This window comes from Toxotes jaculatrix, chromosome 21, assembly GCF_017976425.1.
Source record: "Toxotes jaculatrix isolate fToxJac2 chromosome 21, fToxJac2.pri, whole genome shotgun sequence".
Classification (NCBI taxonomy): Eukaryota; Metazoa; Chordata; class Actinopteri; family Toxotidae; genus Toxotes; species Toxotes jaculatrix.
The window spans coordinates 7324987-7463370 of NC_054414.1; the positions used below are offsets into that span (position 1 = coordinate 7324987).

At 42.5% G+C, this 138384-nt stretch overlaps 14 protein-coding genes and 2 non-coding genes across 21 annotated transcripts in view; 6 read left to right on the forward strand and 10 right to left on the reverse strand.

The window, feature by feature from the left end:
- Positions 1 to 260: 260 nt before the first annotated feature.
- On the reverse strand, positions 261 to 34211 carry rhbdf1b (rhomboid 5 homolog 1b (Drosophila)). The gene is made up of 19 exons (XM_041029286.1): positions 33897 to 34211; positions 15288 to 15429; positions 14993 to 15126; positions 9033 to 9258; positions 8132 to 8338; positions 6802 to 6924; positions 6344 to 6486; positions 5967 to 6215; positions 5730 to 5841; positions 5543 to 5617; positions 5149 to 5310; positions 4922 to 5022; positions 4723 to 4786; positions 4461 to 4555; positions 4135 to 4210; positions 3679 to 3779; positions 3359 to 3512; positions 3003 to 3226; positions 261 to 2865 (listed from the first exon to the last, which is right to left on the reverse strand). Exons 2-19 carry the CDS (start codon positions 15399 to 15401, stop codon positions 2670 to 2672), a joined length of 2556 nt encoding a protein of 851 aa, XP_040885220.1. The 5' UTR covers positions 15402 to 15429; positions 33897 to 34211; the 3' UTR covers positions 261 to 2669.
- Positions 16010 to 16103, reverse strand: trnai-uau. Its single transcript has 2 exons — positions 16066 to 16103; positions 16010 to 16045 (listed from the first exon to the last, which is right to left on the reverse strand). It is a non-coding gene; the product is annotated as a tRNA-Ile (tRNA).
- Positions 34212 to 39729: 5518 nt separating the features above from the next.
- On the forward strand, positions 39730 to 42085 carry zgc:163057 (uncharacterized protein LOC563335 homolog). The gene is made up of 3 exons (XM_041066473.1): positions 39730 to 40379; positions 41091 to 41295; positions 41833 to 42085. The coding sequence occupies exons 1-3, from the start codon at positions 40288 to 40290 to the stop codon at positions 41959 to 41961; spliced, it is 426 nt and encodes a 141-aa protein (XP_040922407.1). The 5' UTR covers positions 39730 to 40287; the 3' UTR covers positions 41962 to 42085.
- Positions 42086 to 43922: 1837 nt separating this feature from the next.
- LOC121201199 (hemoglobin subunit beta-1-like) lies at positions 43923 to 44962 on the reverse strand. Its single transcript, XM_041066909.1, has 3 exons — positions 44810 to 44962; positions 44439 to 44661; positions 43923 to 44168 (listed from the first exon to the last, which is right to left on the reverse strand). The coding sequence occupies exons 1-3, from the start codon at positions 44899 to 44901 to the stop codon at positions 44040 to 44042; spliced, it is 444 nt and encodes a 147-aa protein (XP_040922843.1). The 5' UTR covers positions 44902 to 44962; the 3' UTR covers positions 43923 to 44039.
- Positions 44963 to 47097: 2135 nt separating this feature from the next.
- On the forward strand, positions 47098 to 48617 carry hbae5 (hemoglobin, alpha embryonic 5). Its single transcript, XM_041066995.1, has 3 exons — positions 47098 to 47209; positions 47738 to 47945; positions 48439 to 48617. Exons 1-3 carry the CDS (start codon positions 47115 to 47117, stop codon positions 48565 to 48567), a joined length of 432 nt encoding a protein of 143 aa, XP_040922929.1. The 5' UTR covers positions 47098 to 47114; the 3' UTR covers positions 48568 to 48617.
- Positions 47485 to 47578, reverse strand: trnai-uau. The gene is made up of 2 exons: positions 47541 to 47578; positions 47485 to 47520 (listed from the first exon to the last, which is right to left on the reverse strand). It is a non-coding gene; the product is annotated as a tRNA-Ile (tRNA).
- Positions 48618 to 48961: 344 nt separating the features above from the next.
- Positions 48962 to 50649, reverse strand: aqp8a.2 (aquaporin 8a, tandem duplicate 2). The gene is made up of 5 exons (XM_041067173.1): positions 50390 to 50649; positions 50025 to 50151; positions 49646 to 49860; positions 49106 to 49240; positions 48962 to 49007 (listed from the first exon to the last, which is right to left on the reverse strand). The coding sequence occupies exons 1-5, from the start codon at positions 50647 to 50649 to the stop codon at positions 48962 to 48964; spliced, it is 783 nt and encodes a 260-aa protein (XP_040923107.1).
- Positions 50650 to 51656: 1007 nt separating this feature from the next.
- On the reverse strand, positions 51657 to 54125 carry LOC121201363 (aquaporin-8-like). Its single transcript, XM_041067172.1, has 5 exons — positions 53839 to 54125; positions 53600 to 53726; positions 53037 to 53245; positions 52290 to 52424; positions 51657 to 51775 (listed from the first exon to the last, which is right to left on the reverse strand). Exons 1-5 carry the CDS (start codon positions 54108 to 54110, stop codon positions 51733 to 51735), a joined length of 786 nt encoding a protein of 261 aa, XP_040923106.1. The 5' UTR covers positions 54111 to 54125; the 3' UTR covers positions 51657 to 51732.
- Positions 54126 to 54885: 760 nt separating this feature from the next.
- On the reverse strand, positions 54886 to 60071 carry lcmt1 (leucine carboxyl methyltransferase 1). The gene is made up of 11 exons (XM_041066411.1): positions 59671 to 60071; positions 59395 to 59486; positions 59089 to 59210; positions 58873 to 58949; positions 58268 to 58329; positions 57985 to 58087; positions 56907 to 57027; positions 56541 to 56642; positions 56064 to 56155; positions 55804 to 55901; positions 54886 to 55584 (listed from the first exon to the last, which is right to left on the reverse strand). The coding sequence occupies exons 1-11, from the start codon at positions 59817 to 59819 to the stop codon at positions 55562 to 55564; spliced, it is 1041 nt and encodes a 346-aa protein (XP_040922345.1). The 5' UTR covers positions 59820 to 60071; the 3' UTR covers positions 54886 to 55561.
- A 1567-nt stretch (positions 60072 to 61638) lies between these two features.
- Positions 61639 to 87536, forward strand: arhgap17a (Rho GTPase activating protein 17a). Of its 4 annotated transcripts, XM_041066719.1 has the most exons (22): positions 61639 to 62163; positions 69895 to 69934; positions 74051 to 74155; positions 74384 to 74416; positions 74934 to 75010; positions 75693 to 75804; positions 76580 to 76656; positions 76759 to 76876; positions 77554 to 77622; positions 77806 to 77887; positions 78969 to 79096; positions 80157 to 80268; positions 80418 to 80499; positions 80654 to 80734; positions 80829 to 80942; positions 81096 to 81187; positions 81448 to 81595; positions 81906 to 82202; positions 83003 to 83142; positions 83244 to 83786; positions 83912 to 83933; positions 85230 to 85365. In XM_041066719.1, the coding sequence occupies exons 1-21, from the start codon at positions 62111 to 62113 to the stop codon at positions 83914 to 83916; spliced, it is 2508 nt and encodes an 835-aa protein (XP_040922653.1). In that variant the 5' UTR covers positions 61639 to 62110; the 3' UTR covers positions 83917 to 83933; positions 85230 to 85365. The 4 variants fall into 4 exon arrangements, with proteins under 4 accessions (XP_040922653.1, XP_040922650.1, XP_040922654.1 ...); XM_041066716.1 differs by lacking the exon at positions 83912 to 83933 and having other exon boundaries at positions 85230 to 87536; XM_041066720.1 differs by lacking the exons at positions 81906 to 82202; positions 83912 to 83933 and having other exon boundaries at positions 85230 to 87536.
- A 3252-nt stretch (positions 87537 to 90788) lies between these two features.
- On the reverse strand, positions 90789 to 119861 carry grid2ipb (glutamate receptor, ionotropic, delta 2 (Grid2) interacting protein, b). The gene is made up of 26 exons (XM_041029283.1): positions 119777 to 119861; positions 118745 to 118998; positions 118239 to 118568; positions 117300 to 117454; positions 108888 to 109169; positions 106356 to 106441; positions 104803 to 104872; positions 103113 to 103265; positions 102760 to 102915; positions 101759 to 101910; positions 101438 to 101572; positions 100225 to 100310; positions 99815 to 99965; positions 98886 to 99187; positions 97882 to 97926; positions 96471 to 97232; positions 95216 to 95368; positions 94750 to 94837; positions 94091 to 94180; positions 93146 to 93342; positions 92914 to 93069; positions 92742 to 92828; positions 92510 to 92639; positions 91997 to 92115; positions 91557 to 91721; positions 90789 to 91238 (listed from the first exon to the last, which is right to left on the reverse strand). The coding sequence occupies exons 1-26, from the start codon at positions 119859 to 119861 to the stop codon at positions 91167 to 91169; spliced, it is 4461 nt and encodes a 1486-aa protein (XP_040885217.1). The 3' UTR covers positions 90789 to 91166.
- A 3660-nt stretch (positions 119862 to 123521) lies between these two features.
- On the forward strand, positions 123522 to 127250 carry zdhhc4 (zinc finger DHHC-type palmitoyltransferase 4). Of its 2 annotated transcripts, none has more exons than XM_041029284.1 (7): positions 123522 to 123682; positions 123927 to 124068; positions 124198 to 124271; positions 124423 to 124601; positions 125121 to 125246; positions 125472 to 125716; positions 125837 to 127250. In XM_041029284.1, the coding sequence occupies exons 2-7, from the start codon at positions 123946 to 123948 to the stop codon at positions 126134 to 126136; spliced, it is 1047 nt and encodes a 348-aa protein (XP_040885218.1). In that variant the 5' UTR covers positions 123522 to 123682; positions 123927 to 123945; the 3' UTR covers positions 126137 to 127250. The 2 variants fall into 2 exon arrangements, with proteins under 2 accessions (XP_040885218.1, XP_040885219.1); XM_041029285.1 differs by having other exon boundaries at positions 124507 to 124601.
- A 297-nt stretch (positions 127251 to 127547) lies between these two features.
- On the forward strand, positions 127548 to 129796 carry LOC121175766 (phosphoglycolate phosphatase). Its single transcript, XM_041029601.1, has 2 exons — positions 127548 to 128454; positions 128636 to 129796. The coding sequence occupies exons 1-2, from the start codon at positions 127860 to 127862 to the stop codon at positions 128959 to 128961; spliced, it is 921 nt and encodes a 306-aa protein (XP_040885535.1). The 5' UTR covers positions 127548 to 127859; the 3' UTR covers positions 128962 to 129796.
- A 549-nt stretch (positions 129797 to 130345) lies between these two features.
- On the forward strand, positions 130346 to 134354 carry bricd5 (BRICHOS domain containing 5). The gene is made up of 6 exons (XM_041029213.1): positions 130346 to 130468; positions 130721 to 130858; positions 130985 to 131134; positions 131288 to 131395; positions 132734 to 132884; positions 133827 to 134354. Exons 1-6 carry the CDS (start codon positions 130415 to 130417, stop codon positions 133919 to 133921), a joined length of 696 nt encoding a protein of 231 aa, XP_040885147.1. The 5' UTR covers positions 130346 to 130414; the 3' UTR covers positions 133922 to 134354.
- Positions 134355 to 134420: 66 nt separating this feature from the next.
- Positions 134421 to 137388, reverse strand: mlst8 (MTOR associated protein, LST8 homolog (S. cerevisiae)). Its single transcript, XM_041066466.1, has 9 exons — positions 137285 to 137388; positions 136819 to 136992; positions 136500 to 136551; positions 136220 to 136382; positions 136061 to 136136; positions 135834 to 135986; positions 135618 to 135742; positions 135204 to 135367; positions 134421 to 135090 (listed from the first exon to the last, which is right to left on the reverse strand). Exons 2-9 carry the CDS (start codon positions 136945 to 136947, stop codon positions 134972 to 134974), a joined length of 981 nt encoding a protein of 326 aa, XP_040922400.1. The 5' UTR covers positions 136948 to 136992; positions 137285 to 137388; the 3' UTR covers positions 134421 to 134971.
- A 291-nt stretch (positions 137389 to 137679) lies between these two features.
- meiob (meiosis specific with OB-fold) overlaps positions 137680 to 138384 on the reverse strand; it is a 5341-nt gene continuing 4636 nt past the window's right edge. For both annotated transcript variants that reach the window (XM_041067435.1, XM_041067436.1), the window contains exons 12-14: positions 138260 to 138384; positions 138074 to 138160; positions 137680 to 137991 (exon numbers count right to left, since the gene is read on the reverse strand). The exon at positions 138260 to 138384 is cut by the window's right edge and continues 62 nt beyond it. In XM_041067435.1, the coding sequence (XP_040923369.1) occupies positions 137884 to 137991; positions 138074 to 138160; positions 138260 to 138384 (320 nt within the window). In that variant the 3' untranslated portion in view covers positions 137680 to 137883. The remainder of the gene's footprint in view (positions 137992 to 138073; positions 138161 to 138259) is intronic.

Here is a 138384-nt window from a genome sequence, read left to right on the forward strand (position 1 = left end):
GTGTGTGTGTGTGTGTGTGTGCACTCAAAGAGGAGGGGAGGAGAGCAACAGAATGAACAAACCCAGTGGTACAACACAAGGAGCAACAGGGGCACCAGTAAGAGTTCTGCAAGCTAATAAACCTTCTGTTTGAAATAATGACATTCAAATCCCAAATAACACTTGTCTTACACTTGTTTACTCTTGTCCCAGGTGCAACCTATAAGTCAAATAGGTCCTGGGTTGCCATCTAGTGGCCATTCCTATAAATAACAAAACTCATTTCTTCCTCAGGTAACAGGCAGAAACTCATGTATTCAGTAATGCAGCAGAACTGTCAGGGATTCTATGGGAGCAAGAAAGCATCTTATGTTTGCTCACAAGGAGAAAAACAATAATAGTCTCTTTGGAGAACCCTGTTTACACAAGGGTTTATAAGGACTTCTTTTTCAAGGACATGTGGGTACACTTCAAAAAGTCCTGAAAGACCTCATTATTGTATTGTGTGAAGTGTTCAAGGTGAGCTTTGGTAATACACAATTACATGTTCAGTTGTACCACTATTCAGAGTGCCCCACAACAACGGCTACTACAGCTCTACCTTGATCTGTTTGCACTCTCAAGCAAAGCCTTGTAGCTGCTCAGGTTGAACAGTATGACTTATTTTAAAGCAGACGTTCTGAGTCATCATAGCAGAGACAGCACTAGTGGAACTAATAACATTAACAATGTAAGTAAGTACGTAAGTCATGGCAGTGAGCCCACACGCACAATGCCAGGATCCTGAAACTTTTCCAACTATGTCAAGGCAAAATGTCTGACATGAAAAAGGTCTGTTGCGAAACATTCAAGAAGGTGATATATTAAATAGGTAGTGCAGCATGTTGAGGTAACTCGTAATTGAGTTGTTCAAAGCTGAAATCTTATTGGTATTAACGTGTACACCAACAATATTACAGTACCATTGTGTTTGCTCATAAATACATATGGACTGACGATTTACAGGAAATAAATCTAACATTTAAGATGCTATGTTCATTTTTATTTTCTCTTTCCAAGACATTATTTATTTATATTTTTATTTAGATACTTGATTAAGGAGCTGTAGTTAAGAACAGTTGTGCGATTAATAGTTGTGTCTTGTGATCAGTTCAGGTGTGCATTTCCAGTAATTATTTTTCCTCCTCAAACCTCGATGGTTAAACTGTGCTGCTCCAGATGAGGCTCGGACTCACACCCTCCGTGTCACCCTGCACATCCTGTCTTATAAGCACCACGTGTAGTCAGTTCACCCTAGTACCATAAATCACTGTTTTCAATAAGGACTTGAAGAAGACATTTAGCAGGAGACCAAGAAACTAAAGCCAACCTCTAGATAACTGACCAGTTTGACCACAGCTGGCGACTGTGTTTTTACTTTCAGCCTCTCAGATCAGTTTCAATTTAATAAACTTTGAATGGATATAGCCTTCAACAATTTGTTGTCGCATTTCAAATTAGATCTAATCCAATACTGTTTAAAAATATTTTTTTTAAAATATAATTGTGGTGAAGAGTGAGTTTGCAGGCTCCAGTGGTGCAGTCGGTCAGTGTGCGATACTTACAAGACAGTAACCTGCAGAGTGATGCAGGGGCTGTGAATCCAAGCGCCGCCTGGAGCAGTGTAGGTTAGTTTTCTGGACGTTTCCTCTGTGGAAAAACACACAGACATAAAAAATGAGCCAATCTTTGTGTCTTGTTGTGTTTATTGTCTGGTAGCTAAAACGCAACCACTTTGACTAAAAAAAAAAGAAAAAGAGAACACACAAATTCACCTCCGTAACAGTTATTCACAATGCAGCAGATTAACATACAACTGTGTTCTCTACATGTAACACAGGGTGAATATAAAAAAAAAACCCATCTGTGAAAGAAGTGCATTAAAGGCTGTGTAAAAACATAGTTTACATGGTTTTGTCAGATTGTGAAATACAGTTAGGGTTAACCCTAACCCTAACCCTACAAAGGTTTCAGTGTCTAACAGAAACTGTTGACACAAACTGAAACATGGCACAAAAAGACAACGTGTGTGTGTGTGTGTGAGTGAATGTGAGTGAGAATAAGGCACTTTGAAGCATTTTAGAGTCCGAGTTTTAACTCTAAGAAACTCCAGTAAACTGTCTGGACATCAGTAAAAAAAAGTACAAAACAAAAGTCCCCAGCTCGTCCTCTGTGACACTGTGACAGGGTGTACTGCTCCTTTTGGCCACTGAGGGGTGCTGCTAAGTCACGTAAGAAGACAGGTAGAGAATTTGGCAGGGAACAGTTGCCTTTGTAACTCTCCTCTGGTGTGACTGGTCACTGATTAGCCCAGCTATAGATCAGTCTCACATTGATCAATTGTTATTCCTTTTCAGTCAAGTTTTGTTCTCATGCAGACGCCTGGAGGCTTTCACCTGTAGCCTTTATTCATCTGTCTGTCTCGACGGTCTGTTTCATCGTTCCAAACACTTCAGCAAACACATCTGAAAGTCATATCTCAATATAAAATCCTGAAATGCTGCTCGTTATTCCAGGAGAAATGATCCTGCCCAGTCACAAGCTGCGCTGTATCTAAATATGCATATCTCAGCTACATCACCATCCAGCATTTTGAAATGTTGTGACCAGTCCAGCTTCAGTGCACGTCCAGAGACAGTCCGGCTGACATTTCAGAGGAGGTGCGCGTTCAGGTCGTACTTCTCGCAGAACTTGTCGGTGATCGGGATGCAGGTGAGGTACTCGCACCAGTCACACTTCACGGGGTAGACGTAGAAGAGAACGGCCAGCGCGGACAGCAGACCCAGGAAGACCAGCAAGAAGACACAGATCTGTACCCGCTTACGGTACATATCAGAACGCCCGAAGCTAAAGAGAACACACCAAGGTTTATTCACCTCATGATGAAGCTAAAAGAGACAAAGATGTTCACATAAAATCCATGCCTCTTCATAGTGTTAACTATTCCTCTTGCTATGCTTCTATACACCCCCTTCTTTGCTTACCTGATGTATGGCAGGAAGGCGAAGGACAGGAAGAATCCCGATATAAAGCCGCAGATGTGGGCAAAGTTGTCAATCCATGGAAGCAAACCAAAGGAGAAGAAGAAGACTGAGATGGCCAGCAGCTTGGCAAACGCCCACCACGGTCGCTCGAGGATCTGCCAGCTCTGAAACAGCTCCACAAACAGACAGGCCAGGATACCGAACTGGCTGCCTGCAGGACCCACCTGAGAGAGAGCAAAAGATGATAACTCTCTGATTAATGTTTGCTCAGCTCATCAGAAAACTAGTCTTTGACAAAAGTCCTGAAAGAAGCATAAAGTGTTGGGTGTTTAAGTGTTTTGAGGGTGACATTGTACCTCGGCTCTGTAAGGCAGGAAGATGGCTGAGGCCAAGTTTCCAGTGATGCCGCTTAGCATGTAGATGATGGAGATTCTCAACCAGCCAGCCAGCTTCTCTAGGTCCCTCAGCACCGTCATCTGGAACAACACCGACACCAAGCAGTGCAGGATCCTGCGGACACAGACACACAGCCAGCCGGTCAGTTATTTTTAACACTGACCCAAATCCACCTGATATTTCACATTTGTGATTTAGGCACATGAAATGGTTGTATTTTCACATCTAAACGCTGAGGCCTATTCTGAAATAGACAATAAATTGAAGGGAGTTCAGTCACCCAGCATGAAGAAAGAGAGACAGCCAGAGTCTGGAGAACTGGTCTGGGACCTCTGGGTTGAGAAAAGGCAGCAAACCACACACATCATCCATACAAGCCACCTGGAGGAGAAAGAGAAAGTCAGGAGAAAGACAATCAGAATCAACTGCCACGCCATGGAGGAACATGACAGTGTTGAATTCAGTCCAAAGTCCTTCAATTCACAGCTCACTACAGGCGCCAGTGGTACAATCTGTCAGCACATAGTCCTTATAAGACAATGTCCTACAGAGCAATGTCGAGGTTGAATGCATCACAGATACCCTCTGAAACACTGACTGGGAAAAAGCATCTAGAATTAGCAAAAACAGGAACTGTTGTAGAGTTGCTAAATAAAAAGCAGCTGTCAGATCAGATTTGAGTAGAAGAAAATGTTATAAATATAGTAAAAGTTGTTGTGTGCCCTGTTTGTCCTACCTGTGAGCACAGAGTAGCCTCCTCATGGAAGTAGCCGTGCATGAAGTCACAGTATTCTCTGGAAGTGATTTCACATCTGCAACGTGACACATATCATTAGCTTCATTAGCAAGAGCTCACAGAAAAAAAAAAGAAAATGCAGAAAGGAATTATTTAAAAAGTCTAATATACATAAGAGTCTGTGTGTCGTTTAATTTAGTGTGAGGTTACGTTGCCTTAAGGAGCTGAGAGATTTTCAACCTGGCATATGCAACAGAAAATCTATACAGGCTGAGCCGCAGTGGCAAGTCAAAGCCTTCTCCTCCCTCAGTGACATTGGTCCTTACCGTCCTTTGGTTCCAATGCAGCAGGGCCGGCCTGTGATGGTGCAGTCTATGTGGGGGAGGTTGGTGTGATTCCCAGAGTTGTACCTTGTACAAACCTACGCATCATAACCATAGGAAAGGTTTTGAAACAGCTTAATACTTTTAATACAGTGGAAAAACCCTGCAGTGCTGTTTCGCCAAATTAATATGAAAATGGAGATTATATCAACATTTTTATGGTCTTAAGCTGAGTATCAAACAGAGTGAATTTAACTGTACTCACTGGCCACTTGGTAATGTCATCAGGCCACTCATGAGGTGAAACTGAGGCTGGCTCCAGGCAAATTCTACAAAATCAAGCACAAAAGTTGAATAAAATGAGTGAATAGTTCTGTTTTCTATTAGTTTGACTGAGCCACAAAAATACAGTCCACACATGGAGGAACATCATGTCTGTTAACAGAGGGCATTTTTTACATTACCTGGGGTCCTGATGGCAGACTGAACCATGCTGGCGTGGTTCACTATTCAGATGGGGAGCACTAGGGTGCTGAGGCCACTTCACCCACACTGCCAGGGTACTCTGCAGGAGAAGACAAACAGAAGTAGCTTAAGAATTTCTTTTATCAACCAGTAACACCTGATTATGACACTACTGAAACGGCCAGGTAACAGTCGTCTGACTCTAAAAATCTCTGCCTTCACTGACCGAACACTCCTCTTGTACAGTCTGCAGGCAGCCGGAGCGATCGTTCCTCACGCAGCAGCCTGACTCTCTCTCCCTCGCTCTCTTCTCCTGGATCAGTTTCTGGATCTCTTGGTCTTGACGCATGCACGGGGAAAACTTAGCTCCCAGGTGGATCAGTGCCTCCTGCAGGACAGTGGGAGGGGCGGGCTAGGTGAAGTTGTGGATCTAGACCAGTGGTTAGCAAGTATCTATTACTTTTACAGTTTACTTCTAGTGTTAACTATCTAACTGTAACAGTTTTAATTAATTAATTAAGCTAGCTAGACAACTACAAGCAACTCTACACTGGAGCTTTCCTAATTTAACCACCAGAGCACAATCACAGATAGAAGATGGTAACATAGAAAATACTTACTGAGCTCGGTCCCACCCAGAAGTTTTGTTGTTGCACAAACTTAACATTTTCATAAACCCCTTTGTTCCTCAGCACCTAAAGAAAAAAGGTTATTTGTATTACTCAGTCATCCATTTCCAGAGCAAATTCCACTTACATTCACAAATAGACCAATCAAAGGATTCTGAACACTGTAAACTATACATACAGAATCAACAGTTTCGTGTTGCGAGAAGCCCACAGGGGCAATGCCGTAGATAGCCACAGCCAGAATGGTGATGAGCAAATGGACAAATGTGATCCAGTAGCTGAAAAAAGGCCTGAGGAGGAGAGGAAAACAGTTTCAGCCTCCATTTGCTGGGATATTGACAAAAAAAAACTACATTTAATTTCACCACAGAGGAACGGTCATCCCCCCAAGGAAAAACAGAATCAGCTGCCTTACCTGTGATCATCCATGTCCTCAATCTGCCTCTTTACAAAGCTGTCGATGCGCTTGCGGTACGTCCGGTTTGTGAGACGACCGACCATGCCGAGTCCATACGGCCTCTTCTCTCGGGCAAACAGCTTCTTAACAGGAACCACAATCCTTTGTCCCCGCTGCTGATTGACACTCACCACCTCCTGTTTCAGACGCACTTTAGGTTGGACCACAGAGGCGTCTTTTGTTTTCCGCCATCCTCGCTCCAAAGGCCTGGAATGAGGAATGAGGAAAGCAGAGGGAAGAATTGCGAGGAAAGAAATGCGTTAGACGGAGTTCTGCAAAACCTGTGTTTGGTTCATGTGTGCATATGAAAAATTCTGTGAAAAACATAAACCCACAGCATGAGGTGACTCCTCTCCAGTTCATTCTTATCAAGCGCGCTTCCTGTGAGCTCGCTTTCATCCAGCTGTTTGAGGGCAGCCTCCGATGGTGTCTCGAAAACCTCATCCGCATAGCTGGACAACTCATCCTGCAGGCCGTCCTACCAAGATGACAACTAAGTAAGTAGGAATTCAAAGCTGAACAACTCAGAATATATTCCATTTGAAAGAGGGCACAAAGGCAGGGCAAGGGTCACTAAATAAAATCACAGTTTATAAAGTGATTTGAATCAACACATCAGTTGATTTGATTTAGCTGTTTTGATCAATGTGTTTTACTTTGTTTTGCCCAAAGCACAAGAAAATAATTTGGAATGAGCTTAATAATTCTGAATGAATGTTTTAAGCACTGACTGTTTTAAGACAAGAAATTAAAGCTGAGCCTGGTAGAGTGTGAAAGTGTGTCCCCTGCTCACTCTGGTGAAGAAGGAAGTGTCCAGATCATCAGGAAAGTCCACAGTGTCGTCTTCAAAGAAACTAGGAGGCATGAAACTCCGTCTGCGATGTCGTCCAGGGGTGTTCTCGCCTAATGTCCGGCCCTAACAAACACAAATAACACGCTCACAAACATCATCATCTGTTGACTTCAGACTGAGGTGCAATAATATTTTCTGTACTAAAGAATAAGAATAAAGAAACATTATCAAATATAAAAACATTACATTATCATCATACATAATGCATAATATATATTATATATTATATATTAAATATGTAGCATTTTCACACAACAGTGTATCACTGTTATATCAGTACATCACAGTAATTTACTTACATCAGCAAATGCTTCTGCTCACACCAGTGGTATTGTAGAAATTGACAGAGGCTAGCAGAAACATACACAGTATACCCTGAGCCTGACAGAGGAATCCCCTTCCTTAATGACTGTGTCTGATGGCTGCGTAGCATCAGTGACCTCTGTGTCACTGGATTAGTTCTGCACTTCTGGAATATTCTGATCGTAATCCAGCGGATATCTGAGAATTCGCTGTGCATTATCGTGGACCATCTGCTGGCGAAACTCCCCTCGGCTCAACAGGCACTAATAAAAAACTCACTGAACATCCATTCATCCCTTTATATGGGTGTGTCTGTAGCCAGTGGGCCGCATAGAGAGTCATCTGCACACTACAGTATGATACATGTAAGCGCTTAATCCACAACATGACAGCTGATCTAAGGTTTTTTTACGTAACCGGCCTACACACACACAAACACGAATACACAGACAGGAATGCAAATATACAGAAAAAGTCAGAAATAAATCCCATCCATTCATAGGTGGAGGAGACAGGGACACATCAGAATACAACAGATGGAGTTTTTCTAGGAATCTCAAAACATGAGATAATAGAGATTAAAGTGTGTGTGTATGTACACAGTGCTTTTAAATGTGTCAGTTACAGGCAGACTATGCTCTTGGTCTTTTAAAGGTTTGTTACAAAGCATTAAAAAAATGTAAAGTATTCATCTGTATATCCTGAGCTAAGCTCCTGAGCTTTTCAGAGAACAAGACCACAATCTGATTACAGTGATCTACTACTGTTTGCTCATAATGGAAGTTATAGCTTATCCTAATGTGCATTCACATTGTACAGAGAAGACAAGTATTTTCAGTGGCAGGAAACCCGGGGTTGGCAGGAGCTTAGAGGAGTTTGAAGCACAGATTTTGCAAAGCACAAAATATCTGGTGATGGAAAGAAATGTCAAAATAAATTCCACTGTTTAAAACAAAAAAAATAACACCTTCATAAGTGCTGCTGCAGCCTTGAGACTCATGACAGCAACAGACTCCCGTTTGCGTCGTCGTGGCAACCGGTTGAGGGCTGAGCGGGAGCTTGAAAAGGAGCAGAGCGAGGCGGTGCCGGGTGTGATGGGAGTTTGCGGGACACTGAGGCCGTCTACCTCTTCCACCATGCGGAAGGCACGACCCCGAGCCAGAGGGTCTACGATCTACACACACACACACACACACACACAGTACTTTTCATACTCAGCCACAAACAGTAAACACAACAGTGAACACATAGCGAAGGAATAGTGAACAGCAGGGATGCACACAACACACATCTAAACTAGGGTTAGACTGATGCATCAGATGGAAAGTAGGTGTGACAGGCAACTGATATTTTACGTAAACATTATTGTTTATTGATTAAATTAGTCACTCTAGCAGCGGATGTTTGCCTATATATCAATATCTATAAATCATCACTTGCAGCAAGCTATTAAACCTGGGCTGCCAGTTACCATCATGGTATCATGTTGCTAGCTTTCTAGCTAAAAAAAAAAATTCTGTTACTACAGACACTATATTTTTTAACTGAGCTGAAACACATCTCCTGTAGGTGCCTCTCAGTAATCAATGATAAAGTTAGTGAATTCAAAGAGCATTTTGTATCTTATTAATTATTATTAATTATTGATATCAGATTAGATTAGATTTAGTTTTCAAAGACCCATCAATCAAACCCTAGACAAGATGAGAAAGCAAAGAGGTAAAGCAAGCGCCAAAAATCTAATGTGTAATAAAGAAAGAGCGTGAACGGGTGGAAGAAGTGAAGTGAAAGAAGTAAAAGAGAAAAAAGTGAATAATTGTCCCATTTATTCCTCTAATCCCTTCAGTGCTCCCCAGGCGCTGGCCTACCCTCTGCATGCCATAGTGGTGACTGGGGTGGTGTGGTGGGAGGTAGAGGGGAGGAGGGGTCTCAGTGCTGGCCAGGGAGAGGTTGTCCTGGCTGTGGAGCTCCATTTCCCTCATCACCTGAGCCTTCAGACCCCCGTACAGATGGCTGCAGTGCTGCAGGCTCTTCCTCCTCCATCGCTGGGTGCTGTCGCTGTCTTTACTCACCCCGAACCAGTCAGCCGTACCCCTAGAGAGAGAAGGAAAGGTAAACAGGTAAATTTGTGATTTAAATTTGTAATTTTAATTTTGAATTTGTGCATAACAGCCATGCTACTGGCTCAGTAAGACTGCACTATCTTACTCACGACAATCACTACCCCTCCTACTTACAACAACATCTCGCACTTGGCGAAAAGAACCACAGGTATGTTAACTGGCAGTTGCATTAAAATCTAATCCACTATTAACACTAATACAAACAATTCAGCTAATTTGATAAGAGCTGCACAGGAAATGAACTCCTACAAATACATAATACAACATAAAGAGCTAGTTTAGGCTGCTGTGACTAATGCTAATCTGCTGATGCTGAGCAGGTATGTTTACCATGTTCACCATCTTAGCTTAACATGTTATCATGCTAACTTTGCTAATTAGAAGCATAAAATCATTCTTTTGTACAATTTAGGAAGCTATTAAAGAATAAAAAGTAAGTATATTAACGTCATTTTAAAGCCTTTACTAGATAGTCACAATGAAGAGAAACAGGAAATGTGGGGAGAGAAGAGAGAGACATGCACTAAAGGGTCTGATCACACAGGCGTCAAAAGAAGGACCCACTGTCCAGGACAGAGCGGCCATGTAAAATGCATCCTGACCACTCGGCTATCGGGTCACCCCATGAGAACAATATGCTGATGAGGTGACTGACTGCAGCTGGCAGTTGGGGATTAGTTGACCAGTAAATTGGGTCATTTGCTGATTATTGTCTTGTCTATACTGATGAAGAGAAGCAGACATCTAGGAAGACAGAGAGGCTCTGGTTTTGTAGTCTTTAAATATGGTATTTTTTTGCTAAGCAATTGCATAGTTTAATATAGTTAAAAATATATATATATAATTTAAAACTGCAATAAGACAGAAACCAGTTTGAGATACAACTTAAAAAGAAAGACTGCATGGAGCACGTAGGGTGAATGGAAACTGATGAAATACCTTTGGCTATAACACAATTTTTTTTTTTTTTTTTTAATCAAATTAACTTTAATTCAATTGCATAAATCAGCTTAAACTTTCCTGATAATGATAAGTGATTTGATAATGAAGAATCAGGATGAGGGATCATGGGTCAGGATTTATACAGCTGCAGTCAAGAAAGATCTCTTTTGCAACATGTCAATGTTTCAGCCAAAGAAATCCTCATAAATTCAGCCCACTTCTAGTATTTTTTTCCTCTGCTCTCTGTTTATCTTTCTGTGTGTATGTGTGTGTGTTTGACTGTGTGGACACGACCTACTGTTCTCTGTTCGGTCAGTATTAAAGAAGCAGACGTTGCCTGATTGTCCTGACATGGCTGTCTGTGTGTGTGCGCTTTGTGTGCTTCTCATTTAAACTCAATAAACGTGCATTCACTGTGAGCATCCAGGTCCTTTTTTCCATTAACCGTGCCTGCGTGCCAGACTGTGTGTTAACTGATCGGAGTGGGGAGGCCACGCTGAGGAAACTGTTTGGAGAGCAGAGCACCCAGTAATAAACACTCAGACCTCATCATCAAGAAAGACGCCAGCTGGGGAAGCCTTTTAAGGCTGCGCAGGGGCAGGGAGGGGGCGGCGTGGACCTGATTGTTGTCCTTCCAGAGAGGAATGTCTCAGAAAGAAGACACAGGTTTAGGAAAGCAGAGAGAGACGGGAATCAGACGGGGCCTCTTTGACCAGGAGAGGAGGAGATGTAAACATATAGGAGAAGGGAGTACGTGAGAAGCAGGAGGAGCGGAGGCCATAACACGACATGAACTGAATGAAAATGCTGAAAAAATACAACGCAACATTGACGTAACATCCAACGTACTGATGGTAAAAGGCGATGCGGCCCCATGGTGAATACAGGCCTAATTGTGGCTAAATGCCATTTGTTTGTGCGTGTTTAGATAAGCAACTGTTTGTCTGTGCGCACATGCACCAACAAGCATGCATTTCATACTCGCCCACGCAAAACCCTAAATAATAATCAGAATATTCACAACTGCCTGACGACAGCACAAACCCATCATGCATCAGAGATTAAAGCGACGTTAAAACCACATGAATTAGCTTTCATATCCTCCAGGTAAGGCTGGTACACATGCAGCAGCAATCTACTATATCCTAATTACAGGCTTAGATAGCATTCATCTGAGAAAAGGCCACGGGGCAAATCTACAGTCTAAACAAATTCTCATTGAAAAAACACATAATCGAGAGGATAAATATGAGCAGTGATAACAGGCACTGAGTTTGCTGAGTGTATAAATCAGCAAACGAGACGGTTTTATTGCTCCTTCACTACAGTTTAAGTTTATTTCTTTACGGTTGAGCTGATATTTCAGTTGACCAAAATTTGTAGTTTATTAGGAGCAAATTAATTATAAGTAGTCACATGTGCATAGTTATAGTTAATAGTAATTCAGCTGAACAAAAAAAACTTTAAAGACATTGTCAGCTTTTCTTTTCTTTTGTCCAGAGTGCATTACTGTTTTGTAAAAGAATCCTTCATTTAAAGTCAGAAAAGCCAAGTTTGGATGATCTCCCTGCCATAAAGTGAGGCTATACACTGTCAGTGTTACAAATGCTGTTTCACATCATGACAAAAAGAACATTTCTAACATTTTTAGCACAATAACAATAAAAAATTATAAATGAAAATGGTTATGAAATATTAAGCCCCAAACTGTATGTACTAATTAAATAAAACACAGCAATGTAATTCAAGGAAAATAACTAAGTACATCTACAATCTATTAAGTACTAGACAGAAGTACGAATATGATGTTCATTTCAGATTTCCAGTCTTTTAAAATACACCATTTATCAGTTAACTATTAAAACTATCTCCAAATGCTGCTGACAATAAAGTGTACTAATACGTACATTTAATTTTAAAGGCTGTACTTTTACTTTTAGAATATTTTTAGAATGCAGCATCGCTACATTTACTCAAAAGAAAATTTAAACATTTTGAGAAGTAGACTTTCTTGCCGAGAGTTCAGTGACTGATACCACTCTCCTGTCTTTGTTAAATACAGCCAACAGTTCGTTAGCTTGGCTTAGCACAGAGACTGGAAAAAGAGGGAAACAGCTAGCCGGGTTCCATCTGAGGGCAACAAAATGAACCAACTAGCACCTTTAAAGCTCACTAATTAACTTGTTATATCTTATTTATTTAATCTGTACAAAAACCAAAGTGTTTCTCTGAAAGAAACTGAATAAAAATAATTCTCAAAATGTTGAATTATTCCTTAAAGTTAAAGACTGGAGAACTTTTTACACCACATTGCTAAAAATAGGGTTTAGCAGTAGTACGTGTACACATGTGGATGCTGGCAATCATGGAAAGTTCAGTAAAACCAAAAATATAACTCTGACTCAGATTAACTTTTTTTAGATTAGTATCTTCTGCTGAGCAAAACCACAGCGCTCTCACCTGTCCAGAGAGCTCCAGGAAGGGTTCAGGGTCTGGGTCATACCTGAGGGGGGCTGGGACCGTGGAGCTGTGTCACCTCCATCACCAGCAACACTAACATACTGTCCCCGCTTACCCCCTAACCCGTATTAAACCCTGATCCTCTGAACACAAACGGATCCTCCGCAGATCACACATACACTGTTCCATAAGGGGATTTCCTGATATCCAGGCCAGCGGTGCCTTGTAACGTTCGCTGTTATGCAAAGAGAGGATGATCACCACATGTCCAGACTCTGCGTAACATCCTCGCCCTGCTCAGCGAGCGGCTGGTTAATCAAAGTTTAGAGGAAAACTGTCGCTGATCTCCTCGGTCAGACGGTGATTGTCCTGATGTGAAGAGATCCACGGACGACTTCCACCAGCTGAACCAGATCATTCAGCACACAATGAGTGGGAGGATCTTAAATTTTCTGACCTTGTGTCACCAGCACACAACAGAAGTTTCCATATGACTGTGTATGTGTGAAAGAGTGTGTGAATGTGTCTGGCAGGCCTCCCAGTATCCGTCCTCAAGAGTTTGCATAAAAGGATGTGACCTACTGGGCAAAGAAGACAGCAGCTCTGGTCCCTGTCAAACTGAATATTCCCCCCATCCAGAGCCCCCAAGGATCACTATCAATGAGATCCTTCTCTCTCTCTCTCTCTCTCTCCCCCTCTCTTCCTCTCTGTCTTTCTGCCTTGTTTTGCTGAAGCGTGTGTAAACACCAGTTTCTCCCTCTAACATACCAGAACTGCACAGGAAATGGGGAGATTAGAAGGAGGGAGAGAAGAAAGATGGAACATCATACACATCAGGAGGGAGGAGGGAGGGAGGAAGGGCACTGGGATATGCCTCAACATGACACACACACACACAGACACACAAACACAATGGAGTAGGAGGACCACTAAGGTTTAGCTTCTCCAAAATCATAGCCCGTAGTGTGAACCGCACCTTGCTTTGAAGCGAAGATATTCGTGTCAGCAGTTAAAAGAAATTCCAGTCGGGCATGGGAACTCCACCTATCATTATGAGAATCGGTGTGACTGAGATGAATTATTAACCGTGTGACTCTGTGGCCAGATCAGAATGAACGGCTCCTTAAAAATGAAAAACGTCTCATGGAAATCTTTCCTGTTGTCCTGTAAATCAGCAAACATCAGGGCGCCCTGCCAGTTACCCTACCACAACATTTTGTTTGGAACACTAAAAAGATTTATCCTGTATTCATGAACTCCTCAGCTAACTTCCAACAACTCCAGCACACACACACACACACACACACAAACTTCCCCTCAATCCCATTAATTCTCTCACAAACATCAAACGAGTTCATTCTCTTTCTCTCACATACACATACAAGGCAAATAAACCTCGGCACGATAAAGTTAAGACGTTAAGACGCTCCTTTGAGGAGAGTATCTCTAGGTTTTAGTCTTGGCTCCATGTTCAAACATTTACATTCAATTTAACGCCGTGAGACGGGCCGCTTTGATGTGGCCCGCATGCCCCTGTGAGGCACATAGATAGTCTGTATGAGTAATTGTATTATTTTGTCTGCCTCAAACCGTGTGGTGCTGTGTGTCACCTGGACCGACACTGATACACCGCTCATGTGCATTCTTCACGTGTCACAGGCATTTTTCAAAGTATCACAGCTGTGGCACAAAGACACAAAGAGAGCGGCGGGGTGTTGTCGGTGTGGGGAAAAAAAATCATGGTAAAATGTGTTATTTATGATCAGTCCATCACTGGTTTTCCTAACATACTGTAGTGTCGTTGTAATGGCTGCAATATATTAATTTTAATGCCTTGTACCTCCCCTCCCTCTGTCATTCCACCTCTCCTGTACCTGATGATCTGTTTGGGTATAGATGAGCGCCGTCGGGTCAGTATTTTGGGAACGCAGGACCGCCTTCGAACACTCGGCACCCTCCTGGGGCTCCTCTGGCCCTTTGGGGGGACCGTGTTGACGCGCTCAAAGCGTACCCTTTTCTCGCTTAACACACATCGCAGCAAGGAGAGGAGAAAACAGGGAGGCAGAGAGGAGAAGCAGATATAAATAAGGCAAAGTCAAAGAAAGGGAGGGAGGAACAAGAGAGAATAAAAGACAGCATGATTAATTTGCGTTAAATCAGAAAGGAAATTAGTCTTGTTAGGGATTTAATGCAGAGAATTACTGAGAATATAAGACATGCAGAAGTCACGCGAAATTAGCAGCTGGGCAAAATCAGCAGAGAGGAAAGAAGAGAAAGAAGAGAACGGCTTATGTGTGTCTAACCTCTTGATAGACTGTGTGATGGAGGGCTTCCTCTCCAGAGGAGGTCTGAGGTAGTTGTTGGAAGTTTCCAAGGCAGTGATGCAGGCCTGAGGATTTTCCCCCGGCATGCTGACACTGCGCAGGCGCTTTACTGGCTGCAACACACACAACACATGATCACGCACACACCCTCTGTGTGAAACAAGATTTTATTTTTGTCCAACTTATGTTTCTAATGTTGAAAATGAACCTAAGAGCCGATAGATTATTAGTCACAGGCGTACATTTACAGTACTGGTAGTCATTGTGTTTTTACCTCTGTGTGTGTGGGTGAGTCATCCAGTGTCAGCTGGATGGTGGGGATGTCCAGTTTGAGCCATGGTGGCTTCTTCCTCTGCAGGCTGCTGTTCCTGCTGCCCGGCTCATCCATGCTCACCGCCTCTCCCTACGCCTGCCAGCTGGACAACACACACAAATTCACACAGTCAAAATATGTTCACGGACACATGGCGACAAAAGAAAAATTCCAAACTGTCCTAAGCCAAAAACCAAAACTGAGCAGCTCTGTTGAGTAAATACAAACAATGGACACAATATGCATAAATAGTAATCAACAATAATCCATGTCTGCACGTGGTGCTGAGCTCCAGACACATAAAGAGGCTGCAGGCACATGAATATATTCACTGCTTAATTCCAGATTTTTTGGCAATGATAATGGATAAATTAGATTTGTATTGAGCCAAGTGGGCCGTGATTCAATAAAAGAATCTGTCTTTAATATTTTTGAACAATAGCTTGTTATATGGTCATTAAATACATCCAGACACTGCATCTACACAAAGATGCTTTTATTTGAAAAAGTCACAGCAAGGACATTTCGCTAAAAGGAAACTTGAAAGCTTAATTCAGTATAAACCAAGATGAAATCAACGTGTACTACAAGTACCAGAGGAGCATCTCTGTCTGTTTGCTCCCTTAACAACGACAGACTGCTTCATGCGTCTTTTCTGCAGTCAGCCCAGGTTAAAACTTCACTGCTCCAGGTGAGGCTCGAACTCACAACCTCGGCATCACTCCGCAGGACACTGTCTTATAAGTACCGCGCGCTGACCGATTGCGCCACTGGAGCCTCTGCAGAGCAAACAATCTAGTACTGTTATGGAAGGGCAGCGGTGCAGCTGTGCTTCAACACCACAAGATGGTGCTGGGATCCTCTGAGGTAAGGCTTTCCTGTAGTACTCAGGCAGACACATATCAACAGAGACAGACAGGACACAAAGGGATGCCTATTACTCGCAGCAGAGTGTGATCCCGTTCTTTTTAAACAGGCCTTTCATACAAGAATATGGTCTGAGTGCAGCAGGCCACCTATTAAGAGACAGAGAGAGTCTAACACATCGAACAACTGAGCTACACAAACAGAAGGAAAGCCACAGAATAGAAAACCAAAGCCCCCACTCATCCCGTTGTTCGCTGGTTAATGGGTTTATGGGTAAGGGAAGGCATTTGGAGAGGGAACGGGGCTTTCCTGCTTAACCATTTCACTGGAAGATGTATGGGAATAAATGAAAAATCTTTCCACTTCTATTAAAATCAGTTTAGCTGCCCACCGGCCAGGGAGGCAGCGTACAATGGTGCCTTTTATTACGAAGTGCCAACACGAACATTTCTTTTCCCCATCACAAATGCATTTTAAAGCTGCTGAGCTCGTCAGGTTGAGCAGCAACTCAAAACCTCAGCACCTTTCTGCTGCTTACTGTGTCACTGCGACCACATAGTAACAACATAGCACTTTGTAACTCCCTGAATAGCTCCTTGGTTTATTGTCGGAAGCACTGAGGCTTTAGAACTCTAGAAAAAAAAAGATGACCAACATAGAGTTCAACTGACCTTCCCCTTCTTTCTCACACAAAACTTACAATGACAATGGTGGCACGTTTACCACCTGAGACAAACGGGTCATTTCTAGCCAATGACTTTTGATTTTTTTCAGCTAAAACGACAACTGTGGCTCTTGGACTTTAGCAGCTGGCTAAAATTCTGAGGCTGTAGCTGCATGTTGGAGGAAACACATCACACAGTGGATGTGATTTCATCAGTGCGTCATTTTTAATATGACCTGCAGCCTAACAAAATATTGCCTAACAAAACCTTTTAAGAAGGCCTCTTTAAATTTGATTACTAAACCAATACACAACCAATATGATATAAAGTTGTGCATGCTCTCTGATGGACAAACTATTTAACAAAGTTTCCAAATTAAATGATGTCAAATATGTCTGGTATCCACTAACATATTTTCTTTGCTGTACTACAATTTCATCTGAATAATCAGCAAATATATCCAGTGATAACAGCTTATCTGCAATAAGATAATATCGGCTGATAAATCGGCTCAGTTGATTTAGGGACAAGTAATATACAAAGTGAATTCAGGAAATTCTCCTGAAGGGAAATTAGGTATCCGGGTCCAGGCAAAAGGAATACTCATCTACCTCTAGTAAAGGCCTGTTGCTGAGGTGAATAAAGGCCTTTATTGATAGTTTTATAGCATGTCTGCTTCTGATCATCATCTCTCAACACACTTGATCTTTTCCAAATGTATTTCCCCCATTCACTTTACTAAAATGTCATTTAATCTGAAAAAATGTCTCCGTGCAGCCGCTCAGTTTTGAGAAAACACTAGTATTTCTCTAGTCAGGTTATGGCTTATATATTCTGTGGGCCAAGGGGAAGTCATTGAGCAGGAGAGAAGGGACTATTACTGTATAATAGGACATCTGCACGTGGTTCTCGTGCGATGTAATGAGCGACCACCAACGAGGAGCTCCTGTAGATCTCAGCTGTGAATCATTCTGATTCATGGCTGTGAATAAAATTACAGACTCCCCTCTCTTGCCATAAAGCCATTAGCTGAACAATAATCTGTTCCATCATACGTAGTCCTGGAGCCGATATTCAGACTTCTGGCCAAAGCCGAGTCTAACGAGCTGAAAGATATTCAACACTGGCAGCTGGAGGACTCCTTGATACACACCGACGCAGACGGGGACAGGGTGTGCTTCCAAACCAGAGAGTCGACGCACACATACTCGCAGTCGCACTGTATCCCTAGGGGAAAAATCCCCCTTTGGAAATTCTCACTTGTCAAATACAATCAATTCAGGTGTCTGCTTTGCACTAAAATTGCATTGTGTTTTTGTTTCTACGATATCCACTCTCACACAAACTGGCCTATCTGTTTAGATAGTGATCTCCTACATTTCCCAGGAGGCAGCGATTCCAGAACAGGTGTGAACTTGTGAATCTCGGTCGAAGATGGGTGTTTGGACAAATAAAGAGTTTCCAGCTACAGATGGGAGTAGCAGCACGTCAAGAGCACGAGCTGAGCGTGTGCTCCCATGCAGTTAACCAAAGCTGGATAAGACACGACAGTATGCTGTGGTACATACTGATCTACTGAGGTTACTGGAGGTGTTTAAGCTTGTATTTCTCCCTCCTACAATGGATTCAACATGGCATGATGCCTAATGACTTTGGTGAGCCACAGACCTTTCCTCTGGCACCACCAGGTCAGACTTTTCACACATCTAGTGAAATATCTCTACGTCTAATGGATGAATAGCCACAAAATACTGCAGAGGAATTCATGGTGCCCCAGAGGAGGAATCCTTTAGCTCCACCATGTCTTTGACAAATGTGGTTTGAAGTGAAATATCTTGACAACAATGGGGTGAACTGCCATGAAACTCAGCACATAACCGTAATAATTTCTCCAGCATCAAAATGTCAGTTTGTCAAATACTTTGGTTTACGACCAAATAGCTGTAAAAGTAATGACAAGCCCTTTAGCCTCAGCTGTGCTTCCTAACACATTAAAAAAAGCTGTTGAACCAGGTAAACATTTGACCTGTTTAGCATCAACATGTTAGCATTGTCACTATGAGCATAATAAAATGCTGATGTTAGCATTTAGCTCACTGCACTGCAGTGTCTCTGAGTGCAGCCTCATAGAGCTGCTAGTCTTGTTCTATGAAGAAAGACCTATGTCACTGGGATAATCTGGAAGATGGCAAATAAACTTCACTAAAACAACTACACATAGCAACGTTTAACCCTTGTGAAGAGATGTTAAACGGTCTTCTTCTGAATTACCTTCCACATTTTGAGCATTCATATACAGACACGCTATACATGTTGTATAAATATACACACACAGAGACCAGGCCGGTGTTTGTCCATGCAGAAAAATGTCAAACTAAAGGCAGGTTATGAAAAAGCTGACTGCCCAGTGTCAGTGTTTTGGTCTCCCTGTGGTCACATGTGGAAGCCTGCGCGTTCCCTTACGGTCACAGAGGATAAACACACCCCTGCAAATAGAATCCTTCTCCAGAACAATCCTTAACCACATCCTTTGCTTATTCCGTGGCAGTGATGCACAGTGTGTGTTTGTGTACATACTGACATTGAACACAGCCTCTCTAAGATGTACTAGTACAATGAAGGATGAACATGGACACGCAAACCTGTACACACACTCACACGCATACAGTGTATAAACACTCACATGACAACCATTGCTTCGGTCTCCCACGTCAGGGTTTTACTATCCTACATACGGCTTAAGACGAGATGCCGTGTGGTCCGAAACCAATCTCTTCTTTTTTTCATCTTGTTTCCAACATCCACCATTTGTTACTCCATGATCAGGATCTCTCGCTTTTTTTTTTTTTTCTCGAGTTGGGTTTTCATGACAGGCAGATTAGGAGCTGTAATCCCCGTGCTCCACACCACATGACGTCATCCTGCTGTCAGGCCTCAGAGGCTCATACCGACCCCTGACTGGATGGCGATACCACAGCGGTGGTGTCATCAGCACCGGCAGGAAGTGGTGTCTCGCATACTCACAGATTCACTCTCAAAGTGAAGTCCACTGCTGGGATTTAACATCGAAGCAAAGTCATTTTGTTATTCTACTTGGCTTGAAATTTATCAGCCAAAGATTATAGAAAATTAGATTAGAAAATTGTCATGTATATGATTAAAGCTCTCAGTTATATCAATACACCGTGCATGAAAGATTCAGTGTTCACAATACTATGGCAGAAAGTTAAAAGATTTATCAAATTGAAAGAAACTCTCCTTTACACATGAGTTTTCCAACAATGAAAGTATTCTGTAATAACTGTTGTCTCATTCACACTTCTGATGTCAAGTTATAGATGTTACCTTTTGAGAAATATCACAGGAAGTGTGAACCGTCTGTGCAGTGCTGCGGCCTGCTGTGTCTATAGGGGACTGCGACTGAACAGCAGTGTAATTGGATCCTCTTTACATAGGGTGACATTTCCTGACATGCTGAGACAGAATAAAACGAAGGCAATGCTTTGGCACCGAAGCAAGACGCTGCTTCCCAATTGTGTTCTGAGGCATCAAGTCACTGTGCCATGGAAACTCACTTTGACTGCCCATCAGTAAGTTTTAATATCCAGTGGCTCTTTATGTTAAGAAGTCAAAAAAAAACCTAATCTCTGCTCTGTGTCCATTCATTCTCTGAACCTCTCTTTCTCTTTCTGTCTCCTGTCTCCTTTCTGTTCCTCCTTGCATGCCAAAGTCACATTTTTGTTTACTCGGCTGCTTAACATTTAATACACTGTCAGTGCAACAATGGTTTTTGCAGGGTAAGATGAATGGTTTGAACGCAGCCTACTATATAGCTGTATTATTTCAAAAACTACATCTCTTTATGTTTGGTGAGGTTTAACAAAAGTGAAAAGTGCAACAAAGGTGCAACACAGATAATAAGCTAAAATTGCTTCCTCCATTTCAGACTCTCCGGTCCCTCAAAGGTCAGCTTACAATTTGGTATGTAGAGCAAATTTGCAGGTCCCCACAAGTGAAAGCCTTAATCACTGTGATTCTATTGGAATAACTGAATTCACTGTGAAATTCCACATTTTCAAATGCTAGTGTAACCAGGCCTTAATACAAAAATTACACACTTTGCATGGTGGAAAACCAGCTGAATTCTTCGGATGGCTGAGGTCGGTCTCACTGCTACTTTTACAGATTATTCTGTCCAAATAATGTTTCATCACATCAGACGCTTGCTCCGCTCTAACAGGAACTACAACCTGCCCAACAGCAACTCTGGGCACAGTTTAACGTTAGTATTAATGCACTTGATCTTGGGAAACAATCAACTGTAGCCTCAAAAAAATTGCCCGCTCCAGATGAAAGCTTAAGTCTTGAGCTTTACGTTGGAAAGAACGCGTAAGAAAATGCGTTTTATTATGTATATACTGTATTATACTTGTTAAATGACTGAAAAATAACGAATGAGGTCAGATATTCGACCATGCTTTACATCAGAAACTCACTTGGGCATAAAGAAATAAATCTAAATCTTCTGATTTGTGGGAAAACGTTGCCCTCAGCTGATCATCTGATCTTTTTCACATGAAAATTCTGCCTCTCAAAGCTTCTAAAAAACTCTCTATCTCCATTTTTTTGTCCACCATCCAGTTTGTTCTGATGTAACAAAGCACGAGTAGGTCACATAGATTAAAAGTGAGTTATGCCGTGTGCTTTTACCCTCCTATCCTCCTCCACCCGCCCCCACTGCTAGACCATGTATGCTCTGGGCTCTCATCTGTGCCAGATGTTACAGTCATAACACAGAAGGTCATTTCCCTTCTGTTTGCAGAGTCCTGCTGTACTGTGAGTGTGTGTGTGTGTATGTGTGTAATCTGCTGCCTACCTATGCAAACAAACACAAATAACTGATTAAACATCTGCCACAACAGAAGCACAATGTCAGTTATGAAAATCAGAGTACAAAAAATAAAAAGACAAATGGGAAGAAACAGCATCAGCAACAGAAAAAAAAAATGGGAGCATTTATCATTTCCTGGCCTACATTTCATCTAAATTGTACTCTGCCTTTTTGACTTGCTGAGGCGTTCATGACTCTACATTATCATCCTCTCTATTATATCATCAACTGTTTCCTGTAATGATGCAGAACATCATTTACAGAGAAAAATAGCGCTCACTCATCTTATGATGTGTTCATCTGCAGTCATGTGCAGATGGATTAAAGCAGAAATCAATGTTTTATTCTTTTACCCTTTTACTGATGATGGGATTTGGGAGCAGAAAAAGGGCACGATTGAAGCTTATCGCCGCAGATTGAAGCTTATCGCCATATGGCATTTGTTGGTTCTCTGCTATCTCATGCAGATTTTAGGGTTGCCAAAATAATGCGTTAATTCAGATTAATTAATTATAGAAAAATAACATGTAAAAAAAATAAATAAATAATAATAATAATAATAACGCTGAATAATAACAGATTAATCTCACTCTATGATGCCCTTTCATGTGAGATTTATTTTGTCATACAACATATTTGAGAACTAAGAAGCAATGAGGTCAATGGGAAGATTATTGTTGACTGGTGACTTTCTATATGTTCAATAAAATGAAAATATTATGCCGCGGATTTGAAATTGCACTATATGTTGAACTGTTGATCTGCGTAGCCTAAGTTTAAAGTATTGAAAGTACTGAGGCCAAAGGGATGATTGTCGGGTTGTAACTGTGACCTGAGATGCTCTGTATGTTCAATGAAATGAAAATGTTATGCCTTGTGTCTTAAACTGAACCCTATATTACTGTTGGTCTGTGTGTAGTTTTCTTGGTGTCTAAAATAAGACACATTGACAATCATTACATTTTCAAGGATAAAAAAAACGTATGGACGTATTTTCATTAATGATCTTGCTGACACATTTTTGATTTTTACATTCTCAGTTCATTCATATTTCCGGTTGTTATGGCCATTAAGACATGTTGACCTTTCAAGTTCATATATGTATTCATTGATTCATTCATCTACCAAAATCCATTTGAATTAAAATATCTTTAAATGCTTCTGAAGACAAATATTGACTGACTGAGATTAATTTAGATTACTTCTTTTTATCTCTTGACAGCCCTAATGGGTTTATCTCTAAACTCTGGTGTTAGAGGAAATGTGTTTCTCTGAAACAGCAGTGGAAACGCCTACCAGAGGCGCAGCATGTGGGCTGCAGCAGCACACGCTCCAGGCTTAAAGACGATCATCATCCTCATGTTTGAGCCTCCCAGAAATCAAAGTTTGTGGATATTTTTACATTAAATGACACAGATACCTCACAGACCTTCACACGTTCAAACAAAACAGCCGCCGACTGTGCACGACAGAACACTGACTGCTTCCCTGTTCAAAATGATAACATCAGTTTGTAGCTGACTCCCTTATGCGTTTGATTATTCTCCATAACCCACTGACAGACACGTGCAGTGGGGGTCTTAATGAGTTGACGCCATCTGTCTAAACACTGCCTTGATTGTCTTGCGGTGTCTGTCTTTCATCTTGTTACCACAGATTACATGACAGTGAGCGATTCATTAGTCAATCAGCCACTGTGCTGCTACGCCTCCACTCTCATCAGTGTGCAGGGAGGCTGGCATGTGTCCCGTCCTATTACACACATATACAGTACAAAACCACACAAGGAACACACACACCCACACACACACACACACACACAAGATGTTTGATACTGTTTAGCATTTTTATACCACTGTCAAATGTGACATCTTGGAATAATTCATGCAAAAATAAAAAAAAACAAAACGTAGTCAAACTGATTTACAGCTTTGTACAAGCCAGGATCTTTGTTGCTGTTTGTGTTTCTTCAAATTAAGACCACACTTCCTAAACCCACTCTTACCTCCTGTCACAAAATGCCTTTGAAGCCTTTGAAGGCCTGCATCCCTTACCCGCTCCCTGGGTGACGCTTGGTTTTCTCATTCACTTTACTGAAGAGGACGAACATTTACAAAGTGATTTTTCCATTTGCCTCTCAATCCATCCACCATCTGCCATTGTGAGAATCCTTCTCAGTAGAAAACCAGTGCCCTCACCCAGTGAGGCTATCTCTTCATGTGCCATAAAACATTCAATCAACTTGTTTACAATAAATAAGAATGTGATGGTTTATTGATGTTTAAATACCAACAACAATAAATTGCCATCTGTTATTAGGTGCCACTATGCCACAATTGGTCAGAGTTCAGAGTTCAAACCATCTGTAGTCATCAGTAATAATTAGCAGCACTATGCAGTGATCAGTAATTGTGGAAATTGTGGTTGCTAACTTCTCAGCTTTGTTTCCAAGAGTTTAACCAAAGTTAAACTGAACAATGATTAGCAAAGATTAGCTCTGTGGTTGATCATTGATTCCTCATATGCTGCAACCTGTGTCCAACCTGCCTCGCCGTGTGACTCCGCTGTATGCTAGGAAATACCTCACATTCCTGCCAGGAGTACCTTAGAGCCCATTTCACCTCACTGAGCTCTGCCTGCTGCAGCATAATAGACAGTGTATTGTTAAAGTTGTTTACAAAGCCATACAGTGCTGTAGTATAAGGGGGGGGGGGGGGGGGGGTCCCTCTGCGAGCATTACCCATGAATAATAAACACTAAAAAATATATGAAATATTTACATCATGAGGAGCAAATCACATGTAAAATCGAAGTGAACTATACAGAGTATATATGAATATTTGCAAAAGGCTGCCGAAGAAAAGCCAATACATAATTCAGCTAGTTAATCTGGTTCAACACATTAAAACAGGCAGAGGTGAAACGTTAGCAGGACAAGCTAGGAAATGCACTTTTCAATGGCCAGTTTAAGCAGCCGTAGTAAAGCTTTTATCAAGGTAATGAAGGCTTTCATGCTATGATATGTTCTCACCCCAGCAATGTGTCTCATTTCATTTTCCCCCATTTTCCCAATGATAGTTTTCACTATTTGCTGATATTTTCTGCACCAAATGATTAATCTAGAGAATTATTGGCAAACCAATGGACAATGAAAATAGTTGTTAGCTGAAGCCCTAAAAATATGCTGTTTCAAATGTACGTGAAATGAATGTAAAGCTGATATGCTAGCTTTCTTCTAGCCGGCCTCAGCCAGCTGGAAGAAAGATGCTTCTCTTCCTCCGTCAGAAAGTCCTTTGGCCTTAATAAATAAGGGAACAGCAAAAAAGCTGCTTAAACATACAGAGATAAACAGTTGCACAGACAATCAGAGCAGACCAGAGTTCAGGCGTGCATGCTTTGTCTGCCTCTAAGCGCAATCATCTCTCTCTACTACTCAGCCGTCTAAGCAGGAGAGAGATTTAATTGGCAACTTGAAACCAGGGCAAGAGCAGAGAAAGTTAAAATCCACAGCTACACTCCCCCCACTCTTGGCTTTGCATAATCAAAAAGTCTAAAATCTTTCTCAGACATATCTCCCATGAAAGTCATTAAAGGATGATTAAAGGATTGGCATAGGCCGCTGCTCTCAAGTGTTTCCTACTGTAGATTGACATGTGGCCTGTGGCGAAGCTGCTTTTACATTTCACGAGCAGGAAAAGTCACCTAGTCTGAATATGTTCAAACCTCGAGCCACTGCACCTCATTCACGCCCGTTTCTGACGAAGCAGTCTGCGCAGGAAGGCGAGTAAAAATGAAAGTGGCAAAATCTCTGCAGGGCCGGCTCTTAATTAAAACACTGAGGTAACTGTTGCTGGTGCGTGTCGTGATCTCAACAACGGAGTTCAAATATTTCAATGTCAAAACTTCCGTGTGCAATCATTACGGCTGGAAATGTTCTACCACAGTGTTAACATGACAATAAAGCTGTGGCCACAAGGCCTCGCACTGCAGACGCCCTGGTATGTGTCGAGGCAGAGAGAAGAGGAAAATACAACAACAGATGGAGAGAGATGAAAAAAGCAGAAAAGGGACTTTATGTCATGTTGGGAGAGGATGAAAGGAGCAAAGCGGCAGAGAGCAAGGAGTAAAAATTACAAAAAAAAGAAAAGAAAAAAAAGAGAAAAAAAAGAAAAGACATGCTGCACCAAGTCAAGGAGCAAAACCCCACAGGAAATCCACTGCAGCGAAGCAGAGAATAAACAGCATGACACTGTGAGGAGGGAAAAGAGAGATGGATGTGGAAGAGACAAATTTTCTTTCTCAATCAAAACCAGTTGTCTACCTCGCACATGCATGTCTAAACAACATGTGACATCCATTTGCATAGTTTCAGTGTGTGGGCTTGCAAATGCAGGACGACGTGCGCACGAGAGTGTTTACACATGCATGTTTGCGCTTGCTTGTTAATTCTTACCTCCACGCATGCAGTGACTTTGCGAGTCCCTGCCAATGTCCGTCTGTGTCTCTGTGCCAAACATCTGCATCAGTTTACCTGTTTCTGCCTTTGAGCCGTAGAGTTTAGCTTTGGTGAGGCTGCAGAGATAAGAGTGCACGAAACCTCCACCACTGTGTGCATCACTGCCCTAATGAGTGATGACTAAACGTTAACTGAAACTGATGTTCAGACACCTTCCTAAACACATTTCCACTAAATTAAACAGCAGCCTAAAAGCTGCATTAACTGATTTTTTGGCCACTTGGAGCATCAGAAACTAACTGTAAACCCATTACTGACATATTATAATCTTTTAAGTTGATAAACTTGTGTGCGTGTGTGGACATTTAGCACATAGAGACCAACATCCAGCAGAAATGACTTGATGGGAAAAACTCCCTACACAAAAAGCCAGCATTGCCATTCATCACTCCAACTGTTCCGACAGCTCATAGCACGCTCAACTGCCAAAAATGCCACTGGAGAGAGTATAATGGTTCCTCAGCTCCTGTGCCAGGTATAGGTCCTGAGAGGATCGCACAGAGTTTTCTCAGCAGAGAGCGTCTGTCTGGTGACAGAAGCCGCAAGAGACTGCGGGATGAAGAGAGGAAGAGAACCAGTGATCAAAAAGTAAGAGAGACGGAGTGTAAAAGAGATGGAGGACGAAGCAGAAAGAAGCACAGCAGAAACCTCAGGAGATGGAGCTGAGACTCGGGGGCTGACTGTCTGTTTTACACTGCTTCACAGTCAATAAACAGATAATCAACACCAGGTGAAAGACACAGAATAACAGAAAAAAGTACATTTTCTAACTTTATGTACACTTACATACAAACACTACAATAAGGTCTTTAAATTAAAATATAAGATCTACTTAGAAGCAAAACCTCAGGCCATCATGTAGCTCTGTCACATCGAAAAAAATACTGTGCATGATCAATATAGCACAACTTGGATGTTGATGTGAATGGTGCAAACATATGGTCATCATGGTAACTTCTATGTGACATTAATGTAGCATTAGCTGTATGCTATTTTTTTTGGATTGAACTGAATAATAGTCCTACAATCCCTTTAGTATTTCAGTATTTTTACTCCAAATAAGCTGTAATGTCAGAAGTTTCATGATTCTCTCTTTTCTCAAATTCTGTCTTTTCAAAGTGGATACTGGCTTCAACATAAAATGAATGTGGTTAAGGTTACAGTATTTAAAAATATTTACTTTCTGGAACTTTCTGTTCTTATTTTCTTCACCATCAGAATTAAATACCTTCCTTTGTAGTAGAGAAATTGAGGTTTGCTTTGTCCGGAGGGGATTTACAAGGCATTGTACATTATATTAAAGGTGCAAACAGACAGACACTAGAGTTTTGTTTCAATAATATGGCAAGTTTAAGTTCAGTAAATACACGGTAAACTTTTACATGTGGGACATAGCACTCTACCATCAATCATACAGGAGGCTGCAAGAGACACAGGAGTTCTCTAAATGAAGAGTGCATCATTGCTGAAGTCCATGTTCAACCTCCTGGCCGGCTGCTCTGCCAAGGACTACAAACTCACTTCCAAAACATCCATGAAGAACTCCAAAACACTTTTGTAACAAAACAAGGCAAACTAAACTTGTAATTATGAGGTTTATATAATCGAGGTCAAGTCTTTTTTTAAGTCTTGATGTACATAAGTACCACGTACCAAGTACCATGTTTTTACTCGAGTCTAACATGACTATCGAATCCAAAGTGGACGGGATAGAACCGATGTTATGTTTGTTTACTACAGGCATTATCAGCCTCAGATTAAAGCTAATGATAAAAAAAAAAAACAGTGTTTGCCGTGACGCAGAAAAGATAACAGTGGAGGACTTGATTGACCACATGTTGACCACATCTGTGGAATTAACATTGCAGTTCAGTGAGTCATTGGAAAACAACATTCTGAGCAGCCTCCTTTCAAAGACCACTCCGAATTACACTCTCCTCATTAGAGCATTATTTATCCAAGGGAAGCTGCCTGAGCACAGAAGCAAAGTCTCCCTCATTAATCACTAATTTGCAACAACAAACGTAATGCCACCCACATTACATTTTTTTATCAACACAATGAGGAAACGCAAAATGTCCATACAGAACATGCTGCATCTGCCAAATATTCAATATTTTTATTTTCCCTTCAATATCCATTCTTGAAATATGATATGTGCTTATAGCAGCTAAAGTATGATTAACATGTTTATGATAAGGCGCTAGCCATTCATTCCCACAGCTCTCATCATATAAACTGTATCAGCCTTCATCAAGGCTTCACTATATATTTATCAGCAGATTACTTTGTCTTCTAGTGTCAGTGTTAGCAAGCAGACATCCTTGATCATCACTTCTTACCACAAGCTGTCATGCTATAGTGTCTTCAGAGGACTTTAACTTTGCACTCAATATGGTGGTTGGCCTGAAGCTTCAGAGTTTGCTCAGTAAAGCCATGTGGTTAATCAGCAAGCTTTCTTTTCTTTCTTTCTTGTGTTGTCACTGTTTGTTTGTCAGGGACAGAGGGATTAGGTAAGGCCAGACTTAGGAATTATACAGAAACTGAGTCATGGATTGTTATTTTATTGTAAACACCAGAAAGCGGAAAATACCATAAAATAAAATACTATAAAATAAAATAGCATAAAATTAAATACTATAAAATGATGTCATCTACTAACTTTTGGGTCTGAGCAGCTGTGTGAAGCACTTCTGCCAAAGAAACAGTTTTGGACTAAAAGTGTGTCACAAAAAAAAAAAAAAAACCTCTTAAAAACTGACTTTATATTCCTTATACCAAATGTGGTTTCATTATTTTACAATGATGTGCAACATAAATATTTCCAGTCACTAGTTTAGAGTGAGATTGATATTACTAAACCAACTCAAAAATATAACTCACTCATTTTACTTTACAAACACACTGCACACTGACCTTTACTTTAACTGCACAGAATGACTGGCTGGCTTATCATAGATAAGTTAAACGTCCTCGTCTTTTCAAAGGCTTCACTATATATTTATCAGCAAATTACTTTGTCTTCTAGTGTAAAGTCAGTAAGCCCCTTGATTTTAGTAAACTGCTGTTTGATAGAAAGGATGAAATAAAAAAAAAAACATTAAAAAACACAGCGGAGAGAAACAGACATGGAAAGACAAACAGAGTGAAAGGTTGACAGACAGGACAGGAGACAAAGAGAACAGCTCAGCTGACCCTCATATGAAGCAGTTTTGTGTTGGCTGTGTGGTGACAGGAAGGTCACCGTCACAATAAGTGTCTAGTCAAGTATGGCCTCGCCTGGAGACATGAATAGGCCTCCTCAGCGGCCATTCATCCCTCCCACCGTCTCTCCTTCCTGCCGTCCCTCTACGCAGCCAGCAAACCCATGCTGCGAGCGCTCCAATACAACAGCTTCCTCTGTTGGCTGGCGTTGTATGAAAAGTTAATGGTAATTGCCCACAGATGCCACATTAGGGTAAGATAGCAGGGGGAGAGAGAATTGGCTCTGAAAAGAATACTTAGAGGGAAAAATGGAGGTCATAATTGTGGTTTCAAAGAAACGGAGAGGACTTATTCAGGACCATCACAGAGAAGTCTGGAGTCCCTCAGGAGAACTCTGGCCGGGGGACAGCATTGTCATCAAACGGACACTGAAAAGAGTTTGGAGACCAGTATATGCCACATAATGGGCAGATTAAAATTCCTTTTTGACAGGGAATTCACTATTCATCCAGGCCCTTTGTTGTAGATAAAGACGATCTGTTTGTACTGAATATTTTTTATGCAAAATGAAAGCAAAGTTTAATGGATAAAATCTCTGCGATGGATGAGGCTGGCGTTATTTCATATTTTCATTTCGGCCAAAAAATCCCATAAATCCACTAAAACCAACAACATGCGATCTTATCCCCAAAAACGGTCTGACTTCCCTACCTTCAGCTGGCACGCCATTTCTGCTGGACACTGCAGTTTTTAGCAAACGTTACTCAGAAGTCCCACTATTTTCAGATGCGGATTAATCTGGATTTGGAGCCAGAGTACAGTATATGGTGGCAGGAGAGTTCATGTGGACTTGACACAAAATAAACTGCACTCACAGTCCTGCAGTGCGCACACATTCACATCCCATCTCTGAGGGCTCAGCGGTGGTCACATTGTACAGCCATCACTTGCTGAGGTAGAACGTTTGACCTGCATCTGTACCGCTTATCCTCTTAAGGGTTGAGAGGCGGGGTACACCAAACAGATCGCCCGTCAATCACAGGGCTGACGTATAGAGACAAACAACCAATCTTGGTCACAATCAGACCTATAGACAATTTAGAGCCGCCAGCTAATCTAATCTGCAGCTCTTCGGAGTGTGGGAGGAAGCCAGAGTATCCGGAGGGAACCCACGCTAGCACGGGGAGAACATGCAAACTCCACACAGTTTGCATTTTACAGAAAATAATCATCACATGTATGTTTCAAAGTAGCTGCAGGACTGTACACATGGCCATTATGCACCAACCCATACCCCTATGTCAATTATCCACTCATGACCTCTCAGTGACCCACGTGTCCATACTGTACAGTGATCCTGCAGTCACAGTCACATCGATAATCTGTCTGATGTGCAGTACTTTTTTTTTTTTTTATTCATGGACTCATAATCCCTACAGCCATCCTATTTCTGGCACTATCTCTAGGCTGGATAAGAAAAATCAAACCAGCAACGCAGAGTGTGTTACTTTAAACACACAGGAAAGATTAAAATAATACGGGGTGTTGAAAAGAGGATAAGTATAACTGCAATCGATATTTATGTCACAGACGGTAATACAAATGAGTAAAGATAGCTAAAAATGACCCTGTGATCCCTCAAACATACCAACTGTTTGGTTTTCCATTTATTTAGTTTGTACTTTTTTCTAGCGTCACTGATTTGCATGAGTGCTCTGGTAGAACAGGTGTGTCTGTCACACTGATAAGGCCAACCTGGTTTTGTGTCGGAAAATGAAAAAAAAAAAAAAAAAAAAGAAAAAGAAAAACATAACACGCCAACTGAAAGAGACATGACGGGAGGGAGAGACGGGGAGATGGAAAGGGAGAGAGGATTAGAGAAATCCTTTCCCAGATCACTGGGGATCAGGTCAAATCTTCATCATTGTGTCTTTCGGGGGACAGAGGGTAAAACTAACTGCACGATAGCTTCAATTTCTCCTGCCGTCACCTGTCAGCGAGCTCAGTCAGAAAAACATGTGACTCAGGGCTGAACATAGTCCTGACATTGCTAATCTCTCATGTAGCAGCTGAAAGTTTCCTGAGTCTGAATCTGCTGCGTTTGTTGACTCTGAAACTGAACCAAACACGTGTAACTATCCAGGCCTTAAAACTTGTATTTAACAAAATATAACGTGATGATGGCGCCAGAGGAAAAGTCACTCAAGACCACAAAAGTCAACCTCGTGGTGGCACTAGAGGAAAAGTTAGGGGCTCACCAGAGTTATTAGGATTCATTGTTAGGGCACCATGAATGTCAGCATGAAATTTAAATGCAATACATTCAATAGCTGAGGAAATATTTCAGTCTGGACCAAAGTGGTGAACCATCAGATTGAAGCCACGCCACTAGTACAGCTAAATTCAAAGTTGTGCAAGATACTGAAATATTGCTTTTATCAGAGTTACTTTAGTCAAGAGCACCCATCACAGCTCTATGCAGATTTGTGCACTGATGAATTTTAGATGAAAGAACAACTAGTGCAGTGACAAGTAGCGGCATAAAACACAAGAAAGATAAACAGCGCTGCTTGTAGGCACTAGAGAGGATCCACTCATGGGCAAGCTGCCATGAAAAATGCATTGTGAAAATGCTGGAGGGCTCCTGTAAAACCAAACCAGTTTTCCACCCTGATGCACCCAACGGAGGGCTCCGTATAAACATGAAGGTGCTCTTTCTCTTCTGAGAGCGGCGGCCCAGAAATAAACCTGCTATTGTCACTGCCGCTTTTCTATCCAACCTGTTCAAACACGCTTAACATGGTAACCTCAGCGTGCCAAGGGAGAAAACCGAAGAGATAAAAAACACACCTGCAAAATGCCACCATGCCTACAGACGCCTACGGTATTTACACTTATGTATACAGAGTGACAGTTCACACCAGATGAAATATCTTCCAGGATGCTGTGAGTTTCCTGTTTAGTGTGTTGTGTGAGTGTGAATGTGTTCTTCTACTTTTGTCTTCTCCCTACATGAAGAACATTCAGTTACAATTTAGATGGTCAAAGTCAGAATATGTTTTGTAGCAAAGCATAGGCAGATTAGTTTTATGTTCAGAGAAGGATGGTTAAAGGATCACTTAACTTTTTTTAAAGACGTTTATTCTATGACATTTTAAAGATCAAATTAATCAGTTAAACATGACAAGCTGCACATTTAGTCACATTACAACTGACTATCACAGTGATAGTTCTAATTGTAACAGCTTTTACATTCATTTCAAAACATACTGAAAAACCTACATTTTCCCTCCAAAATACACCAGCTAACATTACTGATTCCATTACATCCTGTTAGCTGAGTTAAAAGTAGAGGACAAGGTGACATATCTGTGCGTGTGTGTGTGAGTGAGTGGGTGTGTGGGTGTGAGTGAGAGTGTAGATATGAATCTTCACTGATTTTAGCCACAGTCCATTAACGCAGCTCTGAGTCTCCATGTATAACTACGCACTGCAGGTCGCAAGTTCAAACCCTGGCCTCTAATCCGGTCTTCCTCAGTAGGAAGTCTGAACGGCTGTTCCAGGTGTGTGTGTGTGTGTGAGAGTATATGTGTGTGTGTGTGTGTGTGTGTGTGTGTGTGTGTGTGTGTGTATGCTCCTGCCATCTGGCCCAAAAGTCTGCTTCCTACCATCTTTCCAAACAGGAAGCCAAAACAAATCCTTGATGGCACGGGTCAGTAGTTTAATTGTCTCTGTGGGATTTCTGTGCAGCCAGCAGCTGAAACAGTCCCCTTCATCTCAACAGCACCAGAGCCTGCAGCACTTTGAAATCAATTCATTACACTGACAACCTGTGCATGTGCCTGTAATGTATGTGTGTGTGTGCATCATGTTCTGTATGTGCATGCAACTTTGACTTGATTACTACAGCATTTTAGAGTATAAAATATAGAAGGAATTCTGAGCCTCTTATCGCTCACACACAGCTCATACTGATGTAGCTCCTTATGTCTTGGCCTTCCAGCCATAGTAGAGCAACGCATCAATAAAATAAGAGGAATGCGTGTGTCAGACAGAGAGAGAGAATAAGGCCTCACACACACACACACACACACCTGTTCCTCTCATTTTCAACAATCCTATCTAACCCCTCACGAGACAACCTGGCCAGAAGCTTCACAAAAACGTGGCATCTTAATTTGAAAGGTTGGGAGCCAAAACCCCCCCGCCGGCCCCACTCTTGCCCCCCAGCCGCTCCCGTGAGCCTCGGGAGACCCCACCCAGAGACCCCCGCGTGCTACTGCGCCGTTAAAACCCAACATACGCTATGAATGAGATGCTGACAGCCCGGTGCTCCCGCCCTGCCAACAGCCGGGGTGTGTTGTAAATGACAGCCGGTGTGAGAAGCACCAAGACGCGGTATGACAAACACTGTTTCCGCCGCTTACCTTCAAACTGAGTCCGGCTCCTGCAGCCCAGCACAGCACCGACGGCTCCACCGGTGAGACGCTACCGCCGGTCACTTCATAAGTTATCTCCGCTACACATCACGAGTCCACGAGGAAGAGTAGTTTCACTATCAAGCGCGAGCTCCAGATGTGAACGAGGGCGGTGTTCACGTGTCATAAAGATGTGAAATATCGGTCAACCGACACCTCGGTTTTGTATGAAGCACACCTGGTCCTTCTGTCTGTATGTCCTTCTGTCTGTCTGTCCCCCGCCCACCGTGCTGCTGCAACTGCTGCCGCTGCTGGATGACAGGACGCCGACTGACCGAAAGACCGAATGACTGCCGCTTCGCCGGCGGGCGTCACAGTGCCGCCTAGCGGTGATACTGAGAAACTACAAGTCTGCAGAGTGTCTAAGCGGACCCTGTTAAAAATCTGCGCGCTTGTTGTAATTAGTGACTTTATTTCTGGTTGGAGTCAGTTAAACCTCAGAGACGTCTCACTCCGTGAAACAATAAAAATAACATAAATCCAAATAAATTTGTCTGAGATTCCAGACGCATGGCTTGGTGCTGTGTAAAAACTCATGTCAACCATTCCCAGATTTAAATCACATCTGTAAAGCCAACATATTCAACCATGTGTTACAGGTAAAGTCTTTGAGAGTCCAAACAAACGGTTTTTTTTTTTTTTGTTAGTGTTGTTTTTGCTGACCTCTGAAACATATTCAGCATATTCAACATTATGTTTCTGAGCAATTCTTATAAAATGAGGGTAAATTATCGAGTAACACACTGATAAAACAGTATCTGGTATGTTTCTGAGCTGTCAGAGAGGATCCCAAACACAAACAGAACATTAGGCTTGCGTTTAGAGAACTGCTTCAGTTGCTGGGAAAAAGGATATAAGGAATAAGGACTCAGCTAAGAGCCAACATCTACAAAGACGTCTCAGTGGTCACCTGGTGTTCATTTATTTCCCCCACGCCATTATGAGTCTGTCACAGGGCTAACACACAGACAAACGTGTACACATGAAGAGGGATTTGAGTCAAATTTAATTAGAAACATATAAATGTTTGCTCCGTGTCTGCTCTGCTTGACAAACTCTTTAGTATCAGTTAGTCAGAAGTGACCTTGTTTATGATACTTGAACAAGCAGATGAGAGTTAGGTACTTTCCAGTTCAGTTCACAAGTAATTGAACTGCTCCCCACACACACACACACACACACACACACACACACACACACACACACCACAACACAATACAACGCTGGCTCATTAACTGTAATTTCTCTTTCTCATTGACACTACAGCAGGGGAATCTTTGTCAATATCCATAACACAACACAGCCGGGGGTCTAAAATATTAGAGAGTATAATGCTTCAAAATGTCTGAAGTGTTCACTTTGAAGGACTCCCACAAGGAGGAGGAAGATCCTCCTGCACTGATACAAACTGCATGCTGCACATAAACTTCAATTTTAGCCATTTCTTCTTGTTAGAAAACTCTTCCAGAACACGTGGGCGGTGCAGCAGTTGTGGTTTATTCCCTTCCTGAATCGCTCTCCCCTGCAGGCTCGGTGTCCTGTTCCTCCGACCACCCCTTAGATCTCTTTACTGTCCTCACCCACCCTACAGCCAACAGAGACTTTTGATGGATTCACCTAACCACCGTCTGTCACCACCCCCGCCGCTCACTAAAACATTCAGGTCCTTGCAACAATATGGTCGTCAGATGTGAAAAGACAGCGCACGAGATGCAGCGCAGAATAAAGGATCATATTTGTGCTCCACACAAGCCTGGCCAGGTGTTTCTGGGTGTGTTAGGGATGAAATCTCACTTTTGGTGTGGTGGTGAATTGCAGAGTAATGCCTGCCTCATGGCAACAGACAATAGACCTTCAAACACAAAGTCTGCTTTTTTTTTTTTTTCATCCACAAATTTGATGTGTGCATGTGCATGTTTTGGCAGATGCTTTATCTTTACAGGTGCAGAGCACAAATGCGACACTGACAGTGAGAAGAGTAATGTGAAGCAGTGTTTGTACAGTGTGTAGTAACATACCATACCATAACCACTGAAGAAAGAAAGAAAGCCGCTGAGCTTTCATCGTGCCTCAGTGGGAGATTTACACTAACAATATCATGCAATCTGTGGGATGAAGGACAATCTGGTATGAAAAGGTATTTAAATTTTCATTTTTATTCCTTTGTGATAAAGACAGTGTCTCAGGGCTGGGCAGGCTGCTTACAATCAACTGACTTCACAGCACTGAAGGAAACCACAACAAATGTACATGATGACACAAATCCTCCCGCTGATTTTTCTTTTATCTAAAACAAATATGATTTTTTTTTATTTCATGTGTGCAGATTCTGATCAGCTATTAATACTAAGAGTTAATTGAGAACATTGATACCACTTTCATGTCTGTACAGTCAATATGTAGCTTTGCTTATCAAGAAGACTGGGAAAGACAAAGGGAACAGATTGTTTCAAGTTTGGTTTTTAATTTAGAAAAACAACACAAAGTAAAAATCAGAGGATCTGCAACTAATTCAAAAGGCAGAACAGAAAAACAGTTCTGTTTAGCCCAAAGCTTGAAAGCTATTTATTATTTATTACTCTCGTTTGTTGAACTGAGATATATTAATGCTTAAAAAATTGCACAGTTCATTGTGTTGAACATTTAAGCAGGAAGATGAGTGCTGAAAGCCTCCCTGACAGAGAGCACAGGTTGTGTTGAATCTTCCTCTGTATTGGTCTGAACGTGTGAGTTGTGTGTGTGAATAAACTCATAAGTGTTTGCGTGTTTTCTGAGTATTAGAGACCACATTTCCTCCTGTTGCAGGTTTGGTTGCAGGTTGCTTGGTTACATGCAGCTCTGCATCACTTTAACTCCTACCTCCTCCTCCTGCTGGAGGCCAGGACAGGAAGCAGTGCTGGCAAGCTTTCTGACAAATGGGCCCAGGTCAGGAGGGACTGGGCCTGACTACTGTTCATGTGAGATACCGGTACAGACACTGGGAGGGTGTCTGTGCTGGGGTTGTATTTTGGAATTGATAGAGTTTCTCTGAAGGTATATTTTTGCTTCAGTTTTATATTTCTGTGCGTCAGTTGTGGTTTCATTATGTTTGACAGGTTAAGCTAATTTACAGTTCACACACACACACACACACACACGCAGGTACACAAGCACACAAGCATCCGTCCACGTGCAGCCTGTGCAATGAATTCCTGTTTCCAGATTCTGTTCACTCCATCACTCTTTGCTTTCTGTTGTGTTGCACACTGAGTGAGAGTCACATTACGTGCAGCACATACAGAGAACTGCTTTCCTTTTGTAAGAACTGATTACAATGCGTAGCTGCAGAAAACAGGCTTTGAGGATAATCAGTGTGAGTGAGAAATAGCAGAGGTTTACAAGGTGCGTTCACGCTTCAGGAGACTTTTACAGACATTAGAGGGAAATCTTTTCATTCAAATAAGGAAACGATTCCCCTTTTCAGCCTGGTTTGTTTGATGTTTGTTGTTAACTGCATTTTTTTTTAAATGTTGTTTGTACTTTTAAAAACGCAACCTAAAAATAAATTGACCTCTGTTGAGCTCTAAACTGAATATTGATTGGAAAGAGTTGGAGGGCTTGAATTTCTTTCTTTCTTGACTAAATAAATAAATAAATGAGTAAACCAAAAAGTATGAATTGATGCAATATTATTAGAAGAAACCTTATTTATTTATTTATTACCTCATATCTTCAACCTGTGGAGCAATAAAGGAATTAAGAGGAGATGTTAAACACATTTTTGGTTATATTTGTTTGAAATGTGGTGAATGAATCGAGTCATTTCTTGTCATGTGATCTGATGAAGAGAACAGTCCATGTAGTTCATGAAGTTTATGAAGTTCTGTGGCCTCATACTGACCCACAAAAGAATCAGGTCATGAATATGAAGCAAGAGAAACCACAGCCTTTACATTTCATCAACACAGTGGACCAACAGCATGCAGAAGTATCGAGTATTTTTTTTCCTTTTTTTAGATTAGGAATGTATTTATGCAGAAACAATCCATTACAAATATTAGCCCTGCATTTCACGTGTATATATATATATAGTGAAGACCAGAGATCATAAAGTCACATCAGTGCCACCTATTGGGCAACACGTTACTTTCTGATTACCTCCATATTTTTAATCAACTTCTGTAAATGCTCAGTGTTCAAAGACTCTTTAAAGCCTCAGAACAACATGTTCAGTGTTGCTCTTGCTTTTTAGAATCTGTGTGATATATGTGACTTTAGAAGAAAAAAACCTCTGAGCCAACAAATTACGAATAAGAGTATAATAATGTAAAAAAACCAAACAGTTTAATGTCCTGTTAAACAGAGATTTCTTCTCACTTTATATCACTGTAGTTGTGTGTTTGATATGTGGTAGATGCGAACAGTGTACCACACTGAAACAAAGTGCATGACTGTGCAGACCATGTGATCCCCTTGTTATGCTGAGTCAGCCTTCATCAGTTCACTGGCTGCATAATTATTTAAGTCTACATATATTAAAATAAAGAGCTGCATTTGTGTTGGATCCATAACAGGAGTCACACGTTCTTAATGAATCTACGAAATATCTGAAGCGAGAATAATTCAAAATATGAACATGTTTGTTGCTGTCAGTGTTGTAAACATTATGTAAACATTAACAACTTTACCAGTCTGTATATTATAGTGAGAATCTACACCATCAAACACCAGAGTCAAAGGACCATTGCTGTAATAAAACCAACAGGAGTTTTAAAAACAGAGACTGCTTCATGTCTTACACACACGTATCGGTGGGCAGAGGGGGAGGCGTTCATGCAAGGTCACCATAATTACTGTACAGCCTTCTGGGGGAGATGGGAGGTTCCTATGTGATAAGCTCACAGGTACAGGCTACCCTGTCTCACCCGACCGATGAGCCTGTGTTCTCTCCTGTGAAGTTCCCCCTGGAGGTTTCAGCAGGTTTTCCATCACCACACTGATACACCTTTAATCACAGAATCGTGTCAAAAGTCAAAGAGCTTTTGTCATTTCTTGATGAGCAATGTTCAATAGCTTTAATCCATTTAAACCTACTGGGAGCTGTGTTGTGGAACATGTTGAATTTCTTTCCTCCTACATATGAAAAACACCTGAAATGCATTGTTGCTGCTGTTTGCTTTATTATTGACAGTCAGTACAGTTCTCTATAAAACCTGATCTGCTGACTCGTGTGTAGTTATGTGGTGTCTTCATGTTTCCTATGTTTCATGTTTGAACAGTTCAAGTGACACATACATTTACATGTCAGTGGGTAACTGTCCTGAGGCCCCAGACACCCAGGGGACCCCAGAAAGCCACATTCACTCGGTGGCATTTGGTATGTGATAATATGACTAATTGTATTTTTGCACTATAATACAAACTGACATGACATAGTGCATGTCCCTAAATTTATATGTGCTGGTGTCGGTTCAAAGACACAAACTGGATGTGAACAGCAAAAGGTAAACTTCTCTGCGTAAATGCAATGTTATGGTCGTCACAATGGTATCTGATGCAGGCTGGGCCTCACGCCCACTGTCTCTTGACCAGCAGCTTATGGAGCAGCAGATAGCAGCAGCTGAAGGGTTTTATCTGCAGAAAAAACCTGCTCCAGAAATGCAAAAATATCATCAGCATTGAAATTCCTGACTCATGTTAAACACTGTATAATCTATTACCAAGCCAGGGAAGTAGAAAGAGAAATTGTCACAAAATCCAAAGGATTAAAAGTGCATGGCTTGAATCCTGTCTATTTAACAATATTTAAACAAGACTCAGTTTTATTGCCTGAGATGAGAGAAAAACAATTGGGGAAGTTAACATTTTTTAAGCCGTATATTTTTATTTTTACGTTAATCTAGGTGACTGAGACGAATGAACAGCATCTAAACTTATTAAACACCTTTTCCAAGACTGGAAAACCCCCCCGGCAGCTGAATTTTCATGTCAGCCATGTTCATGATATGGAAGAAATGTCCCGTGACGCACGTAAAGCCGCAGATAGCGCTGCGGTGCGGAGTCCCCACCCTGCCCTGGCTGCTGTCCGATAACGCAGAGGAGGGAAACAACAAGGCTGCTGCCTGAGACCTTTACCTCGTTTTCTTCACACAGGAGGAATTGTTACTTCATCTCCTTCACTCACCAATTTTTTTTGTCTGCGTTTTTCTCAGGTGAACTGCGTTAATGTTGTGGTAAAATGGTTGATTAATTCCTTTTACGCACACCTGTTGCAAATCTGTCTCTCTCTCTCTCTCTCTGAGAAAGTTAAAGTTATCTCATACTCTGGATAATTCTCCATTGTTGAGTGTAACAGGCTGCCATGCTCTCAAAGAGGGAGAAAGAGTTAATTGCAGAAATATGGGAAAAGCTGACTCCTGTGGCCGAAGATATTGGGTCAGATGCGCTTCTTAGGTAGGTTCACACTGCCGTGTAAACACTTCTAAAATATAAATCTGCTGTATTTGGAATAAACTGTTACATTTCTCAATAGAGTGTGTCTAATAGATCAAATAAGAAGTAAGATACAGAGACAGTCTGGTGTGTGTGTGTTCATAAATGCTCCTTTATGAATATATAGGCCCCTACTATTGACTTAATACTGTTTTATTTAAAAGTGAAACCCCCATGACCCTTTATTTATGACTTTATCAACATGTGTTCTATGGAATCGATTATATGTAACCATTTATTGACAAGTTGTTAATATTTATTCAAAAGGTGGCAATAGAGCACTGATAAATGATTTGCTAACTATTAATAAAGTAATTAGTTGCAGTATATAAATCCGTTATGAGAAAGTGGTGTTGTGGAGAGCAAGCAAATTAATTAATAAAATTACACTAAGGCTGATGCATTACTAAGAATTTACTCTAATTTATTATACCTCACGGAATGGTTTCTAGTTGCTGCTAGTGGTCTGTGAATAGTGTAATGAGGTGTACAAATGAGTGGGCTGTGAGTTCACACTGGGGTAATAATAATAAGGACGGCAGTGGTGGTGGCAGAAAGGAGAAGCAGCTCCATGCATCAACTGCTCTGATGCCTGTGGTGTTTCAGAGGTGGGCAACACTGACAGAAGTCCATGTCCGTTCAAATGAATGTCACGCTTCCCTTCTTCTGTAGGATGTTTGCCTCCTATCCAGGCACCAAGACGTACTTTTCCCATCTAGACATCAGTGCCAGCTCCCCTCATCTGCTCTCTCACGGGAAGAAGATTGTCCTGGCCATAGCAGAGGGAGCCAAAAACATCAGTCAGCTGACCGTCACCCTGGCTCCTCTCCAAACCCTGCATGCCTACCAACTCCGGATAGACCCGACTAACTTCAAGGTGCAGGTCCTTAGACAGAGCAGCAATTCTACTAATTGATCTAAACTGATCGGTGTATTGAAATGCTCGTTGTGTCCTATGTTATTATTTAAGTATGGCAATGACATTTCTCTTATGTAAACTCCAAGACCAAACCCCAGTGAGGTCAGTAGGACTTTTATAGAGCTTCAAAAGCAACATGTCAGTCAGAGTCCTTCTCAAAGGCAGTGTTTATATGCCATATATTTTCTATATACTATATACCTGCTTTCTATATACTGTAAAAAAAAACTGTTCTCATATATTTTCTATGTTTTTGGCAAATAAACCCATCACAAAATAAAATAAGCTCAGACTAAATCTAATGACAGACATGAAGAGGATGTGCCACTGATGTGCTTTTACTGTGAAAGAGTTCATTTTTGCTTGAATGAACAACCCGTTCAGGTGACACACTGTACACACCAGTCTTTTTTAAGCAGGCAAAGTCTTCACCTGTTCCATTTGTTTACTCCTCATCAGTTCTTTGTCAGTAACAAACCTTCACCTCTCCGGCAGCTCTTCTCACACTGTATGCTCGTCACCCTGGCCTGTCACATGGGCGAAGACTTCACACCGGTTGCACACGCGGCGATGGACAAGTACCTGTCGGCCTTCGCAGCCGTGCTCGCCGAGAAATACAGATGAGACCCAGCCACGTGTTTATAGGGAGTATATAAGACATTTATGATGCTTTATGATATGGAATATTTATGTATGTGTAGTTGTTATCGTGATGATGTTTTGTAATAATAAAAATGTGCAATTAAAATGCTCCATTTTGTCGTGTTGTGTCAGTGTAAAGACCTTTAGAACTTAATTATGCCTAAAAATAATTCCATGGTCTGTGGCCATAGACTTTATATGTCTTTATATACAGTTTATGGCCATGTCTCAGGTGCTACATGTTTTTTTTTTTCCCACGGTCCATTTCTATATACAGTTGATCAAAAGAAACAATGTTCAACATGTACCTGCATCACACTGATGGATTTCTAATTCATAAACTTTAAGTGTTCTATAAGTTGATTTTCATACCATGACAGAAAAAAATGGGAGAAAATGGCTGCTGAGAATGTAGGGAAGGACTCTATGAACGTACAGTAAACATTAGATTAAACCCTCTAAATGACCATTTCCTATACAACTGACCAGGTTGTTACGTATATTGTGACAGCACCATCATGTGGTAAGATGCTGTTTGGCTTTGCCTTTTTTGAAACTCTCAGACAGGGATGCAAAATTCAGAACAAGAAGAAGTATATTTAAAAAAAATGAAATGACAGCTTTAATCAGCAGAACGAGCTTCTTTTCCTGACTTAAAAAAAAAGTAATCTCTGATGCTGGAAGTGGCATTCCTCTGATAACTTGGGCTCTTATTCTTATTTCCTAGATTTGTTCCATGAAAACTCCAGACCACTGACATTTGCCTACATATTCAAAAGACAACAGCCTTATCACAAGATCAGAAACTACAGACACAGGTGACATTTACTACAAAATTATGAATTTGATTTTGTGGAAGCATGATTAAATTTTCATACTGTGATGAGGCAAAAATAAATAAAAAATAAAAATGCTGAGATGTTCCCTGCAACTAAATCAGTGTTTTCCGATATCAAATGAACTGTTAACAAAATTTGGTAAGACCTGAAACTTTAAACTGAAACTTAAAGGGAAGTGCCTCACTTTCATTGGACGTACAAATGGTGCCACCTGCTGGACTCAACAGGAAATTGCACACTCTTTTGTCGGTTACTGCTAGAACACTACCCCTCTCTGGGTGTATTGATGAATTTGAAAAACTAATCTCTCGCGGGATCTGTGGTGGCTGGGGTCAGTGGGTGGGGGGTGGGGGGGGGGGGGGGCATGAAATGGGTGGGGCCAAGACATCAGCTGGGGAAGCTTATTAAATCAGCTGCAGCAAGCAGCAGCATTTTCTTGAGTCTTGAGTAAGTATTTTTTTTTTAAATGTCCATGGAAGTTTCAGTAGGATTGTTTTTAAACTCATTTTCACGTTTCTTTTTTATGTATTTGGTTTTAATTTTTGAATTATGTTCAGTTTTTGTATTATTCTACTTTACACTAACACATTTTTATCACTCACTCAGAACTTAAATTCTGCCCTGCTGGGATGAAAAACAAACAAACAAACAAAATGTATTAACATGGCAGAAAAAAATGTGTCCTTCTCTCAGAGCCCGAGGAAATGAAGCTGGCAGTTTGCTTCTCTCTCTCAGGTGCCAGGTGTCCTCATGTGTCTTTGAGCATCACTCCTCGCACTGAGGCGTCAGGCCTGGGGCTCTTATCAGGTTTGCACTGCAGTCTGAGATAGTGGAAATACATGAAGAGTTCACGCGTCACAAAAACCCCAAAAAACCCAATCCGTATAGTCAGTATACATTTATAGAGAGCCTGCACTTACAGTCTCTAATCATTCTTATCATTTTTATTGAAATATTTTCACACACAGTATCATTAACTCAAATTATGACTTTTTTGGATAATGTGGAATGGTGATTTCTTATTAGGGGCTATAGCTGTGCCTGTACACCCGCCTCAACCATTACCAAATATATCATGGCTGTGCGTAATTACGCACTCACGAAAGACAGCGTAAACGAATACACTTTGCATTGGTGAGCCTTTATTTCTTCATGGAGGAGACACATAACACATGTAAAACAGAGGTTAGAGATCTCCTTCAGGTGCGGAGGCTGCTGGGTTTAGTGGTACTGCCTTCCCAGAGCGGACACCACCACGGCCAAGAACTTCTGCCAGGCGGCCTGAGTATCTGGGTTGAATGCAGTTCCCAGTTTGGCGGCAATGACGATGGTCAGGCAGTCAGCCAGCAGCTGTAAAGAGGGGAAGAAAAATAATTAGATGCCTTTTACATGTAGAGTTAAGTAAAAGTCGTCTGCAATGATTTGGATTAAGTACATTTTGTGTCATGGAAAACTTTTCTAAAATGTTTGTGCACATACAAGGATTTAAATATATATCTGTTGGCTTAGATTTGGGCATGACTTGTCGTATTTTTCCTGGGGAATATAGATTTTTTTCTGTGATGGAAAAGTCCTTGATTTCCTTTCCCCCCCCCAATAATCAGGATGGTGAAACTTTACCCTGAAGTTGTCGGGGTCGACGTGCAGCTTCTCGGAGTGCAGGACGCTCAGCTCGGCGTAGGTGGCCTTGATGTTGTCCATGTTCTTCACAGCCCGGTCCAAACCGTGCAGCACAGTGATTCCATGTGCGGCGATGTTCGGGTTGGTCTTGATGGCCTCGGCGTTGTAGAGGTTGCCGAAGGAGCCGAAATACCTCTGAGTCCAGGGGTACACGATCAGACACCTGCAGGGGAGGACGCAGGTAAGTTGGCAACAAAGCAGCGGGGAATTGGCACCAGAGGAGATTGTGTATTTTGCATGTTAAGGTTTTAATGCATTTTTCAGAAAAAACACTCAGTGCATTTGTGTTTAAAGAGCAGTGTTCTCCGTACCTGACCAGGGCCTTGGGGCCGATGTCTTCATAGTCCAGGCTGGAAAAGATGCCGGTGATGATGCTGCGCTCCTGCTCAGTCCACTCAACCATGGTTGATTATTGTTTTTTTGTTCAGGCTTCAAACAAAAAGGCTGAATAGTTCTTCAGTTCGACCTAGGTCTATTTAAATGTCTCAAAGCTCCCCCCGCCCTGAAGGGGAAAGCAGCTGTGATAGGTTGGAGATGAAGCGTCTCAGATAAACCCTCAGACTTCTCCAGAAGTTTCTGGATGCTTTGATAGTCTTACAGATTTATAAAGATCAAAACAGAACACATTTTTAAAATTATTTTTGCAATTTGCAGGTGTATGGGGGTGATTTAGTGCTCTGAAATACAGTGTCCAAAAAAAAAAAAAAAAGCAACAGAGGTCTTATACGTGTGTGAAGGAAAAACTATGCAAGTTAGAAACTTTATTTAGGGTCAGAACTTCAAATCATGGCAAAAAACTCAACTCTTTAAATTCTAGTTTTCCTATTTTTAACAGGCTGCAATTGTGAAAATCCTCCTTCTACTCCTTGAATCTAATTTAACCTGCAGGACAGGCCTCGTTTTCAGCTCTCAGAACAGTAACTGAATCCGGATCTGCCTTTGCTGAAGTCTTTTGAATGTATTTGTTAAAATACCAAAGCAGGTGTTAATATTTGAGTGAAGACAGAGAAACCCTGAATAACAGGTGTAAGAAATAAATGCAATACTACTAAATGCAATTCAACTGTTTCCCAAAGAAGATTTAAAAAAGGATTTGCAACGATTTTCAATAATTTGATATCAATGACATGACTGATTAAAACAGGAAATTGAATTTCTTGAGGAAAAATAAAAGAAAATCAGCTTTAGTGAGTCTTATTTTTAAATGTCAGTGAATTCACTCAAATTTGTGTGTTTGCCAGGCAGTTTCTTGCCATGAGCGTTATCTATGAAACCACACTGGTGTTATCTTGCAGCAGCGGCCCCTCCACCCAAGCACCCGGTGCACACATTCAACATATGTTTTGATTAAGAAAATACTTGAGCTCTGTGATAAAGAGTTATGAGCCCTATTTCTACCCAACGATAGGAAATAAATATATGTCCGGAGCCAAAAATGCTCCAATTAAAAAAAATAAATCACTGATAAATCTTACACTGCTCAAACAGCTGCACCGTGATAAGGAATCATTTTTTTTTCTTTTTTGTGTTTTATGAAAATGATTAATGAATTACACGCAGCCTGCTGGAGGAAATGTCGGAAATAAATGTTCCTTTCTGGGGTTTTTTTTTTTCTTTTTTGATCAAGTTGCAAAATGTGCATCCATTCATCTGATTTCATTGTAACCGTTGTCCTTAAATGACCCACAATAATTTTCTAGCATTATTCATTCTATGTTTTTATGTTTTTTTTTTATGTGGGGATTTAACGAATCACTCAAAATACACTTCATGGGTCAAATGAGTCTATTTAGCCTTGAGCCATTAAAAAACAAAAACGCAATTAAAACCTAGTTTCTTGTATAAGGCCTGTGTTGGGGTAACTTGGAGCACACTTACAGAAAATTCTCACTCTGCGCGAAAATGTGTTGAACTTTGCTTCTGTGGTGCAAGAGTTTATATTGATCGACATTTGCTGAGCAAGCCCGCACTGGCTTTTAGGTCATGTAAATGTTAATTTAATTTTATTTATTTTTAAGAATCCAAACTGTATTTTTTATCTTCTACGTTTTTTGTTTTTTTTCGCTTAAATTGTTGCGGGTCACCGTGGTCCACGTGCCTCAGACCTTATAATCGCTGGGGTTATTGCGTGAACGTGGAAATGAAGTCTCTGTACAAGTGTGAGCTTCTAATTTGATCTGTTTTTCAAGATCTGTTTTACTGATATTCATTTCGCGTCATGCACTGACGCACAGACCCATCTGTCTCTCTGACATCTCTGCTCCTGACTCCTTTGACCTGAAACGTCCTCCTGAACCTGGGGGTTCTCTGGGGCAACTCTGCCTCACCTCTAACTTCTATATGTCAAATCTTAAGTTCACATGAGGGCACTCTTACACATTATATGATGTTTTTGCCAACTGTCGCCCACGATGTGACCAGCTGATACCGCCTCTCAGGCTGGCGTCCGGCCACTGAAGTTTCTAATCAGGCGTGGAAGAAGGGTCCGATCTGCGTCAGTGGACGCGGCTTGGCATCAGTTCCCGTGGGTGTGACTGCCGAGCCAACTGAATTTAAGCACACCTCCAAACTAACCGGAGATCACCAACCGAATCAGGTAGAGAGAGCCAAGTTAACATGAGTTTGACTGAGAAAGACAAGGCTGCCGTCAAGGCCCTGTGGGCCAAAATCTCCAAGTCCTTGGATGCGATTGGGGCTGATACCATGGGCAGGTGAGAGTCATGTTTACTCATGTTTCAAATTCAAATCAGAGGTAGTTTCATGTCATATTTGTACTTTGTTTCTACAGTGTTTAACTGATAACAGACATCACATCAGGGTTATTGCTGATGGAGTGCCAATGCAACAAAATCTCGGCTGTAACCTGTGATACCTCTCTTATAGGAACATACTTTTCAGAGCACCGAGGCATAAAGAAGAATCAGAAAAGGTTATATTAGATTTTGTTAAACGTTATTATCTCGAGTCACAGCTAAAGGGAACTTCCTGCTCCAGGTGAGGCTCGAACTCACAACCTCGGCATTACTCGGCTGAATACTGTCTTATAAGTACCGCGCGCTGACCGATTGCGCCACTGGAGCACATAAGAACCCAGGCACAGCACAGAAAAAGCTTTTTAAAGTATAGCCAGTATAGCCGGTCTAGTGAGAGCACTGTTATTGGTTTGCTTTATGCTCAGTTGGCGCAGCTCTCCAACGTTCCCAACATGCCCAGCATTCACTATCTCTCCATCTCCACAGGATGCTCAGCGTGTACCCGCAAACCAAGACCTACTTCTCCCACTGGCCAGACATGAGCCCCGGTTCTGCCCCTGTGAAGGCCCACGGAAAGAAGGTGATGAGTGGAGTTAGTCAGGCTGTTGCCAAGATTGACGACCTGACCAACGGCCTGCTGGAGCTCAGCGAGAAGCACGCCTTCCAGATGAGAGTGGACCCGGCCAACTTCAAGGTGAACCATGGGTCACTGACATCATATGCATCAATAAATCATGATATCAGTAACGTGCTAAAATCATGTTATAGTAATTACTTTTATATTCTGCAAAAGTTAAAATCTTCTCTCATTTGTGGGTACTTTTACGCACAGGCGGAGCTTAATTTACGCACAAATTACGCACATATGCTGGGGAAAAAACAACATTAACAAGCAATTAAATCGCAGTTTCAAAATATTAATATCTGTTAAACAAACAAATAAGTGAAAATCCTATCACAGAATCCCACATTATTGTTTTCGAGATATATTTTCTAGTTTAGAGATTTTACTTGGATCATATTTAGGAGCAAAATGTATAAGATGACTATGAGATTTCATGCTACAAGACAGGGAAGAGGAAGTGACTCACTTTTATCTTGTTCTATTGAAATTAGCTAAATTATTAAGATAGATTTTTGTAATACACATCATATATTTGTTGTTAAATTGTTTTCTCTGTCCACAGATCCTGTCCCACTGCCTTCTCGTGGTGATTTCCTCCATGTTCCCTAAAGACTTTACCCCCGAGGCCCACGTCGCTCTGGATAAATTCCTGGCCAACGTGGCTCTGGCTCTCTCTGAGAGATACCGCTGAGCTGCCCGCAGTGGGGAATGCGGTGTGCCACACATGACCATGTAACCCATGGTGAAAAATGAACAAATAAACTGCATCCCCCCCAAAACTCATACGACTGTGTCTTTTATGGCTCTTGAAATGTTTCATCCCGTAATACCCGCACAACTAACAGTAGCTATAAAGTTTTTTAGGAAAAGAAGAGATCATCAATGTTTTTTATACTTTATTTCATACTGAAAAATCCACACAGTGGTCAAACAGTTTGATATGAAAAAAAAAAACAGTTTGATATGGAAAAAATGGAAACTACAAACTGACCAAATGACTTTATGACATGATTCAAAACTGGTATGAGGCAGACATTGTTTACAGGTTTATTGCAGCCTGGGCAATAAACACACAATAGAAGCTGTTATGATTTCATAACGAGTCGTAACTTATGATCACCCAGAATGAGCCTGAAATAGAACAGAGAGAAAGGCACTGTGAGTCTGGTGTTATCTCTAATGTCATTTTATTTATTTATTCACTTAGAGCATCCAATAACTTCTCTTACCTGAGCAAAGCAGCTGCCACCAGACCTCCTCCTATGGGCCCGACCCAGTAGACCCAGTGGTAGGTCCAGTAGTTGGCCATCACAGCTGGGCCAAAAGCCCTGGCAGGGTTCAGACACGTTCCTGATACATCACCTCTGCACCAACAAGAAAAAAATCTTTGGTGACACAAATGTAGCCTCAAAAATTTCTTTTAGTAATGATGTGGTTATTTGAAAATAATTGTATTTTCAGTACAGTCAAACTGAGCCAGATTTTCATGGATACACATTTGACAGTTTTTCTAGTGGTGGGATGGGAGATATTAATACAAAAATTTACAAAATTCATAATATACATAATATGTATATACATAACAATAATGAAAATAGAAGTAATTCTGGTGTGCTAAGGAGGATTAAAAAAATTATGACGTAATAGCTGACTTTTTTAGGAGGAGTCGGTGACTTTGAAATCAAAAGAGGTGTAAATGTTTAGTACAGTGCAGACTCAATAAACTGTCAACACAAACTGCATTGTGGTCATTGTCCTTGTCATCTCACCCTGCCAGGATGTTGATGATGACCGTGCAGCCCACCAGGAAAGGAGCCAGTGGAGTTTTTGTCTTGCCATTTACTGCCACCAGCAGAACCACCATGGTGACCAGGCAGGTCATGGCCACCTCCCCAAAGATGGCCCCGGGCAGCTGGCTCTCTGACTTGAGGATATCAAACGCTGCTCCTGTGGCATTCCTGTAGCGCTCTGCAGGGGTCATGATCTATAAGAAATGGGCGAAACTCAACATTTTAGTCTTTGTAAGGAATTTATGGTTAATTTTAATTTTATTTTATGTGTCAAAGTGTGTACAAAAGAGTCCAAATGTGCAGCATTTATGAATATTTGTTATAGTATAGTTTTTTCTTATTAAGTGGTTCAAATGACCTTGGACATTCCAGCTCCAAGCACTCCCCCAATCAGCTGGCTGACAAGATATGGTAACACCATCACCAGCTCCATGCCTCCACACAGATAGATGGCAATAGTGAAGGGAGGGTTGAAATGGGAGCCACTGCAAGGAGGGAGAGGAGCGACAAAGAAGAGTTCGAGAGCCAATTGGAAGCTGGTTTTTAAAAAGATGAAATTAAGCAAACTGCCAGAGACCCATTCCACTCAAAACGTGTGAGTCTGGCTGAGGTTAATCATTATGTGGCAGAGATAGCACACAGCACAGAAAAACACAAAGCAACGTTCATACTCTTAATGCAATGACAGTTTGATTCTGTTCCACATTAAACTCAGGCTTTTACCTGATGTTGTCCATGACAGCCACCATCACTGCCACAGCCAGTCCATGCACCAGAGCCGGCTGCAGCCGTCCAGCCGACGGCACGTTCTCGATGACAGACACACAGCCGATGAAAACGAAGAACATGGTCCCCACTATCTCAGCCAGGCAGGGCTGGAACACCGTCTCATACCTGTTGGGAGGTTTGGACATAGGCGGCTTCTTGCCCTTCTCCATGAGAGTGGAGTCTGTGTCTTCCATTTCCATTTTCTCTGTTCCCATTTTTGTTCTTCACTTGTTGGATCTTGTGTGGAAGTCTGCAGACTAAGTCAATGGCACTGCAGGTTGTTGTGGTTATTTATAATCATCACCTGCAGCTGGCACACTGAACTCGAACTGCGTCACAAGTCATAAAAAATCAAAGGTGAAGTATATTCTAAGATTCATTCATGTCAGCGGAACACCTGCCCGAATATAGTCTGACCTGTGTGCTAGTCCTCAGAGGAGTCCACAAGGTGCCTTAAGTTCACCATTATCACTGTGTTGTTTGGATGCACAGGCATACCTGGAGGGACCCACTTTAACCTATATAGATAAGATAGACCTTGACTACAGACTTTACACTATTGTAGGGCACTCTACACTCCAAATGTGTTATTCTCATGCTATATGCTCTTATATTATTTTTTACTACACATTTATTGAGCAGTTATACTTTCCAGTTACTTTGTGCATTAAGATTTGACATTAAAAAATAAAATAAAATAAGTAAAGATGATATTAAACCAATGGTCCTCAACTTTTTTCAGCTTGTGAACCCTCACAAAAGAAGAGAAGAGCCTGGCTGTCGTGTTCAAGATGTCTGTGACCGAAGGGGCACTAGTTTATGATTCTAATCTCGCTTTATTGTATAGTGCAGTGCCCTGTCCTTGTACCATGTTTTAAGTAATAAAAGTTATCAAAGCACGGTTTTCCATTCAGGACTTTGACCCAAACAATGAGCACAAAAAGACTGTGAATATATAACAAAAAAAGTGTGATCATTTGCACCAAATTGTGTGCACAGGATTTATTATCTAACACCTCCAGACTTTTTCCAGCCGTAATCAAACAGGTAAAGTCCAAGTTAGGAGTAGTTATCAGACACCTACATATCATATCATCAAACACTTTATTGAACCTTGAAAGGCAAAAATATGTCATTGTATAGGAGCCAATGACTGTAGGTGAATCAAGTCAAAATATATTTACACACATTTTGCAGATGAATTTAAATTTTACAGTCTAACTGATGGTGGAATGTTTAAATGTCCAAATGGAAAAACCGCCATCGATCGATGTCCTCTCTGCGTCTCACTTAGACACTCACTTCAGCACAAGTCGAGTCTTGTGGTCACCAAACACCAACCTGTGAAAAGAGTGATACTTCAGTTACTGGCCAGACATGGCAGAACTGTACATGATTCAACATCATCAAATCACCAAATGAACTATCCATCACAATCAGAATTTAAAATGTGTATCCTTAAAGTCTAATAAATTTTCTTCTGCACTAAACACTTGCAAAACCTTTTTTTTTTTTAATTATTTAATGTCCTGAATTGTTTATGTCCATGTTTGTGTGACAGCAGTCTTCTCTTTTACTGCACATGTTGGCACATGCCAACATGCCATGTTTGTCAGAGTGAAACCAGTGGCAGGATGGGAACACGTGTGCATTATGAAAACAAAAGTTTTCATACAAACAAAGTGGGGACCCACTCATAAAAAGCAAATAGCAAAACTAGTGCTCAAAAACTCCACAGGGCACCTGTCACAACTGTGATTTACATACAAATAACTTAAGGGTGTGGGGAGAAAAAAAACACAAAGAATATTGAATCTGCATCTTAATCTATCAGTGTGTTCTCGACTGCATTTACCTGATGAAGCTGACAGTGAGCAGTGCACCACAGGTGGGCCCAACCCAGTAGATCCAGTGGTGATTCCACTGGTTGGCAGCCACTGCAGGACCGAAGGCTCGGGCAGGGTTCATACAGGCTCCAGACAACAACCCTCTGAAACAAGAGTGAGCACATGGTCAACACTGAAACACAGCTAATGATCAGAGTGAAGCAGCCGTTACCTTTTCAACAGCAGAGACACCTCCAACCCACTGCAACAGATCAAATGCTGTGTACACATGAATGCATCAGTGATAACACATTCAGTTATTTAATGATGATAACATTAAACTCCAAGGGGCCAGTTTTGGATCAAATGGTTATTTTAAATTTGTCCCCAGGCAGATAATAAACAGTAAACTGACAGTCAGTCCTGTCAAGGTAATAATTAAAACCAATAATGAACCTTGGCACCTGCCTGATAACTGATAATAAATGCATGAGTGGAGGAGGGGTGTGGTTTGGTCTGTAGCTATCACTGAGGACAGTACTTTTATCATCTGTGGATTTTCTTGGAATTTTGGTGTCAGTATTATAACGGGACATTCAAACAAATAAATGAAGTGTTTGGTACTTCATGGAGCATATGGCAGTTAACCTTTCATGTCTTTATATATATGGATCCTAGTCATTTTTCTGGAAAAAACAATCTGTGGATCCGGCTGTGATCTGGAAGACAGGTAGACATTAGTGGAATAATGGTGATGCTGGGAATGAGGCTCTCACCCAGCAAATATGTTGGCTGTCACAGTGAGGCCGATGCAGAAAGGAGCCCACGGTGAGCGGGTTTTGGTGTTGACGGCTCCCATGCACACCACCGTGGTGAGGAACAGGGTCATTATGGCCTCCACAAGCGTGGTTTTTCCCAGATCTGTGGTGTTGGGCAGAAAGGCTCCTCCAAGGGCACTATTATAAACGGTAATGGGGAACACTGCCTGAAAGCAGAACAGATTGAATGTAAATCATCATCACTGCATGATAAACTTGAGTGGATAGTTTTCTGTTATTTTAACCATTTTATTTATGATTTTTTTTTCTACCAGACAAAGCATGCCAAGAAATCAAGACCGGAATACCAGGAATAAAGATTACTGGTTGTTTAGTGCATGGTTGAGTCAATATTTTGACTTACTAAGTTAAAATTAAGAGATATTAAGTCAACATTTTGATTTATTATCTAATATATTAACTTATTGTCTCATAAAACAACATTCTGACTACATAGGTTAAAAATCTGACCTGAACTTTTAGTTTTACTGGCACAAATGGGCCTCCATGGTTTTTCTTACCTTGGCCAAACCAGCACCAGACATCCCTCCAGCCATCTGAGCAAGGATATAAGGCACCAGCAGTCGCAGCTCCATCCCTCCACACAGGTAGATGCTCAGAGACACCACAGGATTAAAGTGGCCCCCACTACAATGATAATAATGAATTTTATTCTATCTCTAATTATAACACCTGTCCACGAGCACTGAATAGCAAACATTTCAAACACACAAAAAGACTGAATGTCATCAGTCTGTACCTAATTTGTCCAAAAACCATGATGAGCACTCCCAGGGCCAGTCCATGTGCCACAGAAGGCTGAAGGACACTCACTATTCCTACATTCCCTATTACAGATGCACACCCCACAAATACAAACAGGGTGGTCCCAAACAGCTCGGCCAGGCAGGGCTGCACATACTGCTCAAATATCCATCTCTTCTTGTTTGCGCTGCTCGTGTCTCCCTCCGCTACCTGCTCTCCTGACTCCGTTATCGTGAAGACCTCTGTCTTGGTTTCTTCCCCTGACATACTGACTTGGTGGAAGCAAACTCTCTCTGACCTCGTGCCGGGATCACTTGTTTTTCCGCCGGTGGACCACAGCCTGCGCTAGGTGGTCGGATGAGAGTCAGTTATGTACACGAGGCATTCCTGGGACGATCCATTAAGGACATACGCACATCCACATGTTTTTTCTCTGATGCCCCACCTTCCTGCAATTGTTTATGATCCCAAGAGTGTGTATCACTCAATCAGGAGAAGCTCATAAAATTATGAGTGCTGTGTTACTGTGAGTCAGGGAACAAGCACATACAGATAATAAGGTGACAATGATAAGGAAGGTTGCTTATCACTCCACTCAGCACAACAACAAAAAAACTTTTTTCTGTAAGTTTCTGTAAGTTAAATCATCTTAATACACCTGAAGAGTGTAAACTTTTCCTTTATGTTAAAGATGCAGGCCAGAAAAACTAAAACGACGAGCTGAAAAATGTTATAAAGGAAAACTACAGTCAGATGATAATTCACTGGGGGCTCATCATTATTAACAAACCCTTTCATACACATGTAGCTCTGTATTTCATTAATGTAAACACACTGATTAAAGCTGCTTTAAATAGCTTTGAACAGCTAATGTAAGAAAAAACATCCACGTGACTTCTTATTGCCGATGTTTCACCTCAGCTCGTCCCTCCTGCTGCAGATAACCCCACTGATGTCAACTGATAACCGAGTGATGCTTTCATATGAAGTGTACAGCAAAGTACGTGAATGAAGGGGGCAGCACGGTCTTACACAAAAAGAAATTTTTATTCAACTGCACTTGCACAGCATTCATCAAATATAGTCTATTACAAACTAATCTGTCATGTCCTCTTTGCTGTTTGAAAACTAGAGGAAAGAATAGAAAAGATCTGACAGGCGACTGTAACGCACGGTAACCGGCAGCTGCGTGTTAATGCATTTCTTGCGGTTTGACAGTAGCGATCACATGCACGTGTGTTTGTAAGTAAATGAGTCTGGAAGTAACAGTTGAACAATAAATAAAATTAAAATGGCACATAAAATCCAAGACAAGGACGAATACATGACATCTGACAATGCTCAGGCTTCAGACATTCTTTCATTTCCAGCACAGGTGAGCCGATTTTGAAATGATATTTTTGTTCAATCGATTGTTAATCACAGACAAAATCTGCCTGTAAGCAAATGGATAAAACAAACATAACCTATTTTTTTTTTTTGCTCTTGGTAATTCAATGCCAGTGTAGTGACAAAACTCTTCACAGTTCTTCAACATGGATGCACATGTAATCGCATTCCGCTGATGTCGGGACTTTTCCAAACCGGACCAGCTCCCAGACGACTGAGAATAAAGGTTTCCTCTTTCCCAATGTCTCCTTTTTACACGTTTTCTCCTGTTGTTGATTTTGGCGAACACACATGTAAAGCATGTCCAAGCAGTGGAGCAGTTTTCACACTCAAAAAGCCAACTGTGACAGACCTGAGGAAACAGAACATGACCCGTTCTTGTAAATGACCACACCAGACATTCAAACTGGGCGGAGGGCTGGAAATATGAAAAATGTAACACATGTGAGTAACACAAAGTAAATAAACTGACAGGCAATGTGGCGCCATAGTGGAAAGAACAGATTTGATTTACTGCTGCAGCTTACATGTACACAACATCATGTGTGCCTGAAGTGTATGTGTGCATTACCCAGGTTGAGTTTGTCCTTGATGGCCCAGCAGATGCTGTAGTGCTGAAGAAGTTGTTGCAAAAGCTCCTTCTCATCCAGGAACTCCAGTCGCTCAATTCTGTAAGGATTTTTTTTTAAAAAGTGGTATTTATTCAGTGTTCATTTATTCAGTATTTCACCTTGTGTGAGAGGAAAGATGACAAAGTATAAACTGTACAGTACATCTGACAAATACTGCAGGTTTTGTACAGCTGGGTTTAATGGAGAACTAATGCGTTACCTCGCCATATCATCCTGAGGGAGCATACTGTAGATGGTCATCATGTCCAGAGCATCAGCGTGCTCCCAGCCAGTCTTCAGAAAGCGCTCCTTCTGCAGACACCACACTTTAACAATGTAATACCCAAGCAGCAAGTCTATGAGCAGGAGTCCCTGAAATCAGCCCTGCATTTTAGACTTCACAGGTGAGACGTCTAATAAGACCAGCCCACAACGTTTAAGACTTATTTGTTGTTGTAAATTTTATACAGTGACAGTGTAAGTATAGATGAACACGTGTTAAGCTGATAACACACTAATAACGCTTTCATGTGTTTATTGAATACACCCATTAAATATTAACAGTGCTGGTATAAAAAGTTTAATAACCGGTTGAACCTTCTCCTGGCTGCAAGAACCTCAAACAAGTTCCAGTAGCTGCAGATCAGACCTGCACAGCTTTCAGTAAGTTGCCAGTGTACTGAGTCTCAGAGCTTACCTGAGAGTCCAAGGACTGGCAGACCTCTACTCCTGCCAGGGTGCACTGGCGGCGCTGCAGGTTCTCGATCATCACCTGGCCGAACCGATCACTCATGTTCACCTGGATACACAGACAGTGTTGAACGGGTGAAGTTCTTATGTGGTGTTCTTAAGTGTGTTGAAGCCGCTTTTAGCCACTAATTGCAGATATGATGAGGATTATTCAAGTTTTTAAAAAGCCTACATTTTGCAACAGTAGCAAAAATTGTATTTAAACACAACGTAAGCACTACCAGATACTTCCTTAAGTTGTGACGCGGATGACAGAAGCCAATACCCATGTTCTCTTTTTCTGAACCATGATGCGGTCATTTGTTTCGTTTACCTGTTCATAGTTGATGAACATGGCAGTGTGGAAGGTCTCTGCTGCCCAGTGAACGAGGCTGGAGGACTGAGAGGGCGTCATGTAGACCAGCACACACTCAGACAGGAGCAACGTTGGTAATCTGGAGATGAGAAATCAGTCAAATATGAGCACAATGTACGGTAACTAGAAAATTACGCTAAGGACTCGAATGACAACACATCAGTAAGAACTCTGTTGTGTTACCTTTCATACTCTATTGTCTTGAAACTACTTGCACTGCAAAATCTATTATATTCACAGAGGAATGTCATTTTCATTCCAGCCCAGCCAAAAATTCACACTCTGTGGGCTTCCTGAAAAAGTGAAGCCTCCTCTTTGAGAAACCTCCGAGGATGAATAAAGGTTAAAAAAAAACAATGGCAGTTACAAGCTGAGGTGAAGGAGTCTGCCACTCTGAGCTTTAATCACCAGAGACGACTTCCTGTCATAGAAAAAACAATGTCTGTGCCATCCAACATCCTATTAGAAAGTAAAAAGCTGCCTTTGTCCACCACGACCAGTAAAATTAAACTCCCTGAAGGTTTAAAATGTGGCTGTAACATTTTTTTTTTGGTTTTCTCCCTGATAAGGAACTAAATCTAAGTTAAAATGGATTCAAATAGTGAAGACTTTCACCACAGAACAAATGATCAAAACAACAATGCTTACATGTCATAATACCACTCTCCTTGAAGGACTGTTTTCAACATACTGAACATACAGGGGGGCTTTCAGGCCTGTGGAGGGGGTCATACTCTAAACATACATTTTGGGTGGGGTATCCTTTCATCTGCATTACAGTCACTCTGCAGAGTGAGTCTGTTATCTAGAGTTACTTACAGTGAGAAAACACAAAGATAAGCTGCCATTCTTGGATTTTTAAAGAAATACTGGGAAAAAAAAGAAAACTGAGGGCAGCATAAGATGTTTTATTTTGCAAAAATAATTCTGACCTTTGGTTATTTTACACTTTCTTCAAAATCTAACTCACCTGCTTCACGTTACTAATATGGAAAAAAAAATACTGGGCTGAAACCAAACGATGTCTATCACGTACTCTGGGTTGAGCTGGAACTTCTTCAGTTTTTCATCCAAGCTAGAGATGTCTCTGAGGTCTGCTCCAATGATACAGTATCGGTCTGAGTCAAGGCTGTGGGCATCTGAACAAACAAACAAACACACACACACACACACACACACACACACACACACACACACACACACACATTTAGAAAGATTTTCTAGCATGAATTCTCTAGAATGAAGACAATTTGTAGCTAAACCGCAAACCTGTTAGTGTCAGTGTGGTTTGTAATGTACCAGTTTAACTTTAGTCGTACCTAGTAGTAAGGAGTCTGTTGAGTGGGTTTCAATGATGGGTTTGGACAGAGGTGGTTTTGTCCTAGTCAAAGAAAATAACATGATTACAGTTCATAATTAAAACTGCACATTATGAATCAAACTAAAGCTACACTACAGTCATGCCTCTTACATGCTATATATATATATATATAATTAGGTAAACAGCTAAAACTAAAGCAGTCTAATACAACAGCCTTGAAAATATCTTTCCTTCCTAAAGGTTAGGGTATAAACTGGTTGCCAATGTTCCTAGAAGCCTTCTGTACAACAGCGGTGAATGCTGAGATGTGGTTTCCTTTCACAAAGACCTTTGTCTCCCCCTACAGACCTCTACCCAACATTACAACACCAAAGCCAGTAAGGGTTGAAAACGTGATACATTGGTTAATGTCCTGCTGTAGAGCAATAGTCAAATATTAATCATAAGAAGCTGTGCAAACATGCTCATGAACTGAGATGAGTACAGGCTAAATTTTTCATATTAATATGCAAATGCAGTAAGATGTGTAAGACGGTAAACTAGACTAAATTGTAGGGGAAACCACACACACACACACACACACACACATATAGTTTGTCTTACTTTATGTTGTGTATTTTTCTGGCCACAATGGTAGGAAAGTCAACTTCAAAGAACTTCCGTGGCATGAGGTTTTCATCCTATAACACACACACACACACACACACACACATATATAAGATCAGGGCTTTGTGAATTGTTTCTGAGAATAGAAAATTTGTATTTTAATCAGTCAAATCTAAGTCCACATCAGAGCAATGGAGCTGTAATGATGCAAACCTTTAGTCTCCAAAATGTAGTGTCCAGTCCAGCTCCCAGGTTGATTACTTGACAGTCACAATCTGTTTTCCTTATAAATGCATCAAGGAGATGGTTGACCCCTTGAACACGGGCATAGTAACCTGTTCAGTCAGATAATTGGAGAGTAAGATAAGCTAATAAAAAAAACCACATCTATGTCACATACAAAAATGCATTCCTCAGTGATGCTTTGTTTTATAGTCTGGCTAAATACAATCACTTATACCACTTTACTGAAAGAAGCAGAAACAACACATTTTTTTAAGAAGAGACAGTACAACTTGCCTCTGTTGATTTCAGGGGCCTTCCTCTCTCCCACTGATCTCACAAAGTACTGGATATATGGATCCTTCCAGTAGCCTTTACTGGTAGCAAACCTAGAGAACAGATCAGAAACTGGATAAGAAGGCGTCACATTATTAAGGCTCCCATCACCAGCTTTGATGTGCATACATCAATAAATCTCACCGACCGCCTCATAATAAATTATGAGTATCTGACTAAATTATATGGTGACTTAAAGCAATGAGATCATTATCATTTAACTGCTGCACAGGTTACCGTTTGCATGTGGTTGCATCGTCACACGTCGCCCTCACTGCTTCATCGGCAGTATCCGTGTCTGTGAAGGGTTGCCGAGCTGCCATTAATGATCTCTGTCCTAACGTTATGTGGTCAACATGAAAACTGTGAGCGTTGCATAATCTCATCCACCTGTTTTACTTCGGCTTTAGCTGCTACAAGCTAACTGACTAGCTCGATATGAATCTGACAGACAGGCTTGTTCAACAAAACGGGGAAGAGAAACAATAAAACTGAGAGCATAGTCGACAAGCTCAAGGTCTTGTGTGCAGTAAACAAACCACGAGTTGGGTGAAAATAAACAATGCAAAACGAGGCAATAATATTTTGCTGTCTAAAAACAAAGTTGCTCGGAGCTACAAATGTTTTGACATTTGGTCCGGAAGTGAAAGATGAATGTTTCCGGTTGGTATGTTTCAGATTAAAAGTATCACTGTAAAAGTTCCTGAATGAAATAAACCTGCAATTAAATGCTAATTATTCGTTATTCTTCGGTGTTTTTATATAGAAATGAATTATATGGAATTATATTTTAAGAAAAAAACACTTTAAACCTATGTCTGAGATTTGTGTTTACATTGATCCTCTGTTGATGCACTAAGAAATAGCGCCCTTTAGCCTTACACAGATTGACTTTCAACCTAGATTGGACAAATATTGACATTAAACCTGTCAAAGTACAGACAGCAGATTTGTGAGTGTGTTTGACACAGAGACGTGATGGAATCAAACCTTATCTCAATCTGGGGGGTGGAGATGGTCCACATCCTTGCAAATTGTGTGGGAAATCTTACCAACACAACACAACCTTTGTGACATCTGAAGAGTGTGTTTGAACTCCTCAGAGAACTTATTGCAGAATGGAAAAAAATCACATTACAAAGTGAAAGACTTGTCCTACTTGTGGAAGAAACTTCAACATCTTCATTAAAAATCCATTTGAGGGTCACACATGGGAGAAACCATACAGCTGCAAAGCCTGCGGCAAAAGACTTTTAGCTCCATACAGGATTGAAGCCCTATAAATTCCACATATGCTTTATCCAGTTTACTCACAGAACAACCTGCAGAGAGCTCAGTGACCTGAATTTGCACATGCACAAGAGCGCACAAGAACGAAATGTGCAGCTGTGACTTTGGCATTAGATATTTCAAGTATATTGAAAACAGTCACAAAAAAGTCCTCATGAAAGGCACCTTTCTGCAGTCTGTGTGGAAGGGGTTTCTTGTAGCAGAAGTGTCTCCATCAATAGCTTAAAGCGCTACATTGACATTTCCCAGTTGATCCAAGTAATTGGGAAGTTGGGAACAAGCTGAAAAGTACGCTGATCTACAGCTTTGATCCGGCAGAGACATTATGCATTTGATTCCTGGTAGAAGACTGCCTGAATCATCTTAGTGGTATCAGTTAGCTACCACTTTCATAGCATTAAGGGCCAATGCTTAGCCTTGCTGTCTCACAGCAAAAAGATGTGGGCTCAGTTCCCAGACCCGGTGTTATGCTAATACTCATTTCCTGGAAATTGCGCATTTTCCTTTTTACTGTCATTAAATTCATCTCTTTTCAAGTAAGACCATCACTTCAACACTTAAATTTAGTATTTCAGCAAAATATGGTTTACTCTGCTCATGATCTGATGTAGATACTCTGAAAATTTGCCTATCATAGGTTTTACTTGCAAAATCTATATTTCGTCTAAATACGTTCTGCTGTGCAAAATTGTGAACGCATGGTTTTAGTTTAGTTTTTCTTTGATTACTTCATGGGACTTTTGGATGTTTCCCCATCAGTGCAGTACTCCATATGTGAGTGGGTTTCTCCTGACAGACAGTGTCCAGGGGGTGGTGGTGGTGGTGCTGTCTGGCAGATGCTGCGGTGCACTAACGTTATTTCCTGCAGCCCTCTCTCCCTCTCTCCCTCCCTCCCTCCCTCAGTGTGTGCGCTGGCAGTGGCAGAGGTGAGTCGCCGCTGCTGTTCACTCGGCTCCCTGCTCTGCGCTGGGAGAAAGCGGCCGACGGATTATCCAGCTCGGTAACGTTAGCACGTCGGCTAACGGATCACGGCAAGCAACCGAGAAGAACCATGAAAAGCCGCCGGAGCCGGTGAAAGTTAGTCACGGCTTACTTCGAGACTTTAATGTACGGACATATACAAAGTAGGAGGTTTGCGGATCATGCCGTCTCCCCCAACGGGGACTTTTCTCTAGAATTTCCACTTGGGAAAGGCTAGCTCAGGGGCTAGCGAGGCTACAAACTATTTTTAATTGGCTTTGGGCTTCAATGGCTCTCGCTTGTTTTTCCCTGTCATAGCGACAGATCGGGAAATTAAAACGGGGGAGAGGCCCTGCGAACTTCATGACAAACCAAAGCCTGGCTTTGAAGCGTTACTTCGGAAGACTAGAGTGGCAAAGGACTGAAAATGAAGAAGCAGTTCAATCGGATGAAGCAGCTCGCCAATCAGACAGTTGGCAGGCAAGTATTCAAGTGTGCGTTGTTTACAGGTCTGAAGCTCAGCAACAAAGAAAAGACACTTTATTTTTTTTCTCTTTACTTTTTTCCCCTCAGCTTGTTCTCTACCAGCCATGGCTGTGAAATGCCGATCAAAAGAGAAAATCACACAAACTAATAAAAATAAGAAGAAGAAAATGTAATCAGCTGAGCATGTGTTGACAAGGACAGTCATATCATGAGCCAGTCACTGGCTTTTAATAGCCGACAACAAGGTTTAAGGACATGACACTGTTAATAAAAACTGGATGTGGGGAGTGTTAAATGCTTTCCTTGATGTGTGCAAGAGTCCACACTGTTGTTAAAACCCAACCAGATGTCCCACTGTAAAGAATGAATCAGCCATCTATGCAGTGTTAGCACTGTCTGATGGAGTGGGAAATAAACACCAGCCAGGAGTCCAGGTAGGGGGCAGTTTGCAGCTGATTTTGGCCAGCCATTTTATTTTTATTTTTACTTGAGTCTATCACTTACTTGCATCTTATTCCACTATAAAAAAAAAAAATAAATGCCTGATGGGAAAAGTAGCAGATGTGTGTTGTGAATTTTGGAAAACATTTGGGCCTGGTGGACAGACCATGACTCACTATAATTAACAGACACCAATATGTATTTTTCAAGTCTTTGTATAAGTGGAGATGCAGAGGGAGGTTGAGGATTTCAGATGTGTCTATTGTTGGCTAATTTTTTTTGGTTTCCTATACACAAAAGTAAAAAAACATACAAATGCTAGGTCTGCTAGCATTGGTCAGAACTGATCTGACATAGGTGGGCTGACAGCAGTGAAGGTTTCAAAGCCCATATCATAATAATAATCTCCATAATAACCTCACTTGCTCCTGTGCAGCAGCATTCAGACATCATCTTAAGAGAAGAAGAAGGGAACCTTGAGTGAGACAGGACTAATATGATAAAGCAGTGGATGAGTTGTTATATATATTTTGCACTACATATTCACTTTCACTCTGTGCTGATGAAATGGCAGAAGCAGCCTCTGCATGAGTGAAACACTTGATGCCCAGCATCAGCCAGACATCAAACTTAAAGCATAAAAAACAGAGTGAAGTCTGTGCCTTCCTCCACCTCGAGCGTTCTCTCCCTCTGAACTTGAAGCATGTGGCAGCGTCTGTGCTAACAGGCGGATGGATCCACTTTTAGACAAAAAGCATGAATCCCAACAATGAGAATGTTCTGCTCTGTTTAGGCCTGTTATCTAGGACCATTATACTGTTATGCTGCGATGACACAGTGTCCCTGTGTAACTGGATATCGAAAGTAGCACTGGCCACAGCCCAGCCTTGTGAGGACAAGAGGGTGGGACACGTCAGAGGCTGTTTTCATCATGGGAGGCTGACTCGTTTGATGTCTGTCATTTTGTGTGTGTATGTAGTGGTTGTTATCCTGTGTATGTGGCAGCCAGCAGTGTTGGCACCTCGGGCAGACAGTGGGTGCACACTGGACTGGATGGTACCAGATAAAATCACTGACAGACTGGGAACAATAATGTGTCAGAGCTGCAGAGCTGCCTTATATAAATGTATTTTATTTCCCACATTTACATAAAAAAAACAAACAGAAAGTAGTGAAAAATGCCCGTCACACTTTGCCAGAGCCAGAAACAACATACTGACCGACCCGAAGATTTTAGTTGTTGAATCACAAAAGACAAAGAAAGGCTGCAAATGCTCAGATGTGAGGAACTGGAACCAGCAAGTGTGTGGGATTTCCTCATGCACAAATATCCCCCTTCTTGCCCTTTATATCACCTAGAGGAGAGTATATTTTAAATAATCGCTCTGTTTTGGTCATAGCCCTTGACTAGAGACATAAACGTCAGTCAGTCAGAAATGGGATGCTTGATAGAGATGTGCTACACACAGTAATCACCATTTCACCTTTCCTGTAGTGTGTATTTGATGCAAACACTACCAGCAAAGTCTACAAAGAGAATTTGCCCTTATAATGTTCCTACAGCCAGGATTCAAGCCCAGGAGAGGCAGGGCAGCTGGAATACTCATAATTTCCTCACTGCACTGTACCAGCAGTAAATTAAGACTGAAGAGAGTGTAATGTAGAAAACAGACATAAGGATTTATATATATATATATATATATGTGTGTGAGTGCACATGCAGTAGTTGCATATTATTTGTATGCACATATGGGGTTAATCCCTCATGCCTCTCATCTGTACCTGCCCTTCTGACTGAGTGATCTGTCAGCGGTTGGATTAGGGCAAGCAAGCGTACTCTGCTTTGTCCATTAAGTTTGTGCCTGCCCGTGTATCTGCGTCTGCAAAAAAAAAAAGTTTGGAGAGCAAAAGGCCCTCTCCTCTGCCCCCTGGGTTCCTGTGATTGTGTGAAGGTAGAACACTGTGTCCAGCAAGCAGCTGCTCTGAGGAAGTCTCTCCTTCTTCTTCTACAAACAGGAAACTGCCTCCCAGAGACTTTCTAGAGAAGAGGAGAGAGAGAGAGGGAGAGAGAAAGAAAGAGAGAGAACTGGGAAAATTGACGTAGGGGCAGAGAGTGAAACGGAGGCACAGGGAAAAACAGCATGTGATTCATGCCAGGGAACATGGTGAGGATATTTGATGTCTCTTTGTGGAAGATTGTTTCCGTGAGCCATCTTTGAACTCCCTGCCTCTATACTTGCATGTTTGCTGCAGGTTTAATAGGGTGAGATAGTGACACCTTTTAAAGGAGATAACATATGAATACAGTATTATAGGCTGTAACCACTATCTGTATCAAGATAAGCTGACAGTCATGCTCCACAGATCCAGGGCGAGGACAGCATTTGGCACTGTACAGGCTGAGTTTTTGCTTGCGATGAAGACATCACCTGTGATTGTCAGAAAATCACCCTTAGATAAGTTTTTCAGTCAATGACTCACAGGATGTGATCCAGGAGTGTGCACAGAAGCTGTGTACTGATATCCCTCCCGTATCTGTTAGTTTAATATCAAGCTACTGTGAGTAGCTGGTTAGGTTAGAAAAACAGCCAGTCTTGCTCTGTCCAAAGCTAATAAAATACATGTGCCATCACCCCAATATCATCCCAGCTCTTACCATCTTAACTAACCAATTTCCTGCAGGCAACCCTGATACGTCACACCCCACATTAGTGTAATTGCTTCAGCACTTTGAGTTTATCCGGGTTGGTAAGGCAGTTGTTTTTCCACACCAGAGTAACCTCAGTCGGTCAGTGATGAGCTTATCACAAGTGACTGAATCTGGAATCTCTTTTAACTACAGGTGTCCTGTTGTGAAGCTCAGTGGTTCCCAGAGCGGGGGGGTCAACTAAATCACACACAGTTAAAGTTTCACCCTCTGCACCGCAAGTGAAGGGACAGCGACATATAAAGAGCTTTTCTCCACGCTCAGAGTTAATCATTCATTGGCATTATAAACCCACAGGGTTATTACATAATCCTTTTTGATACCGTATCTAACAGCAAGAATGGTCTGACCGTCAGTGTTATGCAATATAATCTAGATCTATTGTATTTGAAGTCCCTGATTATTGCGAGATGGAGTCAAGTTGAAAAGACACTTTCCCCACAGGGATTTGGAGAATGTCACTGATGAATTAAAGAGGATAGGTGACTCTGGGTGTTCCCTTGCGTGTCGCCCAAGGCCAGAGCCTCAAGGGCAAGGAGGTGTGTCAGGCGTACTTTATGTTAGTTTAAAGCCAAAGTGTCCTCCAGTGACAAACTAAACACGGTTCTCTGGTTAAGACCTAAAGAATTTTGAATAATTCTGGACTTAAAAGGAACAGTAACAATACAAGAGCTTAAACGATTAGTTGTTTAGTCAGTAAATTGATAGTGAAGATAATGATTAATTGCAACTGTAAACAATGCCACGTAGTTTAATATTGTTTGATTACAGAGTTATTAATAATTACAATACTGGGATATAAATATCTGCCAGGCAGGAATCATCCTGCCCTGTCACGATGTGCAGCCGATTCCTGATGTATCTTTAAGTCATAAAAAAAGATACACATTGGATAAAAGTCCTTCAGCTTTCACCTCCATGCTGGGCTCTCTCTTGCCCAGGTCTAATGTTAGACCTGGGTTAGTCACCTAATCAGCCCCATTAGAGAGGTTGTATGGGGCTGAGTCACTCAGTTATTCTTCCAGCTCCTTTCATTCAGGTCCCGTATCCATTACTTTATGCCTTAAGCTGCCAACTGTTGCAGGCATAAGAGGCAGACACCTCCCTGCTCCTCAGCCCGCTGATTGTGTTGAGAGGCCTGTAACAGCCGCTCCATTGTGCTCGTGGCTGCAGTATTCACTTACTCCCTCTTCCACTCTTGATAGTAGATCGTCATGGTTACCATTCTGAACCAGCGGCCACGGCAGTGCAGGGAGGATCTCTTGTTGTTAAGAAGTCACATGCAGCGCGCAGTGACACACTTTTCTCCAAAAGGCTCCTGCTTCGGCGAGGCACGATGGGGGTCAGCCCTGTGCGCTCTAGGTCAGCTGATGCCGGCAAAACAATTGTTGTTTTGTTTGTTGTTGTTTGTCCTCTGCTCAGCCCGCACACAGCCTATTTTTGCCTCTTTGACACGGTGCTTTTTGGGGCTGGTTCACACAAGTGTTGCTTTTATACAAGTTAACAACTCCTGGTGTAAGTATCTTCACATGCGCCCTGATAATTGAGTTACAGCCAGGTTAGGGCAGTATTTGTAACCCCCCTCCTGCCCACCCCCCCCCCCCCCCCCCCCCTTCCTGGGTTTTCTTGCTCACATCAGTGTCAGTGAGCAGAACTCAATTAATAGAGCTGGATTACTTGTCAAGCTTTTGTGTTTCTCTTGGCGTGTATACAGTTTAGTCTGGTTTCCTTTGGTGTTTTGATTAGATTCAGCTCATGAGCCACAGATGTCATTAAGTGGACCAGATGTAAAGTGGTGTGTTTGAACATCATGGGTAGCTCTGGTGGGAAAAACTGGGTTTTTTTTTTTTTTGTAGCCACAGCAAAAACCCACTTTTAAAGTCTCACAGTGCAACATGCAGAAATTTGATTCGTGGAAATGCATCACTTCTGAAAAATTAATAGATATTACCTCAGCTCTCTCGGCTCCTGTGTACATGTATCCTGTCGTATATTTCAGTCCCTCTGGACATTAAGTCTAATAGCAAACAGAACCTATGGGAGAAATCTGCACAGGCGGTGTGTGTGATCTATAGGCGTGTATATGTTATGAAAGTCTACTTGATGACTACACTGGTTTTTAAGTTCAGGCCCTCAACAGGACCACATGAAGAGCTCCTCAGCATGTAGACTATACCAGAACATGGATTCCATACTGTGGCTTCATATTCACGTTGTGTATGTGTGCATGGATTATAATGTGTGTGTGTGTGTGTGTCTCACATTTTTCCTGCAGCTAGCTGGATGTCTTGTCTGTAGGTTTCTGTGGGTTGTTGGTCCTCACTCTTCATGTGTGACCTCACCAGCTTGGCTATGGCTCTCCTCCAGAAAAACTCTTTCCATTCATCTCTAACCTCTAGATTATTCTGGTTTGGCACTTTTAGGAGTCTCTAACTCCCCCCCCACACACAAAAAAATCTCTGTATTTGTGTTTCTTTCCTTCTAACCCCCATACTATCATCTCTCTGTCAGTCTCTCTGTTTCTCCCTGCTCCCTGCCTCTGTGTTGTAATTGAAAGCAGCTGTGACAAGGTTACTATAGTTCATAGAAAGCAGTTTTTGGAGGAGGGCCCAGGCTTCGTTCAGAGCTCCAGTTACCCAAAATGCAAGCAAGCCATCGTCTACAGATCCTTTCAGTTTGGAGGCTGAGCCTTTACTTGGAAAAGTTTTTACATTGGCTAGATACAACACAACAAGTATTACCTGTCATACTTAAGGGTAAAAGTATAGAAACAGAAGGGTCGGCAGCAAAGAATGTGAAGGTGAAGAAGCAAGAGATGGAAGGAATGGAGGCAGAAAGCTGCAGTATGTTGTAAGGTTGCAGGACTAAATCATGTCAAAGAGCTCTAGGAATTAACTCACTTAAGCTTCATATAAAACCTAACCTATAAAACCTAACCTAATCCTTTTTAGAGTAATCAATTGATCATTTAGACTGTAAAATGTGTGAAAATGCCTGTTACACATTCCCAGAGCCAAAGGTGATGTCTTTAAATGTCTTGTTTTGTCCGGGCAAAGAGTCCAAAACCCAAAGATATATTTCTACAGTAGCCCAGAATGGACAAATCAAACAACAATGACTCTAATCAGAGTCTTTTAGGTTTTTATGATGATAAATTCCCCTGCTAGTTCTGGATTAACCAAATTATGTGTCATTGAAATCCTATGGGTAGAGCATGCAAGCAGACTTACTAGCATCTAATATTCTTCTTTAAATGCATGTAAATGCTGTTATTTGTGTAGTGTTTATTAAATCTTTGTACTGTCTGATCGCTTGTCTTATACTATGGGAAAAACTATTCTTATACTCCATATTTTGTTTTTCTATATAATTCTAGAAATATTTTAACAATAAAAACCCTGGTGATGTACTGAGAAGTCGAGGCCAGTACAGACCGAGTGGACTGAGTATTGAGCAGACACGATCGATCCACTTTAAATACAGCGTCTTCATCAATAATATAATAAAATTCAGTCTCGCAGTCATTAAGTCATGGCTGGCTTTTAGCTCTGCAGCAGCGCGTGGCCTCATTTTACTGTACATAAAAAAAAAGTTTCAATTTGGAAACGAGAGCACTGGTGTTGGATCAGTAAAGCGTACTGGCAGTTACCCTCTGCTGAGGTATCAGCGTTGGTAGAGTCAGTCGGATCAGTGCATCACTTGCTGTAGCTGGAGGTATTTGCTTCATATTATAACCTCCGTACCTGAGAAACGTAACAGTACCGCAGGGGTTAAAGTGTCCTCCTGCAAGAATACTACAATCTAGGTATTGTATCCTTATTAAATGAGTCTGTCTTATAGTTGCAGGTAAGTCATAGCACCCCACCTGGCTCCAGTCATTGACCCTCTGACTGCAGTGTTGCCTTTTCTTCCCTGTAGCCACAGAAGCCACCAGCCTGTGTGAGGGTGTTCATAAGCAGTATGAGCTGAGTCTGTGTTTCCCAGCCTTCTCCCTTTAAGTGAATCTAATCTGTCTGACCTCTTCAAATCCAACTATTAGTTTACTATTAATAGGCTCAGGCAGAGCAGGGCTGTGTGGCTACCCTATGCACGACACCATGAGCCCGGCAAGCTACGGCTTAAGGCAATCAAAGCTTGTCGAGCGACAGAAGAAACACAACTTCTGTGTGATTCTTTCTCGTTTAGCTCAACAGAATCTGTTTATTATCAGATGTAATTCAAGCTTGTCACAGTTCATGACTTTTGAAAAAGGTTCACGGAGCTGCAGCTGTACTCGGAAGGGGAGTCAGGTTTTGCCTTGGCCTCCAGCCTGGATACCAGCCTTGTTGAGCCATGGCAACAAGCCAAATAGACCCACCCTCTTCTGAAGCATTCCCACGGATGCCCCAGTCAATACCTGACACTGTTTTAGCGTCGAATCTCAGTGTGGTAACCAGTCTAGCAGGAGCTGTGTCATTTGTCTGACAGATATTTTCACAGTGACTGCACAGAGCAGCATTGGAGTTTGACTGCTTATCTTTTGTTACTGTCCGTCAGTGCTAATCTGTGTGCTCTCTGTTGTCTTTTCTCACCCACAGAGCAGAGAAAACAGAAGTCCTCAGCGATGACCTCCTACAGGTAAATCATTAATTTGACTGTAGAGCTCTGACCACTGTTCGCATCTGTCATGCAGTGGCTGCAGTTTTTGTCCCTTTGGAATCAAAACCATGCATTTGACCAAACGGTTTGGTTGTTAGTCCACTGTTTTCTCACATCATACTACTGCAGGTATTGAATAGAAGGTGAGCCTTCTGGTTGTCTCCCCATGCCTGTGCCGAATCACATGAACCTGCTGGTGAAACAGCTTCCATTGGCTTTACAGAAAAGCTGTTGCACAACATGGATATCTCAAAAATAGTGTCAGTCTGGGGAGATATGTGTATGTTAGTGTGATCATGGTAGCAGGTTTTTGAATTTGATACCAGTATCAGCTCCCGTTTCAGTTTATTTCCAGTATAATGGGGAAAAAAAAATAAAACTTGTGTTTTTAAAATGTGGGCTCAAGTCTGCATGTTTTCTTTCTAACTCAACGATGTCACAGCAAATGTGATGTATCTTCACTTAATAGCCCCTCCCCTTGGCTTGTAGGTGTATTAATCATTGATAAGGTTTGGAACAGTTTATAGCTGGAATGATAAAACATTGAAAAATGTCACAGGACTGGACACAGAGCACCAAAACCATGACCACTTGTAACAGAATATGTAGGATTTAGTTTTGATTTCATTACTGACGCAGACAGAAAATGATCTGATTGAATCTTGAGGAGCATTCATGCTAAACAAGCAGCAGCTGATATCACTTATTAGTTCTCACTCTCTGGTTGAAGATATCTAATCAGTGGATTAAGCCTGAGTAGCACTGAACTCACGGGACTGTTGCTCACAGACAGTTGTGAATCAGTATGTGTGAAAGCTGCTGATGCAGGTATTTCCCGGATGGGAAAACTACCTCCAGCCCCCTGACGCCGTCCGAGGCAGACGGCAGGTGGGGTTGGGACAAAAATACTGGCAGCTCGGCAAAGACATTCCAGCGATGAGGATCGTCTTTGTGTGTGAATGGGAGGCATCATAGATGTTTAAACAAACTTAGCCGGCTTTGTGTTGCACCTTGAGAACAGCCACAATGTCTGACACCCTCCATTCTTATTATTCCCCTCCCCACCCACTCTTTTGTAGCTGTCGCATAAACAAACAGCACTCACAAATCCTTTAATTCCTTTCTTAGGTGGTGTGAAATTGAAATGGTCCATATAAGGGGGAAAAAAAAACACATCTGAGTGACAGCGAGAACATCAGTGTTAGATTTAGAGCCAGCATGAGGTGGTGTAATACAAGTGGACAAGCAGGCCGCGGTGACTAACCTCTTGGGGTGCTTTTCGCTGCACAGAGGATGTTATATTACGTCTGACAATTGACTTTCACTGTTCCTCAAAGACACGATTGTTCTGCCCCTGTCTGGAAATCAGCCGCTGTGACTCTGTGGAACTCGGTTTCTCACTTTTCACAGGGACATTGCTTGCTGTCTGATAAAGGAAAAGGGAGTGAGGGAAGGAGACGTGGAAATCACTTGACCCCTTCATTCCTGAGATGGCTGCGTCACCCAAAAAAAAAAAAAAAAGTTCTCATTTTATCCCTTAATTAATGAAAAGCCTCCCTCTGGGAGTACTCGGGAAGTGTTGTCGTCAGTTATTTTTAATGAAACCTTTAGTTTAAATTTGGTGCATTCAGTTTCGCTCAGCCTCCCACTTCTTTTTCTAGCTTCTCACTTCTTCTTCTACAGCAGTTGTACATTTTTAATGACTTCCCTCTGAAGACAACAACAAAATACACTTGGCTTTACCGGGATTTTCACAGAGCTGTTGTCCTGTAACCACTTCTTACTGCAAAGAATTGAAAGTGACTGTAAAAAGTCCCCGTTTGAAGCATCACCTGAGCTTCAGCTATGCCCAGCTCATGTCATAACATCTGCTGATGGACCCAGCCACCTCTCTGTGACCAATGGCGCCTCAATCTTGTCCCCTAGTACCCTGTCCTGTCCAGGGTGCCAGTGAGCCACTCAGCATTCCTGTGCCAGCTGTCCATTCCTTTGCTGGTCCTTCACATAGCAGCCCATCCACACAGGTTTACCAAAGAAGCGCTGCAGTGTTGTAGTTAAGAAGCAACCAGGTGCTTTCAACACTTATGTCACATATCCCTAATGGAAACAAAGAATATTTTGTTCATCAGTGGCTCACTAACGTAATTCCAGCCTTAATGCGTCATGTGGTGTTATTTTTGTACATTCTGGACTTGTCCAGACATGTTAACATCCTTTCTCTTAGGAACCAATAAACAAACAGAGGCACACACACACACCTTCTCTGTCTTTTTCTCCCTGTCTGTCCCACTCAGTGTTGGGATTCCCTGCTCTGTGACGCGTCATGGGATTGACCAGCTGTTGACCTCATCACATAGCAAGAGGAAAAACACACACCCATCTGCCTTTCGGCTCCTCTTGGTTCTCCTTAGGTTCTCCCTCTCCCCCCGCATATTTTATTTTTTTTGGGTGTTTGGCATTGTGCGCCTGACCCCATTTTGTTACAATGAAAGGAAGAAAACTGTAATACGCCTAGTGCCATGCAACCAAAACATTTCCAATACTCCCACACAAGAACTTCGTCCCTCTTAGAGCACAGGGAGGGGAATCCCCTGCGTGTTTCGTGCCAGGTACTCACTAGACTCAGTATAAGCAGTGTTCCCAAGCCTATAGCTTATGGCAGCAGCGTGTGTGGGTGTGGGTGTGTGTGTGTGTGTGTGCACGCGTTTGTTAAGTTTGTATTTGACCCAGCTGTTTTGGGAATGCCGGGGGCCACCGTGGGTCAGGACTGACGTAAGAGCCAGAGAACAGAGGGAGGGAAAAGAGCGGAGTGAGAGGTGGGGTGGGGGGGTGGCGGTGCACAGAGGCGGATATCTGCTGTGGAATTCCTGAGTTCCGACTCCGTTCTGTTTTTGGAACACAATTGTCTGGTATTTGGTTGATCCTCCCTCTGCGTTTGTCTCTCTCCGTTTCTGCTCGCTTTGCCCTCTAGACCTCAGTGTTCCCGTTTACATTTACAGCGCTGTTTGTCCCAACTTTTGTTTGTCCCCTTTGAGACACTCACAGGCTCCTGCTTAACTCATCAGCTCTGATTTTTATGTTTTCAAAAAAAAAAAAAAAAGACCAGAAAGACACACCTGTTCTATTACATGCAGCCTGCTTTTGACTTTCCCACAGGCGTTGCCAGTGTAAACCAGTTCTCTGCATCGTCACTCTCTGCTGGCCAGACTTTTAAGTACACTGGAACAGTAACTTGCAATCATCAGTTCTATTCATGGGTTGGTGACAGTCAGCCTAATGTTTACACTGACTGTCCCTGTCAGGCACCTGGCATGACAAGGACACTGAATAGTCATCCTGCAGAGCTTCAGTCGGCCTCTGTCCTTAAGCCAGAATAGCTGTGCCTCCCGTCAATGACTGTATTATATCTTGTCACCCCAACAGCACAGAGTGGATCTGTGTAGTCAGGCTAGTGGACAGGAGCAAGCCTGTGTAATCAAAAAGGCCTTTTTAAAGCTAAAGAACCCCTCGCTCTCGGTCACAGCACAGGGCCCGTTGCTATGGGGACACTTCCGATGAGTCATGTGTTTCAAAGATAACATTCCAGCGTCGTCCCGCGGGGACGAGCCTTATCAATCATGCTTATACTTTGACCCCTGACTCCCTAAAGGCAGCTGCAAATCAAATCTCTGCATGGAACTGGATCTCATTAGCCATCAAGGGGGTACAGTCACACTGTTGCGTTGGTTTATGGAGACAAATGAATGGTGTTCATGGGATTAGACAAATGTTCACAGTGGTTGCGGTAATAAAGACTGCCGGGCATGTGTGTTATTTTGTTGTGCTTGTTCCTGGAACGATCGTGGCAGGATGTAGTTCAGTCCAAGTACTTAGGTTTATCAAAATAAATCTTGGTATGTGCTGTTTTGTGATCCCTTTTTAATTAAAAAGCCCACATTTCTATAACCACATGCTTAACTTTTAACAGAATGATCTTCTCATCTGAACTGCAGCTTAGAGAGTCTTCCATCTCGCCCTGGGACGACTCGAGGTTTGACATGTTTATAGAAGATATTTGCTAAAGATCTGCTCTTGTACATCTTGTCTCGGGCACAGATTGAACGGCGCATGGAGCTGGTGCGTGTCGTGTCCCACAACACGCACAAGAGGATGGTGTCGTGTCTACAGGGACACATCGGTGCAGATGCAGAGAAGAGACATGTAAGACTTAAAGCATGTTCCGGTTAAACCTTTGTTAAAGCTCATAAGTAAGAATCGGTCAGCTGTTCCAGGATGTGTAATAACTTCATTTCTAACATCACCTCCCGCACAGATTTTGAGTTCTCACAGTTTTTATTTCAAATGACTACAAAATATCCACAGTAGGCCTCCAATCCATGATTTCTCTTTTGTGTTTTCTACCCGACACCACCCAAAAATGCACCACAGTCCGTACCACGCCTCTATACAGGAAATGGTCAGGTAAAAACACTGATTACTTATTCCATTCTCTGGTCCTCAGCACCACTTGCTCCATTTCCCATTCAGACATCTGTCATCTTTATTCACTCTGCATGACACCTTTGCCTTTGGGATTCTCTGGTTAAAAAAAAAAAAAAAAAACACAGGATGTTGAAGACTCATAAATATTTTTGCACAAACATAAACTGTGTAGCTTTAAAAAAAAAAAAAAAAAAAGCTCCTGCGTTGCCATTTGATAGATGTCTTACTTCCTTAGTTTGCATCTTAAATCCCATTTAACATCTGTACTTTCCTCCTTTGCTCGGAAAGCTCTCTTCCTCTTCCTGACTCTGTGAATTTACCTCTGAGCTGCTCAATGGAAAGTCCTTGATGAATTTTCCATTGCTGTGAACATCTAATACTGAAGCTAGTGTATTGAAATAGGCACCTCTGTGCATCTGCATTGTCTGAGGTAGTTTATGTCTCAACATAAATCTAATTACTGTCTGCATCTGTCCCTCTGCCTCACACACCACAGAAAAAGCTTCCTCTGACAGCACTATCCCAAGCGATGGTGGAAGGTGGAAATCAGCTGGGAGAAGACTCCTTGATAGGGTGAGTAGGTGATACCCACATAGCCAGTTCCTCCTCCTTGGCGACTGTTGCTATACGGAGCAGATGCACTCCAGCAAGTGTGAAATATGAGGCCACGCATTCAGAGCGAGCAGTCTGCCCGGTTTTGTTTGGCGCTGACGCAGACTTTCAGCAGTTCCCTTAAGTGAGGATTCATCGTGACTGAGAGACACACACAAAAACGGGATCAGGCAGTTTGTAGTTGAGGATCTAGAAAGTGAATATCTCTAGATCTATAAAGCAGCCGTGTGTCTGTCTGAAAATAATGAGGAAGAGAAAGTACATCAGCCAGTCTGCTAGTCAATATGATTAATTCATGTCAGCTATACTGTTGTATGGTTCTTTTTGTATTTTAAGGCTTAGGGGCTTCAGTCCTCGACAAACTGCAGTCCTAAACCCTGATTCATCATAGCAGATTAACTGTCACAAAGCCACTTTGGCGGCTCCTGGCTGTGGGCAGCTGGAAATGATAACATTATGTTGACCTGGTTTTGCTGTCAGTTATTGACAGGGAGCCGAGGAAGAGCGAGTGGAACAGATTGTTATCAGAAGACCTCACATCTTCACCTAATAGTTCTGGTATTATAATGAGACGTGAATATGAGTATGCTGTGACTTTAACCCTCTGCTCTCTCCCTCTTCGTACCGGTGGGTGCATGAACAGGAAGATGATGGAAGTGTGCGGCGAGGCAGAGAATCGTCTGGCATCAGAACTGATGCAACACGAGCTGCAGATAGAGAAGGACGTTCTGGATCCCCTCAGCCAGCTAGCAGAGGTCAGAAACCTCACATCTCCTGGACGTAACAAGAACTGAACATGAGTTTAAATATTTAAAAACACTTTCATAGCCCTTTGATTATTTAAAATAGAACCCAAAACCCTTTGCTTTTCTTTGTTTGGTCTAAGTCATATTGGAAAAGATTTGTTGCCCAGTTGCAAATGAAATAGAACTTTTGAGCAAAAGTCTCATGGACTCACTCACAGTATGTTCATATTGGCCAGTCGTGGTTGTGTGACCCTGTGGTTGGAGAAGGAGAAGTCAAAACAAAACGGATTCCAGACCTCGTAACATTAGCTAAACATAATGGACGTTTCTCTTTGTTGTTACAAGCTGTGGTTTGCCATCTGTCCGTTTTGTTATACCAAGCTTTCCCTAACATGAGTAACTGTGCTCTCTTTGTACCCAAAAACCTTGATTGTGGTTTAGTTCATGTACAATTGCACTTGCTACAATCAAATCTCCTGAAAAGCTGTGCTACTGTTTGGTTTTGAGGGGGCCAGGAACTTCATTTACAGGTGTCCCACTGTGATGATTTTATGCCATTTAAATATAAATGGCATGGTTGTCGCCTGCTAAACAAACTGGAATCAGAGTATTGCAAACTTTAAAACAGCTGTTCTATTATTTCAGTGCTGAAAAGGCCAATCAGCAGAGAGATCTTTGTATAGTCATTCAGGAGGAGCAAAAGCAATGTTTTGCCAGGTCTTTGTCATCTATTAACTTTTTATTCTTGCTCAACTTTGTGTGTGTCTGGGTCTAATTTCTGTAGGTGGACATCCCTAACATCCTGAAGCAGAGGAAGCAGCTGGCCAAACTGGTGCTGGACTACGATTCTGCCCGAGCAAGGTCTGTCTCATCGCTTTATTCATATCACAAAAATGAAACTGGAACATGAGTCCACTTCACAGAAATGGCCTCATCCTGTTTTCATATTTTCTTTTGTCTCAGATGGTTGCAGGCAACCAAGTCAATAATCTCAGGAACAAATACACAAGCACTGACGGCCAAGGCTGACCTGCTCAAGGAGGAGGTGGATGAGGCCATGAACAAAGTGGAGCTTTGCAAGGTAACATGCATGAAAATGACTCATACTTATTTATATGTAAACCTATTGCTTCAAGTTCATAGCAGAACTGGGGTCTTTGACCTTGCATGAATCAGAAGGCTAAAGGTTATTAATGGCCTTCGTGGACTGAGTAAAAGAAACTGGAACTAGTTGTGGCCAGAACATTAAACCGGGAAGTAAAATCACTACCGCAACAACTGGTCTGTCCAAGACCCTCGGGGCCCTTTGACCCAGTTTGCTGACGCACACAAATGACTGAAAATGCCCTGTCAGCTCAGTGAGTGTGTGTTTGCGTGTATTGAGTTGAGTCACTGGTGAGTTTTAGTGTGTAGTTGCTGCGTCCAGGAAGCACAGAGCCTTGTGTTTCCCCTTCAGTCCTGTTAGGAGAAGGAGGATTTATGATTTGTGTGGTGCTTAGCTGATGACTGACACCTATCTGTGTACCACCTGAAATGTCCCTTCTTCTGATGGATGACACTGTAGTGGAGATGGAGATTAAATTAATAGTGGTTTAGTGCAGCATTACTGCTCTACCTCTTTCTTGTTGCTGGTTGGTGTTGTTCACTGCACATTGTGACTTTGTGTATAAAAGTGCGATATAAATAAAGTTAGTATTAAGAATGTCGCTATGATCTTTCCGTGCTCCTCTTGTTTAGCTTCCTCTGTTTCCTCCACAGGATCAACTCGCCGCAGACATGTACAGTTTTTTCTCTAAAGAAGGCGACTATGCCTGCTACTTCGTGACGGTGAGCGCAGCGTGTCAGCAAGTCAGAAAATGTGTTTGCACAAGTTCCTGTGGGAACGTTCACAGCTGCAGATTAGCTGGGGAACACAGACTTGGCCGGCAATTTCCTTTACTTTACTTTGCTGTCATGTACTTGACTGTTTGTCTTATTCTACTCACTGTATATTTCTCTCTGTTTCTGCAGCTCTTAGAAGCTCAAGCTGATTACCACAGAAAGTCCCTCACTCTTCTGGAGAGTGTCTTGCCAACCATCCAGGCTCAGCAAGGTATAGTACATGCAAACATGCCCTTTCACACACCCATTTAACACAAACCAGTACAACGTTGTTGTAAAAATTACACACAACAGGCTCTGTGTGGGGCATCTTTACGTGTTTCCTGGAGAATGCATGTTTTTCTTTGGTGCCTCGTGTTTTTTGGCGTCCCTTTTTAACAAACCTTTTCCTCAAGTTTGCCCAAAGGTGTGTTTCTTATTCTTATCTACTTTTCCAACTGGCTTAATAAATCAGCCAGCTACTACACTTTTCAATTGCATCACTCTCCAGTCCGTTTTGTCTTACTTCTGGACAACACTTATCCCACTTACAGTAATTGTTTAAGGCTACAGCCGGGGCCCCGTTATTAAAGAATAGTCTTTTGTTTTCACTGCTCTGCACTCCAAAAATAATCTAGTTTTCCGTATTACCAACATAATGTCTCCTATTAAAGCTCTCTCAGTAGTTTTTTTGCCTGTTTGCTCTCCTCAGCTGTGTCTTGTTCAAGGAGTTTGTTTTTTCTGTACTAAACACATGTGGTCTAAACCAGACGAGCCTGGTCTCCCAGCATGTGGTGATGACTCACGAACTCCACACACACATACACCCCCAGCTTTTCTCACATACATCACACCCACCTGGGTTTTCCAGCCCCCCCCCCCCCCCCCCCCCCCCCTCCTCCCCCACCCCCTCAACCATTTCACTCTTCTGGCTCCCTGTTCACTTGCACACATAAAGACAGCCGAACGGTCACTCCCGCTGACTGGGAGCATGTGGTTATTATTTGACGGCACCCTGAGGGAGGAGTGGTTAAGAACTGGACCCAGGAAGAGTTGTTGACCCAGAAATGTGCCATGCAGACCAGCAACAGGCTGGTTCGCACTGAATCCTGGGACAGTGTCGTTTATTTATTTATATTTTTTATTGCTTACCAGCATGGCAGATGGGTCATACAAATCTATAACAGCTCCATTACACATTTTTTTTTTTTTTTTGGTTTCTTCTGATTTGAAACAACATGATTAAAAATACAGTAACTAGTAACTCTGCCTCTGCCTCGAAGTTCACCATTAATCTTCCCTTTTGTGATTAGACTCGTGGACAGAGAAACCTGCGTTTGGCACGGGGCTGGACGAACACCTGAAAAGGAGCGGAAGGGAGATCGCCCTGCCAATAGAAGCCTGTGTCATGATGCTTCTAGAGACTGGCATGAAGGAAGAGGTGAGGACGTTAAGACAAAGAGGCAGGGAGCAAGAGATTAGGCGGGAGAACAGAAAAACTAGCCCACTTTGTAGATTACTCTGGATCAATAAAAAGGTTAGACAGCGAACTAAGAGTGGAATCAAATTGGTATGGATCGTCTTCTGTAAGAAGTCCATCTTCCTCCAAAGTAATCCCCTCTACAGGATTTTAGAAGATAGAATATAATTTTGTTGGACCTTCAAAAGGGTAAGTGGTGGAGCTCATGGATGGATGGATGGATTTGGTTTGCTCATCTGGCCTGATCGCTCTTTTGTTCTCCTTGTTTTGCCATGTAAGAATAAAAAGAGCTGTCACAGCTCATTAAAAGTCACACGAGGCTGTCGCTGCGATTAGCGGCTCCGCTGGTCACTGGCATAATTATAACCAAGCTTTAACTTGTTTGTTCACATCAACACCTTGAGACTCAAGGAGATGGGCGGACAGACAAACTGTAAACAGGGGAAACTCCTGCGTTTGTGTCATGTTTTTCCAGAGACACTGTCAGCCCTTATGCTACAGTGCTGATTTATGAAATGTTTGTGATGTCCCTTTCCCCAGAAGTAAATTTAGAATACAATAGAATCTACTTGTCTCCCGTCCATAAATCAGATCTCTTTGTATGTACGTGTAAAAAAAAAAGAGAGAGCACAAGCGTTAGCTGAAACGGCGTTATTTGTGGCCCTGTTCATTCCCTGGTGAGTCCAGTCTGTGTCATTATGGCGTGAAGACGGCCTTTGTTTATGTGTCAAAGTAAAGAGCTCGCTGTGCTGTGAGTGGAGGGTGTGTTTGTTTGCCTGCTTTAAGGTTTCATTATGTGCAGCTGGCAGGGGGAGGTTATGTAGTGGATTTATACAGTCTATCTGTAATCGACTGTGAAGAAAGTGTGTGTGTGCTTGAGTGAAAGCACAGGCTGTTGTGTGCACAGTAAATGGCCGCATGCATCTTTGTTGTTGTTTGTTTGCTGGCAATGTTACTGTGATTTATTTGACTTTGTATGTGTGTATGTGTGTGTGTTTGTGCGTGCGTGTTTGTCCGTCAGGGTCTATTCAGAATCGCAGCAGGGGCATCCAAGCTAAAGAAGCTGAAGGCCGCACTGGACTGTTCCACTTCACAGCTGGAGGAGTTCTACTCTGACCCCCACGCAGTTGCTGGTACGTCCCAAACCGAGGCCATTTTTTAAATGACTGTATTATTTGGTATAAGATTTAAACCAAATTTCATAAGAAAGTAAAGCTGTGTTACTTTCCATTTATTTAAAAGTTTGTATTTGTGTCCTCACTCCGTGGATGTGTGGTTTCAGGAGCACTGAAGTCCTACCTGAGGGAGCTCCCTGAACCTCTAATGACCCACCAGCTTTATGATGAATGGATCCAGGCATCCAGGCAAGGCTCATAACATTATCACTGGAAATGAGATGTACCAATATTGAACAGATCTTCCACTGTGCTGCAATTAGTTATGGAAGGATATTTGTGCCATTTAGCCATCTGGAGGATGCGCCCGCTATCAGTCATATTTTGTTTTCTATCTTTCTAGTGTGTCAGACCCAGACAAGAGGCTCCAGGCACTCTGGGTTGTATGCGATAAGTTACCAAAGAACAACAAAACCAACCTGAGGTTCGTTGTTTATACCCGCACACGAAAGGTCACGGCCGTAATGCTTTAATTTTTCTGTTGTATGTGACGGTGTTTACACCATGTTCCTGTGCAGGTACCTGGTGAAGTTTTTGGCCAAACTGGCTCAGGACAGCGAGGTGAACAAAATGACTCCTAGCAACATTGCTATTGTCCTGGGACCCAATCTGCTCTGGGCCAAGACTGAAGGGTGAGAGGGGATGGAGAGGGAGGGGATGACATTAATGACACACGTGTTAGTCGTGGAGATGTGACAGTCTTTGAAAGAGAAATGATAGTCTGTTATTTCACCCCATTATGGTGAAAGCATCTAAATTGTGCTCATCTATATGTGTCCAAACAGGAGTCTGGCTGAGATGGCTGCAGCTACCTCTGTGCACGTGGTGGCCATCGTGGAGCCCATCATCCAGCACGCAGACTGGTTCTTTCCTGAGGGTAGGCTCTCCCTTCCTCTCCATCTGTTGCTTTGTGGTCTGACCTTCTCTCCTTTCTTTGTACCTATCGTACATCAGGGATCACAGTGAAGGCAACTGACGTTAATCACCTTGGAAGATAGAAAGTCAGCAGTAATCAGGCATCAAGATAAAAATCACTTTCCTGTCCGCCCTGGCTCAAACTGTGCAGTTTGTACTTTGGAGGTCAGCCTTCCATGTACTCATTTGTATGGGTAAATCTAGCCTTCTCTGTTCCTACAGATGTGGAGTTCAACGTGTCCGGCATGTTTTCGATGCCCATACCTGCATCCAACCACAACAATCACTTAGATTATGACAGTGGAACCATTGAGAGGAAGAGGCCCGGCAGCATGGTGGGACCAGAGAACGACACAACGCGCAAAGACAAGTAATCAACTTGCTGTTGCTTTGCTTTCTTGGAAAGCTCCTAGTTTCCAAGGTTCCTCTGTCCCACAGCCTTCACAACTTAATCCAGTTAATGATGTGGAAATAATATTGCCTTAATGCAGTTGCTTTTTCTGGTCCTTTTCTTTTGCTTTCAGTTAAATTTTGGGCTAAATTTGATCCTTGTAATATAAAATGATCCTTAACACTGTTTTTACTGACTTCTCACTGTGTACTCTGGGGTTGTGGTGATTCTCTATCCTGGTCTGTTTTCTGTTCTTCTCTCTCACCGTCTCCCTGCTCTCCCCGTGTAGCACCCCTAACAAGCACTCGGACCACACTCTTCGTAGAGGCAGTAACACCTTAGGTAGAAAGCAGCACACTTCACCTGCCTTCCAGCCTCCTTTACCCCCCGTGGAGGCTCAGGGGCAGGGGCACGGGGCCGGGCAGGTCCCCCAGCCCACGGCCGAGCCCCAGCCCCAGCTCCATCCGCAGGCGCAAGCTCCTCCAGGGGGCTCAGGGCCTGACGCTGCCCAGCATAGCTTGGCACAGGGCTTGGCTGCACTTGCAGCCGCTCAGCAGCTTCTAGCCCAGCACACAGAAGAGCTCAGGTAAGGGCTGCTTTCCTGCGTCTCTGCTGCTGGTGGGGGAATGAGACAGACAGACATGACATGGCATGCTTTTATACTTTCAGTTTTGAAGTTATGGGAAGACGTTTGTGCCTCCTCTGTGAACCGATGAGGTCACTCTGATCGACCTCTCAAAGCATAACGGATTAGTGATGCATGTTTCACTGGCAGCTTGCAGACACTTCCTCATCTCTCGGTCACTTTGCTTTCAGCTTGTTGTTTCTCTTGCAAAAACCACAAGTTTTCTTACACCACCACCGGTCTCGGCTATGCAGACTTGTCTGCAGTCAGCCCACAGGAACAGCACAACAATGGCTGCTGTCATTCTGCTAACAGCCACTCTCAGGGGCCCTCTCCACTTCCCATCCCTCTGCTTTCCTCCCCAAATCACTGGAATCAGCAGGAACTTCACACTAACTGGCTCAAACTGCTTTGAAAAGCCTGGACATTGGTGCCTGTTACGCAACGACTGAAGGGTGTCTTTGATTTAGCTGGTGAAAGGACAACATTCATGTCCAGACAGATAACACCATTCAGCTCAGCATTCTTTCGGTCCTACAGACTCTGTAGGGAAGGTAAATCTAGATGAGACGCCCAGATTACAATTGCGAGGTTTATCTATCTAACACCTGCCGCTGCAGATGAGTTTGCTGTTTAAATTAATGCCGGATCTACTTTAATAGCTCTAACCTTCATTAAAAACCACTCAGCAGAATTTCAGGATTCTGAGTAGAGTTTGTAGGTTTTTAAAATCTATTTCTTTTTTTACCTTTTCTCTAAAGCAACCCAAAGCTACGCGACTCCACACCCACCCCGACCCCTCTGCTCCAGAGGAATGGCTCTGGAGGAGGGGGCCATGCTGCAGGACAGCTGGGCACTGGGGCTGGATCCATGGGGCCCAGTCCTCATATGATGCGCAGAGGTAAGAGTCTGGTACAAATGGACATATTTCTACAAAGGTTATATCAATAAATTTGCAATTTTTTTCCACCAATAATCACAAGATTCTCCATCAACCTTCAGGTACCAAGAAGCAGGCTCCTGCCCCTCCCAAACCGACAAACCCTCCTCCCAGCCAGCCCTGTAATTCAGTCAACCACACCTCCTCCTCAGGCTCATCCCAGTCCCTCAGCCCCACTCCCAGACCCCTGTCCAGCCACTCGCCCACCTCGCCCACCCTTCCCGCCTCCCAGCCATGTGCCACGCCCAGACGCCACTCCAGCAACCAGCCGCCGATCCAGGCGCCCAGCCATCCGCCCCCAGAGCCTCCGACGCAGGCCAGCCCTCCGACGCCTCCCGCGCCACTCGGCCAGTCCGGCGGGGACCAGCAGAGCGCGGACCCCTCGCCTCCGGGCACCCCGACCCCTCCAGACACCCCTCCGCCCTCTGCTGCCACACAGGATGCAGTCGCTCCTCCGTCCCCGTCTCCCTACCAGTCGGGCTCTCTTCCCCGGCCTCGGCCCGTCCCCAAACCCCGGAACAGACCCAACGTCCCACCACCACCCCAACCCACCGCACTGACCACTGATACTAATGGGATCTGTGCCACTGCTTACAAGATGATGGGTGAGTGATTCCTCTCATATAACGACTTCATGTAAAATACTTTGCTTTTAGTTTGTGTGTTAATGTCACAGCTCCTGTAACACTAACGTCCACTCTAACAGTTTTGCATTGTAATAACTCCACAGGTTAAAGAGGCACTTGTGAGAGGTTTGTTGCTAATTGACCTTTTCACTGGCAGCACTTGCACTTTTTGTTTTTGCCTTTAGTACTCTTACTCCTCACCGTGGCCATTTTGTTCTGCCTGCTGCCTCGATCAGATATCATTTATTTTAGCCCTGATGCACGACTGTCATCGAAGTCCTGGAGGGCCTTTAGTAAAGGACCCATTTCTGATGTTTAATGCTCAAAATGTAGATGTTAAACAAAAGGACGAGAGCGCAAACAAGCGCAAGTCCTCGTTTCCTCCTGTGGGTTTGGATTTCCCAGCAGTCGTCTATTTCTGAACGCCACCAGTAGAAAATTCCAGAAACTGATAGAACCAATAAAAGGGAACCATAGCTTATATGACCGCGTAGCATCAGGGCTGTCACTGATCACGGGTCACTCATCTTCATTTCCAGTCACTGAAGTGTGATAGCGTCAGTAAAGGGTTTGAAACCGACGTGTTCTCACCGATGCTGAGCACAGGTTTCAAATGCAGAACTGATTTTACAAACCGTGGTCATTTCCAAACCCTCGGCTCTCAGTGGGCAGATTCAGTTTTTGTTCTGTTTTTTTTTTTAATGTGAAGTTTTGTACACTGTCTCTCATTGTAGGTACTTTTTTAAAACCAGTGTCCCTTTATCAAGCATGGGTGATACTGACATGCACGTCTGTAACTCCACTGTTCTTGTCTCGTCCCAGATGAAGACATATTCAGAACGTCCAACGCAGCACGTCATGAACACATCTAAAGCTCTAGCTCTCGTGTCAAAGCAGCGTGCTCACGTTTAAACTGGGGGGGGGGGGTTCCAGCTCTCTCTTGCTCTGGTCAAACAGCTTATTAACTCTTAAGTGCTTCACTTCCCACTTGCTTTCGTTGCTCTGCCGCTGCTGCTCACGGTCTCTGGCCAAACACCGCCACCTGCTGTGACACAGAGCTGCTGTGAGACTGCTCAGCTTCTGCCACTGTTTCAGCTTTTGGAAAATATTACACAGTCTCACTGGAGGGCACAGTTTCACGGAGCTTTAAATGTTCTCATGCTGCAGGACGAAGCTGCACATGTTTGTGATTACGGCCATTGTTTCTTAAATTGAGGGCACGAACAGTGTGTTTATCTTCGAAGGATGTTTATGTAGTGTTGTGTGTGAGTGTCTGCATGCATGGACAGAGATGACAGAAATGGTCTTTTCTTAATGATTTTGTCATCATTATTTAATTCTGTTTAAAGACTCTTCTGTTCTTCGCCGTCTTCTCACTGTGATTTTTTTTTTCACCCTCCATCTTGTGTCTTTGCCCTCCAGACCCGGCCATGTCTTTCAAAGGGCTGAGTCGAGCTTTGGTCCCTGAGCTCGCTGTAGACCAGCAGCCAGCGACGGCCCCCTCTTCTTCCTCCTCCTCCTCTTCCTCATCCTCCTCCTCCTCCTTGCCTCCTCTCAGAGACTGTGACCTGGACACCGAGAGCACTGTCCTATAAGGAGGAGACGATGACACGGTCCGGTGCAGTACCCCCTGTGCATCTCTTCTCATCATACACACACCTCGTTTAGTCTCTGTTTTTTTTTCGTCCTGGCTCATATCTGCAGCGCCTCCTCAGAGAGACCAACTTCTGCTGTTGTCTCCTCTCCCGGTCCAGTGTAAATGAAGGACTTTAATGTGACGTGATGCACCTTCCGGCAGCCATGATGGAGGTCCCAGAGCTCTTGGTCGATAATTGCTGTGATAGTAGCAGAACTGACTCACAAATCTGGTGGTTTATGTGTTGAAATCTCAGCTTTTTGAAAGGGAAACCAAAGTATCTCATCTTGTTGTAAGAACATTGGATTTGCAAGCTGACTCATTATATTAACATCACTTAGTTTCGAAATTACTGATGTAAATTATTTGGATTAGTTGGAATCCAAAAAGTTATCTTCATGTTATACACGTAGAAGCTTGGAACACGTCATAGAGCTGAAAGTCGATGAATCGGCAACAACTTTCAGAATTAATTCAACAGTTTTTGAGCAAAATGAAAGAAATTCACTGGTTCCAGTTTCTCAAATGCAAACATTTGCTGCCATTTTTTTCTTCTGTCATAATAAACCAAATATCTTTCGCTCAGACAAAATGAGAAACCTGAATATGTAAACTTAGATTCTGGGAAATAATAATTGACATTTTTTTTTTACTATTATGGACATTTTATAGACCAAACAATGACTCAAGAAAAATAATCGGTGGGTAAATCACCATGTCGGATCATTCGCTGACCTCTGCTCACACCTCCGCTATTTCTTCATGCATCTCTCATTTCCAGCCTTTCTGTTAAAGCCGTTATTATACGCCCAGTCCTCTTGACCTCCATTATGGTGCCAGATGGGGTTGCGAAGGAGACTTGTGACACAGAGACTCTGCACTGCAACACATCCACCCACGCACACCACCACCTCTATCTTAATGCTGCGCTCCCTGCAGAACAAGCTCCAGACAATCAGCAACAAACAGCAGTGTGTGAGGACCGCTGATTCACCTGTAACGCCGTCAGACTGTGTTAATGATGCAAAGCAATACGAAGCGTGGGTACTGACTGAACAAGGAAGAACTGAGTTGTGGTGGGGGTAATGGGCAAAGCCAAAATATGGACTGACGAGACCCGTTTGGAATTTGGTGTGAGGTGTTTTGTAATTTTTTTTTTTTTTTTTTTTTTTTTTTTTTTTTTTCAATTTTGAAAAATGGCCTTAGAAGAAGAACTTAAAAAAAAGTGATTTATTTCTACAGCACAAGGGGAAGGGGAGGTTTAAAGGTCAGCAAGTGAAGTAGAAACCAAAACTGTTGCTTAAAGTGTAGCTGGTGACTGCAGGTTTCCAGTCGTCTCAAACACTTGATTTCCCTTTTTTTTTTGTATGGAAACCCCCCCCCCCCCGTCCTTTCTTTCCCTTCTCACTCTTGTATTTATTTACCCAGTTTAAAAACACACATTCCCTGTGGCTTGACATAATTAATGCAGTCTTTAAATGTAAATCATGCCTTATCGGTTCCTCCCAGAACCTCGTAATAAGCATTATATATTTACTGTACGGAGGATATACTTGGCTCCTAGTACTACAGTATTTCCAAGAAGCTGTCTTGGCTACAGTTATGTTTCAGGGATGTAAGGAAGGTGATCTGACCCTCTGCAATAGAAAGACGTGTATGGTTCTGTATCGTTCCACAAAAGTTGTGTTCAAATTGTGTTGATTTCTTTGGGTTTTTCTAAGCAGACGTAGCAGGGTGAACTACCCTCCCAGCCTGAACGCAGTCAGTATTTAGCCTTTCTGTTTGGTTCCCCCCCTCCCATCTGTCTTTGTGTTTTCTCTGGTGTTTGCTGGGAGCATTACACACAACAGGCTGTGTGCGAGTGAATGTAGTGAATGGACAGTTTTTAGCAGCCTCTCCATCCTGAACAGAAAGACGCATAAACAGCTGATATTGCACTTGAGCGCAGGCCAATAAGTGGTTTCCTAGTTTAGAGGAATTTTTTTTTTTTTTTTTTCTCCCCCCCACTCTTTCCCACTGAGCTGAGAGCACACGGCGCTGTGAAACCTCAGTAGTGATGTGGTGTAAGATTTTGCCAGGTCAAAAGATTTAAGGAAAAAAAAAAGGCTTTCTTGTATTTTCTGTGTAAGCTTTGCTTTTTGGCCTCAGATATAATGTGGAGTTCGGTTCCCAGAGAACTAACTCAATATGGTACCAATGGAGAGAGTCTCAGATGCTGCAGTTGCCCTGAAAACGAGTTCAGTTGTGTTTTTCAGAGACAATCGAGCATTATAATCCCCTCCTTTCTCTTTGCTCCTGTACCTCGCTGCCTTATCCCTGTGCATCAGGAGAGCTTTGTATGTCAAGGCTCTCTGAGACAAACAAATGCCATTAAACTAGAAATGATAATGCTGCGTTTTTAAGCTCCATAGTTTTGTATGTATGCTGTCTGGTGAGCTTAAGTATGGAATAAAAACATGTAATATGAATGCTTGGTTATACCCCCTTTCCAAAGAAAATAAAGTATATGAAGAAATTATTTGAATCTGCTTGTGGTTCATATTTTTGTGCAGGGAAAATAACATGACATGTAACATCATCTGACTGTTTGTTATTATCAAAGCTCCTGAAAAGAGATATATATGTGTGTGTGTGTGTGTGCCAGTTGTGCAGTGGTTAGCACTGCTACCTCACAGCAAGAGGGTTCCAGGTTCAAACCCCAGTCTGGGCTCTTCTGTGCAGAGTTTGCATGTCCCTGGGCCTGCGTGGGTTTTCTCCCACAATCCCACCTGTATACCTGCCTCTCGCCCATAGTCAGCTGGGATAGGCTCCAGCTCCCTGACGGATTAAGCGGTATAGAAAAAATATATTAAAATATCACTTTTTTTTTTTTTTTTTTTTTTTTTTCATGAGGGAGCACAGATAAGTCAGGCAGCTTTTACTTTCAAGCATGATATTTTTATAGATCAAAAACATATTCTTCATTTGAAAGCACTGAACCAAACATAAATGTAAAACAATCACAAAACATGAGCAACTTCCCATGAAAACATATAAAACAGTTATAAAAGGGAACCTGTGGGCATCCAATGAATAAACCTAACTAGACTAACAGAGACATATTTTAAACCTAAATATCCAGGGAGGGTAAATGCTACCAGCTGCACATCTTAATACATTAACTGCACCAACATGCAATTGACTGGGACAAGAAACACGGTTACTACACTCGTAGCAGCTAGGATTGCATTTTTTTTTTTACGAGGTGGCGGCTGCCTCGTAAGCCTGACTGAAGCTGTGCATAAAGGAGAACTGAAACTGGACTTTCCTGGTGACTCTCTTGAAAAAATAATAAAACCTGGACTTAGGACACACGAGCATACAAAACAAAATGAGAATGATGAGCTGTGCATAGCAAAAAAAAGAAACAGTAAATTTAGTATCTCAACCATAAGTTCATCAACATAAATACAACACAGCTACAGGTACACTGTACTGTAGATGAGTCATGACATCACCATGACAACCAGAGAAGTAGTAAATAACCATTTACAGTAGGGTATTATTATTTTTCTTTTCCTACACGTTTTCACACCCATTCACTCGGCAGCCGCCCGCCTGAGTAAGCAGGGCTGCATTCACACACACACAAGCAACACTCGACAAAGTGCAGAACTATTAGCTGTCCTCTCTGCCAGAAGTACACAACTCAGCTTTCTTTCTGTACTGAAAACAAAGGACACTAACTGTAGAAAAAGGCTTACTATTCCACCCCGTTTGGGACAGAGACCAACTGGGACATGACGGGATGTGGTTTAAAAACCGTTTCAGCCACTTGAGCAAAATTGTGACGTCTTCAATAAACATCCTTGATTGAAGGAGCTGAAGCAGAAGTTAAGTATGACCACCTCCTCGTTTACTAGCAGCTAGGTGGCTAACATTATTTTACTGTAGACATGGCTCATTGTCAACTAAAAGTACACTGTACTGAAAATTATGGAAGCCAAGTAAGGCCAAAATAAAATGTTTAAAGCAGCTTTGTGTGGGTAATGTGTTCACTACTGAATACTTACTGTACATATAAACACATATGTGTGAGACTTCAAAAAGTCCCACATATAGTTATAAAAGAGGGGAATGAAACCTTTTAAATTAAGACATAAATTTAAAAATATCATATATATTAATATATTTAACAGTAAGAATTCAGTAGTGGTTAATCTTCATGGCCATGTTTTGCTTCCACAGGAAATGGTCATCTGATCCTCATTAGCAATTTAGAAATATTATATGCCGAATGTTGCAAAGGACAAAAATGAACCAGAGCTCCGATGATGTTAACTTTAACTCGCTGCATTAAGAGAAGAAACTTTTTTTAATCTTGAAAAAGACTCTTAAAATCTTTCAGACTTTTAAAATCACAGTAAATTAGATGAAAATGACCACACTTGTAATCAGCAATGTGGATGCATGTCCAACACGTCCTATATTTAAACCTTCATCTTCATCCACTTATCCAGGGCCGGGTCGTGGGGGCAGCAGTCTAAGCAGGGACGTCCAGACTTCCCTCTCCCTGGACACTTCCTCTAGCTCTTCCAGGGGAATCCTGAGGTGTTCCCAAGCGTGTCCTAGGTCTTCCCCGGGCCCTCCTCCTGGTGGGACATGCCTGGAACACCTCCCCAGGGAGGCGTCCAGGGGGCATCCTAAATAGATGTAAATAGATCCTCTCTATGTGAAGGAGCAGCGGCTGTATTCCGAGCTCCTCACCCTATCTCCTATCTCTAAGGGAGCGCCCAGCCACCCTGCGGAGGAACCTCGTTTCGGCCGCTTGTATCCGAGATCTTGTTCCTTTGGTCATGACACAAAGCTCATAGCCACAGGTGACAGTAGGAACGTAGATTGACCGGTAAATCAAGAGCTTCGCCTTTCAGCTCAGCTCCTTCACCACCACATTACTACAGAAGCTGCACCGATCCGCCTGTCAATCTCACGCTCCATCCTTCCCTCACTCACAAACAAGACCTCAAAATACTTAAACTCCTGCACTTGAGGCAGGAACTCTCCTCCAACCTGGAGAGGGCAAGCCTTTAAATATTTAAATCAAATCCTGCTGTATGGGAGGCAGTGAGTGTGCCGCTGTACGAACCGTCTGATCAAACACTCTGAGCCATCCAGCATGACTCTGTACACACTAGATACTCTACACTTGTGAATCATCTTGATTCCAGATAAATGACTCAGTCTACATCTACACTTAGTTTTTACAATTTTCAAATATCATCTGATAGAAAATATAAACTTTGTATAATAAACATAGCAAGTAATCTGTAAATATCCAGACCAGTTGTTTTCATTGCTTACATCTCATTTTAAATGCAGCTTCCAGATGAAGTGAAGCAACCAAATGTACACGGATGGTTTCGCTAATTTATTTTTTACTATGTAATTAAAAAGAGATGTAAGTAACATAATGACTCTGCAGCGTGTAGAGAGCTCCTGTTGACCTGCCGACACCTGAATGTTCCTGCTCCACCCAGCACCTGAAACAACAGCACTGCTGCACACGTCATAATTATCTACACAGGTACAGTATACTTCTCTCACTCCTTTCGTTTGCTATAGATGACGTGGTCTCTGTTCCCGTAGGTCTGAGTGTCTCTGTGTGTGATCTTGGCACTTTGGTTGTGGAGAGCAGAGTGAAAATGGAGCCGACCAGGCCTCATTGGTTTGGCCTGACATCGCTCCTACCAGGGCAGAGGGGAAGACAGTCTGGGGCTTCTGGGGTTTTCTGGAGTCTGGGTCTCACTGAGAGCCCTCTGCAAAACACAACCCATAATCTCATCTGATTAATACTTATTTTACTGTATTATTTTCAGATTTAGACCACATTCGGTTATGTAATACAGCACAACTTTGCTGCATAATCATTTAGCTGCAGGCAGGCTGTCTGTCTGTGTGAGAGCAATAACTGAATACCTGATTGTTTTAGAGGTTTGAACACCTGCTGCATGTATCAAAATATGAGCCGCTCACTTTCAGGAACATGTCAAATTCAGAAGAAAGCAGTAAAAAAAACAACAACAAAAAAACAAAACAAAAAAAAACAAACAAACAAAAAACAAACAACAACTAACCTCAAACTTGGACATGAACTCTGCAAAGATGCCAAAGAAGGCCTCCGTGCTGGTGGACTTGCTGTCCTCTCCGAAGTAGGAGGCCACCTTGGAAAACTCCTCCATTGCTCGGGTCTGCAGGGACTCCAGAGACTGGATCGCAGGGTGGCTGTTCTCCAGAAAGCTCTGTGGGCGGGCGCAAAAGGTCAAACATTACAGGATACTTGTCATGAGGAGAGAAAATCAGCCAGAGCAAACAGTTAAATAACGTCCTCTGTGTCTCCAAAGACTGAGAAAATAACCCTGATGATGTCACCAGGGTTATCTCAGCTGGGGCTCAGAGAGTCAGTTTTACAGCATTACTAACTGGAGGAGTGGCGTTTGGAAGCTGTGTTTTTACCAAGGATGAGTTTAATATCAAGAATATATAATGTGTGAATGTGCATAATATGTTCTCTTACGCTCATGACAGAAGCAAAGTGGTCCTCAGAGGTGGGTGAGATCTTCAGACAGGATGTCCTGATGTCTTGGATGGTGGTGTGAAGGTCACTCAGCTCAGCTGTGATGGCTCTCTGGTTCACTGGACATATCAGAGGGACGAACGAGGTGCAGAGTTACCAAAACAGAAGCCGTTCCCACACACTCATACGTGGCGTGGTGATTGTTAAATGCCTGATGTCTGCCCACAGCTGAGACGAAATCAGACGACCAGCAGTCATCCCGTTTTAAAATGTCAAATTAAAATTCAAACCATTATCTTGTGTTAACATAAAAGCGATTTGAACAAACAAGGCATAAATCTGCATGAATTTAGATGTTTGTGGTGAAGTCTGCCAGCCCTGCAGAGACATCCAGCACACTGTGCTGTATAGAAATGAGCATTTTACAGGATGGAACAGTTACATTCAGCTACTAAATGACCTTCAGGATGGAAAGCAGAGTTGAAGAGCTCCGCTGCTGTAACATCACCATACCCTTGGCAGCCAGAGGCACTGTTGTAAGGTCTCTGGAAAAGTTGAGCAGCTCAGGGAAGTGTTGGCACAGAGACTTGGCCAGAATGTGGAGAAAGGTGGATTTCCCGTCTACAGTTTTGGTTGTGCTTAGCTGCAAAGCATGAAGGGAAAGAATGAGACACGAGCATCCGGAGACTAAAAACCAAAAATGAGATATAACGACGTGGTTAAAGCACAGGTGACCAGGCCGTACCTCAGTCAGAAAGTTGATCTTAAAACTGGTTGTCCTGTTGCTCTTCGGCTGCCCGTTGTTCAGGTAATTCCCCATCGCAAGAACAAACTGTGAGCAAGAAAAGCGCTTAACAACCACTGTTAACACACAGACTGATAGATTTATATTCCTCTTCTCTTCTCTGGGTGTTTACCTCCAGGATTTTGGCCAGTTTCTTGCTGCTCTTCAGCTCCACTGAAGCCTTGTAGATGTAATCGTATGCAATCTTCATCTCCTCCGTCTTCTCCTGCAGGGTCATCTTAAAGTGGAGGCTCCGCAGACGAGTCTTATACTCAGGCACCATCAGCATCTGAACCATACAAAGCCACTCATTTACTTACACCGTTCCATTGCTTTTACAACTTTGGTCATGTTGTTGTTTTTACCTGGAAAATGAACTGGTCGGGCTCGCTTAGTTTGGCCGGGTCCTGGTCAAACTGCTCGTACTGTTTGACCTCGTCGTCGTTGGGGGCGTAGAGCAGCAGCTGCTTGATGTGGGCTGGCTCCAGCCTGTTGGTGGTCATGTTCATCAAGACTTGACGCAGCTCGGCGGGGGAGAGCTTCAGGTGGGCGATGAGGATGGCTGCAGGGAGGAAGAAAATTAAATGTGCAAGATCTTTTAAGGCTGTTTAACATTTACATCACACTGTCCAATATGACTTTACAACAAAGCAACTGTTTTCCTTCCTACCTCTCATTCAAACACCCGTTCATCACAGCTTGTTTACTATTCTCTTCTCTGTCTTTTTCCAAGCTCTTCAGATTGATTACAGGATCAAACATTTTGTACATCTGCATATTGTCACACTGTGAATGAGCCCACACAACAGAAACAGATGTCTCTTCATTCGGAAAACAAACCATGTTCGCTTGACCAAAAGGAAGCTCTTTAATAAATTCACTCTATGTGTGGGAGCAGTCACAGGTGTGCCTGTAAACTACTCCTTCTCTTGTATTATCTTCTTTGTTTTTATTTACTGTAGCAATGATGAAGTGTATGTCTGGTTTTGATTAAGGCACCCAGGTCCTGTATGATGTCTCCTAAATAACATCTGAGGTAAAAGGAACTAAATACCAGCAGATTACTGAGAACCGCTGCTCACGTTTATGTTGTCTGTGTTATCCCTTAGTGTTTTGCACTTTATATGTAAGCACAGAATTTTGTGGGTAAAGGTAAGAATTTAGTGAGTCGGTTTAGGTCTTTGCATTGCAAATTCTAACTAAAATTTAGCCACAGAAATCATAAAATACTGCAGGAGGAGCTATTTCAATGTAGCCTCACAGCCCTGAGTTTCAACCTTTCAGGGTGTGTGTGTGTGTGTGTTACTCACAGGCATTGTAGGCTTTCTTATGAGACAGAATCTCCACCAGGTCTTTCTTTTTAAAGTTCTCGGGAAGGAAGGCTGGCTCTGGAGGAGAGACTGATAATTTTAACAACTGTGTAAGGATGTGTTCTCCAGGCACCAGGGATCCACACACGCACACGCACACACACACACACACACACACACACACACACACACACACACACACACACACACACACACAAACTAACACTCAGTGACTACATGAGGCAGGCTGATGGGTTAATAACACAGCTCTGCCATCTGAATCATCAGACGCCAAAATGCTCCTGGTCCTTCTAGGACATCTTTCATAAATACAGGTAAGGTGCATTTCCTCTGGCAGAGCTGTGTTATTACACAGAAAAGAAGGGGGAGGGTATGGTGCCTTATGGAGAATGGATATGATGAGCAGGTGAATGGAGCAGCTCCAAAGCAGGTTATGGAGAACATCTTAACTGTGAAGGTACAAACAAAACACGTCAACAGATAAAAACACAGATTCACTTTTACTGTAAACTAACCCTCTGACAATTAGCTTGATGGAACATTATGACTATAAGCAGAAAAATAAAGGGATGACATGATATTGATATTGATGATGATGCAGTGTATTAAAGGGTAAGCAGAAGTACAGAACAACTTACTGGATCTGCGCTGGGTCCCAAAGTGCAGGTCAAGGTCCAAGTACTTCACCATGTCAGTGAGCTTGTCGTAGTCTGAATCCTCACCGAGCTAAACATAGACAAGTACACACACTGTACTCTCCAAAGACACTGTCAAGGTTTTGTAACCTAGAAGTGTTTTTATACACAGACAGACTTTATCTGTGTCTGACAGGGTTATAAAGACAAACTACAAAGTCTAATCTGAGCAGGAATTCTAGTTACAAAAGCAAGACATTTGGTTCGATGCCACTGTGATTCATCAGAGACACAACAGAGTACATTAGTAAGTGTTTCCAAATATGGGAGGTAGATGTAGGAGCAGTGAGAAAACTCTCAGCCAAAGTGAGAAAATTCACAGTTGAGGTTACTGTTCAGTGGATTTAAGATATTTGAGTTTTCCAACTGCACCTTCTCCACTGTGATGGATGAAGTGCTCACCACTCACCTGACCCCAAATGGTTCCCTCAGAGTTCTCCACCTGCTCCCAGCGCAGCCTCTTCACACTCATGTGGTTAGTGTCTGAGGCTTGGTGGCCTGGCTTGGGCAGTGGAGGCGGGTCACAGGGTGGTGGCAGGGGTGGAGGCGGAGGTGGTGGAGCCTTTGAGATAAGAGAAAAAAAATACTTATTTTAGTTTGTACAATTTTAAATCAGGAAATTGTACATGTACACTGTTGTACAATGTTTTCACCAAGTGAAACTGGAGCATTTCATGCAAACTCTGCTGTTTGAATCATTTCCAAACTATGTGCCAGAGGCTCAGGGGATCTCATGCAATCATGACTTCTTTATATACTCGCCTCCAGCTGCACCAAACAAAATTAATGTTCAGTTAGGCTTGGACCTACGACAACAAACTAATGAACCACTCACTGATGCTTGCTTTAGATTTACTAGATTTATTTTTATAGCACCTCCTTTAAAAACAAAAAAAGAAAAGACATTTTTACTGTGCTTTTATATTGTGCCAACAGATGCACCATCTTGTCTGTTCTGTCAAATCTTCTATTTCTGTGAAAGTGCTGTGTGTTTTCAAAGACAAATCTTTACAGTTGTAGCCTGAATGGTTCCAACTCTTGTCTTTTTTTTCCTGTGACATTTCTGTTGCTAGGTGCACACTGCAGTGGCACTGCTGCACTGCACCACCCCATGTTGCCATTTTTTTTTTTTTTTTTTTTATGAATAATATCTCTCATGTCACCAGTGGTGGAAGGAGCAGCCTTTACATGAGTAAAACAAACAGCACAACATAGAAAAATACTTCATCACAAGTAAGAGTTCTGATTTCAAAATCCTACTTAAGTAGAAGCACAGAGGTTTTATCAGCAAAATATACTTAAACAAGATAAGACTGGGGGGTCATGAGACGATTAATGAGGCAGGAAAGAGGAAAACATTTTGATTTTGATTTTTATGAAATATGGATAATGTATATGGATAATTTACTTCTTTTGGCCTCAAATAGCTTTTTAAATAAGACCATCTGATGGGAAGTCACTGTTTGATGTAACTGATAACAGCTCATAGACCTCTGGAACACGACAAGAGCCCCAGGCTAGAAACTGCTCTTTTGTAAGGAGTCACTGGCCAAAAAAGTTGGGAATCACTGGTTTAATGTGTAACTCTGCATTCTATGAGCATAGCATATGATACAACATGGTTTTATTACTTAAAATCCTAACTTAAAATATATATAAGTTACCTGCTGTGACTGGTGTTCCTTTCGTGTGGTTTCATAAGTCTTAGTGTCAGTGGGGAGGGTGGAGTGAGACGCAGGAGGCTGGGAGATCAGTGAGGAGCCTGCGGGGCCTTTACTTGTACTCTGGGAGGGGCTGTGATCCTGGAGCGCTGACGGCAGTGGGCCCTGGTAGCTGTGTTGGTGATGGAGCTGGTGGTGCCTCTGGAGGACAAGCTGGCTCGGTCTCAGCAGCTGAGGTGAGGGCTGGGGGGATGGTTGGCGGATAGGCTGGGGCTGGCTAAGCTGGCGTGGGAGGTAGCTGGGACGGGAAGGCTGGGAGGAGCGCAGGGTAGTGGAACCCAGAGTGCTGTGGCCGTGCGAGAGACGGGTGGAGGTGGTCTGGAAGCGCTGGTGAGTTTTCTCTGCTTCTCCTCTGGAGGTGAGCACTTTGTGTAGAGGAGAGCGGCTGGACAGGAGGGTCCTCGGAGGGGGTGGAGGTGGAGGGATGATAGGGTGGTGTGGCTGGAAGGGCACCCGGCTGCGGGGGATGTGCTCTGGGGAGAAACGGACGGGCGGGAGAGGGTCGGTAAACGGGACGGGAGGGGGTATCAGAGCCTGGAAGGGTGGGGGAGGTGGAGGACTCTGGGTTGGAGGTGGTGGGATCGGTTCAGATCCAGAGGAGTAGGAAGGAGACGAGGCCTCATCGCTGCTACTGTGGTCCTCACTGCTGCCACTGCTGAGCTGCCGAGGCATGAAGCCCAGGTCCTGGTCCTCCTGGAAACTCATCTGTAGGAAGGACAGGAGCACCATCAGCACCACTCTAATACACAGCTAACTCTTCTTGGTTTTACACTCTTATCATTCTGCTGTGTGATACTGAGGTAACTGTTCATTTAGGCTCTGACTGTTAGTTAATTGCACTGTTGGATGTCTACAAACAGAAACTTATTCCACTGCTGCACTTTTAGCCAAAAAAGCCAAACAAAAAACATGTTTTGACTGCTATTTTAAGTGCTAGATCTTTAAAATTCACATATTCTTTTTCTTTGTTTACCTACTTATGGAGCAGAAAAACTAATAAAGTAACAAAACAGAACAAAAGATACAGAGCTGCTGATCTACAAGATTTTAAAACACATGCACTTCAATAGCATCATATCTCCAACTCATCTACAGTATTTATGGAGGGCAAAAATTGAAATGTAACAGTTTACTGCAAAAAACTGAAACCAACACTAAAAAGATCACATTTAAAATACATGCAATCCAGTGAATTATGTACAATATCCTGCCCTCTCCATTCCTAAAAACAAACGCAATATCACCCCGACAAAGGCATAACACAGCAGCTGTAATGCTTACATCATGATTTACCATCAGCCAGCACCTTTTTATAACCTTAGATTCCTATTCAGAAGTATCATGTTTTACTTACAGGCACACCTCTTCTTCTGAAACCATGAGAATCACCTTGATATATCTGTTCATGTGACACAAGTGTTCATTGTAGCGTACATTAGAGTTGCTCTAATGTAAACATGCAAGTACGCACTACAACGTAATTACTTCAATTACATGTGAATTTGCTCAGTTTTTTTTATAATAAGCAAATGCACAAACAATAAGATTGTCACTTAATGATGCTGTGTGTAACATTTTTGCTTAAAAATAAGTAGTATCACAATAACTGTGAGACATTAGTATAATTACCATGAACAAATAAGACCATTACAGTCTCTACGTGCTTTTACAGTGCATCTCACATTTGCGACAGAAAAGGTATAAATAGTTTTACTGGCCTGCCAATCATTTCATTCATAATCTCAAATGCTTGCAGTAATTATACTAAGGTATCACTTTTCATTTAAAAATGACTTATTTAAGAATGATACATGCTACAGCTTTAAATTTAAAACTGAATCAGAATCAGTTAGTGTCCATGTTATTCCGTGCCCCATGATCCCTTGCGTGAATTGTGTGTGCAGCTTCCGGTTACTCCTTTCATCTCTTTGACTTCTACTACTGAGGAATGGGAGGACATGAAGAAGTGGCCTCAGGTAGAGTCCAATAGCACACTGAGGTACTTTATTGATTCTGAAGCTAATGACGGTTGAACCGATGAATTAAAAGCTGTAAGTCACTTCTTTTGGATTCATCTTTTCTTATTTACTCCCTTGTTTAAGCCACGAATTTAGTTTCTCTTCAGAGAAAAGGAAAGACACCTGTGAGCTAACTCTCACAGTCTCAGCTGGTTCAATGAAAGCAATAGCCGAAAGTTGCGGCCATAAATTAAGCAAGGCACCACAGAGCTAGGAATAATAAGATATGACAACATATAGTCTATGTGAAAGGACCTTCAATAACAACAAAGGATGTACACTATGTGCATGCATAGATATCAGCTAATGATATAGTTGAATGGAGGCAGTTCTTCCTCACCTCCTCATAGTCGTTCTCCCCGGGTACGAAATCATCCACTATAGTGACCCGGTGGCCGAGCTGCTCACTCAGGGCGTCTAGGAACTTGTCGGTGTCCCGGCTACGGGGCGGGCGGGAGAAGGTGAACAGCTTCTTGCGACGGGTCAGGGTGTTGGGACCGCTGTCCAAGTGCTGCGGGGAGGCGGGGGGGCTCTCCAGGCTGACGTAGGGGTTGGAGTCCACGCTGCTCTGGTGGTGGATCTCATACACAGGAGTGGGTAGAGGCTCTTTCCAGGATAGTGACAGGCCGGATTTACGGCTACCTGTGAGGAAAAAAAATCAAAGATGGCTGCTGCTGGCATCTGCAATGTTTGACACTCACGCCGCACAGGTTTACGCCATCAGTTCACATGACTTGGCTTTTACAAGTCACGTCTGATGCTACTTATTCTACTTCTAGAAATAATCACTGATATTCTTGGCCATGTTGTTACTTTGGGGATCATTTCTTCTGAGAGGAAACCATGGCAACGAAAAGATAAACTGCAGGCTTATAGTCACATATAGACTGTAGGATCCCAATGAGTTCTATCACAAACATTCAAAATCCGGGGTTCTCATGCCATGTTTACATCAAGACTGATAAAAGCTGCTCATTTTGTTGCTTCCACCATTGCATAAATAAATACCCTTTCACATTTCACATTAATGTTCATTTCAAATTTAATTAAGTTTAACATGACATGAGCATGGCATCAGTCATGTACCACTGAGGTCCAAAATCATCCAGGTTTCAGTTCAGCTGGTTTAACTTTCCTAACTGTGCATAACCTTGGACTTTGATGGCACATGATTGAGAGTCACTGATGAAAGCGTGTGTCTGACAGCATGTGTGTGTTAATTTTCGTCTGTGGGTGAGAGTTTGGGCATGTGTGTCAGCCCCAGAGTACCTGTGAGAGGGGGGAGTGTGAGGGGGGAGAGAGAGCGCCCGTAGGCCTCAGTCTGTCCCGGCCTCTCAGGCTCTGCTGAGGAGCCACCCTGCCGTGGAGACACACTCTTCCCTGCGTACACATTCTCCAGCTCCGTGTACACACCTGTCATCTATGAATGGAGGCATGATCAGCTGGTTAGCACTCAATCGCCGCAGTACATTAGCTTTGAAGGTCTGCTGCTTTTGTGTGTTCTAGGGAAAAAATAAATCACTAATCCCAGGTTAACTGCAGCATGAAATCAAATTTAATATCACAGGTTGAGTTGCAGTAATAACCAGCAGACCTTCAAATGACGTGAGACCAGAGAGCACAGAAAACATAACTAGCATTTGTTATGCCAGTTGCTGAATAGCTGCGGTTATACCTACATGACTGAGGTCAGGGGACTCGGGGAAGGAGGTTCCATCTCCTGACTGCCTCTCCTCCGGGCTCCCAGATTCATCGACATGAATTCCTAAAGCACAATAAAGCATGAACAGTGACACATGGAACGAAAGCCTCCTCCATCCATCCGCCTCCAACCAAGAGTGAGGAGAGAGGATGAAGCAGAGCAGCACACAGCAAAAGCTGCGCTCCTGGAGCAGGAGTTTAGCAATGATAATGGAAAACAGGGGAAATTATGAATGAAATACCTGGAGCCTAAAACAGCCTCAGATGGAAATAAAATATGAGGTTTTGAATGAATAGTTTGGGGAGCCGCTGAGACATGGAGTTAATGTATGAACTGGTGATGACAGTCTTTTGTATTTTAGCCTTCAAGTGTCCACAGAGGATTTGCTGAGAAAGCATGTTTTCCAGCAACATCCTGCTGCATGTTCTGTTCTCACAATTACACACGGTCCCACCTGGGAGCTGAGGGGTGCAAACACAGCTCATATTACTGAGCTCTGAGCAGTTCAACTTTAGCCAGTGGGGGTCAGATGTCTTGCTTACAGGAATATGAACTATATGTATCTACACTAATATTGTAAATACACACTTTGTGGCTAACAGAGTTGCATTACTGGATTCCATCTGCACAAATAGTTGTGCAATCCTCTTACACAGTTTAAGGTACAGTAATATATATATGGTTTCTTTAAGGTCATCCCTCTACTTTCTTATTTTATTTGTATATATTTAATTCAAACAGGTCTTTATCCGTTTTCTTACCGCTTAGCCTGTCTCTTGTGATGCTGTTATGTGTGAATTTTAGCCCTGGGATCAATAAAGTACCATGTTATCTTAGAGGATGAAACAAACCATGATCACCCATCAAAGTGTGGTTTACTGAAGATTATATATTCATTGGCAAATCCCATTATGTTAGGTTGGGCACACACTTCTGTGACAGTCAACAGTTTAAGTCTAAATGCCTGAGGCTCAGTGGTGTTACTGAGGTTTTAAGAGAAACAGGCTGTAACATCTGTGAAAAAAAAAAATGATGATGTGTCAGAGCAAAAAGCCTCAGTTGAGTAAGGAGTGTCTTAAATTTCCATTTGGGTGAGAAGTTTTTAATCCAGAAAGAAGCTGGAAAGCTACTGAAACAGGGATGTTTCACCAGAGGGAAACACCTTTGCTTTGAGATTTAGCAAAGCCTACCCATTCCCAGGTGAGTCCCGATGATGCAGTCGTCAGAGCTCCTCTCTCGGACACTGCCGCGGTACGAAGTCCCCGTCACGCGCATGGAGCTGCTCCGCCGGTGATGCTCCGAACCGATGTCAGGCTCTAACACCGCTGCAAAACACACATATGCACACTTAGCATCACACTTTGCTATACTTAAACTGTTATTTAAGAATATTATGCGCAGCTGCTCCTTTGTGTCTGTTTTAATGATAAAAAACAACCTTAAAGTGTAAATGTAAAGAGTTTTTTTTGCCCAAGTGCAAAATAATCTTCATATTGTGTGTTTTGACTCACCACTGCTCTTGAAACCCAGGAAGCGTGACAGTTTGCTCTGGCAGCGCTCCTGTTCATCGTAGGTCAGTAGCTGGTAAATGAACTGCCAGATCAGCTGTTTGGCTGGAGTGTCCAACACTGGAAACACATCTACTATAAGGGTGTCCACGTTCCTACAAACACATGAATGCCCATACATTTAATCTTTACATAACACACGTCTATTTACTCCCGGGTAACTGACTCCCATTTGTTGGGATTTAGCTTTAGCTTAGATGTACATTCTTTGCATCTGTAATAGCATATACATCTGAGGATGAAAAGATTATAAAGAAGGTGGGAGGATAACAGGGATGCCAGTTATGCTAGGATTCATTCCTTTGGGTGTTTATACGTTATGCATGTGTGGTAGAATTGAATTGCTTTTTTTTTTTCCCTTATAATCCTGCTGCATCACGTTTGCATCATCTGCAGAGCTAATTCACCATCCATCCATCTCTTCTCTTCATCTCTTCATCCTTCAGGAAATATTATCACTGCCTGATGGGAGGAATAAACCTCCTGCTTAGCTGTGTGCATCTGCTTCTTCATTGCTTTCCAGCTCACTATCCATCACTCATTTTCTCCATCTCTGTCTTTCGCCTGCATTAAGAATATCCTTAGCAACTCAGTATATTTAGTGTGCAAAAAAAGAGTTTCCTGGGCAACAGGTAATTTTCTTTTAGTAGCTGTTCATGAAACATAGCTAGTTAACAGACTCCTATCACACAGATAATTTAACAGATGCTGAAAACTGAATTTAAAGCTAGATTCTGTACTTAGTGCAGGTTCTCGCTACCTTTTGGAGCTGCCAGTCTCCACAGGAGCTGATGTCCCCAAGTGAGGCTGGTATTTTAAAGATGGTGATTACTTTGGTGCAGACTACAGATCTACACGTTTCTTACTCAGCATGCATCCTTTCATCCTCTCTGCCTACTTCCATTTATAGACTTCCCCTCCCCCAGTCTCTACATCCCACTGACCTGTGCTGGAAGAAAGTCTCCAGGGCCTTGCAGACTGTGTATCTCTCCTGGATGGTCAGCAGGTGCTCCAGCTGCTGGCTGAAGGTCCGTCCATGGACCTTGATGCTTGGTGGAAGAATCTCTGCCACCCACTGCAAGGAGCTGAGGGCTGGAGACCTGGACAACACACACACACACAGTGGAAAATTCTTTTCCATTTAATTATTTACACTTCACGTGTTGAGAACATTGGCTCCCCTTTGTTCTACATCTTTATTTAAAATGTATTGTCAGTGTTGTTGACAGAGGTCTGTTGTTTCAGTGACATATGGAAACGCCTGTTCAAAATGTCTGGTTTGTTGGTGTGTACTGACCTAGAGCGTGGTAACGTGGTGGGGGCCAGGCTAGAGGACTCCTCTGCATCAGTTTGGTCTGAGGAGTAGTCTGAAGGACCCTCTTCCACCACCAGAGTGGGCATCGCCCCACTGCCCTGCAGCATGGACACCACCTTCTCATGGGAACAGTTCCTACAAGGACAGAAAACAAATAAATGAAGCTTAATGGCACAGAGGTAAAAAAAAAAAAAAAAATGGGAGAGCTGATGGACTTGTAGCTGTAAAACATGTCTGTGACCCCTTAAAACAAAGGTCTGTTTTCAGAGAATTAAAATTATGCATAAGATACATAATCACTTGTCATCACCCCAAAGAAAATCAGTTATTAACTTTGCCAGAGAAATAGTTATTATCTGAACAAATAAAAACAGACCGTAAAATGTATTTTTATGAGGACTGTACAAACAAGTGGCCAAATCAATACTGCAAATATCAAATTTTGCACACCTTAACAGATGTTGTGCAAAACATGCCCACTTTATAAACAATACACTAAACGTTTCCACGTATCTTGTACTTTATTTTTTTTTTCCTCTATCTGGTGAACAACTCCCACTGTATTCCTGATCACCTCCTACTGCTGCAGCACAGTGTTATCAGGGAGAGCAGCAAAATTATACAGTCCCAATCAAATCCGTACATCAGGCAACCATGGGAACAGCTTCTGCAATTCCTCTGTCACATGGCTATCAGGGCGTCACGGTGAATAATACTGCTTCCTCACACAGCATTGGATCTGTTGGCTGATATTCTGTATTGGATGATATAGTGTATTTGCTGAGCTCGTATAGGTACGAACTCAATTTCAGCCGTGATGAATTTCTTATCGGCACTCCCACGCTCGCTCTCTGAAAATCGAGAGGCATAAGGTCAAGAAGTTGTAAAGTCCACAAAAGAACTATTGCGACTCCTACAAGAAAAGTTCAGTTTACATAAAAGCTTGTGTTCACATGCATTGGCCCAAGCATACACACTGTATCTGCAGAGACACACGCAGCGAGGTTAATTAACACCAGTATCATTTAGAGTTATGGCCTATTAACTGTGTATCTGTTCATATGTCTATAGGGGAGACAACGTCTGTCTCTGTCTGGTGGGCAATCAGTCAGAAATATTATTTGTATAACTAAACCACTAAATATCAGAATGTTATCATGTTAATGTTAGCATTTACCTCAAAGCACCGCAGTGCCTAAGTATAGCCTCAAAGAGCAGCTGGCTTGGCTCTAGACTCTTAGTCCTGTCAAAACTGTGTCTCTACATTGAAAATTTCCATCCATTCTGGGTCTTTCCACTGCCACAAAAAAGGAAGAGTTAGATGTGATGATAAATTTTGTAAAGCTACATATTTCTGAGGGTTTAATTCATGGCTTTCTCCTGAGGGGGACTGACAGGAAGCAGAGGAAAAACTCAGCTAAGAGACAGTGAAATAATGATGACTGCGAAACTGTGACAAAATCAAATAAAAGCTTCATGTGCTCTGTGATGGTTTATCAGCCACTGTGAGAGCTGTTTTTTTTTTTTTTTTTTTTTTTAATACTGGCAGCAGATGGCTTCTATTGGAGAAAAACTAGCCCTGATATAAGTTCAAGTACTTGGACAGTGGGCAAAGACAAAATACTACTACTACTGCTGCTAATAATAATCATGTTATCCATTAAAGACAAACCTCATGTCCAGGCCATTGAGGAACAGGATACGGTCACCTGGTTTCAGTCCACATTCCTCAGCAGGACTATCTGAGAAGGAGACAAAAAAAAAAAAAATATATCAAACAAACACAATTCAAACATCAATCACAGATTGAAAAAAACGGATGCTGGCACAACCTCACCAGCTAACAAGGTGCACCGAACACACGGGCTGAACAGGGAGAGATGGTGACTAATGTGATGCTGTCAACCTGTGTATGACATCCAACAAAACCCATCAACAAACAAGATGATCTCCATGCTAAATCGTATTACGTAAGGAAACAGTGCTGTCAAAACAATCCCCAGTCCAATCTGTTCCGACTGCACTGTACCCATCCACCATCGCCTCCTCATCTGTCATCTGTCTCACTGCTGCGTCTCCCTCATAGTGAATGTCATGTCATCCTTTTTTGTTTAAAAAACCAAAGTTTGAACATAAACTCATGTGTCGATGTAGTGTGTGCACATTCACTGGCCACGAGACAGACTACATATCACGGTACTTGTGGTTTCCTGGTTATCGATAAAGGACCTGTGCTCAGATCACGATGAGAGACATGCTATCCACCCCCACTATCTCCGTACCAACCTCCATAAGGCCCACTGAGTCAGTCCACTCTGGCCGCTTCAGCACATGATGGTGGGAGACAATGGTGGGCGGGTACAGTGCCGTCATCATCAGATACACACACGTACTGTAACACTCACACACACAAACACACACCTCCCTCCTCACCGAGGAACGTGGCAAATTCCCTCAACAGTAACTTCACAGCCTCTCTTGTCTGCTACTTTCATTTCACAAAGCAATAACAGTTAATTAAACAACCTTTTACTGCTGGTAATGTGAAAAACAACAGTAATTAAAATATTCACCAAAGGCTCTGAGTAGAAATTACCCTCACAAATATTTAACAGAGTTTGATTTTCATGGAAATCATCTCTCTGGTACAAAGCAGCAAGTCATATTTTATCCAGAAATTCATTCAGCAGTGGAAATAGCCCAACTACAGTTAAACTCAACTTACCAACTAAAAATGTAATCAATAAAAAGTTCTGCATTGCTGGCCTGAGGAAGCCAATAAATAGGGTTTTGTAGTTATTGCATTTTGTTTTATATGGATTAAAAAAGACAAAATATAAATATAAAGTGTTCATTAGTGAGCTTTAGAGAAAGAAATCAGTGTAAAATCCCTGAATGTAGCTCCATAGTGCTGACTGGCTGCTATAAGTGTCAGTAACAGCACAGCACAGTCTGTTCTGAGTGTTTTCCTCTTAACATTTCATTGGTGAGTCAGACGAGTCCTCTTCCTGGTACACTCATAGTCACACACACACAAACACCTTCTGATCACCTTCAACCCCCAGCGGCTGGCACCACAACAGACTCACCCACACAATATACACCTGCCCCCTCCATCACCACTCTCCAGCCAACACAGAACAATGTTTGGTTCAAACCACCACGCACAGTGAGGAGGTGTCTATCAGGGCCGTACTGTACTGGTTTTTAATATAGGATCAGTACCTGCAATAACCGAGTCAATGCAGACGGGAGCGTGCCCTCGCAGCGTGAAGCCAAAGTTCTTCTTCCCCCTGTAGACACGAACGATCCTGAGGAAGAGACATAAATTTGTTGTGAGAACAACTCAACAGCACCAATTCCTGAATTTCTGTCACACAAAAATATTTTTTCCAGCCTGTTGATACATGATATCTTTATGGACTCACTAATGGGGGGAAAAAAAAGCCTTTTAAATTTCTTTTCTTCTTTTTATGTTAAAATCATATGACCTTTTAAAGGTGGATTCATTTAATTCACACTTCTTTCATAGCAATCCTGCAATTTCTTTTTCAAGGTGACACAAAATACAGCAATGCAGTGCTGAAGACAAACCATATCCAAAAAAAAAGCCTTAAAAAAAAAAAAATAAAATAAAATAAATATAACTAAAAGCAAAAATCAGACAAAAGATCCACACATTGCACTAACAGCTCCCAGTGACTTTAACCGGGCAACGATCTATCAGAGATCTTCTTCAGGCACTGCTGACAGTCATTGTTGGTACAGCATGTGGATACTTTATCTGACCTAACAGTCTTAAATGTCATTTCCAAACTTCCTGTTTCAAGCAGAAAATAAATCAAATTACAAAAACAATACATTATTTAAATGCTGCTTCTGTGTAATTTCTTTGTTCTGCTGCCTCTGATTGTTGGTAAAAAGCAGAGGTAAATTCATTGTAAGATCATATCTTTTGGATAAACACAGAAATAGATATTAGGGCATGTCATAGAGAAAAGAGGTAAATTCTGACATTTGAGAAGCTGGAACCAGAGAATGTTTGGCCTTTCACTGATTAAATGATTAATTCATTATCACAGCTGTTATCAACCCACCAACCAGTTAACTGTTTCAGCATTAACTGTGACATCATTCAACTACGCTGATGCTTAACAACCTGTATCTGAACGGACGGGGAGCCCAGCTGACTCTGGAGTGAGCGCTCATTCGCTGCTGTTTACGAGGCTATTTGAGCTTCACCTTTGTTTTGATTTGTCACTTCCTGCCAGTGGGAGTCTGAACAAGTGGGGACATGACGCTCTTTTTTTTTTTTACTGCAAATCCACCTTTGTGATTTAGTGCAACACCACATCACTCCACACATCTGTGTGTTTTAAACCACCTTCCAGCCCAAATAAAAACATTTCCGGTCACAGTCAACACAGGAAAAAAAGAAAAGAAAAGCTCTGACATTTTGCTGATGGTAGTGCTTTGCTCTCATTCACCCCAGTGGAGGAATTAAAGCTGGAACCTCCTGTTACATCAAAGATGAGACACACTCGCTGTCCACAGTGCGTTGCCATGGAAACGACTCAAGGCAACGCAGAATGTAAACAGGGGGAAGACGAAAAAAAGACGAAAGGGAAATCTATTCTTTGATAGCTGCGGTTAACGGCTGTTATGTAAGATGAGCTAAATGCAGATGGGTGCATTCTGTGCCATGTGTGTGTGTGTGTGTGTGTGTGTGTGAGTGTATATGACTCTCAGGCTGCTCAAGGCCTCTGCTGCTTCTCATCATTCAGCAGCAACTCCACCTCATGCTATTACAGTATTTCACATGAAGTCACTGAGCCCCAAAATATTACATAACAAGCCAAGACAATCAGCCAGTCACTGCTTAATGAAATCCACTGAGACATCAACAAATGGCACAATGGCTCCAATACTGGTCTATGTATACAATTGCCAATCTATAGTGATTGATTCTGAGAATTTTTTTGGATCAATAGGCTGTTTAGTAGTAGTTGTAGTAAAACAAAAATTTAAGTTATACCTCTATTTTTTGGAAAATGGGGAAAAAATTATCCATCTATCCATCCATGGGCTTCTGAGCTCAGGGAAGGCACCAGCATGCAGTACAAGTTATTACTATGACTGTGCCACATACACCACATCATATAACCTCTCCTGTTTAACACAATCAGCTTGTCGCCTATTGTTGTGTGACCTGCCAATATGATTACGCTTGACACATTCAGCCCCATATTTTATCTTGGGATTTAGTTTGTTGGCGTAGTGTGGGAGTGCACTAAATCCATTGTGCTGTTATTAATTAGACAGTCGTGTAAGCAGTGCGTTAGCAGGTGGAGGATAAGTCGCAGAGGCTGAATGGTCAGGGGCTCTAAAACACTGCAGAATTAACATGTTGAATCAATGCAAATGCCAATTTCAATGAGCTGAAGATGTTACCTGAGAAAACGGGAAATACTGTCCATCTAAACATGCTCTAACTCACATTATAGGTCAGAAGATGGTGAAACACACCATCTGAGAACATACCACATCCACCAATTCTTACAAGTGCTCAAAAACTATCAAACTATCTGAGTAAGAAAGTGACTCACTAGCTGTTGTGTTATGTGTGAAGATTAACCTGTTGACATCATGATTTCCCAGAGTAAACAAACAACACTTAAAGCAGAGCCAAATACACCCATAATGCACCACAGCATTCACAAAAACAACAGTTTAGGAGTCTCATACATGTGTGCTCACCTCTGATTGGGTCCGATGGGGGGGTGTGCGGGCATCCCAGAAACAGACTTCCTTAAGCCCCTGTCTCTCTCTGCCTCACCCCTCCCTCCGGGTTCCCCTCCATCCCTGGGCACAGAGCTGGCCCGTTTGGACCCGTGGTGGCGCTCGGAGTGATCTTCGCTCCGGCTGCGCCGCACTCTGCCGTGCGGCTCGCTGATGCTCTTGCTGCGGCAGAGCCGGTTAATCACATTCTGGGAGACAGCCTCGTCGAAGCGCTGCCGGTGCTTCTTCGGAATGAAGATTCTGGCAAACATAGTGACATGTGAGGGAAAACAAATGAGGGGTGATACAAGTTTTTTTTTTTTTGGTCCACAACAGTTGTCTCAGAAAAAAGAAGTGAGCAGGAAAGAGGATGGATCTACATCACAGATCCACCTCGATCCACTCTGAAAGCGTACAGCCCATAATCAAAAATCTTGGGTTTCCAGTGAAATAACGGCAGCAAGTCAAACATCCAGCAGGAGCAGAGATTAAAAGGTGATCATCGACTCGACTGTTGCTGAAATAATCTTCACAATCCAAGTCCACGCTAATTCAAATCAACAGACTTCCTCTTTCAGCACTCAGATTGAAAGGAAAGAAAAGAAAAATGCTTTTGATGGACAGATGAGGAGGAGAAGTTCCTGCTGGCTGTTGTCCCCAGAGAGATGAAAAGGAGAGAAGTTGAATGGCAAGCCAGAGAGAAAAAGATCTTTCACTGAGGACAGAGACAGTGAGAAAAGCTTGGTGTCACTCGCTGCTTGCTGGAGTCTCACTGCTGCAGCGCGAGGTACCAGAGCCAGAATACAGCAAGAGAAAAAAGGTGTGGGAGTGAGCGAGCATGGGATTTTTCCTCTCTCTCTCTCCATCTACACTATCTCACTCTCTTGCCCTCACACTTCCGTCCACGCTTCACCTCTGTGTCACTTCATCAGTGGGAGCACAGAGCAAGAAGCTGGCATCATCTCACTGACCTCAGACATAACCAAGTTTTCCATTTAGACAACAACTCCACTTGTAACACGTTTAGTTAATTAACCTAACGAGAAACAGATCCGAGCAGGTGGACAGATTTTAACTAATTTAATCATTCTCTCAGTTGTAAGAAACAATTAACAGTCACATATTTTTTCCACAACCTTTATCCTGATGGTACTTTTGCTAAATTTTCATTCAAACGATACCCACACCTGTCACATGTTACCCTTTTTCTTCATTTAACACTAGAAGCCAAAGCTCTAATGTTAAAGAATATTTCAACAAATCGTATGGAGTGCTGTCTGTTTACCACACAGCAGCATCAACTATGAGAACAAAACAAAATGACTTGTCCCCCCACACACAAGGACTCAGCTGACAACAGAAAACAACTTTTCATTCAAGTGATCAGAATGGCTGCCAAGAGACAAGACAGCCACCCACACATCCGCACACACTTTCTGTAACTATACTTGTGGGGATATTCAGGCTGTGCCCCCCCTAACCGTACCCTGAAGTTGTTCTTCTGCATGTCTAACCTTAAAGGATAAATTCAGCAGTTTTTCTGGCGACACAAATGGTAGCCTTAGTATACAACACTGACAAAACACAAGATATGATTTTTGAGGAAAGGGTTAAAGCATTTCATGGAAAGGTACAAATAAATCACCAGCTGAAAACCAACAGTAAACCACAACATTCATTAACACAGAAAGTCTACATTTAAGCAGGCCAGCGGCTATTTTTCTTTACCATCAACTCTCACTTTTATGTGATACTTTGACATTTTGGAAAAATATAGGCAGGTTCCTGGCGGGCAGATTTTTAAATTAAGCTAATTGCTGGCTGTTGCTTAATGGTCATTACACAGATACAGACGGGGCGGCAAGATAGCACATTTCCCAAAACATTAAATTATTGCTTTAAGCCTACTGAACCACTCTCCCATAAATAAGCGAGAACTGGCCAACACCATCTAACTTTGGTGGATTTATTAAGCCAACAATGAATATGTTCTCATACGAAGGGAATAACAAGAACACACACGCCTACAGTGGCCTACACAGCATAAACACACAGCATGTCACATATGTTAACGCCAAGTCTTTTTCAAACCAGACCCAAAGGAAATGCAGAAAATTCAGACAGGACTGACTAAAAAAAAAAAAAAGAACCAAAATCCCAGCTGATGCACAAAGCGAGTCAGAAGTTAATTATTTTGTTCCTTGTTTGTTGAATCAGAGCTGAGCTTGAACACAAGATTTTCACAAACAACCGTTTTGATTCCCACCTACACCAGTCTGTTGGGCTCTGACTAGCTGATTTGCTGCTGATCAGATGAATCAGCCACCGGCAGACAGGGTGTAGCGTGCTCTGTGAAAAACAGCACCAGTCGAGTAATTAGCAACAAACACACCGATAGAGACGAGGGAGAGACAACAGCTACCACTGTCTGTAGTCCACAAGAAGCTAATTAAGCTGCATAAAAACAACTTTAAACACTAAATAAAGCAATTAGGACACACTTACTGTATGAAGAGAAGGAGCGAGAGAGACACAAAAAGCAACTTCACAGCAAACATGAGGCCTGACTGCGGCTCATTTCATTATACAGAGTTGTTTAAGCATTTTATTAAAAGGTACTCGGGTAAATATAGAGCACCTCCAGCCCTGTGCTGTCCTGTTTATGCAGCATAATAATAAAGTGTTTTATGTGTGGAAACTAAAAGGTCAACTCTTCTGTTAACATATTTTGCTAAGCAGGCAGTTTGTCCTTTGGAAAAACACAAAAACAAATCACCATTCACTACATTTTGACTTTAGTTTCCTTTAATCAGAAATGTCTAGAACTAATCTCATATGATACAGAGGCTTCCAAAAGGTTAGTCTGCAACAGAAGCAGATACAACACACTCAAGTTGAGCTGAAGCATGTCCACTACTATATACTGAAGGTAATCAGATACATTCTACATTACAGGTCTACTGAGTGAAAAGGTTTACTATTCCAAACCTAAAAAATTCAGAAACTTCAAAAAAAAAAAAAAAAAAAAAATTGTGGTTCCCCCCAGTGGCAGTATAAATGAACAACAACACATGCTGCTACCCTCTGCACAAGAACTCTCTGTTCAGCACCACAAGACAAAAGAGCAACGCAGCAGCCTACTATTTCTGACAAGTCTCCTGCTTGAATTATGTATTTTACGTGATTACCAGCAGTGACAGTGTGGCTGGTATTAGGAACTATAACAGAGGTGGTTTTGAGTAATAAGGCAGGTGTTTATGTGTCCGTCTGTGGACAGATTTTGTCACAACTGTACAACATACACTCACAAAACCTTACAGGTGTGTGATTGAAATCGTAGTGAAAGCGGAGTTCGAAGATGGGTGTGATCTGAGCAAGGGCACCAGAAGCAGGGGGGGTTGACAGCAGGAAAGGGGCCATTAAATCTTGTGCAATTCACCCGTTTCGCCAAACTCACTTGTCTCACGTTGCAATTCTAAAAAGCACACATGATTAATAAATCTATTCCTATGACTTGTTTTAGAGCAGCTGCCACTATTAACAAATGGTGGGTATCACATTTTTGGGACAAATCTTTTCAGTAAAAGATATAGGCCACATATTCTTAGCCTGCTGTCACTGCCTCTGCAGATTCTGATCAGGTTTGAGGTGTACTAGTATCTGACTGCAGTCAGACAGTGCTGCCTGAGCACAGACTACTGGCTCCAGTGAGCAAACTCCTGAGATATAAATAAATGTTCTGTAGTGCTGTAGGTGTAACAGCCCACACAGTCCCTCTCTGTTTGCTATCAGTGCTTCCCTGCTATTTGTCATCTATTCATATCACAACACTAATATGTCTCCGTCTCTCATACAGACACAACCTGCTTGTGTGAGGAATGTACGTGTGTGAGCGTGTGTGTGTAGCCGCTGCTATCAGCATTACAGTTTTTATAAATGCAGATGTTCTTCCACCTCAGAATGCACAGCCATCTGTTGAAACAGCCACCTCATCACAAAAAGTTTTCCGCGTCAACTCTTGGAAACTAAATGAGTGTTCTGATTTGACCTCATTTATAAAGAACAGAGATCTATAATTATCCGACGGAGGGTTGTGGAGGAGGAAGCAAGCAGGGAGGAAGGGACGGATTTCTCAAAAGGGAAGAATGACAAGCAGAAAACTACAAAAAGGAGACCTCATTTCATTTCAAGTGTCCAGATGTGGCTCGAATTCAGGCAAGTCAGTCTGAACTGTTGCCATTTCTGTACACATGAAGGGGTGATGCAGTGGAAACTCTTTCTTACATGATCTTTCTGCACTCAAATGGTGCAAGTGACTACAAGGTTGAGTTCTTTAAAATTACATAGACCCTTACAATGGTAGCCCCTCAAAGCCTGAATCTTATGAGCACAGTTTTCGCTCCAGGTCTGAAGAGTATCTACTGAGAAATCAACTGAACCAGCTGGAAGCTGAACCAATCACAAAAACCAGAATGCAGTTGGTCAGATCAGTGGGTCCTAGCTGTTTTTTGCTCATTATCCTGCAACATGAAGCCACATCTATAAGTGAGGCCTCCAGGGTCTGAGCGGTTCAATCAAAGAGTGACCTTGGCTTCTGAGGCAGTTTTATTTTAACAGTTTTTAGAAGCCCAGGGAGGTGAAACTATACACAAGGAAAAGTGAAAAATGAGTTTGTTACCTCATCTACCCCTACACCAACTATCCTCTCCCACGCCAAAAAACACATTAAAATTTCAAGATGAAATACATATCTTCCATTTCAGAATAAAGCAATCATCAAAATATATTAGAGGGTCTCTGTTCCACTTTCAGACTGAAGAAGGTGAATTCATACTGTACTTGTCACATAAAGCAGCCTCCAACTCTCTAAAAGATAAAAGGATCATGTTTATATTGACAGAAATGTGCAAGTTATGAACGCTCTGGCTTCAGCGCTGCCTGTTTGTGTTTATCACCACCTTTAATGAAAACAGTTTTCAAGGTATTTGGGAGCCACTAATGTTTCTCATCTTGCGCAGTGTAGCAGCTTCACACTATCTCTAGCTTCTGGCTCCTGCAGTCAAGATTAAACACCATCATTATCAACACTACTGAAAAAGAAAGCTTTGTGCACAGCATGTAGCATAGATCAAGAGGAGCTGGTAACTGCAGCACTGTGGCTTGTTAAGACCAACCACTATCAAGCTCTGATCACTCTTATTCTGACGTTAGGCACAAGAATCACTGCAGTAAAAAAGTTTAGTTTACTAGTTACAGCTGTAAAAGACTTTGCTTGATACAGTGGCATGAAAAAGTATGTGAATTCTTTGGAATTAGCTGGTTTTCTGCAGTAATTGGTCATAATGTGGTCTGATCTCCATCTAAGTCACAAACACAATGCACTTAAGCTGATAACACACAAACAGTTGTAATCTTTCATGTCTATACTGAACACACCCCTTCAACATTCAAAGTCCTAGTGGAAAAATGAAGTGAACCGTTGGATTTAATAACTGGTCAAACCTCCTTTGGCAACAATAACCTCAAATAAGCACTTCAGTAGCTGCAGATCAGAACGGCTTCAGCTCAGCTATAAATGTAAGATGTCTGCAGTGAACAGCTCTCTTAAGGTTATTCCCTATCGCCTCTGTTGGGGTAAGGTGTGGGCTCTGACTGAGCAACAACAAAACGCAGATTTTTGATTAGTTTGAAGCCTTTCTCTCATAATGTACTTTGATATTTTGAGTCATTGTCCTGCTGCATTATCCAGCAAGACGCATGGATAAGATACAGGAATTAATTTCCAAACGATGATAGCAAGCTGTGCAGCAAGCAGCACACTAAAAAACATCTCAGTGTTTTTTTTTGTATGTCAAAGCAGCTAAGCCACACCTCAAATCTGGTTTCACTGACTGGACTCCAGGTTTGCTAACTCCTACAACCAACCTACACTGTGAATGTTTGAATTATGTACGCAAAATGGACAAGAACAACACAATTTCTGTGCCATTAGTTAAAATAGATTGTATTTGCTCATCATTGTAACTTAGAACTTGTAATCTGGAAGTCAGCATGAAAAGCATGCACAAACACATACACACACGCAGACAGCCCCCTTCAAACACGTGGCATGAGATTACATCCTAAAAGCAGAGCATCACTCACCCTAATGACTGCAGTCACTTAGAGACAGGCACAACAGTAGGTCTTTGTACAGTTAACTGTTACAACAAGCAGTGTCCATCCATCCAAGCATGGTCACATCACACTCAACTGCATGAACACGCTGTTAAGGACTCGAATAAATTCATTCTAGTTTTGAAGCCCTACAGTAAATGGCCTTGAAGAGATCTTAGAAAACAACTGGTGACGAGACAAAATCAAAGCTAAAAACATCATATATCAAACATCAGCTGCAGCCACTGTCATCTGAATCATATTTCATTAAATATTCACTCACTCACCACCCACTTCGCATACATAATCACACTGATGGCACTTAACAACAGTTCATGTACCAGACTTGAAGAAGCTGATAAAAAAAAAATGCAGTTTTTCCCTCAAAAGCAACCGACCAACCACATTTCATAAAAACTTAATCTGAAAAGAATAAAAAGGTGCACTCACCCAAGACAATTCATCGTTTTAGCTGTCACCCATCACTCGGGAAAATAGAAAAAAATCTAAGCACAAGTTGCACCACCTACAGTAGTAGCAACCACAACAGCAGACACACCTACTGCTGTAGGGCTCCTCATCTGAGCAGGATAAAAGATATGGTGGGACCACGGTGCAAGCAGAAGGCTGCCTTTACCAAGTGTCAAGGGAAAACGGTCAAAACACAGAGCGCATGGAACAGCCTGAGCTCTGAGCACAATAATAAGAAAATCCATCAGAACAACACACAAACCCCCCTCAGAGAGAGAGAGAGAGAGAGAGAGAGAGAGAGAGAGAGAGAGAGAGAGAGAGAGATGGGGAGAGAGAGAGGTAAGAGTTGTGAAATGAGAGGGGGATGGAAAAAAAATGGCTTCAATATTATTATTGGTGCTCGTACAAATAGGAGTGTCCTCCATTATACAAATACTAATGAGGAGTTCTTAGTTGACAGCATTTGAATTATTCATGATCAATTTAAGGCAGAAAAATCCTGTTGCCTCACGTCATTTCAGCTAGGGAAACAATGCAACTACCTCAGCTCTGACCCCATACTGCTGGAAACCCTTCTTACAGTATATTAATACCACTGAACAGAGCTGTGGCATAGTAGTAGTGGAGGAAGCCAGTGCAGTCAGAGAATAAAAAGGTATGATTGGCTCAACAGATTGGGAGTCCAATCTGTGGACAAACTGTCTGGGGATTTTGAGAAAAGCACAAATGCTGGTCATTTTGGCACCGAGACAACCAGGTAATTCTGGCTGTCTGAATGGCTTTTCACACTCAGTAACCTGGCATTATTCCATCTCATGGACACATACTTTATGACACACCATCAAAGAAAACCTGTGGGTGCAGCTCCAGTTTTTTTTTTAAAACTCACTGTGGATACAGAGCAGTATGGCCACCAGTACTGAAAGATGTTTCCATGAAGCGAGCACTCAACAAAATCTGTCTGTGGCTCATCATCACAGACACCTCCATGCTGTGAATTCAGTTCGCGTTGCCAATCCTCATTTGCAGCTAAAAACTCTAAGCTCGGGCCCCTCCAAGTCAGTTGAGTCTCTCAGTTTCACTAACACAGATGATGACACTTTAAGCGACTTGGAGGGTCACTGTGGATTTACCCCTAGTGCCAGATGGGGCCCACCTAAACCTAAAGTGTAGCTTTATAATGGCTGACAGCGGGTGAGACCCCCTCTAATCCATCCTGCGACAGAATGAGCAACAGGAAAAGCCTGTTTTATGTGATTATTCTAAATTAAATCCCTGCAGATTACTTTACTTTTCACTGGGACATGAAAATGACAAGTGGGATACAAAACCATGAGATAGTGTAGTAACTAAACAACACTGGAAGCTTTGCCATAGCACAAACTGCAATACTGACCATCTTGTTTCTTATGCACTTGGATCACAGCCTGTAGTGGGACAGTGCTGCATTTTTTAGGGTTTTGTGCGGCTTAGATTGGAGGCTAATGGACAGTTTGACACAGAATGACAGGAAACAAGGATAAGAACAGAACGGGGTGCCATGTGATAAGGGTCCACCAGCTACACACAAACAAGGATGTCTCGGTTACAGACTGCATTGAATGCCTTTGGATAACACACCGTTTCTGCTGCTGGACTAAAATGCAGGTTTCCGCTGAACTTCAAACCATCTTTCAAATAATTTCTCTATTTTCTACCAACAGTTTATTCTATACCATGTTAGGTAACAAACTTCTAATCAGAGATTAAACCTGGGGCTCTTACCTGATGCTGGAGATGAGCTGTCGATGCTCGTCCGTGGTGAGTATCTCTGGCAGGACAGAGGCCAACCACTCCACTCTCCTCTCTGCTGCATACTGCTTCAGCACAGTGAAGAGTTTCTCTTTCACTTCAGGTTCATCACCCAAAATCTGGTCAACCTGATAAAACAGTGATGCCAGAGGCAGGGAGACACTGTCACCACACAGTTTTACACAAAAGCAGATTGTTATTACAACATTCTCAGTCCCAAGAAAAATGCCTTACTCAGTCAAATCTCATATATTTGTATATTTTCCCTTCCATCAAAAGAGTTTTAACTTTGTGAGCCCATATTTGCACCCCCCCCCCCCCCCCCCCCACACACACACACACACACACACTATAAAATATTTAAAGGCATATATCTATGCATTGGATGAAATTCCACACATTTAGTCTTACTATAATATTTGCATGCATGTATTTTTTTGGGTTTTAAAATACCTGAAAAACTTAAACCCATAGGTATTTCTCTGTAACATTAAATATTCTGTAATTCTGTAAATAAGCTGTAGTAAAACTTAGAGTTAAAGAAAAACATTCTTAGGCATTACTTGTTAAGATTTTAACATGTAAAAACTCTTACCAGATACAAATACAGTCTCAATAAACTGTGGTGCACAGAAATGCACGACATTATCTTTTTTCAAATTAACCCCACCCACTTTAAACCAGTAAGAAGACTATGCATACACAAAAAACCAAAAAACCCACAAACAGAAATCTCTCCTGTGTAATGACCAAAACTGGCAGAAACCTTTGCACATGTGTAGGACTCCATTAATCACAATAAGAATCTAATTGATAAAATACATTTTTGGGGCACTGTTAACTCCCAACTCAGCTGGACCAGGTATAGGAATTAACCTGGACTCAGCTGTAACTGTCTGTATTTCAGCATACCTTCCTGTTGAACTCCAGAGCTTTATGTTTACGGTCCAGTCGTGCACTCTCTCCTCCCATCTGACTGTCCTCTATGCTGATGCTGCGTTTCTGCCTCTGGCCGAGGCACAGCACCCCCAGGCGGAGCGTCCTCCCCTGGGAGGCCTTGATCAGCGCCGCGGCCGTCTCGTGCTGCCTTACTGGGATACCGTTGACCTCCATTACGTAATCACCGGCCCTCAGGCCTGCGCGGCCAGCTGGAGAGCAAGGTGAACAGTCCTCCACCAGTAGGGGGCAGTCGCCTACGATGGTGAACCCAAAACGACCGTCTGGACCTGGTACAATGTCCAACTGTAATACAAGGGGGGACAAAAAAAAAAAAAAAATTTAATGTAAGAATCTGCATCAGTGTTTGACCTCAGAACAACAACACCAGATCTACAGGTTACTATATTATGCCATGTGATTCCACAGGCCATTCCATTAGCCTACATATGCAGTACTGCTGTGATGGAGAGCTGTAATACCTGCTGTATGCGGGACACCACTCCAATACTGGGAGGGATGTTCTTCTGAGTCTGGGCGATGGCGATGACAGCTTGTGGAGCCAGTGTCGACACATTGTGGCCCTCGATCTCCAGGACCTGGTCTCCCGCCTGCAACCCCGCCAGATGGGCGCTGCTGCCTTCCTCCACAGACAGGATGTAGCTGGGTCCATTCCCACCGAGCTGGAAGCCAAAATCCTCAGGCCAGCCCTGGTTGGACGTCGGCATGCTAAGGACTTAAAGGGTGGGAGGAAAAGACAAAAAAAAGGGTGGAGATGGGAGAGAAAAAGGATGTAGGATTTGACACACACACACACATGCAGAAACAAACACTTACCCACATTAGCCAATGCATTCAAATCGACCGGCATTGTAAACACACGCTTAGATCAAATAATCCTTTGCATGTTTTAAAAGAGAATTCAGTTTGATGCAGCTGCTCCCTGTCTCCTTCCTCCTGCTGTCTCCCGTGTCTCAAGTTGTACTATCGTGAACAGCTCTGTAACCCTCTACCCTCAACCATGACACACTCAGCGGTCCCTGACCTGGTTCACAAACTCCATAGCAGCCAATCAAATTAAGGCGTCGCAGAGATTGTGACCTTAATTAGCTTGAGAGACAAAAGTTCCTCCAGTAATTTTTTTTTTTTTTTTTTTTTTACTCACAGTGCACATTCAAGTCTTGCCTGTTGAATAGTAGTGATGAGTTTCAAGCAGGTAAGAGACAAAGATTAAACAAGCAGACAAGTCAAAACAGCAAATGTAGAGGCACCTAAAGGCCATATTTTGGACTGACCTATTAAGATGAGAATGAATTAACCCACATTTGACAGTATTCACAAACACCTCTAACGTGACAAATACAGAATTACAAAAACTGACATGTTGGTTTTTACTAAATATAATCTGCTCTAAACCCTCTAGCTCAGCTGGAGGCTGATGATGTGCTCCACAGCACCTAAAGCCACAGCACAGCAGGATGCACACAATGGACAAAACCGATAAAAACACTTACAGAAATCTTTAGATGGATACCGAGAGCCCCGTTTGCTCTGCCGAAAAGAGTATCTGCCTTTTTTGTTTTGCAAAAACTTCTTCATCTTGAATGTCAAAGAGCAGGTGGCCTGCTAGCAGGCTAATATCCAATCTCTCCTCTCAAATATACTGCAAAAAAATATAAAAATAAAAAATAATCCTCCCCCCTGACCACCCCACAACCCAAATTCAAACAGAAAGAGTGACAAACTCAAAACATAGCCCCATTCCTCCACCCTGAAACCACAGCAGCCTCCTCATGAGCAAAGGGTGAGTGTGCATGAAAAGCCAGCGCAGTCTCTTTGAGAGTGTGTCAAGGAGTTAGTCCTGCGTCTCATTCCTGATTCATCCTAGGGCCAGCCTGCTTGCACAGTGTTAATCAGAAAACTGGGACGCGTGCACCCACGCACCTCGGCTCCTTAATAATTCTCTCTCCAAAAAGGGTATTGTGAGGCCTCATTTTTCTATAAATACACCAATGTGTCTTTTTCCTTCTCCTCCTCTCTTGGCTAGGTGGCTCTCCGAGGGACCGCTCCTGGCCCAGAATCACTCTGAGTCGATGCAAGAAAGCCTGATGAGGACTAATTGGAGCGTCTGCTTGCCTGGAATTGTGTGTGTCCGCGTGTGTGAGCACACTGAAACACTCAGTCCATTCAGAAGGAGCAGGGGCAATTTAAGACTTTAGCCTATAGGATTAGTAGGATTATAAACTGAATCTTCAGCTCTCCCCCACCCCCTTGTCATTAATACTGAAGCAACACATGCTCCCCTCTCTTTATGAATACACACACTGACTATAGTGGAACCATATGGACACCTTGCATACCTTAGGACATGTATTATCAGGTGGTAACTCAGAATATATTACAAGACACTGTAGTCATGTCATGATACAGTCCAAATCAGAGGTCAAAGCTGGACTGAAAACATTTCACAGTTCAGGCTTTTGACTGATAAAACAGAAAAGGTGAAATAATCAGATAATCTTAAAGCCACTACAATTTTTTTTTTTTGATTATAGCATCTTTCAGATTACCCTGATGTCACAGGTCTATTTGTAGAACCACGAGATGACTGCAGTGAAAACTGGTGCAGTCTCTGTCACTTTCAGCCCATTCATTCTGTGTGTTCTGGTCCAATCAGTGGGCTGGTCTGGATTGGGCGTGCACTGCTGTCTGCCACAGTACTTTTTTCTTTTTTTTTTGATGCTACCACTGGGGGGCACCACATTTTAAATTTTCCTTCCTTACAAACAGCAGCTTAAATGTTCTAAATCAACAGTATTGTAGGTAGATTTGAAACAATTAGTCAAATCATCAATTAGTTGAACAGGAAATTAAATAGCTCCAATTCTGATAAACAGTCAATTTGTTTGCCATTGTTCACTATTTTTGGAAATTTTGTATACTAACAGAAAGTTTGATTCATTAAGATAATTATCAAAGATTAAGCAATAATAAAACTGGTAAATTTATCCCTAATTACAGGCAACTAATAAGGATTAAAAAGGTTAGAACCCTTAAATGCTCACATTATCCCTGACAATAAAATTATTGCGTTTATGTAGCAGGGTTTTTTGTGCTGAATCAATCAATAAATAAATAAATTAATTAATTAATTAGTAAGATGATTGACAGAAAATTAACCAACAATGAAACCCATTTGCTTTGTCTCAGCTTCTCAAATCTAAGGATCTGCTGCTTTTCTCTGTTTTACAGAAACTGAACATGAACCAGAGCAGAGGTCTAATCAGTGTGAAATGAAAACACCTGTGTGGTTGTGCAGAGCCACTAAAATGCACATAGGTCAAGACAAAAGCAGCAACATGAAAGAACACAAGACAAAAAACTATTCAGCTAAAATAACAGGAGAACATGTAATTACTTGCTTCCACCCTTGAATATGAGAGATTATGTAGAATGGGGAGATGCAGTTAACAAGTCACAGGCAAAACATTAAAATGAGAATTTATTACAGAAAAAAGTATTGGGGGGAGCCTGCAGGTGGGCCAACTGGAGTGTGAACTGTCATTAGTGGCAAAGCACACAGTGAGGAACAGGCAGTCCAGTACAAACTGAATAATTAAACACAAACGGCATATATCTGCAAACACACACTGTTCACTTCAATCAAACTCTCCTCTTACACCACAGCCAAGACAGCTAACTCGTGTGAGACAAGATGATAAGAAACCTGACATTTCACAGCCGCCTGAGTCTGATAAAACTGTTCCACCCTTTTCAGTTAGTATAAGAACATTTATATTATAAAGACAAAGTGTAAGAAACATTTAAAATGACCAAAGCCCCGCACAGCCACACATCTCTTACCTTTTTAAACAGCATCCATAAATGTGCACACACAGCTCCTGAGTGAGGCTCCCCTCTCCAGCACTGTGAGCTGTAATATGAGTGCTGCGCCATGTCCGCAACCAGATCCAGCAGGTGTCTTGTGATCCCTTGTTGTATTGTGCGTAGCACTGCATGGCAATAACAGAGAGAAAACAATACTAAGTAACTCTGTGTTCATTATTTATGTAGGTACTGGTGTAAAAACTCTTAATTCTGCAGTCTTAAGTGGTGTGATTTTGAGGCATCCAACAGTATGTACAAGCACAGCTGAGACAATTAGTTAATTAACTGATTAGATGACTGAGGGGGAAATTAGCTGGTAACTTTTTAAAATGCGTTTTAGTAATTTGTCGATGTAAAAATGCCAAATATTTTATGGTTCCAGCTTCTCAAACGTGAGGCTTCGCTGCTTTTTTATTAATAACTAATTTATTTTTAATATTTCATGTGTTTTACTGTTGGTTTTACTTACAACTGGACAATAGAAGCATTGTTCAGGGGTCATTTTAAGCTCTGGGTATCGGGGACAACAATTCTCACCATTTCCGAGCCAAATATAGATATATTTTTTAATAAATCAACCGCTTAAAAGAGAACAGAACATTAGTTACAGTCCTATACAGAAAAGTTCAAATGCAAATGAGCTCCACACATCCAACTACAACACTGCACTGGGGAATTAGGAGGCCGAGTCAACACCTCAAACTCGTTGCGGTGCTCCTCAAACCAAGCTCGTCTGCTGGATCGGACCACACGGGACAGTCTTCGCTCCCCACATGCATCGATGAGCCTTGGCCGCTCCTGACCCTGTCGCCGTTTCAACGCTGTTCTTTTCACAATTTCGCCCTTATCAAACTCGCTCAAGTCCTTACGCTTGTCCATTTCTTCCTGCTTCTAATCAAGTCTGAGAACAAAATCTTCCCCAGCTGCCTAAAATATCCCACCAAGCAACAGGTGCCATGATTAGGAGATAATTAGTGTTATTCACTTCACCTGTTAGTGATCAGTGTTATGCCTGATCAGTGTATATGCTTGAGTGCTTTAACTTTTAACACTTGAAGTACTTTTACTGAAGTAACACTTTCAATGCAGGACTTTTTGTTGTAATGGACTGCTTTCACAGTGCAGTGTGGTATTAGCACTTTTACTTAAGGATCTGGATAGTTTTTCCACATTTTTTTTTAATATAAATCCAGGAAAATTTCTGATTAAACATACAGGAGCATGGAAAACCCACCCCGTGATAGTTATTGTGTGAGGGCTAAAAGGAGATGCTCTGTGGAAGAATAAAACTATTAATATGTGGGCAGTTCTCATTCATGCTTGCACCAGCCCACCTCCGTGCAGCACTACCAGCCTCAGCAGGTTCAGCTGTTAGCTTGGAAGTTAGCTACATCGATGCTACGGAAATAGCACTGTTTACAGAGCATGAGCGTGGAGCAAAAGTGAAGCTGGTGGCCACAGGGTAAACCTAACCAGCTATGTTGACGAGAGATAAAACACTAAAAGGCAGCTATGTGTGACTAGACTAGAAGGTAAGGGAGAAATTATTTAATGGCTTTAGAGAATCGATGAGCAGCTAACGTCTAGTACCGATGTAGGTTAGCATGCTAACGTAAACTCATCTAAGTTTTTAATCACGCCCTGTCTTTGAACGTATAACCACGTTTTAACATAAATGAGCAGAAAACCTAACAGTAACATAACCAAGGCGTCTTGTCGAGTCTGCTACCTGCTCGTGGTGAGTTTGTGCCATAAACACCTGTTGTTTTGTCTCAGTGACGCTGCCAGGTGAGACATGGATTTCCTCACTCTGTTTGCTATCTACGTCGTGCTGGTGCTCACATGTATAGTCCTAGTCTGCAAATACTCCGGCCAGCCGCAAACTCCCTTTCATATACTATTCAACTCCGTCGTAAAGGTAAGAAAGAAAAGCATCTAAAGTCATTGTTACTACAAACTGACACTTGGCGGCGCTGTTTCACTAATATCTTGAAATACATAGAAAAATCCCCACTGCTTTTAAAGCTGTTTCTAATTTTCTTTACAGGTAGTTGCTCCCATTACACCAAAATGGCTCCAGAAGTTTTCACAGTGGGCCTTACACAGGCTTTTTCATCAAAGGTTTGCTGTTAAAATGATCCCATCTATAAATCTGTTCTCCTGATATATTTCATTTGGTCTTACCTGGGAAACCTCACCTTTTAGTGTTAGATTTTAGTGTTCAACCGTTCTGTAACTGTGTCAGTTCTGTGTCATCTGCTTCCAACTGCAGGAACAACATGTTCATCTATCTGCACATCCTTCTGGAGTGTGCCGTGTATGCAGAGTTCACCTATGAGGTGTTTGGCTTCTGCAGGGAGATGGACACTACTCTGACCAGCCTGTCTGTGCCTTACATCCTGCTGGCCATCAAAACCTTCTTCTTCTACCTCTGCATCAAGAGAGACCCAGGTTAATTTTATGTTAGCTGCATTTTATTCCCACAAACGTGTAAGGCAAGGGAAGTGCACTTTAACCTAACCTAACCTTAACCCTTCCCAACATGACAGAGATTTATTCTTTTCTCCAAATTATGAGTTCTTATGTGTGATAACTTGGAGGTTGGTAATTACTTATCACCCGTGCACATCAGTAATTTTATTTTGTCACCTGGAGGATAAAACTGTTTTCTGAGAGAGTCTGGTAATCAAGGGACAGACTAGACAGCATCACCCATGGTGCAGTAAAACTGGTGAAAATACAGCATCCTCATGTGGATACATGTCTTGGGAAAACCAGACGCAGCTGCTGTCCTAATTTTTTTTTACCAAACCTAGCTTATTGTTTACATTTTTTTCAGCATGAATGCTTGAATTCTTCTGCGTTTGTTTACCTGTTCACTCCCATATCACTGAGAAGTTAACTCTGGACATGATTATTTTACTGCAGTATGTTTCAACATCTTTCTCCTCTTGGCTCACCATCTGCCAGGCACAGTGACAAAGAAGAAAGTTGCTGGTCAGCTACACATCTATCCGTATGACAGGAGATTATTTCACCCAGGAGTCTCCTGTCCGACCTGCCAGCTCGTCAAACCGGCTCGCTCCAAACACTGCAGTGAGTACCTTGTTACAGATACCAGTTGTACCTGTTAGTAGAAGTTCAGTGAATACTCGTCTCATTGTTGCTTTTACTATCTGTTGATGAAACATGTCAAATCATGTCATGCTGGTATTGTACAAATAGGAGTGTATTATTTTAGCAAATCACCTTTTATGTTAAGGTCAAAAGGAAAAATAAATCTTTCTTAGTGCTGACTGTAAACACCGGTCTGTGTTTCAGGGGTCTGCAACAGGTGTGTCCAGCGTTTCGACCACCACTGTGTCTGGGTGAACAACTGCATTGGTGCTCTGAACACTCGGTACTTCTTGCTTTACCTCTTCAGCGTCTGTGCCATGGCAGGTGACATTGCCGTACTAACAGCAGACATGCTGTTTCACGCTGTACTGCGCTCAGGGCTTCTGAGAGCCAGCTACATCGATGAAAATGGAGAGCAGCAGCCGGCAGGGCCTCTGTTTGTCGTACAGGTGAGACTCAGCACTGCTTACACACCTTATATTCTATACATATGCTGCCGCCATGTTTATTTCCAATTTAATATTTCACGGTGAAGTGAAATACTTTTCTTTTTCCCTCTTTCCCTCCAGCATCTGTTCCTGACCTTTCCCCGAATTGTCTTCATGTTGGGCTTCCTGGTTTTTGTCTTCTTCCTGCTGGCGGGTTATGCCCTGTTCCATTCCTACCTGGCTCTTGTCAATCAGACCTCCAACGAGTGGTACAAAAGTCGAGGTTACGTTTGTCAGCACTGTCACCCAACTTCAACCACAGACCATCTCTGTAGTCCAGCGCCAGACCACTCTAGAAGATACTACTACAGCCGAGGGCTTCTCAGGAACCTGGGGGAGATTTTCTTCCCTCCACAACCTGTCCAGAAAAAAGACAACTAAAAAAAGATATTGCCACTTGTGTTGCTATGCTGCATTTACTGTACATCCTGTTGGATTTACTGTCTCTAAAGACAGAAATGTCATGAATTGAAAAGGTGTGCCAGCATGTCTGTGAAGATTCTTTCTATCCTGGTTATCCAAGAAGAGTTGAATCAAGGGCAACTGGACTTAAAAGTCGACACCTGAAAAGGTTTCACCTGTCAGCCAAGTGGCTTCTTCAGTTCTTCTTGTGCCAACAGGTGCACCAACATTGTCAATGAAATGTTCCAGCTGCAGGCTTAGGACACCTTATTTAATGCATTTTTTTTATTCTATGGCTACCATTAATTAAAGCATAAATGCTCCCAAAGGTGGAGCAAACGACAGAGATGCTCACAGACTTCTGACATGTAATTTCCTTCAGAAAAGGGCTTCAGTTCTCTGCTTGTGAATTTTGTATTTATGCACTGTTGTTTTTTTTGTCTTTTGGGTTTTATAGGTGAGTAGGGATTTGAATGTATTGATTATTTAATGGGCACATTTACTATAGTTAACTGTGTCAGGGGTTAAAATCAATCAAATCAGGGTAATCAATTAGTGTGTTAAAACACAGTTGTGGGATCAAAAATGCGTGCTGCATTCATACACTACACATACTGCGATAGTTGTTTTTATATGTATGTTTTGTTGCTTGTAAAGACATGAGAACTACAGTTTAATGCAATCAAAGAGTTACCTCAAATAACAGTGCAGTATGTGGCAGAGAATACCTGTTATGTATTAGTTTCTTAGAGAGATAAATACACAATGTGATCAGAGGTGCCTGGTCTGAAGTAGCCCCAGTTTATGTTTTTCATGTATTGTCATTTCATCAGTCACAAGGCAAAGCATCTGAAAAATAAATACCTGGGAACCCAGCCATCTTAAAAACAAACAAACAAAAAGAAAAAAAAACCTCAACTACTGAGTTGCTACTTCAACACAGCCTTAACAGTTATTAAACAACCTTTGGGATTTTCTAAGATGGCAGAGTGTTGATTTTTCAGAAAGTCTAATGCTTAAGTCTGTGACTGGAACATAATGATAATTGTATCTGCAACTTGAAAATCATTTTCAAATAAACATGTCAAACATTTGATGACTCCTACGAATTAAAGTTTACCTCATGTCAAATTTATTTATTTCAATGTTTTATACTGTTGGACAGTGCAAGAAATTTAACGATCTTGTGCACTATGTTATGATGGGAGATTTTTAAATGCTTTCTGATGTTTTGTCGAGCAATCGATTAATCGAGGGAATAATTGGCAGATTGTTAAAAGTCTTAAAATGAATAGTTAACAGCCCTGACGGTGACTGGGAGTGGACCGGAAGCAAGACTGGGATTCCTCGTGCGTGGTTCCTGCCCCTTTAAGCCGGTGCGGAAGTAAACTGCAGGAGTGATGTAACGCTCAGAGGAAGGTCAGGTGTTCTCTCCGGTGAAGCTCAGCACCACACGTTTCAAACCAACCGGGGTTTTTGGACCGAATATCAGTTCATTCACCACAAAGACGAAGCTGGGCGTTTCTACACACTGTGCTGCTGAACTTTTTATGACCGCCGGTAACGTCCGTGACTTTGGCTCGGTAGGGGAAGCAACGTGCAGTAACGGCACATGACGGAGATTTGAGGCGTTTCTGTTGTTTGTTGTTGTTGTTTTTAACCCGCCAGTGAGTAACGGTTCGGTTACCCTCCGTCCTCCCCGATGTCTGGGTCCAAATGCACACGGCTGAACGGAGCGCTGGTGAAACAACTGCTGGACTCCGTGGACAGCGTCCTGTTTGACTGCGATGGGGTCATCTGGCGGGGGGACCAGGCCATCCCCGGCGCCCCCCAAGTCATAAACCTGCTTAAAGAAAACGGGAAGAAGGTCTTCTTCGTTACCAACAACAGCAGCAAGACGAGGAAGATGTACGCCGACAAGATGTCCATGCTGGGCTTCAACGTGAAAGAAGAAGAGGTGTTTGGGACAGCGTACTGCTCCGCCATGTACCTGAAGACGGTCTGCAAGCTGGAGGGTAAGGTGTACCTGATAGGCAGCAACGCCATGAAGCAGGAGCTGGAGGCGGTGGGGATCCAGCAGACCGGGGTGGGGCCAGACCACATCTCCGGGAAGCAGTCGGACTGGGCCAACGTGCCTCTGGACCCCGAGGTGAAGGCGGTGGTGGTCGGTTTTGATGAACATTTCAGTTACATGAAGCTGAACAGAGCCTTGCAGTACCTGACCCAGCAGGACTGTATGTTTGTGGGAACCAACAGGGACACCAGGTTGCCCCTGGAGGGGGGCAAGGCTGTCCCAGGTAGGGATACTCACTGTCACTGTCCACACTCACAGAACTTATGTTTTTAACTTATGTTAACTTTGTTTTACATAGTTAAATATCAGTTGAAGTCACAGGGAAATATAATAAGATCTTTTGTGATCTGTAGGAGCATGAAGTAAAACCACCTCACCACCTTTCCCTCTCTCCTCCCCTTCAGGTACAGGCTGTTTGCTGCAGGCTGTCGAGACAGCGGCCCAGCGTCAGGCCCAGACTGTGGGCAAACCCAACCACTTCATGTTCGACTGCGTTGCCTCTCAGTTCGGCGTGGACCGCGACCGCTGCCTGATGGTGGGCGACCGCCTCGACACGGACATCCTTCTGGGCACCAACTGTGGTCTGAAGACCCTCCTCACCCTCACGGGGGTCAGCACTGTGGCGGATGCTGAGGATAATCAGAAGAGTGGTTGCGCGGAGAGGCAGGGCATGGTGCCAGATTACTACGTGGAGAGCATCGCAGACCTCCTTCCAGCCCTGCAGGGATGAGACTGCTTTAAGTCTGTCAAGACTGAAGAGTAGCTATGAGACAACCTAGCTGCTGTAAACCTGAGGAATTTGGGTAGCCTGTCATATGCCAGGGTCCACTGTCTTATACAAGGGAATATTTTTTCACTAAGCTTCAAATCATCTCTATAACAAAGTCACAACTGTTGTGTGACAGAGGAGACAAAGACTCAAGAGACACTATCCAGATTTTATCAGCACTTTTGTCTTTAACTAAACTATTATTAAAAACTGCTAATTTAAAGTGATATAAATAATTGGTTAATAACATTAGAGCAATGAGTATTATTTCAATGTATTTTAAGTGTTAAAGAGAGTTGCAAAAGGAAAGGAGTGTCAGTTCCTTTTTTTGTTTTGAGTAAGAAGAGGGGTGAGTGTACTTTAAAGGCCCTTATCCTGTTTGTAATGCAATCTCCCCTTAAGCAAGAAGTCAAACTGGAGAGGGGAAATGAGCACACACAAAGTGTCAACACTTTGGTGATATCTGTGTGTTCAGGTTCATAGATTGCTGGCAGAGAATGGGGCTGAACTGGTATGACTTGAGTTTTTCTTTGTGGTGCTTTGTTTATTGTAACACCAAAAACAAAATGTGCTCATATCTGCACTCTGATTCATGGGAAGGTGCAATGACATCCAGTCCTGTCATTTATGTCTGTCATGTCAAACATATATTGAAAGACAGTGTTTTCAATGTTAAAATAGTCTTTATTTTTTACCATCCACTTGTCTGACTTTGTCTTCAAGAACAGTGTCCATCCTGACCCCCAGAGTCAATGAAAGCAGTGCTCAAGTCTGTAATAAAACACAAACTGTCTTCACCAAATCAGCCTCTGCTCTCTGTGGGTTCAAGTTCAAAGTGAACACAGCAAAATTCCCTCTAAATCCCGTGCTTAAAGTCACCTTGGCCTGTCATCGGCTGGATGCAGCAGCAGTTAGACCCGCATATCACCTCTCACCTGATGAGAGAGGCTTTCCAAGCTGCGCCTGCCTCACCCCCTTTGTCCATTGTCTGGCCTGGGGAGTGCGGCCAGTTCTTCTCGTGTAAGTGCTCGTTTGAATGAGGGGGGGGACAGAGTCAATGGAGAGATGGGTAACGTTAGAGAGGCACATTAAGTCATATCAGGCAGTGAAGACATAAAAAAAGGAGAAAATTGCAGGAAGACAAAACTTGGGAAATTGGCAAGAATCAGAGTTCTGTGTGAAGTGGGTGACTGTTTTGGGAGGGAAACAGTGAGACCCAAAGAGGAGGAGGAGGTGGAGGAAGAAGGTGGGAGGGTGGGGGGTTGGGGGGGGGGGGGCGTCTGAGGTCTGTGGGGGACAAAGAGAAGCTGGCCAGGTGAATTGAGTCTCAGTCAGCACTGGTCATGTCCACAGCTCCATGCCGATAGCTACGAGAAGGGAGCAGACCGAGTGAGGAGCCGTCAAGGGACACAGGATGGTGAGGTGTTGGAAACATTCAGAAAACCGTTTGGAGGAAGCACAGTGCACGGTGAGTAGAGCGAACACTGACTGGGGAAAGATTTGCATGTGAGGGGGTCAAGGCAGGAAGATGTTTTGGAACAGGATGGGACTTTAAGATGCTGATTTAAATACAAATCTCAACACAATATTTATATCATGGACACGGCTGATGGCTTGTGTTAGTTTCCCAACCTGTTACAGTTTATTTACATGTACTGAGACAAGAAGTACCTTTTAAATTGCTTGTCTCTGGTTCTTGTGTGTGGTAACATCTCTTCAGGATGGGGACCCTGCAGCATCCCCCCAGTCCCACTTCCCACACAAGGCATTCTGGGTCAGCCTCTCAGCCTCTCTGCTCCTGGTCGTCATTGTCCTTGGTCTGACGGGGCACTTCGGGCTGTCGCACTCACACTCTCAGGTATGACGCACACCTCACCCACCATATTGTCCCCCCTATACCCCTATATTGTCCTATATTGTCTCACTGGGTTACTTCTGACTTACAAACCGGATTGTCTACAATAATCAGAACGTGTCTCTGCAGTCTTTACAGGTTGTGAGAATCACGGCTCCAGACCAGACTGGGGTACTGATCAATCAGTCCGCCGTTGTGGACCAGCAGAATGACCTGGTGACCTTTACCGTGACCTCACCGGCAAATCAGACGTCCACTGTGCTGTTTGATATCAAACATGTACGCACAGATGATTTTCACCGTATGCTTTACCAGCAATAACACAAACCACACATCTGCCTATTCTGACAGTGTGGACAATGTGATTTACATACTAGCTGAGAGAAATTAAAAATGATGCACGCCTGACTGTCTGCTGTTGTTGTGTTGCAGGGTTTGATATGTTACAAACCAGTCAACCAGGACGGCTGCTTCCTGCGAAAGATGGAGCAGTCCGACTATGACAGTGTGCACTCCCTCCTTCGCGAGTCAACACACAAGGTAACAGTGACATTTCAACGCGTGAGAACCGAACAGTAGAGTTATATAATAGGGTCTCCCTCCTCACTGCTGTTCAGGATATGTGAGACTACAAAACGCACATTAAGAAATAGAGCGTTGGGGGTTGCCCTTTTAGCTCTGCCAGCTGTTTTCCAAAGTCACTGCCCCACTAATGTGCGAACTGGCATTTCTGACTGTGACTCACAGCTTAATCCACTGAGCCAGGACTTGCTGGGTTTCATATGTTTTGCATGACTTCTTCGCCACTCCGTACAAAGAGAGAGGTGAAGCATACAGGGCCTTGAAGAACCGTATAGTCTCCCTCTCTCGCTTCGCATGGCTGAATTCCTCAGCACATCTGATCCCTCCAGCCCCCTCAGCGTGCCCGGGATCTTCTTACAGAAGGCTACGGCAGCGAGCCTGAGCCCTGGATAGGGGCACAATGGCCAGTCTGTGTGAGGCCTCTTTAGCTTTTAAGACTCCTCTGTTGGATTAAAATACAGCCCAATGCGCTGGTTAGTCAGGGAAGGGCCTGGTGGCTAATACCTGGATCTCCATACTTCTTTTCTGAATTGAGCCCAGTTGCCCTCAGATATGATTTGTGTGGGACTCTCTGTATCTTAATTGTAATTTGACAATATGAGCAGGTGAATGGACAGAAATATGATGTGGGACTGTGCAGGTAAACTGAGAGGGAATTATCTGTTTCTCTCTCTTATCTCTCTTGCACAATAGCCCATTTCCATGCATCAAAAGCTGCAACTGAGTCTTTGAGCATTTTTGTGATCCTGTCTGGTGGTGTCACATATCTCATACAGCTCCACAGTATTCAAACCTAGCTGTTGATTGCGGCCATTTAATCTACGATAGGTGGGACAGGGTCGTACCGATGGAGAGTAGATGCCCCTCAGCACAGAGACAAACCACAATGGTCTTCTTGATCTCTTACAGCAGAGCAAAACTGGTCGTTACGTGACCCACTCAAGTGTAACAGTACTCTAAGTGGTTCACTATCGGAGCCAATCGGAGGCGTAAGTGGTGCAATTACATGCAGGCTTTGTGAAGAAAGAAGAGCGCAAATGTGCAGCCGTGTTGATCTCATCGGCAAACATATCAGCCTAATAACAGCTTGAGTTTCAGTGTTGGTTTTCTTCTTCATATTTCCATTACTTTGACTCAAATGTTTTTATATTATCTTGTCACTGTGATTACAACATGATTTCTCACACTTATTAAATGACCCTCCAGCTCAGGACTTTCTGTTCTTTTCTGCTGAGGACAAAACTCCTCATCTGTTGTGGATTTTCTGCTGAGATGTTGTGATACTGTCCTGGGCAGAGTCAGTTCCAGCTGTTTGGGAATGAGACCCAGAGGCAGACAGAGTTCCTCGGGGTGCTGTCAGCCAGTCAGGTGGACGTGTCCATGCTTGATGAGCCTCTGCAGGCTCTGTGTCAGGACAGGCCCGTCCATTGGACCAGGAGGGCCGAAGGTGAGAACAGTCAAACTTTAGAGAGTAATCTAGAGAGGATTGTTTTGACATAAACATGAATAACATGAAAAAACATGAACATGCCACATTCTTTCACTGGGGATATATTTCATGACAGCTTGAAAAGTCAGAGAATATTGTTGGTTCTGGATTTTTCATGGGACTTGTCAACAATAACATAGCCTTATCCTTTAAATACAACAGCAATTTAAGAAACTAGCTTTTTAACACTGATTTCTGAAATTATCAGAAATCAAGCGATCTTGCCAATTATTTCCTTGATTAATTGTTTTGTCAACTAATTGCCAGAAAATAGTGAAAATTGCCCAAGACGTCATCTTCACATAGTTTTGTCTGAAACCCAAAGATATTCAGTTAACTGTCATAAATGACAAAGAAAAGCAGCAAATACTCCCTTTTGAGAAACTGAAACCATTTTTTTTTCATTTTTGGTTGATCGATGATCAAAATAGATCTTTACTGAAATGTTGATACTTTTTGATAAAAGTTAGTTAAATAGCATGTACACAAAGTCATATTGAGAGTTCAGGATTCATTTGTCAGTACCAACACAGGCGTGGCACAGGCAGCTGTGTATGGGCAGCTTTTAAAAGTCAGCTGGCAACTCTGTAATGAAGCAAAGTGTCAGACTGAAACTTAACCCCAATCTATGACCTATGGTGACCTTTGTACTGTGGCTGTAAAGGGCTGAGGGCTGGCTGAAGAAAACATCAGGTACTTAGCTGTGTACTCTCTCAACAACCTAGTACATGTGGTGATGACAAATTCTAAACAGTGTAAATACCACATGCCAGGAAAATTCTGCTGTCTTCATTTTAAGGGCTTGTCCTCCGTAGTGAAGCAGTGTTAAAAAAATCTGTATGTTATCAGCAACTTCATCATGTGTATTCTGTCAGTCACCAACGTCTCCCTCTTTCTCAGGCCCAGGTAAACAGAGGCTGGTCTACTTCTGCATCGACATCTGCTTTCCCAGCAACATCTGCGTGTCTGTCTGTTTCTACTACCTGCCAGAGTGACTGTGTATATTCAGTTCTTCTCCTCCCAGCAAAAGATCAGGGAAACAAAAGTTGTCTTTTTAGCTCTCCCTCTACCAAAAAAAAAAAAAGAAGAAACAGAACAAAAGCCAGCTTTGACTGTTTCCTTCGTGCCATACAGCCGCCAGTAAACCAGTGAAACAGCCAACTCTTCCAGTCTGTTTCCATCCTTCCGAGAGAGAGGAGATGGAGACAGGCTGTCACGGTTATCACCAAAACCTCATTGTCGCTCCCTTCATGTGTAATACCCTCTCTGGTGGCACACTTCAGAGATTACAGAAGAAAGATTCCCCCCTTTTTTTTGTACATGCCTATAATTGTATTCCCTGTAACCTACTACAGCAGTGTAATTATATGTAACCACTCCTGTTGCAATGTGAGTGTTTTGATCTGCCTAATAAAAGACTGTTGGGTATTTTTGGCCATTTTCTTCATTAGAGTGAAAAAAAAAGGAAGGAGACTGACAGAACAAGGACATGTCTTTACTGTGGAGTCATTTTCTGTACTTTCAATCATCATTTACTCTCAACGCTTGCTATAATCCACATGGGATCATTACGAATAGTACATTTAACAACTCTGAATAAAGAGTATCAAATGAATTATACATATCACACATGAGATAATCAGTTCCATGGCACATCCAAGCAGGCAAGTTAATGTGAGTAACATGGTCCTTTTGATACAATAAATATGCTGAACTATAAAAACAAAGACTTAAAATTGGTCTTGTTTGTGCACAGAGTGATGCAGTTAAAAACCTGTAGGGTAGTTGATAAGCACTGCCATGTATTTTCATCAGACTTAAACCAGTTTCTGTAATTGAATACTTACAGGCATCTGTCAGGAAGAATCATCATTATGTTCAAACTCAAGCCTCCGCTTTCTAAAGATCATAATTTCAGGGACAACTTTAAAAAAAATTCCCATTCACGCTGACAGACAGACACCTTCTGGGAACCAAGTCACAATTTACAAAGAGTTCTTATGCCTCCTCTTGTCACTTCAACTCCTTCCTCCTCCTCGTCTTCCTCAGCCCAGCACACTGTCATTGAAGGCCAGACACACCACGGCCTTCTGGTGGCCGCTGTATTCCCTCTTGATCTCGCCGGTTTCCACACACCACAGGCGAGCCAGGTTGTCAGAGGACGCTGTGGAGAGAAAATACAACCTTAAATTCACCTCAATGTCTTACATTATCAGCACTGCTAATGTTTTAGCAGCAGAGCAGTGATCACACAACTGCCAGGGCTCAGGTCCTTACCAGTTACTATATATTGTGAGTCTCCAGAGAAGGCACAGTCCCACATCCAGCCTCTCGACGTCTCTCCAGGATTGTTACTCTTGATGCTCAGTTCAGTCATAAGTGAGAAATTGGAAGTTCTCCAGATCTTACAGGTCTGATCTGCAGAGCATGTGGCCAATAGTCTGGAGACGACAAATCAATATCATCAGCATCTGGCTTTTTTTTGTCAAGCAGTCAGTTGCTAATTTACCACAAAATGCAAAGTTTGTTTTGCAGATGAGATTTTCAGAGCTCAACAGCTTCTTGCATAAGTATTTTATAAGGCAGAAATGGTACAGATCAACTGTACCCAAGTTTTTCTTAGCTACAGTAACATACTTATTATTGGACAGGCTGATATTGATTTGTTGTGTAAAGGAAAAGGGCACTCACGTTGAATCAGGGCTGAACTTGCAGCGAAGGGAGTAGCGTTTGTGTGCAGGGATCTTGGTTTTGGGAATGAGCTGAGTCACTTCATCTCCGATGCCTCCAGCAAGGTTCCACACATAACAGTTCCCCTGTTAAGGAGGACAAAGGAGGCCGTTTTAGTTGTAGAATTTAACTTTACACTCCACAGCTTCAGACCTTTCCAGGGTGTTTGGCACTGACCGAGCTGTTGACCGCTGCCATGTAACTAGCATCTGGGTCAATGTGAACTGAGTTGATTGAGACCTCTGGCTCAGGGATCAGCTGTTCATTGTGGTCAGTCTTGAGATCCCAAATATGAATCACTCCACTCTGATCTCCAACAATCAGCTCAGCCTGAAAAACATACAACACTGAAAGATTACTGACATCTTCAGGCATGTCGCCAGTGTGTGTGGTTAATGTCTCACCTGGTTAGGATGCAAGCACACACAGTTGATTGGAGCATTGACCTGGAAAATCCTCTGACACTGCAAATTTCTTGACCTATAGGAAAAGCAGGGATAAAGGGTTAGTTTATTGATAACAAAATAAATGTGATAAAGGATAGCGGGCTCGCCTTGCAGTACCTTAGGTCCCAGATGCGAGCCATGCAGTCCTCTCCTCCTGTGTACATCCAGCGTCCATCTTCGTGAAAGCCCACAGATGTGATGTTCTTGCTAACTCCATCATAGTTGATCACCGGGTTGGGGTTGTTGGAGTTTAGGTCATACATGCGGATGTGCTGGTAACCTAAAAAGCAGAGTATAGACTTACCATGAAATGTATCAGCTAGGATTTAAATCTTTCAATACCAGCAAGACATTAATATAACACAAGATGGAGGACTGAGAAAAAACCTTAACCAACCTGCAGCCGCAATCATACTCCTGTCAGGTGTGACCTCAAGTGAATTTACTTGCTGGAAGCAAAAGTTAAGGACGTAGTTTGTTCTGGTTATTTCTATAATCTACATTTAACAGCTAGGTTCTTATTTGTAAAGCTAAACAAGTTTCTCTCGAGCAGATGGAAATGGTGTAGAGATTGTGTCATCCACAGACAAACCCTGGAGCTTCTTCAAACACAATGAACAGTGGCTCCTGCATCCATGTTGACTTGACTGAGATCTGGCTAAGTAAAAGAACACGTTAGTGTCAGGTTGCACAGCATCAATCAGAGTAAAGGATACAGAGTCCTGGTGCTGGACGGTCCTGGTGCAAATCCCGCTGTGGGCCTGCCAGAAGCGGACGGTATGGTCGTATCCAGCCGTGGCCAGAATGACCGGGTCGCTGCCCACCGTCCCCTGGTTCACATTCATGCTTGACAGGTGCTCGTTACCGCCCAGAGCGAAGCATGTATGACACTGCATGGAAACGTAGGAGGCAGTCAGCTAGCTGCTGTAGTTTTCTTAATGTCAACTTTTGACATTAACGTGGTGTAATTATGGCCATGCTATGTAAATAAAACATACTAAAACACACAAGCTAACGTTAGCAAAGAAGGCTAGCTATGTTTAAGGGCTATGCAGTGCAGACAGTTAGCTACCGTTTCTCCAACACGCTAACACCTTGTGTTTGTGATGTTATTTCACTGTAGGACATTATTTGTGGTTGTTTAGACAATTTAACAGAAGAAATCTGGCAACTTGTGATTACCTTTGGTTGTTTGTTGACGACAAGCCTGTCCGTCCCTATTATGCGTCCCTTGGTAACACATGCAGCGTTTTAAAAGTTCCGTGCTCGTAATCAGTGTAGTGTCGCCATCTACTGACGTGAAGTGTTGTAAAAGCAAAAAGCTGATTATTTAAATCCAGTTTATCATTACGGACATGGCACCAACAAAGTCCTTATCCTTTTAGTCAAAAGATATTTTAATTGCAAAACTTTAATTTAATTGTCCTAGTTTTTAAACTCTGGTTGGTCATAAAATTTAATTTAATGGAACAACAGCAGTTACTTGATATATCTGAAACATAAGATATTGACATATAACAGTTTTTTTTTAAATTCACAGGTTAGTTTATTTAACAGTTTTAAAAGGTAATCAACGCAACGGTACATTCTTAAGTATATATATTTAAATAAATAAGTTAAATAAATAGTGCAGATAATTTAACTACCCACAAAACACAAAGCACATGAGTAAATGACTATTTCCCTTATTAACATCTTAATCAGAACAGCAAAAAAACAGTAGATAACGGAGACAACTGCAGCTGCAATGTGTTTTCCTGTTTGGCTGGTGTGTGTGCTGATCACAGGCACATGGCAGACATGTGCTGTTTCACTTCCCCTGGGTCAGCCAGTGAGCAGGCCACAACCACTCCTCTGATCCCAGTCCTCGTCTTAATGGAAGGGAGGATCTACAACATATTGTGATCATTTTTAAACAAGTGATTTGATTTATAGCTAACACACGGAGGATAGAATCAAAAGCTTCAGTACCTTAACATATATTTTGCATCTCTCCAAAAGAAATTTCCACTTCATTGCAGTTCGCTCGTCATCAGTCAAACTGGTGAACTCGTCTGTCTGCAACCGATGAAATGGAAAATCTGTTCTTCGCAGCTGAACTTATGTTCTTTAATCCCTGAGCATAAGGACTTCTGCATTGTACAAAGTGGTACTGACCGTGCAGCCAAGTGTCTTCTCTGCCACTGGACCTCTGAGGGTGCAGGCGTGCAGGGTCCCGGTGTGGTCTGTGAAGTCCACCAGCAGATCAAAGCCCGTGGTGGCTGACAAGGCCTGATCGCTCC

What these genes read in the sequence shown, in the direction of transcription:
- LOC121175766 (XM_041029601.1), top strand. Translation starts at nt 127,860, where the DNA reads ATGTCTGGGTCCAAATGCACACGGCTGAACGGAGCGCTGGTGAAACAA. An exon ending in GGGGGGCAAGGCTGTCCCAG is followed by an intron (nt 128,455 to 128,635) that starts GTAGGGATACTC and finishes CCTCCCCTTCAG; the next exon opens with GTACAGGCTGTTTGCTGCAG.
- mlst8 (XM_041066466.1), bottom strand. Translation starts at nt 136,947, where the DNA reads ATGAATGTGAACCAGGGGACGGTGGGCAGCGACCCGGTCATTCTGGCC. An exon ending in GAGTATGATTGCGGCTGCAG is followed by an intron (nt 136,383 to 136,499) that starts GTTGGTTAAGGT and finishes TCTGCTTTTTAG; the next exon opens with GTTACCAGCACATCCGCATG. An exon ending in CTCACAATATATAGTAACTG is followed by an intron (nt 135,091 to 135,203) that starts GTAAGGACCTGA and finishes TTCTCTCCACAG; the next exon opens with CGTCCTCTGACAACCTGGCT.
- zgc:163057 (XM_041066473.1), top strand. Translation starts at nt 40,288, where the DNA reads ATGCTCTCAAAGAGGGAGAAAGAGTTAATTGCAGAAATATGGGAAAAG. An exon ending in GGGTCAGATGCGCTTCTTAG is followed by an intron (nt 40,380 to 41,090) that starts GTAGGTTCACAC and finishes CTTCTTCTGTAG; the next exon opens with GATGTTTGCCTCCTATCCAG. An exon ending in TAGACCCGACTAACTTCAAG is followed by an intron (nt 41,296 to 41,832) that starts GTGCAGGTCCTT and finishes CCTCTCCGGCAG; the next exon opens with CTCTTCTCACACTGTATGCT.
- aqp8a.2 (XM_041067173.1), bottom strand. Translation starts at nt 50,649, where the DNA reads ATGGGAACAGAGAAAATGGAAATGGAAGACACAGACTCCACTCTCATG. An exon ending in GCTGTCATGGACAACATCAG is followed by an intron (nt 50,152 to 50,389) that starts GTAAAAGCCTGA and finishes CCCTCCTTGCAG; the next exon opens with TGGCTCCCATTTCAACCCTC. An exon ending in GTGGCAGCTGCTTTGCTCAG is followed by an intron (nt 49,008 to 49,105) that starts GTAAGAGAAGTT and finishes GTTCTATTTCAG; the next exon opens with GCTCATTCTGGGTGATCATA.
- rhbdf1b (XM_041029286.1), bottom strand. Translation starts at nt 15,401, where the DNA reads ATGGATGAGCCGGGCAGCAGGAACAGCAGCCTGCAGAGGAAGAAGCCA. An exon ending in CTGCAGCAGCACTTATGAAG is followed by an intron (nt 6,925 to 8,131) that starts GTGTTATTTTTT and finishes TGTGTTTGTTAG; the next exon opens with GGCCGGACATTAGGCGAGAA. An exon ending in TCCTGCCTTACAGAGCCGAG is followed by an intron (nt 3,227 to 3,358) that starts GTACAATGTCAC and finishes GCTCTCTCTCAG; the next exon opens with GTGGGTCCTGCAGGCAGCCA.
- lcmt1 (XM_041066411.1), bottom strand. Translation starts at nt 59,819, where the DNA reads ATGAGATTATGCAACGCTCACAGTTTTCATGTTGACCACATAACGTTA. An exon ending in AGAAAAATACACAACATAAA is followed by an intron (nt 58,330 to 58,872) that starts GTAAGACAAACT and finishes TTCTTTGACTAG; the next exon opens with GACAAAACCACCTCTGTCCA. An exon ending in CAAGGACAAACTCAACCTGG is followed by an intron (nt 55,585 to 55,803) that starts GTAATGCACACA and finishes CTGTTTCCTCAG; the next exon opens with GTCTGTCACAGTTGGCTTTT.
- bricd5 (XM_041029213.1), top strand. Translation starts at nt 130,415, where the DNA reads ATGGTGAGGTGTTGGAAACATTCAGAAAACCGTTTGGAGGAAGCACAG. An exon ending in TGGAGGAAGCACAGTGCACG is followed by an intron (nt 130,469 to 130,720) that starts GTGAGTAGAGCG and finishes ACATCTCTTCAG; the next exon opens with GATGGGGACCCTGCAGCATC. An exon ending in TGCTGTTTGATATCAAACAT is followed by an intron (nt 131,135 to 131,287) that starts GTACGCACAGAT and finishes GTTGTGTTGCAG; the next exon opens with GGTTTGATATGTTACAAACC.
- zdhhc4 (XM_041029284.1), top strand. Translation starts at nt 123,946, where the DNA reads ATGGATTTCCTCACTCTGTTTGCTATCTACGTCGTGCTGGTGCTCACA. An exon ending in GGCTCGCTCCAAACACTGCA is followed by an intron (nt 125,247 to 125,471) that starts GTGAGTACCTTG and finishes TCTGTGTTTCAG; the next exon opens with GGGTCTGCAACAGGTGTGTC. An exon ending in GGCCTCTGTTTGTCGTACAG is followed by an intron (nt 125,717 to 125,836) that starts GTGAGACTCAGC and finishes CTTTCCCTCCAG; the next exon opens with CATCTGTTCCTGACCTTTCC.
- hbae5 (XM_041066995.1), top strand. Translation starts at nt 47,115, where the DNA reads ATGAGTTTGACTGAGAAAGACAAGGCTGCCGTCAAGGCCCTGTGGGCC. An exon ending in GGGGCTGATACCATGGGCAG is followed by an intron (nt 47,210 to 47,737) that starts GTGAGAGTCATG and finishes CCATCTCCACAG; the next exon opens with GATGCTCAGCGTGTACCCGC. An exon ending in TGGACCCGGCCAACTTCAAG is followed by an intron (nt 47,946 to 48,438) that starts GTGAACCATGGG and finishes CTCTGTCCACAG; the next exon opens with ATCCTGTCCCACTGCCTTCT.
- LOC121201363 (XM_041067172.1), bottom strand. Translation starts at nt 54,110, where the DNA reads ATGTCAGGGGAAGAAACCAAGACAGAGGTCTTCACGATAACGGAGTCA. An exon ending in ATGGTTTTTGGACAAATTAG is followed by an intron (nt 53,727 to 53,838) that starts GTACAGACTGAT and finishes TTATCATTGTAG; the next exon opens with TGGGGGCCACTTTAATCCTG. An exon ending in CTCACTGTCAGCTTCATCAG is followed by an intron (nt 51,776 to 52,289) that starts GTAAATGCAGTC and finishes CTCTTTTCACAG; the next exon opens with GTTGGTGTTTGGTGACCACA.
- grid2ipb (XM_041029283.1), bottom strand. Translation starts at nt 119,861, where the DNA reads ATGAAGAAGTTTTTGCAAAACAAAAAAGGCAGATACTCTTTTCGGCAG. An exon ending in CCTGGGTTTCAAGAGCAGTG is followed by an intron (nt 101,573 to 101,758) that starts GTGAGTCAAAAC and finishes TGTGTTTTGCAG; the next exon opens with CGGTGTTAGAGCCTGACATC. An exon ending in CCGACCAGTTCATTTTCCAG is followed by an intron (nt 93,070 to 93,145) that starts GTAAAAACAACA and finishes TGTATGGTTCAG; the next exon opens with ATGCTGATGGTGCCTGAGTA.
- arhgap17a (XM_041066716.1), top strand. Translation starts at nt 62,111, where the DNA reads ATGAAGAAGCAGTTCAATCGGATGAAGCAGCTCGCCAATCAGACAGTT. An exon ending in AGACTGGCATGAAGGAAGAG is followed by an intron (nt 79,097 to 80,156) that starts GTGAGGACGTTA and finishes TTTGTCCGTCAG; the next exon opens with GGTCTATTCAGAATCGCAGC. An exon ending in GACACAACGCGCAAAGACAA is followed by an intron (nt 81,596 to 81,905) that starts GTAATCAACTTG and finishes CTCCCCGTGTAG; the next exon opens with CACCCCTAACAAGCACTCGG.
- LOC121201199 (XM_041066909.1), bottom strand. Translation starts at nt 44,901, where the DNA reads ATGGTTGAGTGGACTGAGCAGGAGCGCAGCATCATCACCGGCATCTTT. An exon ending in GGCCCCAAGGCCCTGGTCAG is followed by an intron (nt 44,662 to 44,809) that starts GTACGGAGAACA and finishes CCTCCCCTGCAG; the next exon opens with GTGTCTGATCGTGTACCCCT. An exon ending in TCGACCCCGACAACTTCAGG is followed by an intron (nt 44,169 to 44,438) that starts GTAAAGTTTCAC and finishes CCCTCTTTACAG; the next exon opens with CTGCTGGCTGACTGCCTGAC.